The following is a 132211-nucleotide window of genomic DNA, read 5'->3' as shown; positions in this document are numbered from 1 at the left end:
CTAACCCGAGCCCCTAACCCTAACCCTAACCCTAACCCTTGCAGAAAGAAGAAGAGGGAGCAAGGTTCTGGATGTGCTGCGGTCACCTTGGTATGCCTTTCGCATGGTGAGCACGCCTGGAGCTCCTGGCTTTGTGGTTTCCTCAACCCTAACCCTAGGCGTAAGCCTAACCCTAACACTAACCCAAAACCAAACCCCAACCATAGGCCGAGCCAGAAACTGGGCATTGGGCTGTGATGAGTTCCGAGCAGAAAGAGGAAGAGGGAGCAAGGTTTTGATGTGCTGTGCTTAACTTGACCAGCCTTTTGCATGGTTAGTATCCCTGGGTCCCCTGGCTTTGTGGTTTTCTCAATCCTAACCCTAGGCAAAACCCTAACCCTAACCGTACCCCTAACCCTAACCCGAGCCCCTAACCCTAACAATAACCCTTGCAGAAAGAAGAAGAGGGAGCAAGGTTTTGGATGTGGCGTGCTTAACTTGGCCTGCCTTTCGCATGATCAGTGTCCCTGGAGCTCCTGGCTTTGTGGTTTTCTCAACCTTAACCCTAGGCGTAACCCTAACCCTTAACCCAAGGCCTAACCCTATCCCTAACCCTACCTTGAGCCAGAAATCGGGCTCAGTGGCAAGTTCTGAGCAGAATGACAAAGAGGGAGCAAGGTTTGTCCTCCTCACCTTGGTATGCCTTTTGCATGCTGAGTATCCCTGGAGCTCCTGGCTTTGTGGTTTCCTCAACCCTAACCCTAGGCGTAAGCTAACCCTAACCCTAAACCAAACCCTAACCCTAACCCTAGGCCGAGCCAGAAACTGGGCATTGGGCTGTGGTGAGTTCCAAGCAGAAAGAGGAAGAGGGAGCAAGGTTTTGATGTGCTGTGCCTAACTTGGCCTGCCTTTTGCATGGTTAGTGTGCCTGGGTCCCCTGGCTTTGTGGTTTTCTCAACCCTAACCCTAACCCTAGGCATAACCCTAACCCTAACCCTACCTTGAGCCAGAAATCCAGCAGAGGGTTGTGGCGAGTTCTGAGCAGAAAGAGGAAGAGGGAGCAAGGTTTTGGATGTGCTGTGGTCACCTTGGAATGTCTTTCGCAAGGTGAGCCCGCCAGGAGCTCCTGGCTTTGTGGTTTCCTCAACACTAACCCTAGGCGTAAACGTAACCCTAACCCTAACACTAGCTCGAGCCAGAAACTGGGCCTTAGGCTGTGGCAACTTCTCAGCAGAATGACGAAGAGGGAGCAAGGTTTTGGATGTGCTGTGGTCACCTTGGTATGTCTTTTGCATGGTTAGTGTCCCTGGGTCTCCTGGCTTTGTGGTTTTCTCAAACCTAACCCTAGGCATAACCCTAACCCTAACCCCTAACCCTAACCCCTAACCCTAACCCGAGCCACTAACCCTAACCCTTGCAGAAAGAAGAAGAGGGAGTAAGGTTTTGGATGTGCTGCGGTCACCTTGGTATGCCTTTTGCATGGTGAGTACGCCTGGAGCTCCTGGCTTTGTGGTTTCCTCAACCCTCACCCTAGGCGTAAGCTAACCCTAACCCTAAACCAAACCCTAACCCTAACCCTAGGCCGAGCCAGAAACTGGGCATTGGGCTGTGGTGAGTTCCAAGCAGAAAGAGGAAGAGGGAGCAAGGTTTTGATGTGCTGTGCCTAACTTGGCCAGCCTTTTGCATGGTTAGTGTCCCTGGGTCTCCTGGCTTTGTGGTTTTCTCAATCCTAACCCTAGGCAAAACCCTAACCCTAACCGTACCCCTAACCCTAACCCGAGCCCCTAACCCTAACAATAACCCTTGCAGAAAGAAGAAGAGGGAGCAAGGTTTTGGATGTGGCGTGCTTAACTTGGCCTGCCTTTCGCATGATCAGTGTCCCTGGAGCTCCTGGCTTTGTGGTTTTCTCAACCTTAACCCTAGGCGTAACCCTAACCCTTAACCCAAGGCCTAACCCTATCCCTAACCCTACCTTGAGCCAGAAATCGGGCTCAGTGGCAAGTTCTGAGCAGAATGACAAAGAGGGAGCAAGGTTTGTCCTCCTCACCTTGGTATGCCTTTTGCATGCTGAGTATCCCTGGAGCTCCTGGCTTTGTGGTTTTCTCAACCCTAAATCTAACCCTATGCGTAACCCTGACCCTACCCCTACCTTGAGCCAGAAATCCAGCAGAGGGTTGTGGCGAGTTCTGAGCAGAAAGAGGAAGAGGGAGCAAGGTTTTGGATGTGCTGCGGTCACCTTGGTATGTCTTTCGCATGGTGAGCCCGCCAGGAGCTCCTGGCTTTGTGGTTTCCTCAACACTAACCCTAGGCCTAAGCGTAACCCTAACCCTAACACTAGCTCGAGCCAGAAACAGGGCCTTAGGCTGTGGCGACTTCTGAGCAGAATGACGAAAAGGGAGCAAGGTTTTGGATGTGCTGCAGTCACCTTGGTATGTCTTTTGCATGGTTAGTGTCCCTGGGTCTCCTGGCTTTGTGGTTTTCTCAATCCTAACCCTAGGCATAACCCTAACCCTAACCCCTAACCCTAACCCGAGCCCCTAACCCTAACCCTTGCAGAAAGAAGAAGAGGGAGCAAGGTTTTGGATGTTCTGCGGTCACCTTGGTATGCCTTTTGCATGGTGAGCACGCCTGGAGCTCCTGGCTTTGTGGTTTCCTCAACCCTAACCCTAGGCGTAAGCTAACACTAACCCAAAACCAAACCCTAACCCTAACCCTAGCTCGAGCCAGAAACTGGGCCTTAGGCTGTGGCGACTTCTGAGCAGAATGACGAAGAGGGAGCAAGGATTTGGATGTGCTGCGGTCACCTTGGCCTGCCTTTTGCATTGTGAGTACGCCTGGAGCTCCTGGCTTTGTGGTTTCCTCAACCCTAACCCTAGGCGTAAGCTAACCCTAACCCAGACCCTGAACCAAACCCTAACCCTAACCCTAGGCCGAGCCAGAAACTGGGCATTGGGCTGTGGTGAGTTCCGAGAATAAAGAGGAAGAGGGAGCAAGGTTTTGATATGCTGTGCTTAAGTTGGCCTGCCTTTTGTATGGTTAGTGTGCCTGGGTCCCCTGGCTTTATGGTTTTCTCAATCCTAACCCTAGGCAAAACCCTAACCCCTAACCCTAACCCTAAACCCTAACCCTAACCCCAGCCCCTAACATCCCCGCCTCATATCCAGAGCCCTCCCCCCTCCCACATCCGGGTCCTTCCCCCCCCCCACATCCGGGTCCTTCCCCTCCCCCCCCTCACATCCGGGTCCTTCCCCTCTCCCCCCCTCACATCCGGGTCCATCCCCTCCCCTCCCCCCCTCACATCCCCCCTTAGCCCCGCCCCCGCCCGCCCAAGCCACGCCCACATCGCCCCTTAGCCCCGCCCACACCTGTCTAAGCCAATTACCATCCTGCCTCAAGCCACGCCCACATCGCCCCTTAGCCCCCACCTGTCTAAGCCAACGACCATCCTGCCCCAAGCCCCGTCCACTCCGCGCCCAAGCCCCGCCCATAGTGCCGCAAGCCACGCCCCCGTCGTCCCTTAGTCACTCCCACCCCGCCTAAACCATGCCCACTCTGTGCCTAAGCCACGACCATCCCCATGAAACCCCGCCCATAGAGCCTGAAGCCACGCCCACCCTGCCAAAGCCCTGCCCACAGGCCCCTTTAGCCCCGCCCACCCCACCTTAAGCCACGCCCATTGCGCACTGAGGCCCCAACCACCCCTGCCGAAGCCACGCCCACCCCCCCCGAAGCCCACTCTGCACCTAAGCCACGCCCAAAAATGGGCAAAACCAGCCCAGAACTGCTGATGAACACCGGGGGAGGGGCGGGGAGGTTAAAAACACCCCAAACCACCCAAAATAACCCCAAAATACCCTAACACCCCCCCCAAACAACCCCCAAAACACCCAAAAAATCCCCCCAGTAAAACCCCGAAAACCCCAAAAAAACCTCCAAAATATCTCCCAAACCCCCCAAATAAAAAACAAAAAAACCCCAAAAGATACCCCCAAAAAACCACAAAAATACCCCCAAAACCCCCCAAAAATAACCCCAAAAAACCTAAAAATACCCCCAAAGAAACCCCCAAAAATACCCGCAACCCCCCCCAAAAAATCCCAAAAAACCGCAAAAAAAAACACAAAAAACCCCCCCCCAAAGTACCCCCAAAATTACCCAAAACCCCACCCCAAAATAACCCCGAAAAACCACCCAAGAAACCCCTCAAAAAAACCTCAAAAAAAACCCCAAAATGGGCAAAACCCACCAAAAATGGCAGACGGACACTGACGGAGGGGCCGAGGAGGGGCCGGGTGACAAAAAAAACCCCCAAAAATACCCTAAAAAACCCCCCAAAAAACCACCCAAAAAACCAAAAAAGCCCTAAACCCCCCCCAAAACCCCAAAATCCCCGGCGGGGGGCGGGACCTCACCTGTCTGTAGCAGCCCCGAGCTGCTGACAGATCGCCCGCTTCCAGGCGCGATCCAGCGCCTGCTGCGGGGAAGCGCCGCCCTCCCGGCGGGCCCGGCACCGGCACGGCCCCGGCTCCCCACGGCCGCAGCGGGAGCGTAGCCGGAGCTCCGGCGGGAGCCCAGCCCCGCGCTGGCCGCAGCCGGAGCGGCAGCGCCGGGCTCGGCGCCAGCGCCAATCCCGGAGCGGCACTTGCCAGCCGCGGCGATCCCGATGCCTAATGCCATCCCCCATCCCACCTCAGTTCTCCGAGCCCGGCAGCCGCACCCCGCCCGCCGAGAGACAAGCGGCTCGGCCCGGGACCCCCAGCAGACACCGACAGGACCCAGCCCCGAATCCCAGGGCCCGGGTCCCGTTCCCACCTCAGCGCCTCGGGCTCGGCGCAGCGCCGGGAGCAGCCCCCGGTGCCGGGCTCCGCACAGCGCTCCGAACGACGGTCCCGCCACAGCCCGGGAGGAGCAGGATGAGCATCCACCGCACAAAGCGGAGCGGGCGCGGATCCGCCGGCATTTACGGGCGCGGGCGGGGCGGGGCGGGCCCGGCACAGGTGTGAAGGGCGGGGTCCGCACAGGTGCGCGGGGCCCCAGAGCGGCTGCGCGGGGCGGGGCCGAGGGGATTTAAGCCTCGGGAATCGGCGCCGCCGCCATTTGTTCCCTCAGCGCTCGGTGGGAACGGTTGTGGCCGGACCGGGCTCTAGATCTCTGTATTTCCATATTTCTATGTCTCTGTAGTTCTTTTCCTTTATATTTGTGTTTGTTTGTCTTCTTCTAACCCTTCTCCGTTCTTCCCCCTCTGCCTCCCCTCCCCCACCCCCTACACCCCCCCTACCCCCCCCTCTCCCCCCTAGCCCTCCCCTCCCTCCCCCCCCGGCCCGGTCCCCCCCATCCCCCCTCCCTGTCCCCCTACACACCCCAACCCTGCCCTACCCCTCCACCCTCTCTCCCCTTCTCCACCGTTCCTTCGCCCCCATCCCGGGTCCCCCCTGCCCCCTCACCCTGCTCCCCTTCCCCTCCCAGTTCCCCCCACCTGCCCTCAATCCTCCCCCTCCGTCTCCCACCTTTCCTTCCCCCTCCACCTCCCCCTGTTCCTCTTCCCTCTTTTCCCCTCTGCACCTTGACCCCCCACCTGTGCTCCGTCCTCGTCTTCCCCCCGCCTCCTTTCCTGTCCCCCCATCCCACCTCTCCCTGCACACCCCGAACCCCCCACCTGCGCTCCTTCTTTGACCCCCTCTGCTCCCTTATTCCCATCCTCTGTCCCGTCTTTCCTCCGCAGCCGCGGGGCACGGGGCGCCGGAGAATAAAGCCCAGAGGGCCGGAGCCCGGCGCCCCTGCCCTCGCTGGAGCCCCACACGGGCCGGGCCCGCTCGGCGGGTCCCCCGTGCAGTACAAAAACAGCGCCGGGGCTCCGGCTTTCCACACATCACACTGGGGATCCCCTCCTCAGGAGCGGTTCCCGGGGGGGTGGGTGGGTTTCAGGGAGGGTGGTGGGTTGGGGTGGGCCCCCTCCGGAGGAGGGGGTCCCGGGAGGGGGTCTGGGTGGGCTCCCTCCGGAGGAGGGGGGACTTTCCCCCCCTCCAGTCCCCGCCCCCTCTCCCGGACCCCCTCCTCCGGACGGGGCTCACCCCAGCCCCCTCCCCGGGACCCCCTCGTCCGGACCGGGGCCCCGGGGAAAGGGGGTGTGGGGGGGGGGAAGCAGAGGGGGTCACGTCACTCTGTGGCATGAACAGACATAGAGACCACAGGCCAAACCAACAGCCCCTCCCGCCCGCCCCCCCCCACCCCACCCGCCCCCCCCCCTCCCTCCCCCCGGGGCCCCGGTCCGGAGGAGGGGGTCCCGGGGAGGGGGCCGGGGTGAGCCCCGTCCGGAGGAGGGGGTCCGGGAGAGGGGGCGGGGACTGGAGGGGGGGAAAGTCCCCCCTCCGCCCCACCCCCCTCCCCCGGACCCCCTCCTCCGGAGGGGGCCCACCCCACCCACCCCCCCGGGACCCCCTCCTAAGGAGGGGGCCCACCCCAACCCCAACCCACCACCCTCCCCAAAACCCACCACCCCCCCGGGAACCCCTCCTGAGGAGGGGATCCCCAGTGTGATGTGTGGAAAGCCGGAGCCCCGGCGCTGTTGTTGTACTGCACGGGGGACCCGCCGAGCGGGCCCGGCCCGTGTGGGGCTCCAGCGAGGGCAGGGGCGCCGGGCTCCGGCCCTCTGGGCTTTATTCTCCGGCGCCCCGTGCCCCGCGGCTGCGGGGCAAAGAGGGAAAGGGGAGGGATGAGATGGGGTAGGGAGAGGAGTCGGGGTGGGTTGGGGAGAACGAGGGGGGAAGGGAAAGGTCGGGGGAGGGATGATGGTCAGAGGAGGGGGAGCGGGGTACGGAGAGGGGAGAAAGGAGGGGTGGGGGAGAAAGGAGGCGGGAGGGGGTCGGGGATGCACAGGGGAGCAGGGAGAGAGGGTGGGGGGCGCTGGGGAGAGGGCAGGCAGGGGGCTGGGAGAGACAGGGAGGGTGTGGGGGAGAGAGAAAGAAACGGGGGGGGTAGGAAAGAGGTGATAAGCGGGGGAAGAAGGAGGAGGATAAGGGCGGGAGAAACGGGGAAGAAAGAGGGGGAGCGGGAGCCTCTCCCGGGCCACGCCGGGGGAGCCCGGCCCGGCCGCAGCCTCCCCGAGCTCTGAGGGAGCAAATGGCGGCGGGGGCGATTTCGGGGGCTTAAATCACCTCGGCCCCGCCCTGCGCAGCCGCCCTGGGACCCCGCGCACCTGTGCGGGCCCCGCCCCGCGCACCTGAGCCGGGCCCGGCCCCGCCCCTGAAGCCGCCCCCGGCCCCGCTCGGCCCCGCCCCAGAGCCCCGGCCCCGCCCGGCCCCGGGGCCCGCCCTGCCCGGCACGGGGGCGGCTCCATCGCTCGGGGCCCCGCCCCTCTCTCCCGGGCCGGGCCCGCCCCGCGCACCGGGGCCGCTCCCGGGACCGGGGCTCCGGGTCGTGCCGGCGGCCGCTGCGGGTCCCGGGCGGTGCCGCCTCTCCCCCGGCGGGATCGGCGCTGGGATCGGCACCGGGAGGAGCCGCTCCGGGACGGGCGCTGGGGCCGAGCCCGGCGCTGCCGCTCCTGCTCCGGCCGGCTCTCCGCGGGGAGCCGGGGCTGTGCCGGCGCCCGGGCAGCCCCGGGATCCCGAGCCGGGCCCGACGCGCCGGGCCGGGCTCCGCTCTCAGCCCTGAGCCCCTCCCGGAGCCCGCCTTGGGCCCCACGACGCGGCCCCGGGCTCTGCCGCCAGCCCCGGACGCGGCGCTGAGTCGCTGCTCCCGAGCTCTGCGTGGGGCCGGCGAGCCCGGCTTCGGGCTGTGCCTGAGGCAGGACTCGGAGCTCAGAGACACACACTCGCCCTGGCCCGAAGAGCCCGCTTTGAGCATCAAAACACGGCACTTGGCCTTTAATTCAGGTCCAGCAAAACGCAGCACTTCGTTTCTCTTTGTGAGCCCAAACACACAGGACTCGGTCTCTTCCTCAAGCCCTGAGAACAGGATTTAGTCACTGTTTCTGAGTCCCAACTCTGGCCATACCAGCCTGCTCTCAGGACTCTGTAGATCGAGAAATGCTGCTAGCAAGGATTTTCTTGCTATTTTCTGTGAGAGACTTTTCTCTCTCACAGAAGAGGTAGCAGAATTATGTAAACAACCAAGCCACCTGCAATCTTGAAAAGTCTTCTTTATGGTACAGTAGAAAAATATTTTGACAATGGATGTTTTAGGATTTTAGCCAATCACCCCCAAGGGGAGGCTGATCCTTTGTCCAATTAGACTATGAAGAAAGACGTCTATAAAAGAGTTTGTAAAATAATTAATCAATCTTGCTGCACAATTCCTGCCTGCTGGATCTTCTCTCCTCCTCCTCCTCCCTATGGCTGTGGGACAGTGATATACCCTAGGGCCTCGGCCTGCGCTAATAGGACTCCACAATGCAGGATTTAGTCTCTGCTTTTGAGCTCTGCGCCTGCTTCTGAGCCCCAGAAACGCAGCACTGGGTCTCTTTTTGTGAGCCCAAAACCGCTCCTGTCCCTCGGGTTCGGAGCCCCCAAAAGTGCCCGGGGCCATGGCTGGACCCCAGCTGGGCACCAGCAGCCGCTCCCTCACCCCCCCGTGGGATGGGGAAGAGACCAGAGACAAAATTCCAGCTCAGAACAGTTTAAGAATGGAAACCAAGACAAATACAATCATTTGAGATTAATGACAACACATAGTAACAGTGAGAGCAACAAGAGCAGTGGTAACACTAATGAACAGGAGAGGGAGAAAAACCCCTCCACACCTGCCCTGTTATGATCCGGTTTAAACCCAGAAAAGCAAAGCAAGCTCAGTCTCTGTGCCTAAACCAGAAAGAACTTAGAAGGTTCAAAATATCTCCAGAAACGAGATTAAAACCAAACGAGGCTAGATGTTGTTGCCAAAAAAATGGATGTATTTTATTTAATAGTAGAGAGACAAAGAGAAGGGAAGAAAGAGAAATAGAAAACAGAAGGGTAGGGTGCGTGGGGAACAGGGAGAGGGGTTGGATGGAAGCCCATCACCCATCTGAGGGTGCCAACGACGTCTCGTTGCTCCCCTCCATCCGCCCTGCCGGTGGGGAGGGTCCCCCGTGGGCGCCGTGGCCACGCCGCCACACGCTGCCCCAGCCGAAGGGTGCAGAATTCCGTGGGTTAATGCACACTTTGGGCCAGCTGGGAACGCCCACGTGCCTCTCTTGCAGGGGCCGGCTTGACGCTGTCCCTTGCAACACTGAGGGTCTGCTGCATCATCTCTGGTGCTCTGGTGCAGGGTCTGGGGGCCCCTGTGCTGGGCCATGTCACCCCTTCTGCTGTGGATGAGCTTCCTCCCCCCGGTGAGGACCCCGCAGCCGGGCTCTGCACAGTGCAGGATGGGCAGTCACTGCGGCTGTGACCACCGGCTTTTCCAAGGTACCCAAAGCCTCTCCTCCCTCCACCCCTTGGTGCCAGCCCGGGCAGCTGATAGCCCTGGGGCTGTGCTCCTCATCTTGGAGGTGTTAAGCCTGAGCTCCGTGAATATCCCCAGCCCTGAGCTGTTACTTTATCTTACCTTCATCAGCGAGCAGTGTCAGGCCTCGGGGCCCCATTCAGGGTGTGGGAGTCTTCTGCAGCTTTTGTAATACAGTTTTAAAAGTCTTTTAAGAAAATGTTTGAGTCATAAAACATAATATTTCAGTCTTTGAAACCCCTCCCTTTAACGTTATAAATCCAAAATCTAATCCAGAGCATCAGAATCTCCCACTGTGGGGGATTTCCATATTCCTGTTGCTTTCTCTGTGTTCTGTCCTGGGGATTTGTGGACTGAGGGAGGCACTGGCCGCTCCTCTGGCCAAGGGGAAGGCTCCTGTGCTATTCCCATGAAGAGAACACCTGGAATTACTGCCCTGGGAGCCCAGTCCGGTCTTTCCAGTGACTGGGGGGCACCCAGAGGGTCTTTACATGAAATGAAAATGAGACCCCGGCCCAATGCATTTACAGCAGGATTGGACACTCCTGGCCAAGGTGACCAGTCCATGGAAATCGGACTGGTGACGATCCAGGGGGGATTTTAAGTTGGATACTTGCAGATTTCATCGTGCAGAAGCTCCAATTCTTTTTGGCACCTCTTGTTTAAATGTCTCCCCACTGGAAGAGGTCAATTAATCTTTGTAATGACCTGACTGCCAGAGGCAGGGAAAAACAATCAGCGTTCCCTGAACGCCTCCATCACTCCCATGTCCACCTACAAGGAGTGGCCGATGGGCAGGAGCCTGCCCAGAACAGGCTCAGAGATGGGGCTTTCAATGCAAACCATTCCATCATTCCATGATCTCTGCCTGTATTAATGTTGCACTGTTCCCTCTCAAATTTAAATTCCCAAATTTAGATGATTTATTCAAGGAATCATTTTAAAATTATTCAGGAATAAAAAGGGAAGCATCAAACATACAAGAATCATTCCTACACCCACCAAACCATTCCTAACTGGAAGCCTATTCCCTCATCTCTGTCTTTGTTTTGCTTTCCTGGAAAACCTTGTGATCCCAGAGTCTCTCAGAGCGATGTACTGGCATTACTGGAAGGTTTGCTCTCTCAGAGAGCCAGGGGGGTTTACAGCACTTGTTCCTCTGCAACTTTATCCTTTCATCAGCTTTCCCCTGGAACAGTGCTGTGGGAGAAGCTTGGAATTACCAGAAATGGATCAGGTTCACATTTTTTCCCCACCAGTTTTCAACTGTTTTGAAATTCCTGGAATTACCCTCAAATGTGCCCTGGAACACTGCTGTGAAAGGATCAATCAGAAGAACAGCCTGAAAGCAGAAAACCACCTCCAGCAGCAGCCACAATGATCCCATTTCTGTTCTTACCTGGTCCTGCCAGAGCTCCCAACAGCCATTCCCATTGCGAAACAAGAGCTATGGAAGGCATTCCTGCTGTCCGTGAGGGTGAGGTGGCAGTTCTGGATGTTCTTCGCTGTGCAATCAGACAACAAACAGAGTGTAAATGATCCTGGTGGTCCCTTCCACGCCAAACCAGCCCGTGATTCCATGCGTGGATCAGCACCTGTCCCAGCTCCATTCCAGAAACCTCCTCCCACTAACCCAGAACTTTCCTTTTTCTGCTCAACATCAGGGCTTTGCTGCCGAGTGCCCCGGGCAGGGGACGCCTCAGCCTTCCCTGGGACCGCAGCATTCCCTGGGCTGCCTCAGCATCCCCTGCGCTGCTGTTCCACGCCCATCCCGTGGTCCAGCGCCTGCGCGGGCTGCAGTGCCGGGCTCTCCCCACGAGGCGGCAGCACCGGGAGCGAGCAGCCCCGGCCGGTCCCGCTGTCTCGGGGCAGCTGCGCCTTTAACCCGCCCTGAGCCGGCGGGGCCGTGAACACAGCGGGCACAAACCCCACCGCTCCCCTTTATTTCACCCTCAGAGGCACAGGATCGCAGCATTTCCTGGGCTGCAAGGGACCCACAGGGAGCATCGAGTCCAAATCCTGGCCCTGCACCCCAAGAATCCCACCCTGTGCCCGAGAGCCTTGTCCAGACCCAAACTCTTCCCCCAAGATCCTGAAAACACAGCGGGGCTGTGGGAGAAGGATGACCACGGAGGATTTTTTATACAGATCTCCTTGTATGATCGTTATATAATATTATTAGATAGTCCAGGAACCCATCCCCGTGCCTGGGTACCCACCCCTGTGCCGGGGCAGCCATCCCTGTGCCGGGGCAGCCATCCCGGGGTTATTTTGGGGGTATTTTTGGGAGGGTTTTGGGGGGGGGTTTTGTCACCCGGCCCCTCCCCCAGTGTCCGTCCGTCATTTTGGGCTGGTTTTACCCGGTTTTGGGGTGGATTTTGGGGGTTTTGGGGGTTTTTTGGGGGGGGTTTATTTGGGGGTTTTTTTTGGGTTATTTGGGGGGTATTTTTGGGGGGGTTATTTTGGGGGTATTATTGGGGTTATTTTGGGGTGGTTTGGGGTTATTTTGGGGTATTTTTGGGGGGTTGGTTGGGGTTTTTTTATGGTATTTTGGGGGGTCTTTTGGGGGTTATTTTTGGGGATTTGGGGAGTATTTTTGGGGTGTCTTTGGGGGTATTTTTGAAGTTTTTTTAGGGTTATTTTTGGGGGGTGGTTTTTGAGGGGGGTTTGGGGGTATTTTTTTAGGGTTTTTGGGGTTTTTTTGGGGAGGGTATCTTTTGGGGGTATTTTTTGGGTTTTATTTGGGGGGTTTTGGGGGATTTTTTGAGGGTTATTTTTGGGTTTTTCTGGGTTTTTCTTGGGGTATTTTGGGGGGGTTGGGGTTGTTTTGGGGGGGTTTTAGGGTATTTTGGGGTTATTTTTGGTGGTTTTGGGTGTTTTTAACCTCCCCGCCCCTCCCCCAGTGTTCATCAGCAGTTCTGGGCTGGTTTTGCCCATTTGGGGGCATGGCTTCGGTGCAGAGTGGGCTTCGGCAGGCAGGGCGTGCTGGGCTACAGTGTAGCGAAGGCTCGAAACAACTGCAGGGGCAGGGCAGCCGCAGCCCGGCTCCCAGCGGGACAGGGAAAGGCAGGCTTAGGAATCCCGGGTGTGAAAAACGAGGTTCACTCTCCTGTTAGAATTTAAAGAGTTTAATATAAAGACAATAAGAGACACATAAAATAAAGCAAAGGGATAACGGCCGGGTGCCTTGGCGCTCTGCCAAGAGCACACCTGATGCTCGAGGTGAGTCCTTTTTATACCATTTTTACTGTCTGTTCTTTATTCATATTAAAACTTTTCCAGGAATTGATCTGCATGGCCACTCCTTGGGTCCGCCTTTTTAGAGCATGCGTAGTCTTCTGCCTTGTGGTTTTATTTCTTTTGATTCTTGGGGTTGGGCCCGCTAGGTAAGAGTCGATGGTGGGGTGGATCTCTTAATTCTCCAGACAGTCAGGGCTGATTGCAGCTTTGGGCCTCTTTGTCCCCCGGGCAGAGCGGTGACAGCGGCTCTCGGACCCTCCTGGCTGCCCATTCCCCGGGTGGAGCAGCCTTTGGGCCCTTTTGTTCTCTGGACAAAGCGTTGATTAGCAGCTCTTTGGGCCTCATCCTCTGCTCCCTTGGAGGTTATCTTACTTGCTCACACTTGCTAACATTCTTGCTAAAACGAGAGAAAACTACATCCACACAGCAAAAAGCATTTCTAACATTATATAATATCTAATACTTTGCGAGAAGCCAATACTATAATATATGTTTATAACACGGGGTTTCTCCCTGAGGCAACCGAGCAGACGGTGAGAAGGTCCCTCTTTTAGTAAGGTGGGGTGTTAGGGTCCCAGTGCAACAGCCGCTGCAGTGAGCAGGCTCCACTCACGGTAGAAGGAAAGCAGCCGAAAAAGCAGAAGCCTGCAGTGCTGACAACTTCCTTTCACCACGATGGCAGCCTCTCTCTCCGTCAGAACGCTGAGAACAACAGCCCACAAGCCCAGGTGAAAGAGAGTAGCCCGTTGGCCCCCTCCCTCTGTGGCCAGGTCTTCTGTTTCTCCCAAGGACCCAGCAATTTGTCACCCTGGCAACATATATGGGAAAGATTCCTCAAGAGAAAAAGGAAAACAGAAGGGGAACTCCCAAAACCCCAACACCGGTATATTGAAACTAGGACTTAGCTGGACTCCCCAGAGCTCACGTTAATAGAATGGTTTTGAATTTCCTTTCATCTGCATGGCAATACACTGGGAAAGAAATACTTTTGTGAGTAAAGTAACAGATTTTTGGCTAGGCTGCCAGGCGATTGTACCACATGAAAGCGGGAAAAGTGTTGCATACGCTGCAGCTCACTACAGCCTTTCAACAATTTGCTTTTTGGTGTGCTGGTCTAGGAGATTAACCCCTCTGGTTTGCTGAAAGCTATCGCCAGGGGTTGAGTGACAGAGCTCAATCTATGCTGCCTCCCCACTTTTTGCAGTTTGCAGACGTAATAGTGTAAAACAATGCCACCGAACTACTTGCTTATAGCCTTCCTTATGATGGGTTATGCAACTGAAGTTGAAAGTTAAGATAGTTTACAGCACAGACTGTATAATAATAATAATAATTATAATAATAATAATACTAAAAAAAAATCCATTGAAATTATTCCTGTTAGCAACTGTCCTGCTTTGGAATAGATCTTGAATATTTAAAGGTCAGTAACAGCTTGCTCGGTCTCCACGAAATAAAACAACCTGGCTTTGCTTTACACAAAACCCACAGTCAAGGTGGAATGAATCCCTTGAGATCAAGATTTCCAGCTTCAAAGGGTAAGTAAACTCCAGGCTTGAGTTCTAAATATTTCAATTAAAATTCTGCTAAATCAAAAGTAAGACAACCTCTAGTTCATAATAGGACAAATTCTGCCTTTTAAAACACTTTACAGAAAAATGGCTATATTAAAGAGGAAAGCACTCTCATTTTTTTTTATATACTGCTTCCTCATTATGTACCCAGGATAAGATAAAATCATTGAAGGACAGCATGTTAGAAGCTATTGTAGCACAGCAGACAATCCCAGCCAGTCCCCAGGAGTTCACCTGTGCTGGGAAAGGCTCAGACGTCACACCCATGCTGGGCTGTTTAGCACCGTCCAGGATGGGACCCTGGTACCCAGCAGTGCTGGCTGCTGCCATAGCCTGGGGTTTAGAGGTCTCAGCCCAAGGGAGAAGGTTGCCATTTATAGTGGGGATGGCTGGAAACAGGCTTTTAATAGGAGCACTCTGCAACTTGGTTTAGCATTCAACAACGTTTCAAGAGTTTATGATGATGTTTCTTTTCTGTAGCTCAGCTGGGCCAGAACTTAGAGCCCAGCCCTGCAGTTGCGGATAAGTAAATGAGAGGATCCCCAGAGGAACGGCTGTATAGCATCCTAAAATCTCTGCCTCTAAATTTCAGATTTGGAATTGCCCTCACCAGACATAATACATGCCAAGTAATTAAATCCAGTTTGGTGTTTGTAGGCAGATAGTGCATATATTTCAAATAATTCTACATTCTTTTCTTGAAATCCTGGATTTCATGTGAATTTTAGCCTGGAGATTAAGGAAGCTCCTCTCAGAAGTAATGGATGAGTGCAGCATCTATGTAACTAAGTCACGGTGTACTTAGGCATATTTAGTTGTCTGTTCTTGTGTTCTTCCCACTTCAGTGGCACATTAAATAAAAGAGGGAACTAAGTTGGATTTAGCTCCTCTCAAAGGATGGCAGAAGAAATTTAATAGTGGAGGTTTTTTGCTGCATTTTCTAACAAATGTTTGTGTTATGTTTTCTTTCATTTTGCATTTTTGTAAGCGAAGTGCAGGAATTAAATGCTTCCCTCGCTTTTCATCAGACCATGATAAACAGGGAAATTCAAAGGATTCAAGATGATGATCCGGAAAGAGAAAGAAATTGCATTTCTTTCCTTTCCCCACAGAGTGTCCCCATTTCACTATTCGTTGCTCAACAGACAACCACCTCTGAGTAGGCAGAAGTCCATTTTGCAGAGAAACCTACAAAGGTTTCTTAAAAGTGTATTTGTCCCTTTCTGAAATGTATTCTATTGCAGTTAACACGGCAAACAGAAAGTTCCCTTTTACTTATCATAGAGGTTGTCTCTATCTCGGTGACTTGAAGATAAAATGAGGTTTTTAATGCATATACACACACACACACACACACTGGATTTCTTGTGAAAACTTTTGTTCTTTGGTGTATATACAGATGCAAATACAGTAATTAAGTTCCTAGACAATCAATATAATCTTTGTATTTTAATTGTTTAGGTACTAATTAATTTTTATAATTAATTTTTATATATTGGATATAGAATTTTATAGTTTAAAACGATTGGAAAATCGTAGGTTTTAACACTAAGTCGTGTGTTGTTGGCAAGAGTATCTGAGTGCATTGAAGCTGCTTTTTTTCTTTTATACTTGAGCATATATTTGTTTTAGATGTAAGCTGAAAAAATTAATGTGCAATCAAAAAAAAATTAATTAGTCTCACTAGGTTTCATAACTAAGAGCTTGCTTTGAACTTTAAAAATTTTGTTCCAGTATAGATATAACACCAGAGTGCCCTTTGTACATCTGAGACTTTTTTTTTATCAGTTCACTAATAACATGTCTTGCAAAGCTTCGAAAAATGTGCTTCATCAGCCAATGGTTTGCAATGTGGTAAGACAAAGGCATGATCGTTCTCAGACTTCTGTCATATGGAAGAAAATTAATGCTATGGGCTACAGAAAAAAATCTTACATTCTTTCATGGATCAAGTCATAAACCAATGTATTTTGCACTTTTTTCCTACAAAGTTTTGTAATCATTTCAGGTTGAAGTTGAAACATGAATAAACGATCAGTTAGATTTTGTTTTGTACTTTATATTATGTGGCTGAGTGGCTAGTGCAGAAGTTTAGACAGTCCTAATTTTTGCTGATTAAAAGCAGAAACGTGGGCTGGTGTGAGGCCTGATTTACATCATCAGAACAGATGTAGTGTTCACCGGCAGGCAGAGCAGTTTGCACTGGAAAGGCTTCAATGACTTGTGCTCAAACTGTTTCAGTTACAACCCCTCAGATCGGGGGAGATGCTCTATGCTCTCCATCTGACAGACCCAGAAGGGACCCGTTTAACACACTTTCCCAGAGGAGTATCAGCTGCATAACCAGCCAGGCTAAAAAGGCATAAAAAGCACATCTCGGTGTAACTTATAAACATGCACGTGTTCAGTTTTACTACCAACAAATAGAGGTGGTGAGGAGGAGAACAAATGAGTCTGGAGGAGAGGTGTAACTCCAGCAGACCAACAAACCCAGATCTTGAGTGTTGTCTCAGGCCTGACAGAAACTTCCTCCAGCCTTGATAAAGAGTGGTGCTGTGAAACATGTACAAGGTTATAGAATTAGCACTTAAATTTGTATAACGTGAAAGAAGGCCTTTTAGAAAAACGAATTATTGGGTTTTTTCCCTCATAGCAAGAGGGGGAATCAAATCTACTGATGCTGGAATACTGTTACAAGTTAAGACTACTGCAATCCAAATTTCCTTAAATGTGTCCCTTTTTTCCAGCTCTGCACTTTCTACCCAGGTGGGAGAGACTGTTGGCTGCTTGACTTGTGTGTCCACATGCCAGGAAACCTGCCCAGATGCTCCCGGATGCTGTACCTTGGCACTGCCCTTCTGCAGGAGCCTGCTGGTCTCCCAGGTCCGTGTCAATTGCACAGGGGTTGATTTCTCTCTGCCGGTGTGGGAAATCTTCTGCAAAAAGCTGGTAAATCAGAGTAAAGCTCTGTGTGTATTTTTGAACATACGTAGCTTACATGAGAGAAAAACACCTGTATTTTCCCCTGGTACTGGAAGTGGCAGAGTTACACAGTTTAGCCAACTTCTGGCTTTTTTTCTTCTGATGTCATGCTTTCTTTTTTCTTTCCTGATTTTATTTCTCTGAGATAGCATCTTGGCCCCCATAAAATCAAACAGAACAAAGCTTTCACTTTTTCCTTTTCTGAATTCCTTAAACATCAGTAAAGTTCTCTAAGGTGTTTATATTTTTTTCCACTAGCACATTTGCATACATTCTTATGTTGTCAAAATGGGCTTCTATGCTCTGCTACTCTCTGCTCCTGAGATAGGCAGTAGATACATGTGAAATAATGCTATAAAAATCTGTTATGGTTCCAAGTCTCATTGATATTTCTCCCCTAAAACTGTTAGGCAGCGCTGAATGTTCAGATGCTATGACAACTATTAGTAAAAAAAACTTCCTTTGCCTTCTGGTATTTTGCACAGAGAGACTCTTTCAGTAGCCTTCTTTTTAACCTGAATTCAGAAGGACAAGAACTTAGAAGTTATCAAACCAGCTCCTCTATACTTAATAACATGAGTCACATGGTTGAAGTTACTGTTATCTCACCAAAGCCACCCTTTTCACAGTTACGATGAGTTATACTGAACAACAGTATTTGTTCACAACTGAGTACTGTGGCAGGGAGGAAGAGCTTTCTGTGTGGTTGGTTACTGTCAAAAAGAAGAAAATAATTTCAGAATGACAGAATCATTACAGTTCAAAAGGACTTTGGAGATCTTGACTTTGAGTCCAGCCTTAAGCACAAAGCAAGTTTAATGCCGAACTTGGGCCGGGCTATTCTGGGTTTTGCCCAGCTGGAAGCTCATTTCAAATTATGGGTCTAATTTTTCTGTCACAGTCTTCTGTGAAGAGCTTTCTCTCTTTTCTTGGTGACTTCCACTTAGGTGTTGGAAGGTTGCAAACTAGCTACTCCTAAGCCTTCTTAATTAATACCAGCTTTTGAGAGGAAGAAATGTTGGAGTAATTTTAAGGACAACCAATGAATGGTGAGGCTTATTGGGCGGTGAATAGTGTGTCGTAATGAGAACTTCTGTAGATTTTTGGGGAGTATTTGGGATGCTGGTATAACAGGCACTTGAGCCAGTGAATTAGTTCCTTTCACACACCACATCAGCTATTTCCAGTGAGAGTTTAGAAGTGTAAAGTCAGTCCAACAGGATTCTCACAGACTGCTCACAAAAGACCTGAGCCAGTTAAAAGCTGAATTTGGATGAACAGCAAAACTGACGTAATTTTTTGCAACCCGAGCACCGGGTTAAATCTAAATTCCCAGCTCACACTTCTGATGCAGACAATCTCCCTGTGGGAACCTTTATAGGCTCAGTGACATCAATCTGCACATCCATAATTACAGTCTACATGCCATTACATAGCAACCACGCACGAAGCTCGTGCAGCCCTAGGAGAATCAGTTGGGCCTGCAGCAAGCTCTGTCACAGAAAAGGCAAATCTCTTCACAGATAAGGCACCACATCTTCCTCCACCTTGCTAATAACAGACTCCTCTTCAGTAAGATTACACAAAATCAAGCAGCACATTCCATGAGAATATTGGTGGTGCGCTGTACTTGGAGGTACATGCATCTGGGATCACTGCAAAGTAAGACAAATAAAACTGATGTCTAGGGAAGGGCAGAAATCGACATGAATTTAATTACTTTCTCCACTTTACTTTTGCATTTTGCATGTCTAACTAAATAATAGTCATACTAATATCTTAATGTTTACATGAATGTAACTTTTTCCCATCAGAAATGTGCCAACACCACCTCCAATCTGAAATCAAGAAACTGGGGGGCTGGCCCATGGAAAAGGGCCAGAGTTCGTGTCCAGGCGCCTAACATCCTGTGGTAACCATTTCATGGTAAGCACTGATGTTGCTCAGAACATACAGCAAGATCTCTCATTCTCACTAAAAATCTAAATTTAATGTAATGTACAGGTGGGTTTTTAAACTCAAATTTATGAAGTAACATGATGTATTATAAAAAAAGGTAAATGATACTGAAGGTGGATTTTTATCATCTTTCATTCCAGTCACATTCTGGGAATAAAGTGCCCTCACATTGAATTGGGATGTACTAAAAATGCTGCAAGGTTTCTGTGGCCTGTTGCTCCTCCTGTGTCAGAAAATGCTCCCTGACATTTGCATGCCAAGTGCTTTGCATGGAGAGAGATGAGTTTGTACAGCTTATAATGCGCTTCACAACCAGTTTTGTGCCCTTACCCTGCTTTCTGGGCCTCTACTTCCTTGGTATTACACTCTTGTGCTCCTTAATGAATGGCAAGTTCACTCTGTAGCTCTTCTGGCAACAAACCCTAAGACATAACCAAGTTCAAAATAATGTACACTGTGCCTTCTCCAGCATGTGAGACGTTCTACAGGTGTTGATAAAACACTCAATATTACAGACTTGATGGGGCTATCTGGGTACAAAATTTATTTCTCTTGACCTCAAGGGAAAAAAAAGTGCTCCAGCAAAGTCTGTTTGTAAGAATGGTTTGTCACATTGATCTTATAGCTGTGGAAGCTACCACGGAGCTGAGTGATGAGGGAACATTTCTAATGTTAGCTAGAAATGTTATAGAGAGACTACAGAAAAAAGCACTGGTGGAAATAGAAACAATTCCACTGGAATAAGATAGAACATTGCTTTTTCTACAAAGCTGCTGTAACACAGGATCTCTTCTGTTTGCAAAGGCAAGATCTATGGAGTATTTTCCAGAAAGTACAAACTGCTTGCACAGCAGTAAAATGGTTATTCTGCCGCCCATGCAAAAAAACCCCACACATATTATCTGAATTTACTGAATGCTGAATTAGGTTGTTGGGGGGGGGAGAATAAAAAGAAAGAAAGAAGAAAAAAAAAAAGGGGCATAAATTCTGTTCTGGTAAGTTGCTTCCCCTTGTCATTCAGAAACCCATCAGGTAACATAGCTGCAGTCCAACCTTCTTAACCACCTTTTTGTTTATGGACACCTTTTGACAGCTCTTCATGTTTTACCTGTAGGGATGAAAAAAAATATTCTGCAAAAACTTTCCAGATCGGTAGTGATTGCTCTCTCCCTTCCAGAGAGCATGCTGTATATGCTGGCCTGAATGAGACATCCTAAAGAAAGCTGCTACTTCGTATTTCTGAAAATTAAAGTTTCTTCAAGGAAAAGCAGATTTTTTGGAAAGGTTCCAAGATAAGTACCCAAATACAGATGCCCCCAATTCATTAATCACTGTTGAAAATATAAACTTTGTTCTTTCAGCTGTGAAAAAACCCAACCACTAAGTAGAAGACACTAAATATTTTGTACATTAGATGCTTATAAAAACAGTGTATTAGAAAATAAGGTAGATTTGAACAAACTATGCAGAAAGTCTGTTTTCAGGGCCATGCTGTGCTAGTGGCCTCACTTTGCCATTTTTCTTTTAAATGTGGAATTTAATACATTTAACATCAACAGGTATCTAATTACATCTCTGTGTCTCCTTATCAGCATTCAGCACCAGTCCAGCCATCCTCAAGTAGCCCCTCACCAGCTGCAGTTTCCAGATTCCCCCTCTTTGAGCAGATCTCTCTCCAAAAAATACCCTTTACTCTTTCTGCCTCCCACTGCAAGGTGAGTGCTTTTATTCTCCACTCCCTTGAATGCCTGGAAAGTCAATTTAGCTCCCTGTTTTCCTTCAAATTAGCATCTTTGTTGTCCTTCCCACTGCTGTTTCATTCCTGCTTTGGTGCCAAACCCCTGGAGAGACAGACACATCCATGTTCTCTGCGTTATTCCCTCCAATCTCTCATGCAGTAAAACACCTGTCAGACTCCTTAGCAGAACTCCCAGGGTTAGCTGTCAAATCCTACATTATCCTCTGAGGTTCTTGGTGTATCCTGCATGGTAGTAAGTGACATTTCACTGAGCATGCAACACCTTGAAGCTGTAATACCCAAATTCAAAATGTCCTTTTCCTATATCTTTGTGAAGCACTGCATACAGAAGAGGAAATGGCTGTTGAATAGCGGCTGTGTTAAATAGCAGCCCAAGCTATTTCTACGTGTTGAAAGTCAGAACCCCACTTGGAAGAGCCCAATACTTTCATTCATCTCCGCCTGGAGAAACTGAAGACAAATAATCACACTTGTCTGTATTAATAATAATATTTTTGAAATATTAACCTCCATAGCTGTGAGCTAGTCAGACATTAATTAGAAAAGAGAAAAAAGAAAAGAAGGATTTAGTAATTTCACCTGACTTTGATTTCTATGCTTTAGTTAATCATCTGTGAAATGGGGTACTATATTTGCCTGTTCTGCAGAGATCTAACAATTATAAATCAGTTGAAGAGTCATTGATCAATCTCAAAGAAAAGCCCCAAATTCAGGAATAAGTTTTACAAGGAAGATCCTTCGCACAAATACTTATATCCTCTTTTAAAAAATATTTTTCTTAAGGTGAAGTCAAAGCTAAACTGCTGTCTGGAAAGCTTTGGGGAAAAAAAAAGTCCAGTTACTGTTTAATCTCTCATACAAGTCCCACATTTTCCTTCTCATTGTGAAGAAAATGTGTGTTGTCTGAACTGGTCTGCCCACACACATCGTTCATTACACAGGAACCATGAAAAATTAGGCTCGCATTTTGTACACTTAGATCCTATACTCCCTGTCTGTGGAAAATGAGATTTTAAATTTTTCTTTAAATGTCATGAAGAAAGCAAGCTTAGAACTCTAATCTGCTTTGTAAAACCTTTGCCTGATTAGGTGGGGACTGAGTGATAAATGATACCTCCTCAGCAGTGACCTGTTGTTCTACCACAGCTGCCACGACTGGAGCTTCAACATTTACCTCTGTCAATATGATGTAACATTTAAACCTTTGCACAAATGCAGGTCCTCCTTCAGCCACCAAGCACTGAAAAATCCAATTTGTATAAGCAAAACTACCATTGGACAAAAGGCTTTATACTGAGTTATGAATTCTTAAAAGAAATCTTTCTGTTAGAGTCACGCTCAGCTGTATCTACTGATTATCTGCCAGCTACAGAATCTCTTTCCCAGCTTTGAAATATAAATATGTGCACATGTGGGTTAGGGGTGTGTGTGCCCTCAAAATTATGTCTGTATGAGCTATACAAAGATTTGTGAATTTGGCATATGAGGCTACAAGGCAGCTGTACTTGTAATCCATTAATAGTTTTTCCTTCTATTTTGTTAAATTGTGTTTGCACTTGGCTATACGTCCGGCACTATATTGTAGCAATGAGTTCCTAAGTTTAATCATGCTTGAAAACACTTCCCACTGCTTTAAATTTTCTGCCAGATAATTTAATTTGGTGTGCAGTAAATCTGGTGGCAAGGGAACTTGTGAATAACCACTCTCTAATCACTTTTTTTTCATGCACTCCATGATGTTACAGAGACCTGTCGGTAACCTTGTCTCCAGCCATTTCTTTCCTGCCCTGAAGAGCCTCAGTCTGTTTAATTGGTTCTCATGTGGAAGTCATTCCATATCTCTACCATATCTCACTTCTTTTTTTCAATCAAACTTTACTGCTTGTGAAACCAGCCTGGGTGAATGGGAAGGACAGGAACTGATAAAGCACTTGAAAAATATTTATATATTTCCATACCATATTTTCTTCTTTAGTTTCCTTGTCATTCTTAGGGTCTTTCTTGCTTTTTTGACAGCTCCTGAACAGTCCCAGAACTCTCCCCAAATGACTCCAAGAGCTCCTTCCTGAGTGGTAATTTAGAGTGTAGCAGAGCATGCTGTCAGCCTAATAATGATAACATAAATATCAATTAAAAGGTAATTAGCAGTACTAATGGCAAATGTGCCTTTCTGGTCCAGTTTGACTTGGAAGGAAGTGAAAAGATTTAAGATCACCTAGTTTTGTAGTGAACTGCATTGCAGAGCCAATGGATAAATACTCTGTCAGGTCTATCAAGTGGTCAGAGGCAAAAGGAAGTTTGCAACCAGAAGCTGCAGAACCGGAAAACCTGGGAAAAATCCAGAGCTCTATTCATTTATACTCTGCTGTCAGCCTGTATCTGGGAGACTTGCTGACAAACTCTTCTTTATCCCAGTCTATTGGTCTGTCCCCATATGTAAAGGGGTGAAAAAGCCATTCACCATGCACACCAGGACTGGTTCTCTCCTCCAATTTATCAGGCTAATTCTATATAAGCCTACTTTTACGCCTCTGTTATACATACACGGTTTGTCTTGACTGAGACCACAGACAGAAAACAGACCAGCTTTGAAGAGCTTTACCCAGCAAGTCAGAGCATAAACTGTTCACTGTTCTTACCCACCACTCATGAATAATTTAAATACATGTTATGTCAACAGTTGAAAACCTAAGTTACTATTTACTTTTAGCAATATAAAAGTTCAGAAGCAAGACATCTTTTACAAAATACCCATCACTGTCACACATAATTGATAGAATAAAGTCAGCTACTAAATATCACTTAATGGCTGGCTTTGTTCTGTAATGATAATGTATATGGAATTCCTGTTGAGTTCAATGGGATAACCCTCCAAGGGAAGGCTATGGGAATATACATACATCTATTGCTAAATGTATTTAATTTGCATCTTTATTAGCCAAAAGAGAAAAAGAAAGAAAACATGGATTTGGCTGGGATCTCAGGATTTTCTCCTGGTTCTGCAAGCTGCAATGAGAGGAGGATGCTGTGCTGCTGGTTTGACCGTACCGCTGCCTGCTGACTGCACAGGGACAAAGTCAATCCAGGATTTGTTTATGGTGCGTGACACAGAACTAATAACATTCCACTGAAATGGCTATTTCTTGAAAAAAGAGAAACAACAACATACAAAGGACAAAAGACCCCCAGCACCTCGCTCCTTCCCCTTGGAATCCAGCAGGTCAATATGGAATGGGTCAAACTGTTGGATTTGAGACCCGAAGCTTCCAAAAGCCAGTTGGCTTTTGAGCTAGAGCTGTTGGAAAAGGTGTTCATTGGAAGGAGGAGAAACCAACATGTCACATTCTAGTCAGGGAAAAAGCCCAGCTGGCACCATGTGGGCTCAGGCACATCCAATTATTTCTCTAGCAGGAGCTTTTAATTGTCCCAGTGGATTCTAGACACCTCTCGAGGTTTTTCTAGTATTGATACACGTGAAATTTCCAGTGGGCTTATCTTGATGACGTGCGCAGTGCTTTCCCAGGAGAATTCTGGCATTTAGCCCATTATGGTGTGGATTCTTGGGGGTTTGGATTCTACAGGAGCTTCTAAGTTTTGCATTTAAGTAAAACCAGCGTGTAAGTTTAAAATGTTGAACCCATCTTTTTCCAAACCAAGATTATCTTCAGCATTCAGCTTGCTCCGTGTGCAAAGGTAAATATATAAAGACACATTTGCTGAGCAATTGAGTGAATGAACTTAGAACAGACCAGACAGTGTGTATTAGTGACTATTCCACACTACAGAGAAACAAACATGGTACAAGCACTGCCATCTCCCTCTCTCTTTCACAGGCCCACTTTTACCTTGGCTGATTAAATTTTAATTTTGACAGCCTTTCCTTAAAGTGAGCCCAATCCTGAAAGCTACACCACATAAAACATTTCATGCAGTTTAGAAGTTGCTGAGTAAATGTCAGCAAGGCAAATGACGTGTGATTGTGCTTCTGCACATGTGCACGTACAAGGCATTCTTTCACATTCAATCATTTAGTGTTAAAATTTAACAGATGCTATCAGTAAAAACAGACTACATCACCACCAAGTCCTGAATTTCTCAGAATACAATTTCAGCAGCTGAACAGCAGTTCTGAGTGTACCTGTTAGGGTTCTGTGTCGCTGTGAGTTTCACTCATGTCCTACCACAGAGGGCAGGACATGAATCTTCCTTCAAATTTACATTTTTGCTCCAGGGTGGCTTGGAATCCATACTGGCATAAACAGTAATCAATGACTGTAAGGTCATCTTTTTTTTCTTCTTTCCCGACTTCCTCGTGGCTGTCTCCTGTGGGAAAGAAGAAAGACTGAAGTTAAAAAAGTAGCATGGGAAATGAAGGTAGAGCAAATAAAACTGTTTATTGTGTTCATCACACTTCCTCCTCTTCTTAGCTTTTAAAAGAATACTTAGATGCATTTCTAAATTGTTAATGACTGCACTTATTAGCATTTATTAATATTGAAAGTTGGATAGTTCTATGTTTACCAGAATATATCATTTTCATTTATTTCTATTATGCTTACAGTACTTTATAAATTATAAATACAGTATTATTTGTATTCACACATTTTTACTACTGCTTATTGTTAGCAATTAAGCATTTATGTGAAATCAGATTTGGAGGCAGAGGAAATAATGTGACTGATTTGTTTGAGAAAAGATGCTGACACACTGGTATTCCATTCCACTTGTTTTCTGTTGGAATCATGCCACTGGAGGTGGTAGGATTATATACATGAGGCCAAAGTTTCAAGATGTGCCTCAAATTCTGTTCAGTTTTTCCTAGGTTACCATACTGTGGGCACAGAAAATAATAAAGATTAAGTTGAAAGGATTTACCCCAATGAGAAGAGTCTTGGCCAAACCAATGCAACAGAAAACTGAGCTTTTTACAGGCTGTGGGTGCTGCTCATTCACCGCCACTAGTCTCTTTGACTTGTTTTCTCCTTCCATCACACTGTCTCTCAGGAACACTTTGTTCCTTTCCCACCTTTTCTAGCTGCTCAATTAGGGACCATTTAGAATGCTAGATACTCAATGTCACTCTAGTAAATATGATACTTTTCTGTTGAGAATTACTCAGCCTGTCTGTGCTACTTGATTGCTTTTTCAGTCTGTTTTTTTTTTGTACTCCCAGGAGAGATTTTATTTCTTGTTTTTTATTAATGGTTGTGTAGTGTTGTCTCGATTTGTGACTAGAGCATGATGGCATCTCTGATAACTGTAGAGAGTGAGTCTTCCAAGTTGAGAGTCAGTTCATGAGAGGAAGGTGGTACCTGGTACAGCAAAGTGATGATGATGTACCTGGTACAAAAGGCGCAGCAAAGTGATGAGGAAAGACTGCTGGAGATGGATGTGCTTTTGATGCACTAAAGCTCCAAAGGTCTGTAACCTCAGAAGAGTCACTCTCTCCTGCTGAGCAAGGATTTAATCACCACCCAGTGAGGGCTGGCAGGTGGAAGACAACTCCGGTGTTACAGTGGGCATTAGAGGTGCAGTGGGAGCCAAAGGACTGAAGACAATTCAGTGATCGAATGGAGAGAAAACCTGAAGAAGGTTGTAAGTAATAGGTGTGGAGTCGTGAAGAAACCCAGCTACTTCTGCTGAGTGTAATTCTATTTTATTCTTAATGCTGTGGGGTCCCACACTGGGGGAACAAAAGCATGTCACAAGCTCAGCAGGTTTTTTCTTTTCATTTCTGAGATAGCTATGAAACCTCTCCAGAGTTCCCCCACCTTCTTCCTGCCATCTAAATGTCCTCTTTCTAAATCCATTTCAAACCCTTTTTTCCCCACGCTTGCCAAGTTTACAGCTGCTCACTTACCCAGACTTTAAGCATTATCCCTTTCTAGTCCATCCAAGGCAACTACCTCAATAGCAAGGAATGACAGAAACTGGAAAATGTCGCTTCTTGAAACCACTGCCCTCAGATCACCCAAAGCCCTTTGAGCTGACTTACATGTTTATTTGTTCCTTTGACTCCTCCACATCAGAGGAATATATGGGTGGCTGAAACTCAGTTCTTTGTCATGTGCCCCGAGCCTGCTGGGCTGCTTCTGGTGTGCTCTTTCTCTCCAGTGATTCCTGACCAAGTATATGGAAGTAGTCTCCACTTTGCTTCACAGAACTGAGGTGATGCCTGCCAAAAATCATCACAACTTGGGCAGTGTTCTGATCACATACTATTAAACTGATTTCTCTGTTGCCCACCAACTTAATTTTTTAAGGTGATTTCACATTCTTCTGTATACAAGAGTTCAACTTTAGTATCTCCCTCTGCAATATGATAACAAAGGACAACAATTCCCCAGTATGAACTGGGAGAACTTTCCTTTATCTCTTTCAACATGACAAAGGTGAACCATTGGATGTCTTGAGCTCAGCATCTCTTTGTTCAGTACTTGGTTCAAAACCTCCCTGTCTGATTCTAATTTATAGCAGTACCGGACTCTCTGTGTGAGCTCAGCTGTCACTGCCCTGGAGCTGCCTGTTCACTGCTGAATTCCGCATGCTCTTGGAAGGCCGCACGTTTTCGGAAAAGGGAAGATGCCAGTGCAGCCTGTCAGTGGGCTGGAGGGAACAGGCACGGTATTACTGCAGGAGAAGGAAGTAAAGAAGTACCTACATTGTGCTGCCTGTGGGATGACAGAAGAGGTTAAAAAAAAAAAAAATAGAAGTAGAAAAAGCAAAGGTAATGGCAGTGAAAGGGATTTGGCACACAGGTGATCTACAGCCACGGCATAAAATGTTAGTAAGAATGTAGCAGCTGATCCAAGTCCAAGGAGTATCTTATCCCACTCCACAGGACATATCCCTGCCAGTGAATGTGCTGCTGACTTTTGAATCAGGTGTCATCAGACTTATTGATTCTTTCAAACACACTCCAGACTCGAAAGCTGCGCCTTATTTGTTTTACTGACAAGTAATAACTCTCTTTTCTTACCAGAGGAGTTAATGCACCCAAAGGCCACAAGGCGCTCATCACTCTCGGGCACAGTGGATGACTCTTGGTGATGGTCCTGTGCAGGGCCAGGAGCTGGACACAGTGATCCCTGTGGGTCCCTCCCAACTCAGGATGTTCTATGGTTCTGTAATTTCAGGCACCAAATTCACCAGTTGTCAAGGCGAGAAATTTACTCCCTCCTTCCTTCTCAACTACAGCAAAAGAAATAAATAACAGAACATTTAACAGGAATGCAGCATATAAAAGAGCTGTAATAACCACCTGATTTAAACAAAAATATCCATTCATAATTCCATATTTCTGGGGTATTTATGAATTATCCGAAAGGTTCATGGGTGAATTAAAAAAAAAACCAAAAAAAACAGTAAAATAAACTCAAAATGAAAATACAGAGATAACCAATGTACTCTTCTACACTGTAGATTTACAACATATTGCTGGAATATGACATCAAATATTTCTCCATTTAAATTTGGGCATCACAGTACCCTGTTTATACAATAACTTAATAAATTTAGCTGGGCTGCCTATTTGACAAGTAGGTGAGAATCGTTCATTAAAATGCAAATGTAATCAAGGTGAAATTTGGAATACGTTTATTAAAGTAATTGAGCTTCAGTCAACTGTAGTCACAACATAGATATTTCAAGTGCCGTTCAGACAAAAGGATATGTCTAATTCTTCTCCATTAATAACTTTATCAGCATGAACATTAAAAGAGTTTTCTGAGCAGTAATAATGTACTGTGGCATAATTCCAGTTTTCTCTGCAGGAATGTATTATTACAGATAAGAGTCAAAGACATGCACAAAGAAGTGGCCCAGCAGTGCACTGCACATACAGAAAATTGGTTGCAAGTGTATTTTCAGTGCTTGGTGTAACCATGCACTTACTAAATTACTCTGTAAATCCTTTAGAGACTCAAGGTCATCAGTTAATTGGCCATTAAAGTGTTCGGGAATTGAACTTTTACTGCTAAGATTTGGGATTCTTGGTGCCTTTGACTAAGAAACTACTCATAAAAATAAAAGGAAATCCTAAATTTGTCTTAGTTATGATTTAAGTGCTAGTAAAACATTAGGAAGCTGTAATAGTAATGTCAGAAACTTTTTCATCCGGGTAAGGACAAGCTAGATATTTACCGAGGTTTTTCTTACATATTTTCTACTTGTTTACGTACCCTGGGTCATCTTCACTGCATTCAAAGGAACCACAGTAGGGATGTATTTGTCCCACAAGATCAAATTTTATAGTCTGTACTGTCAGATCTACAGTGTGCAAAAACAAATCTGGGGAGAGATAGTTACTAGAGGACTGATGTGATGCCAAACCCTTGCCCAGCTCACCTGGTCTGGCTCCAGCCTGAACAGAATAGCCAGGAAAATGGGAAGAAAATTGCAAAGCCCTTGACTGTCCCACTAAAGGACTGTATTTGATGGGTGGTGTCGCCAGGTATTTCAGGCTCCAGCTCTTCCTGCTCATCTTCCTCTGCCCAATTCCCTGAGGCTGGAGTTGCAGACCATTTATACCAGCTTGATTCTCTCTCTAAGGCTGAAGATTCCTGGTGAATATTTAAAGTAGTAAATAAAGTAATTATGTATCTATCAAGCAATGTATACATAGATATTTCTCTGCTCGTGAAAATTGTTGGCCACCATTTCAGAAAATGGCTTATTCAATTTTCTTACCTTAATGGAATCAGCCTTTATATCAGCAAAGCTAATGACAGAACATCTCCTGCTCCGAATACAGCCTTTTCCAGAGGCCTACAGGCAACTGTAAATATAAATTAAACCCGTCTGTCACTGCTCTGAAAGCCACTGAGAGCACAGTTTAAGGGCCATTTCCTTTATTTTCATAAAAGCATTTCAACGTGCATCTGCTGCAACTCCCTGTTAGACCCATAAAAGCTCATCTTTCGCCACCAGGCTGAGGGTGTTGGGAGGTACCGTCTGGGTGCTGTCTGACTTGCTGCAGTAGTGACAAACTGGAGACGAGCTAAGGCTTCCCAGGTGAAATACAAGTGCAATTTCAGCCATGCTGCAACTCGAACCATACCCAGTAAGTATTCTCCGTAGCAGAAAATGTAGGACAACAATCCATTTTCTTGCAAACCAGAAAGCGCAGGAGGCAACAACTTTGAACTACAGCAAATACAGCTGAACTGTTTTATGAGCAGACTAAAACTGTATTAAAACCAACTATAAATCTTCTAAATGAGCACTTTGCATTATTTGCAGCTGTGCCGTCATGAGCTGTGATCCCATCACAAATCTCAAATGAGGCCGGTGAGAGTCTGGACCCTAAAGATTGCGAAGCAATATCCAGTGAAGGAACCAGAGAGAGCAGGAAGCTGACTTCAGTTGGATTAAACTTGAAATCATCATCCTTCCATAGTTTTGGGAGCACCATGGTACTGGAGGGTCTGGTTTCTTTGAACATACAGTAAAATGGAAGTTCTGACAAGCTGAAGGATTCAGGATGTGAGGGCAATTCTCTGCAAGAGCGCAAGTGTTAACACTACATTAATCAGATTTCAATTGATTATATGCCACTGCCCTCACTGCTGTTTCACTTTTAATAGGACACGATTTTTTTTTAATCATTCCAGTCCCCCAAAATATATGTTGAATGTATCTGCTCTAGAACATGTCAGACTCCACTGGAGCTGTTACTGCATTCTAGTGGCCGAAACAATTCCCTTAACTCTCTGACAAGGTGTAACAGCTAAATAGCAAGTAATTGTGAAACTGCAGGAATTGCCAGGATAAAAGAAAGTCCATATGCACACAGCGCTTTTCATATTTACAGAGCACACACAGAACAATAGGAAAGCAAATCCTGCATCTCTTGTAAAGTGTCAGCAGTGATACTGATTTACACCAGTGTTCCATTGTCTTATCAGCAAATACTGGAACTGCTGACCATTTCACTCAGTACCTCAGGACCTTACATTCAGTGTTGTGATTTATATCCACACCAGTATGTCCCAAATTTATTTCCATTTGGACTGTTCCATCACCTTTCCTGAGCAATGTAAGGCACTCTCATTGTAAATGAGAATTAGGGCATTGTTCACTTAAAACTCATTCAGTGAGTTATTACAGGGCGCACACGTGATCCTGAAATTTATTTCTGAAATTACCAAAGGCCCTGGAGTTAAATTTATATGGTGGTGAGCCTGAGCCAGCAAGTTCTACTATTGAGCTCTGCATTTGGGTCATGCTCTGAAAGCTCAGCATGTGGACAGAAAAAGCTTGCAACTACTCACAGTTCAAATGTAGATACTAATATGAATTAATTATAACTCCTGGTTTGGTAGCATTCACAGCCGAGTTAGAGATGTCCACACAAGGAATCAGGAACACAGTGGTGACCGCTCCTATTCAATGCTTGAATAATTACACACTAAGAACCAAATGGGTAATCATTCATCCACCCACTTTTCTTTAACTCAGCGAAGACCAGCTGATAATGACATTAAAAATCTATTAAATGTAGGTACCAACCCACGGAAACTCAGACATCTGTGATCATCTGCCATGCTGAACCATTGATGATTCTGCCAAGGAACTAAAGTAGCACCACATCAACATCTGTCTGGAGCAGTTGAAGACACACAAACAATCTGGAATACCCACATTGCTTCAGATGTTGATTCCCATTCTATTCTCCTGCAGATGAGTACAATATTCTGTACTCAAATGTCTGTTTTAAAAACAAAACCAGGATTTGCATAATGGGAAAGATGCACATTATCACATGGAAATCTGACCGGAAAATAAGTCACAAAACAAGTTCAAGCAAAACATGAGCAAATTTGCAGTACGTTCACAGGAGGTTGTGTGGCAGGAAATAAAGATCTTCAACAGTCAAAACACCACCTACACTGTGATAGGAGATGTCACAGGTAGATGCATTCATGTAGTACTACATAGTTAAAGTGTCTCAGTGTGGTTTTCAATTAACTACAAAGATGTTAAAACACAGATGCTGCTTCCATTGTGAAATGAGGCAGAACATCTCATTGGAAAATGAGGAGGTTTTGTACCATGGGGAAGCCCAAACACATTTGGCTACTGGGAGTTACAAAAAACCTGTCTCAGGAAGAGTACATAAACAAAGGTGAGTGGGCGAAGTACTTCCAGAGCAGCACTAAAAGGTCAGTTTTGTACTGACGAAGGGCAAAAAAATAGACCTGTGAGATTTCAGGGCTTTGCTTTAAATTTTTCTCCAAAAAGCTGTGGGTAAGCTCTTACTAAAACATTAAAAGAAAAAAAAAAAAATCACGTGGAGATTTCTGGGGTTTCCATTCTCTAGCTGTATGAAGGGCTTTATGTTCATATTACCAATAAAAATTCACTGCTTGTTAGGTGGAATTTCAGCGAGGGCCCTGATCCTCCACCAGGAAATAATGCTACTTCAAGATTTTCATGTGAAAGTAGAAACCAATTCTCACGACTTAATGCCTTGCTTTACTACATAAAGGTATTTACAGAGCAATGACATTTTACTGCTAAATAATGGAAAACTTATTTCACATGTCAGCGTCGTTCAAAAATCCAGTGACGATGTGTCATTGGGGTATCAGAAAATGTGGGATTACACTGTTGTGCTTAGATAAGTAGCAAAAATCTAATAAGGATGAACTATTTCCACTTAAGAAATTTCAAACAAATATTTTTGCCTAAAAGGAAAGGAATTGAGACTCAAAGGAACAGCCTCAGGAAAGGCAGAAATGCTGATAGCAATAGCAGTCTTCCCAGTGATTGATGATAGAGATAATGGTTCGTACATCCATACACTTAAATGGCTGTCTTTCCCCATAACTGCTGTCTAATTAATGTGAGCCGCCATTCCTATAAAAGAAAAATTTTGCTTCTGGAGGAAAAAAAAAATACTGCAAACTGCCAGCAGTGACAGTGCTAGAAACACGCCAATTACAGTGATTGCTGCCAAGCAGCAAAAGGGCACAAAACACTGGTTTCCAAGCAACTGACATTATAAAGTATTAAATACACTGGAAACTAAAATTGGGAGATAAACATTTCACCTTCTCAGCACCGCCTCGCTCTCTCTTTGCTTCTTAACTATATGCTGCCTCTCCTGCCTGTTCCTACAGACTCCACTGTACCTCCCAGTGAACATATGCACTAAGGGATACCAGCTTATCACACTCCTAACACTTAACATCTTCTGTCTGCATATATTAGAGTAGCACTGGTACAGGTTCACAGGTAAGGACAGACAAGGTCGTAACCAGAACTCCAAAAATAACACATTAAAGTCTTTCAGTACAGGTTGCCATTTCAATCACATTGAAATGGTTTTGCATTAAAGAGAGATCCACAGCCACTATCAGGAAAATAAATAGGAGAAACTGCTCTTCAGGTTACAGTCAGTCTGTTGTTCCAGGCAGAAAGGATGGATTAGGAGAGGCTGGGCTTTCTGCATGCAGAGTGACTTTTACAGATCTGCCTTCAGGAAAGTTGAACCATTTTAAAGAGCAATCCAGCTCCTAATTTAAACCAGAAGAAGCAGCCAGTTGAACAACGCTGAACTGCCAGCAGTTTGACATTTCGCTTTATCTAACCAGCACAGCCCAGGGAAATGGGAGCACAGGAGGCATTTCCCTCAAACTCTTGGCTAATTCCGTGCAGAGGTTCCATGTGCCCTTTGCAGGTAAAGGCTTGGCTGGCTCATGGAATAGCACAGACACTTCCCCTTTGGGCTTGCAGCCCAAAGCTGTCAATTCCTAGACACTGAGGATGACCACAACTTGTCATTTTTACATGGCACCTATGCTTAGATGGCTGTCCTTGCAGAGTTTCCAGTTCCTATCATTTTTCGTACCTCCTTTTTACACACACAAAGAAGGTATTTTCAGCCAGTCTCATTTGAAGCAATATCCTTAATTTTAAATACTATTTTTTTGTGAACAGGAGTACACTTGTATAGTCTTGGTGGGCTGAGTTAGTCTCAGAAGTGATTTATGGCAACCTGCTTTTGTTTGTGGATTAACCACCACAAGTTTCCAATACTTTTGTAATTTCTCTTGTGTGTAACTGTTCTTACACGCTTCTGCAATTTATTAATTATAGAGACTTCTACTTTCTTGGTTCTCATGCAGTGCATCCTCATGCAAGCATGGATTACTTATTTCTGGATGCCGTGTCACTGAAACAAAGCAGTAAGACAGGATCTCCCTCAGAGCTCAATGTCATTTTGAAGTGGCTGTGCTGCTTGAGTTTACTCAGTTCTAGTAACAATAGCAATGGAAATGAAAATATAATTCTTAGCTCGAAGCCACAGGAGTGGCCAAGGACAAAGGTGGTGTCTTTCCTGCTACACTGTATTCCACGCACTGAATCCAACACTGGGAAGTACTAAACAAACTCCTTCCCCTGTTTCCGTGGTGTGTTTGAGTACAATGATATCCAGGAGGGGACATGGGTCTTCTGGAGTGACTGGGCACAACTCATCAGGCAACACTTCATACCTGGGAATAGTGACTGATAGTTTTGAAAGATGAGTAGTTTGCATTCTGTCTCATCATCCTCTTTTATATCATCATGAGTACTCAAGAAAGTGTAAGAGAATATTACTGACAGGAGGTATGAGGTCATAATTATAAGGTTTATCTTTAGTTTAATTATGTTTTTAATGTGTAAGGCTGAATACTAAAGCCGTATGAATGCAGCTAAATCTGTTCCGGTAATGACTCCTCAAATATTTCTGAGATAATTTTAGAATTCCTACCACACTGCTATGTCACTGTGATCATTAAAAAAACTTCCTCACACTTTGTTCCATTATACTCTTTCATACAAACAAGCTGCAAGATCACAGACTCTATTTCCTGTGAATATGTATCAATTACCATCCAATTAAGACAACTGCTGGGCGTCCTTTTCAATCAGGAGGAAAAGCAGCAAAAAACAAATCCACAAAGGTCATTTGTATTCACTGACTCTCTGTAGTGTTAGCATGCTGCTCTGCTAGCCTGACTGCTTTAATTGAGAGTAAAAGATGCTGCTCTGTAGAAGAAAACTCCAATTTTCTTCTTTATTTCTTGCGCTGTCCATTCTGCTTTTTTTCCCCTAATATATCTCCTTTTTTAAAGCCTGAAATTATTACAAGAAGCATTGCTGACACGGCCTTTGAGCCAAACCAGCAGCATAGTCATTCTCACTTAAAATTATCTGCTCCTGCAACTTTCTATTTCAGTATTTAGTTAAAACATCTGTGGGGTTTGATTTCTTTGCTGTTCTTACTGTTCTTTTTTTCTACGTGTAGATTTAGCCAAAGTAACAAACACATAAGGTGAATGGCTAACACGTTTTCATTGTGAAAATATTTCCACCCAGGCATCATGTGAACTTAGTTTTGAATGCAGCTATGAGTTAAATTTGTGGGACTAGAAAAAGATGGCAGAGGGACGTTTAACAGGTAGGGGGTTTCTTACTTATCGGCCCTTCAAACTCCGCTTGGGGTATTAAAATTGAGTTCTTTCCATCTTCTGCATCAGGAATAAAAAGGATTCTCCAACCCAAATTTTATATCCAAGAACGATTTCACAAAAACCACTGTCCTCTGTGGGTGTGGTGCAGGTACAGCTGATCAGGACTGAACAGACAATTCTGCTGATAATGTACATAAAGGGCCACAGTCGTGTCTGTCCCTTTAGCAGCAGTGGCTACTGTAGGGTGGGCAGGGATGAAAAACTAAACAGGGAGTTTAATCACTGAGGGAAAAGATTTGACATCAAAACACATTAAGATCAAATCTATTCACATCATTAAAAAATATACATTTAACATAATACTGCAGATTGCATTACCATTAAAAATTCAGTGGAAGGCAAATCTGCACTTATCATAATGTGGCACAGGAAACAAGTGTTCTCCTCAGTAAAATCAGGCTAAACAGTCCATCTGTTAGAGCAAACAACTGCATTCCCCCAGAGTAATGGGCTGCAGCTCACAAAAAGTCTTTCCCTGGAGATTCTAATTTAGTAGGTCAATTTTGAAATTAGAAATAAAATCAGAGAAACAGAGGCTGCACTGAAGTCTAGAAGAACGACTAAGGTGAGTAGGGTATTTACTTCCCTGAGACACCCAAAGTTCCAACTGCAGCTGTAAAAGTATTAATTTTACATACCTAATTTGACTTCCATAATTTAGCTCTGAGAGTAATAATATTTATCCACCTATCAGTGCTGCAAAGATGAATAGGACAATGCTTGCACATACTTGAGTACTAGGCATTATAAGATTTATCAGATTAGCATTCCTAAAAGTATAAGAGAGTGGTAACAAGATTTAAAAAAATAACAAATAATTCAGTTTAAATGGTAAGAACAAATATTACCTATGTGTAAAAAACCTGTAACTTGCAGTGAAATGAGTGGTCCATCCTGCTTCATCTAAATGCCTACAAATCAATGCGCTACTATTTAAGCCAAGCAAGTCTTTTAATACCAATTAAACAAGGGTAATTTGCATCCTACAGAACCCTTGCAGCTATTTCTCCTTCTACTCATTTGAAAATAAAGAATGCAAAGCAACCAAAAGCAAGCTCCAAGCACCTGCAACTCATAGATCAAGAAGTAAAGTGATCTTTAGCAGGTTTTCACCAAAAGAACTTTAACTTGACCTCAAGGAGACAATCTCTCTGAAACTTAGCAGAGAATAATGATTGCAGGCAAACATAACTAACTGCATTTAATGGCAAAGCCAAGTCATGCTTTACTAAAATGGCTTATCCAGCCTTCAAAATACATAGGATTTATTATTTTGTTTACAGTTTATTACTATTTTCTGTCAAGTTTATCAAGGGAAAATCCACTAAAACTGATTCAGTTGACTAAGTGAATAATAAAATAATTGGGGGCAGAGATGGGTAAGAAGGGAAGCATGTGAAATCTAATGTTACCACAAGTAAATAGTATAAAATTTAGAAAATGCTCTCACATAAAAATTTGGGAACATTTAAACCACTTAAATATCACTTCATTGTGAAATGTAAAGCTCTGCTTTCTCTACAGCAGTACATGCAAAGAAGCTGCTTTACCTTCCTTGACTTTTATGCAGTTAATCTCAAACAATGCAAGAGCTTAATTTTTCTTCAACATATTCTGATACAATATCACATGTTGTCTTGACTGCCGCATTTGCTTAGATTTAACCTAATTATTAAGTTTTTATATAGATGTCTGTCTTACTGCTGCTTGCTTTAATTCAACTATTTTTTCGTAGTGAATGCTCATCAGGGACCTAAAGTCTCGGAAGCTTGTAAACACTCGTGTAATTTGTACCCTGCTGGGGCTGGCAGGGGTAATTTGTCAGCTTTATTTGCAGCAGGCTGTAACTAAGGCCTGGCAGATGAAAATCATCTTTTGTACTCTTTGCTGTTCAATTGCAAATGAATCTTTTTCCTTAGATTAACACTCCCATCAACAAAGTCAGAAGTTTTCAAAAAAATTTAGAAAACCCTGGAATCACCTACTGCTAGGCATATTATGCAGTTTAGCAACTGTTTAAGGTAATTCTGAGCAAATAGTGTGGTCTCTGTAGGCAAGTTTGGAGTACAATCAGAACTTGCAAGTGCCACAGAAAAGCAGAGTGAGGTCTTGGTACTGTCAGCTTCAGCACCAGCTGCAGTGGCAATAGTGACACCTGGGTATTAAGAGTACAAGTGCCTAAATGGGAGCGTACTCTGCCAAAGCGCGTTCTCGATAGACCTCCCTGCGGGTGGGTTTTTTGTTTTGTTTGCTTGCTTGGTTTCTAATGTTTATTTATTTATTTAAATGAGACCATAAGAAATGTCCTGCTGGACCAGAAGTTTCTTGTGTCTCGTGGCAATAGAAGATGGTTTCTAGGAAAAGAATGTACAGCCTTGTACAGCCTTGCCTGGCTAAAGTTTCTGTGTGCTTTGGGTTCCTTCCCCTGACTCAGATCCATTCCCAGTTCTCTAAAGGGGAAGAGCATCTTCCCTGGTTCCTGTGGATCAGACTTAAAGTCACCAAATTGAAAATAAACATTACAGCATTAATTAAGAACAGCTCAGCACAGAGAAGGTATGTGCAGTCTCAGGGTTCAGTTTCAATCACCAAATATTTTCTGAGCTGGTCATCACCTGTGACAGCACGGTGTCATCTCACAAGCATGGAAATAAGTCTGAGTTCAAGTTTGACAGAGATCTTGCAGGAAGTTGAGCAACCACGACCTTCATGAAACTACCAGGCAGGAAGAAGAGCTTGTTCAATGGCCTAGACTTAAAGACTTAAAGAATGGCTGCTGTGAGTGCTCATGGATTAACAAACTAGAAAACTTATGCATAATTTTTCAAAATGAAGTGATGCAAATAAATTTTTCTACTGAGATGCAAACTGGAGCAAAAGTGTTTCCACCAGTCTGGTATAGCAAAACTTTGTATGCCAGCAAGTACCTTTGGTGCACAAATTGAGTCTCGTAGGAAGTACCTGTGCAACATGCAGGTATGCTTTAAAAATGGTTATGCTTAAATGCTTAAGAAATGTAACTTTTCTCTTGGGAGACTGTTATATAGACTACTGTGTCTAACATAAAAAGAATATCCAATTTCCAAACCCAGGAATAGAAAATTACTTACTTGTAACTGCTCTTCCCTGAAGCTACACTGTCATAAACCTCTATTCTGGGTCTGTGCTTTCACCCCCAAGGAAGGCACAGACCCATAAAAAGCCCTCAAGTCAGACACAAGCACAATTTTGGAACTCCCTCAACCACTGGTTTATTCAAGTGGGAAAAAAAGACATATTCCTGCCTATTTAAAAAATTATACAGGTAGATTAATAAAAGACTTCACTCAGCTGTGTCTGGAACTGAGGCTGAAAAGAACATGAAAACAGTAATTCCTTCCTGCACTAGTTTTAGATCAAAGGGCTCATTCATTGATTCCAAGCAATCCAAAGCTGAGGGCCCCCAGAATTTGTGTTCATGTACTTGAGGTAGAGCAAATGCACAGAAAAGAGGGCCCAGCAGGCTCAGAGCTGTGGATGGAACACTTGCTCTGCTGTGTAGCTTTTGCACAACAGAGCAAAGCCTGAGAACATTCAGGTACTTAAAAAAAAAAAAAGTTCAAAATGTAAGGAGCAGTGACTGAACTTGTTCACACACCAAGCAAGAGCAGCTGAACAGCCTCAGTGGGCACCCAGCCTTCGCCTGCTGGAAATGCCAACCAGAGATTACTGGACACGATCAGCATGGAGAGTCTCTTACACTGGACTGTAAGGAAAATAATAATTAAGTATTTGTCATTACATAAATTTAATAATCACTATTTGACCTATTTTTTCCCAGGGATCAAAGTGATTTATTGTAACAATTTGTAATACGCAGCAGGTTTAGAATATTCAATGTCTTCGTCCGTGAAAACAGGCTTTCAGAAGTAGACTGGATTTCAGAAATGAGTTACCAGACAAAACACTTTAAAAAAAATTATTTCCAGCATAAAAACTTAAATATTTGTAACTTCATTCCCATACACCCAAGAACACAACTGATGTATCTATAAATAGTGCTAGAAGACAAATAATTATTTCCTCTGAAAAGCCCTTCTAAATTTCACAGTACTCTTGAAAGTAGAAAGGTGCCAGATGGATGGAACAGACTTTGCAGGTGGAACACCTTCAGAGAGGCTGCTTCAGAAGCAAATTGGTTTTAAAAGCTGATGCTTTCATATTTTGGACAATGTTCAACTCGTATCGGGGACATGGCTTTTGAGAGTTCCGTGAAAAATCCAATAAATTCTAAGTATTCGAACACCCTTTGATCTTTTCTCTCCTTTTCAGTTACCATTTCCTTAAGGCTGTCTTCCCTAGCATTTCTGTAATCTGGAACACCACCCCCTCAGCACCATCCCACAGCAAAAAATGTAACAACACCCCCAAAATCCATGAACTCATGCCAGCTTTCTCATCACCTCTGCTACGGGAGCAGCATGGAACAGATTGACACTGACGGGACTTGTGGGTTTGGGGCTTTTTTTAATTGCACACATTGTATTTAAAGAAAATATTGTAAGACACCTTACTTGGATACTCCTGGGAACAGGGAATTTCCAGTCTGCTTTGTTCATGACACTTACTTGGTTTTGTTTTTCAGAAGCAGCTAAGTGTTGCCTGCAGCCAGTACCATTAGTTCTACCCCTGATGACACAATTAAAACAAATTAAGAGTCTTTCAGGATTGCTCCCCACTGAGGGGGAAGAAGGGTGGGAGAGAACGGAATCCTCAGGTTTCTATGGCGGGAAAGCACCAACATGGTGACCACGGGCATTGTCTGGAGACGTTTAACCACAATCCTTTGAAGTGTTTAATGCCACAGAGATGGAAAATTTGTTCTCTCAGGCACAACATTTCCTTTTCTCCTGCCTCTGGCCAGGGAGCTCTGCCAGGCCCTGGGAAAGGCAAAGAGCTGTGAACCTCCCCAGCCTTGCTCAGGGAGGGGTCACTCCATCCCCTCCCCTCAGGCACTCATGGTGTGATTACATCACCTTCGTCTCAGGAAACAGAAGGGAAAAGCTTCCTTTCCTGCAACACTGTCTGTCATTACAGTGTCATGTATTGAAAAGGTGCAATTTGAGCTTAAAACGGGACATAATTATAGAACAGTAGAACTCTCTCTTTTTAATTTGCCATGCAGATATAAAACCAGAAAACATTGCTGGAGTGTCTCATTTGTTAAACTCAACAATACATTATTGTGACAATCTGAACAGTCTTTGCAGCTTGGCTGTTGGTGGGGTTTTTTCAGTGTTTTCAGCTTAAGAAGATTTTCATTATAGCTCATCTAATTTGCTTTAAGCCTATTGCAGTGATCATTTCCTGCTTTCATTATAGTGATGTAAAACAAAAAAAAAACCCTCATACAACTCCATATGTAAGAAACAATAAATTAAAAAACCCCACAAAGTAATACATGAGACATCATCATAAAGTGAGATTACATAAGGAAATGACCTGAAAGTTTTCTGTGAGAATGATTATGGTCATTTTTGAGGTGGAATTCAGCAGCTCCAGGTGAGAGCAAGGCAGCCAAGCTGCAGTGCTACTGCAGCAGGTGGAGCTCGATGCCCTCTCATCGTCCAGGGCTCCACACCAAAGGACCTCAAGGTGACCAGAGCACACAGGAAGCCCTGGTATTCCTGCTCCCTGCCTTAGACAACTCCTCCAGTGACCTCCTCACCTCTAGGAAGGAAACTGCAGGTTCCTGAAGTATTTTTGGACATTAAAAAAATTACTTGTTTCAGTCAAACCCCCCTTCTGCAGACTCTAGATTTCACCCTAACAATTTCCAAATACTTCCACTTTCTCTTCTAGATAATTCTGGAGATTAAAACCTGCTCAATTCTGACAAATCCGTCCGTTTATTAACATTATCCCTATGTCACACACCTGTCATCTTTGCAGATGTCATTCTGTAAGTTTTGAGATTTTTCCAATTTTTTTGTTTGTTTAAGCTGGTGAAAGAACCTCTGAACTAATGAAGATTTTTTATTCTGGGTAACTCATTAAGTTTATATGTTATGTCAAAACTGGCAGATTGACACACCTATTGCACTCTTCTTCCTTATATCAGTCAACCAGGAGTATTATGATAACATTTGCAAACTGAATGTGTTTTGATGAAAATAAATCAGCACAGCCTCATCATGAGCCAACATTTAGTCATCCAAATGAAAGATCAACCTCAAGAAATACATTTTTTGATTTTATGCAAATGTTTAGGCAGCTTTTGTAAAGCACCACACACAGAGATGAGTGCCGCAGTTCTGCAGGCAGGATTCTAAATGCTGAATTTTAAAGACAGTATTCTAGCCAAGAACTCAGGAATTTTTTTTCCCCTATTTCCTCTTTTATTGCTGTTGCTCAATACTAACCCTTCCTGCCCTCTCACTAGAAAGTGGGAACACAGAACAGATATCAGGACCAAAAGAGAATTTTCAATTAAACACAAGAGGCTCCAAGACAAAGAACGTGACAAGGAATAGACTGCAGAAAATTTAGATTTCTTTCAGAGCAATACTATTTTAGTACTTAGGAAAAAAGGAAAAAAGCCACAACTAAACCTGCAACAAAGACAAGACACCTGATTCGTTAAGGCTGTGCTGTACCACATCAATAATGCAAAGCACCTTGTAGTTGAGGATCTCTGTTGCCAAGGAGAGCACTTGGTAAGAGCTGCTGCCTCACGTTCCACACTGCTGCTCCGGTCGGAACGGTGCCAGTGCCCATGGAAAGGGGCCTCATGCCATTGTTTTTCCATGAGTAGTTTTAATGAGCAAGGCAGTTCCAGTCCTGTTGGGTCTCCCTCTGCACTCCAATGAACATGTTACTGTCAACAGAGATACATCAGCCAAATGGAAGGAGACAGCTCAGAAGTCAGACAAAGATTGCCTGCTAGCGAGGGCATGAGGAGGGAACTCGGAATAAATAGATTCAATTTCATCTCTGTCAGGAATTTCCTCTGACACCCTAAATAAAACATTTAGCACCTTATCCCAGGTAGCAGAGGTCTTTTCTTGACTGCAATGAATTCCATAGCTCATTGTGCCTCCACTTCCTGTGCCTGGAATGGGAAATAAAACACTTGTCTTCCATAAAAATCCACAAAGCATTCTGATATTATGGTGATGGAAAGCTCCTGTGCAGAAAAAGACCCTATTGTTTTCATAACAAAGCCAGCTTGAATAGCTTAGTTTTGTTTATTCCATCCATTTGCTTCCATTTCTCATATTCCTGTAAGAAATCATCTTTTTATTTTCTTGTCTCCAAGGCATATTTACTAATTCTGGTAAGGTTGGAAAGTTTTGTAAAATAAATGGATCAAACTAATCACAGTTGCAATATTATTGCTATCAGTGCATTTACCCTACAGGAACTTCTAACCCTTTAAGCAACTACATAATTTGATCTGCTGTTTTTATAGTCTTTGTAAACTCTTCATTCAGACAATTTAAAAATTTTAAAGTGTGCCCTTAGAAGTCAATACAAATAAGGAAGAAAAAAAAAGTTTACACTTAGGTATGACATCTCTCTATACCATCTATCTTTGTCTTCTGTTTCTGTCATTTATGCAGTCCTTGGACATTGTGCCTGTAATTTAGATATTTACAACCTTCCCAAAGCCCTTTATGCATATTTTTGATTGCATACTGGCAATGACAATATTGATCAGCCTTAGCTAATATTTTATCTAGATATTTTCCCCCTACTTAAGTCAGAATTACCAATGTTCTTGCCAAATCCCCCAGAATACCAAATGTCCCAAAACCATTCTCAATTGCCAGAAAACCATTCTACTAGAAATTAATGCAATCACCGTTAAACAGAAAAGAAAAAAAACCCATCTGCACCATAGTACTGCTCACTTCCCCCCTTGCTATTAGAGTTCAAACTAGATTACAAAAGTGCTGAAAAGAACCCTTTGGGCACAAAGGGCACTCAGAAAGCTGGAACATCCATAAACATCTTTAAAAAAATTTGTTTCTTACTTCTGCTAGTCTAACACAGGATTTCTTATTGCAATGTTATGCTAAACACATGAGAGTTCATGAACCAAGGCAAGAGCACCTAATAAAATTAGCAGATCAATATCTGCTACAGCACAGACCCTCTATTCAATCCAAAAGCAGCAAACAAAAAAAGAACATGTTATTCTGTCTTATTTCAGAGTGAGAGCAAAGTTAATTCGAAAAAGAATTGGGGGAAGACACAGCTGGAGAGCAGAGTTACCAGCCTCAGGAAATTCAAGGAAATGTAATTGAGAACAAATTATCTCTTTAATTACTTTTGACCAAATCAATAAGCATGGAATAAAGAGCATGATGACTGCCACCTGGTAGAGGACAAAGAACACCAAAGTTGAAAAGCAACACAAAACTAAAACCCAGCCGTGGTAAGGACGATGAGAGTACTTCCCTTACCAAATCAAAAAAAAAAAAAAAAAAAAAAAAAAAAAAAAAAAAAAAAAAAAAAGAAGAGAAAGAAGCGTGTGAAGGGTATTAGCTCAATAAATAAACAGTGCATGCAGAAGTTAATTGTTGTTTTTGGCCACTTCTCACTGTTCTCAGCTGTGAAGACTGTTAACACTTCACTATGTTGTTCACTTCCAAAAATGTCCCATCATTACTCAGGAATCAGAAAGAAAAATCCCCAAGACCTCTTGTTTCCTCCTGAACCTCCATGGCTTCTCCCATGCTGGCTTTTATTTACTAAACACCAGTGCAGGAATTCTTTACTGTTTGAGTTTAAGGCAAGCACTTACTCTTGTCAGCGTGTTAATAAACCAGAGCAAGATCTTACCTCTCCCTTGGCTTTGTTCCCAGGTCTGAGCAGGAATACTCACACCCAGAGGTCATATGTGTGTAGCTAAGCAGGGCTGGATGGGACAGAATCCTCTGGCAAGGCAGGGATGGAGGGGCTGCAGGGGCCGCACTGGCATCCAGCAGTGGTGAAGACTCTGTCTATCTTTAATAATTAATTAATAATACATGGTCCCCTTTCCCACAGTAGTTCAGCAGTTCACCACCTTTAGGACATTAATCCTCACAGCAGCAATGCGGCATTATCCTCTTTGTCTCTCCGAAGAATGAGGGTGGAACAGGACAAGTGCCTTGAGCCAGGTATTCCAAACAGGGCAGTGAACCAAAAACCTCCATCTTGGCATGGAAGCCCCACATCCCCTTACACAGCCTGACTGAATGTTCCAGCATTTGTCACTGTCACCGAGGAACATGAGAGGACGCAAATTGCTGAACCTCCTCCTCTCTCCTCAGCCATGTTTTAGTTTAACATTCCACAACTCTTCTTCATGTGGCCGCTGGGCGCTGGGGTTAAAGCAGATTTCAGATGTGCTGTCGACACCTAGCCCTCTGCCTCTTTCTCTTTCTTATCGCAACTCCTCAGGGACCTTAAGATCTTCAGAATTTCAAACAGCTTCTTTAAAAGTCTTGCAACCTATATGTGGGCAGGAAAATCCGTTCATTTTATGGGCTGAGTAAATGAAATTTCACTCTGACGTGACCTTTGCTTGGATTCTTTCCTGGAGGGAAGCAGAGTGGTCATTTTCCATCTCCAGAATCCTGCATCTGCATTCACAGCACATATGCCGGGATGGCTGGCTCAGCTGATCTGTTCACCAGCTCCTCACGAGGTGTCTGACAGTGATCATCTGCTTTATCCCCTTCACAGTACAGCTGCGAGATGAAATTCAAGCAAAAACTAAATTTTACAGCACCAACAAAGAAGCATCAAGCTGGCCTGCAACTGAGCACTAACTTTTTATAGGTCCTTCCTATAAAAAGTTAGTGGGGTCAAACCTGCAAATGGAGCATCTTTGTTGTCCAAAACCACAGTCACATTAGCCAGAATTTCAAAATAAGTGAAAATTTGATATTACAACACAATTTTTTCCCCTAGGAGTATACATCTTATGGTTTTTGCATAGGTCTTACTGAAGTGTAGATATGCCTAAAACATTATTAATTTTTCAGTGAAACAGAGCTGACTTGTAGTAGAAGTACTATCCTTGGCCCAAAAAAATAAAAAGATTAACTACTTCCTATTTCACTGTCAGACATACAATGGGAAAAAAAAATCCAAGAGCCAACACAATGCAGACAGCGCAGTGAGATGTGCTATGTAGCCTGATGTGAAAGAAAGGGGCTTTGGAGTCCTTTTTCCTGTAAGCTGCTGTATCCCACTTAGCGAGTAAGTGAATTTCTGGCCAAAACCATTGTCATCACTGAGCCCATTCCCACATAAAAGCATTCCCTGAGAGGTCCTCAGAGCAACCATGAACCACCCCACTGGTTTTGTCCATAAATAGAAAAACTCATTCTGCAAACAGAAGTGAACATTTTTCATAACATCTAAAAATGATTTTAACCCCCAACAACAAATAAAAACATATTAAAAAGATAGTTATTCCAGGAAGCCTGTCATTGTGTCTCAAACAACAGCTGGCCAAGTATGACAGATTCACATGGAAGTAAGAGCTGGCTGTGCTTTGTAACAGACATTATTTCAAACAACCCAGATCTCAGAACTCCCCTGATCCAAAGAAAAGTCTTTTTAGTTGGCTTAGCGGGGAGAAAAACTATTGGTAGAACGAACAACTAGTTATGGTTAGGTTCACCTCTGGAAGGAACTGGAGATAGAAAACCAGCCCTGTAAACAGAACACACATCCTTTTAAAAGGATGCCGTTTTCCCATCACATCCAGATAGACGGTATCCTAATGCACAAATTATAGATTCTCCCCTCGAAGAACACGGGCAGATGAATCAGAATCTCTCAGCAGATTGGTGAATACAAAATTTGTTTAGTGTTACTCTGCATGCAGTGATATACCTAAGGTCAGACTGCAACCCTCCATATGGAGGAGTTAGACAACAGGAATAATGTAGTAGGATCATTAAGGAATTTATCAAATTCTGTTTTGGCTATCAAAACTTCAACTTCTGCATTTATCTTTCACACTGGCTGTCTGATCTTTTTGAGATTCTAAACCTATTTTAAAAACTCAGATATTCGAGTTTGTATAATGAGAAATTTAATGACCTGTAAAGTGAGTGCATCTGCCAGCCCTAAAAAAGTCATCTTTTCACCACATGCACGTCATGGGACTGATGGTTCCACTATTACTTTTCCAGACATCCACTCTTGTTGCCTCCTTAAAACAAATGTACATTTTGGGATGTAAGTTGGAAGACTAAGAATATTAAAATGCTTAAATATTTCTTACAATATTTTTCCAATAACACATTGTAGAGAAATATTCACATTCTCTAAGTAAACTGAAAATACAGTTTGCAAACAAAAAGATAAGCAAATTCTGAGCCACTGTTTAGTTTCACTCAAGCATATTTTTGTCAAAGGGTCAAATTCTCTGCTGGAATAAAAATCCTGACTGAATATGTATTTTGACAGGGATGAATATGGTCCATATTGCAACAGCAGAATGAGTGTGTATGCAAAGACTGGCTGGCACCAACTCCATCCACAGTAAACACAAGACAGATGAACATATCAAGAAAAAGATCTTAGTGGCTATATTTTGTGCAAGATTACAGAGCATCCTTTAATCCTGATACAAACTCCAAATCACCCTTTATAGCTATATGTACAGAACATGTTTTAAATGTAACACACAGAATACAATTTAAATGTAACATACAGAACTAAAAATGACCTCTCTTTACTATGTATTTGTAATTTATACTAAAACTTTTGCATTCAAGCACACACATCCAGGCTGGACATCAGTTTATATTCATTAACATTCTGGCACAGGTTTGTTTGGTTATCTGTAAACAAAGCCCAATCTGTGACTTTAAAAAATATTAGTTTTCAGGTATTACCCTACATTTCTTGTAAGTGACGTTCAGTCCAAACTGCTAAAGGTCTGACACGTAAATAAGGGAATAAGCCCCAATCAAACTTGCCTTTCTGAAGGGCAGCTATTTTGAGCTGCAGTTTGTGATGGCCCTGCCAGCTGCACACACAGCCTGCCTTGCATCTGCGGCCTATTCTCTGTGAGCACTGCCTTTGTTTGGATTTCCTAGTTTGTGTCCCATTAGTTTTAAGGCTGGATGTCACACTGCCGTCAAATCACTGTTTTCAAGCAGCGGTGTCTCTCAGCTGACCTCAGAGCAAAGGCACAAAGACTTGCATTATCTCCACTTTCTCTGACAAGCCAGGGGTGCTGAGAGCCTCCAGCTCACACAGCAAACTTGCTCTGACTCACAACACACCAACCCAGATCTCACACAGATAATCAAAACGAACCTTAATTTACGAGAACAGCTCGAAGTGGAAATACCTGAATGGAAAAAATTACATACACAATATTTCACTGAGAGCAGCTTTCTCAAAAGGGAAGGATTCAAACATTTCTGATGAGCTAATGGAAACAGCAAAGTGACCGTTTGGAAAAGGTTTTTAGGGGGTTGGTTTGTTTTGGGTTTTTTTTAATGTTTTAATCTGCTATCACGGAGAGATTAAGTGAGCTCACTATCAGCAAGAGTGATTTCTGACTGTCAGACAGCAAAGCTAAATGAATTTTGTGCTTCTGAGCTTTTAGAAAAAGTGAGGAAAAACAAAAATAGAGCTTTCATCTGATGAACCTGGACAGGGATCACTAGGATCCTGCCAAGGTTTAATTTCTCATTTTTCATGGATTAACATCATTGTTTATATAGTTCAGGCTGTTGCATAGTGACACAGGCTCTAAACAGGGTGACAAGAAACAAACCCAACCAAACAAATAACAGTTCCAAGATGCAGCAATGCCTCTTATGGGTGTTTAGAATGCGCTTATTTTACAGAAATCCACCTATGAGCTTCCCCAACAATGGCAGCAGTTGTGGAGCAGAGCTTGGGGGGGTGCTGAGGAGCCTCCAATGATAGATATACAGCTGCCTGCACAGAGGAGTCAGCTCCCTGAACTGTGATGAGCAATTTGTCTCACAGCTTTGATCCACTGTCACTGCAGCTGACACTGACTCCAGGAATTAATTTCTAACATTTCAGGGTAACCTAATTTAAAAAAAAAAAAAAAAAAAATGGAAGCAGTGTGTGGTAGATATCTGTAGATAAGCTATCACCCGCTGCAGGTGTTGACACCAAAGTTAAATATCTCCTGTTACGGCACAAATGCTCTCAGTTTCTTGAGCACATATATACATAACCCTACCCAAGACAAAGTATCAACAAGGTAAAGCAGCATAAAGGACAAAATATTTTAACCATATGCTCTAAGCTAATACTGTGTTGGTCCTACCTATGTAAGAGGCTTCCTGAGAGGAAGAACAGATCCTTTATTTCAACTATCTGCCCACTGGAAAAGGACATCAGCTCCTTCACAATGGAATCGGACTAGAATATGTTTGGGGTTTAATTACAGGACAGTTGCTATAGAGCTTTAAACATACTGTTAATTTGATAAGTGCACTGCATGAAAGCCATAAATATTTCCCGCTCTGGCTGAACTGATCAACACCAAACAGAGCAGAAAATACTGGCTTTGGAAGACATTTAGGAAGGCCGTATAAACTCTCGTTAAATTCAGCCCTACTGTTATGCTGTCATTATGCTGCAGATGGATCACAAACCCTCTATTTCGGTATGTTTTGGGCAAAAATCTTTGTCATTAGCAAACTGACACTGAGCTGTGGCTTAGCTTAAGGTTGTTGTGCTTGGCCATCATGACCCGAAGGCAGTCACGCCATTCTTCGCCAGCCAGTGAAACTGCCAAGGTCATGACACTTGCAAGAAGGTACTGATCCTAAGAGTTCTCAGTGAGCAACCTCTGGTCCTTTCCTGGTTCTATCCCCCTGTATCCAGGCTTGAGGCTCACAGGAGGTGACAGGAGAGGAACATTGCTGGCCCACAAATATACAAGTTGTCGGTTGAATTGTGGACAAATTTAATCACATGTGAGAGTCTTATTCTAACAGTGTCAGATGGGACAGGTTTGACTTCCTGCCATTAGCTCCCACATCATAAAGGCAAAAGTTTGTTCTTTAGTTTTAGGCCCTAGCTGTGAGGTAACTTCACTTATTCTTAAAATAAATAGCTCCCCAAATGGCAGGGTAAACAATGAGCCCTGAAGATCAATTGTTATCTAATAAAGCTGTAAGTCTTCCTCTATCTAACCGGGAACTATCAGGTTCAAGGGGTACAAGCACTAGAGAACAGCTTTGGGAGAGAAGGAGGAATCATCTGAGAGCAGAAGTCAAACCCACTGGATTCCTGAAACATTGGGAAGGAAATGTTGACAAACACTGGGACTAAATGATGCCACCTGGACAGATGAGGATCCTCAGGCTGGCAGACAGATGAGGCTCTCTGATCACTGTTGTACCTGCAGGGGAGAAATGAACCACTGAGGCCAAAACCACTGACGTAAATTCACTTCAGACTGAAGGACTGCAGTCCAAGGGCTGCTCTAACAGATCAGGAATGATATGATTTCACCCTCCCAGCAGTGCCACAGGCCTTAGCTCAAGGCTAAAGACACAGCAGAGAGCACGTAGTGACCAGCATTGGCTTCAGTGGGTTCTGGAACCTACTGCAACCTGACTTTAATTGCAGAAGAGAAAATATTACAAATAACCTCAACAGCTTTGCAATCCCTTTATTTCAAACACATGGATTGTTTTCTGGAGCCTGATGTAACACAGCTAGAATGTGCCTTTTATGAGTAAGGAAACTTAGGAAAAAGAGTCATTCTTCAAAAGGGAAGATTTGTAATGGATGCAGTGTATGAATGAGCCATTATGAATTTAAATGTCTCATATCAGCTTTATGAAGCATCTTTTGACCCCTAAATGAAATTGAGCAGGTGTGAATGAAGTGAAATGCTCACAGACCAAAATCTAGCAGTGTTTCACTTGGAGAACTGTGCCTTACTCCACAATTACTCCTCTGAGGTTGATAGAGAGGCTTATGAAATATCTTGGTTCTCCATGCCAAGAAGGATTGCGGAATCTGTCTTTTCTGCCCATTAGATTAGCAGAGAGGATGCCTAAACCTTTTAGCAGTAAGTCATTGAGGAATTAAAAGCTAAAACCTTCCTCTTAATACACCGGAAAAAAACAGGTCCAGGCTACAGTACTTGAAACAACGTCACAGCCCAGATTTCACAATAGACACAAAGCAACTCCTTCAAAATGAATGGAATGCAAAGCAACATTAAACCCCCATTCCCCATACCCTGCTTTTGAGCTCTCAGTGTAAAGAGTAAGTTACAGCTGCCTAATTAACTTGACTATTGCCCCCTAAAAATACTTGCTATCTTAGCTCTCCTTCTGTGCAAACAGCATAATGTTAATTTAATGGAAAGGTCACATTATGCTACAAGGAAGGGAGTGACATTCCATTATGTCCTTCTCTCCCTGCTCACAGTCCTCCCCTTACTGCTGCCGTGCATGCAAGGCATTTTCCATAGGCATTTCATGAATAATGAGAAACCATCTATCCAGGGAAAGTGCTGCCTTCCACCACTTGCTGTTCCACACCATTCTGCAGTCTCAAGGAAAGTGAAACACCACCCACTTAATCGTACACAAATGTTTTTTCCTCTGCAAGCCAAACTCAAGATTCAATTATTACACTTTCCCCATCACTCCCGAATGCCTTCATTCACTTTGCCTGCACAAGGAAATATTCCAATCCAAGAACAGGTTTCAAAGTTCTTGCATGTGGAGCTAGATACCCTGAAACTCGGTTCTTTTTATGAGGGGAATGATTCCTCATCTGCCATGCAGTGTTTGGGGGGAATTAGCAAGGTGTCCTGGCTAAACTTCAACTTGCTTCAGCTGCTGTCTGCTCAGTGAAGTTCACCTTTCCATTTCAGCTGGATCCACCATTCTTCATCATTTTCTACCCTGCTCTCTCAGGTAGCTTTGCCCTGCTCTGTTGGTCACAGTTAACCAGGGATGGCTGATGCGACCTCTACATTCAGCCTGCAAAGCGCTTGTGGCATCATTTGGGGCAAAACTGATCTATGCATATATGATTCTTCCTAGAAATGAGCACAAGCCAACCTATCTACAGTTCTGTATCAGTTCTGATTTTCTTGGAATATAAAAATCTCTGCATTGATCATGTTCCCCTGCCCCTAATTAAATACTTATCACTTCCTGCTAGTGATCACAAAGCAGTTTCTAAGTTCTGTATATGCAAAAGAGCTCAGCTTTCCCTCCTGAAACACTTTCTTAACATTTCAGCTATGCACACATTCATTCCAGACATAATTAATTCCACTGAACATGACATTAGAGAAATCCACCAGTGTCTGGTAAGATCAGCATTAACATTCCTTTGTGCTGAGTGACACAAAGGAACCAGAAGCTCATCCATAAATTCCCAAGTGTTAACCTTACTGTCCAGTACAAGTTCTAAACCGAGCCTACCCAGAAACAGGAACTACCATTTATTTCCTACGTAGAAATTTCAGTCAAATACGAAAAGGTTTTTTCCCATTCTCACCCAAAAGCAGCCGTTCGATGCAGTTACCAAAAGTAATTTTTAGATGCCACACTGCAGCTGGGGGAGCAGATTCTCCAAATACAGGGAATAGCTTAGTGCCTGTTTCTCTTAAATGGAGCATACAAATGCTCTGTAGCTCATACAGTAAAGGGACTAAACTATTCCCTGTATTTGGAGAATCTGCTCCCCCAGTGTAAACTTTGTAGTGCACTTGCCTCCTGCCCCAGGCAGGATATTGCAGCTCAATTCCCAAAGCCAGGTGAGCTCTGAGGACAGCTCAGCTTTAATCACAGCAGTTAATGCACCATGACTGGACCAGCAGCTTGACATTTGGCAAGTTTACTGAAACCTTCATAACAATGCATTATTACATTTGATATGCCTCCCTTAATTCATTATGGAAGCAGACTTTAGGAACAGAAATTGAACTTCTGGCATTGATTACAGTATTTTGAGCTTTAATAGCATGGAGATTGTGTGGTCCTTCCTGGGTAGCTGCTGTTTCACAGATATGTCAAACTAATTTGGTGATCATAAACCATTTATTTTTATAGAACATAACATTTTCACCTTGTTAGACTCAGGTCAGGAGTACCACCTTGCATTTAATATTCATGTTAGACAGTAAAACTAACACTCTTAACCAAATTTAAGAAGTCCATTCTTAAAACCATAGTTCCATAAGCATGAGCCCCATCTCGAGTCTGATTTTCGTCACCATTTCTGTTTCACACTCTAAAAGACAAAGCAAAACACTTGCAGGAAAAACTGAGAGCTCGGGATCACAAAGCTTTTTGCTATAATACCAGTTTTACACTTTTCATATGCAATCACCTAAAGATAATTCACTTTTCTGAGTCACTTTCTGCACAAGTACAAGAAAGGCAATGACTGTCAGTCTCATGAGACCATGAAGAAAAACACTTCAACAAAACTCTCAGTACATGAGTGCTTAAATGTTATGGTTAACAGTAATAGAACCAAGTACTTCAGCACTGAAGGACTGCTGCTCTTCTAAAACAGTCAAGAATTTCTAATACAGGCTGACTACAGTGGCAGTAGATCACAGTTCAGAATAAAAGATAAAAATTCAGAAATTCTGCACCACCAGCTTCACTATGCCTGCTAAGTAATCTCAGATATTTGGCTGTCAGTGTTGTTATTCTCTTGTTAGAATTACTGCAGTATGATGTCATATGTCCCCATTTTGTCCACGCACGTGTGCAAATAAGAAGTTTACTTCCTCAGATATGGTGTCACTGACACTTTCCAACTTTTTATTAAGGGTTTTTGAAAATTAAACCCAAGTTAGAAGAAATACATTTATGGTTCAGGCTATCAAATGAGCGTAATTAATAAGACCAACATTAGCCAGTGTACAGTCTAAAAGCCTAATATATTGTCTGTTGAAAGAGGCAGAAAGTTCTCTGCCATTGAAACTTAAACATGTATCCAAGTTTGATGAAATCTGTCTAAAATTGAACTTTTCTTCTTGCATCATTTGCTCTCTTCCAGTTCTATGACCACCTCACTTCACAGCTTCTGTTTATCTTTTATCATTCTACTCCTCCTTTTACCAACTCTCACAAACCAAACTGCTGCAGACCACCAGCAGTGGTCTCACCTAAAGCTTAACCTTTTCTTCTATTGCACAGCCAAATTATCCCCATCTGCTTACTCACCACTTCCTAATACACCCTCATACCTCATGCATTCAGGCTTACTAAGATTTAACAAGAGGACATAAAAGCAGAAATACAACAGCACTTTATGGTAACATTGCAAATGTCTGGTGGGTCAATGCCTCCTTGGACAGGGGAGAATAAAGTCACACATGAGAGGGAGCCCAGGCCATTAAACTGTTTATTTCCAAAGAAAACCCCTCCTAGTTCTTCTACAACAAGAAATGCATCTTTTGCCATTTTAGAAAAGGAAAAGTAGTGTAGTGTTACCCTGCTAATACAGTTAAAAGCAACAGGAGGCAGTTGAAAATAACACTTGAGCAACTCGTTCTGTTTGCTGGAAATGACATTCCCCATTAAACAAGTACAGCCAGGGTTCCACTGCTTTGTTGAGAGCTGGAAGAGCACATCAGTTTTCATCATAAAAAGTGAAGCAGAGACATCACCTCAAATGGAGATTGTGCATGAATCCTGTCCTGCCTGGAGTTACCACCGGGCACACAAGTTATGGATGGAGCTTGTAGGGAAAGCCATTGGTGCAACACCCACAGCTCATCCTGCCCACAAACACTGAGCAGAACAGCTGCGTCCCTCTCCCTTCACTCCAGAAAGGAAAAAAACCAAACAGCACACAACTTGTTAACACCAAAAGGAACAAACAAACAAACAAACAAACCAACAACCCAAAGAAACAAACCCCAAACAATAAGAAAAACCACAACATCCTTTTGTTCCCCCTCAAAACAAAACCAAAGAAAGCAGTAAAGAAATGTAGAGAAGGTTAGGCAAAGAAAAACTATCTGCAAAATCCACCTATGGTAACGAGGGACAAGAAATCTCCATGGAAACCTAAGCCAGGCACACCTGTGTCCCCACTGCACGGCAGAGCTTTCAGAAGGAGGCATCGTACACCATGACAAAGTCTTTCTGACATTCCAGGTCTCTCAGAGGCACCAAACAATGCACCCTTTCACTGTACAAGCAGTAAGAGTCTTTCCTTCAGTGTGACACCACCAACTCTGAATTTGCAACCACACATGGTGCCAGCGTGCTTGCACCTGCTTTTGTTTGTTTTACATACTCCAAACTCACCATCACTAACAGGTTTAGGCAACAGCAAGGTGAGAAACTGCAGACAATTGACAAAGGGCAGTTTTCCTACTACTGACTTTTTTTGCACTCAGGAAATTTATTTTGTTCGTGGTCTGCAAGATTGCGCAAGCCACGACACAATCATGGGGTAAAAACAAACCGGTTTTGCAGATGCTTTTAGTTTTCATACTGGTCTACATGGGGGGCACATGCAGCAGTCACAGCTCCAAATAAAATAAAATAAAATAAACAAAAACAAAAACAAAAACAAAAAAACCCCCCCACACAATTATGCCCAAGTTCCTTTTCTTCATTCCCAGTGCTTCATCAGAAATGCACAAGGACAAACAAGATAAACTTGGATAACTGGGGAAGCTGAAAGCATGACTCTCACTACTACAATCTCTTCTGAACACTCCCTATTTTGTCTTGTTCCCTTCATTCTGTCCAAAACACCAGCCCATACTAACACTGGAATTCTTGAGATGACAGGCTGTCACGTGAGGAGCCTGGCAAAATAATACAGCAGGGAAAAAAAACCAAACAGCATTAAATCAATTCTAAATTAACCCCTGCAAACAAAGCACATCTCAAAACTGTCACTTCCACGCTGCCAATATGCATTTTTTTAATCGTTAAAAAGATACTCACGTGTTTATCAATGAAGACTTTGAGACCACCTCTAGGAACCAGTGGAAAGATAGGGAAGGGCCCAATTTCACCTGTCTATGAGCTACCAAAATACCCCCAAGAGATACTTGAATCTGAACATCTCACCATATTTGGATCTACCTCATATAGCTAACATCGAAAAATACTCTAGAAAATTATTCTGTGCCTTTTCACTTCCAAGGACATTTTATGGAGAGAAATACTGGGTTATCCCTTCTCAATAGCATTTTGTTGAAATTTCATGTTCTTTAAATAGGAAGTTTCAAGGCGTGTCTGAAGCTGGAGTGTTTTTGGTTTGTTTTTCAAATGACTTAGGCACTTCCCAGATACAGGCATGAGACCCGTGATGATCAATGACCACGTACTGGTTCTCAATTCAGAAAGGATTGGCAATGTCACCACACCAGTGTAGTCCAGCCAGACTAGTTTCTTTATTTTGGAGAACATAGGAAGACCATCCACCACCAATGTTTTCCTGTTGTTCCCATAGCAATAAGAAATTATGACTAACCTTCACATAAGAGAGATGACAGAGAAAAAAAGGTCTTTGCATTAAAAGTTCTGCCTTGAAATACATGGTTTTAGTATTCTAGAAAGCAAGGTTTTAAATTGGAAACACTGACAGATCCCTAACTGCAGCAATAACAAATAACATCAGTATGATTTCTCTTGAAAGAAATTGCTCTGCTTTCTCATCCAGTTTCCAGCTTAAAACCTTTCATTGCTGAGGCTGTTGTCAATCTCATCTAGTGACCCATTTACCCAAAGCACAGAATTACAGAACAGAATATTATGACAAGTACAGAGCTGGCTTTGACACTAATAACACTCAAGATTTTGTGCACTCAGATTGTTTTTAGTGCTTGGTCAGAAAGGCCACCTTCCTTCCATGCAAAAAGTCAACAAGCCACCTCAGAGGTTTTGCAAATGAATTTGTCACGGCAATTAAGGGGAAGAATCTATCGAGCCATGATAAAAGGTGACTGACAACACCGTGCACCGCTACATTATGGAATAAGAGAGAGACCTTTAACACATTGTTCTGAACACTTAGGAAATCAAAAATACAGTCTGGACAGCTACATTCCATGACTTTCAATGAATCAGTGGTGTGTGCAATGCACACGCGACCTTTGAGGTAGAGGGAAACAAAACTCAGACTGAGCCAAGTAACTTCCAGTGATCTGTACCAGAGGGTTGAAGGGCTCCGTCTCACGTGGACTGACATGAGCTGATATTAACCTATGGAATGTGGGCTTCGGTGGTTCAATGCCACGTTTATTCCTACAGAGTCCCTCGTGGAGGCACTTAGGCGGCATCTCCCAGCACCTATGCGTGCACACAATCCCGCCTTCGCAGGTAGTCGCAAACAGCAGCTCACACACACAGTCTGTGCACGAACCAGAGACGGTGAGAGGGGCTCTCTGCATGCAATTCCGAGGCGTTTAATGGCAACACACCCAAAGGCGGGGGGCAGAGGCAAGAAGAACCACAAAACCGGAAGCCCGCACCAGTTTTATCCCAAAAACTCCCAAACGCGGGCAGAGCATCCAAAACCAATAGTCTGAGGGCTAGGGGCCAGAGGCAAGGGTGAGTGACATAACAGGGACCAATGGGGAAAGAGATGGGAGGGGGGAGAGGGCCAGTGACCAGCAGAGTCTAGACAAGGAGAGAACTTTCTAGCACAGTGTTGTAAGGAGAGGCCGCTTTTAGGGCAACTTGTGGGGTGTAAAGTGGACTTAGCCACTACAACGTTAACTCAACACAGAGCCAGGCAGCCCTGCAGGGAGCCCCCTTCCCAGCAAGGTTTGGAAAATACAAGGACCTGAAATCCACTGGGAAGATACCTGGGCTATCAGTTCTGGTTAAAAAACATGGTCTGTCCAACTCTCCAGGCTTCTCCTGAAGAGCGGAGTGGCAGGGAGCAGATGTAGAAAAGCCACCACGTGGGATAATGGGAATCTAAAGCCATGAGGGTCAAAAAATCCACATCATTGTGAAAAATGGCCACTCCATTCTGCTTGGATACTGCTGTACAGGGTGGGCAAAAGAGGCCTCCTTGTGGTGGGGTTGGAGGATTTTTATTTTTTTGTGGGGTTTAGGGAGGATTTTGTTGTTTGGTTCATTTTTCAAACACACCCTGATCTTTCGCTGTCCCTCACTGGTATTGCCAGTGGGTTGGACAGGGTTTACTTTGTTCCAGTGTGTTGCAGTGGAATGCAATTCTTCCACTATGCTGGCCCAGCTAAGTGATTTCCCTGTAAGACAGCCACCACATGCCCGAGGGACTACAAAACAACAGCTTCCAGTGTAGCAGTGAGAATATTCAAGTATCAGCTCTGTGTTCCTTGACACCAAATTTACTTAACATAGATATAAAAAACATCCATGAACATACAACTTGTCTGAACACATTTGTTGCTATAAAGTATATTACAAAGCATCCTCAACATGCAATTATTCCATATAATGCCCTATGGCCATATTATTTCGTGAAACCATCCACAGTCCCTCAAGTGGTTTTAGCTCTTAAAATCTGGTTTTTTAATACTATCAGTTTAGAAAGCAACATTTGCTAGCAGATACTAACATACTCAAGCTCCGTTGAATTCACAGGGCTTTTATGATCTTCTTGTTGTTTACAAATTTTCCTGTCATTCATGACTGCAAATCATCAGCTGTACTTGTGACTGAAGAAAACACTAACTCAGAAGGCAGAAATGAGTGCAAATGCATTAATCAGAGATTTTTCTACCAGAAATGTTATGCTCTCAGACACCTATAATTAGACATATCCAGCATCTATAATCTTCTCGGATATTCAAAATATTATGGGGACTGCTCAGTGTGGGTAGGAATGGAGCAAATTAACAATAAAAAGCAAAAATACAGGTAAAACAAAGTATTTTTAATCTTGGGCTATAAAACCACATTTCTGTTCTAGAATTTCTGAAAAAAACTACAAACAAATATCTCTGCAGAGAACACTGACAGCCTAAATAGTGAGACCTGATGGGAGAGCAGCATGAAATCCCTGGGCCTTCCCCAGACTGGGGGGATGGAGAGAAGCAGAGGACAGGTCAGATTCCCTTTTTTTTTTTTTTCTTCAACTCAGTAACCTTTCAGTAACAGAGAAAAGAATCATCAGTCTGAGACTTCCAACACTATGTTGCTCTGCACAAAAAGGAACAGCAGTGAAGGCCATTCATCTCTGATTGCTTCATGAACCCCAAGCATAAGCCACAACCACAAAATTCAGCAATCGACATCATTTATTTTCTATTTCAATTGTGTACTTTTAATTTGGTCAAGTTAAACGGCCAAGTTCCAACTCGGTTTCAGAGCACCCTTAAGGATCAAACCCTGACGTCATTGTTCAATACCAAAACAATAATCACTACCTTGAATTAACCAGTATTTTCAAGATCACCAGAACTTAAAAGGCCATATTTACTGTTAAAAATTCTTGAAAACAACTTGTAATATTCAGCAGAAAATATATTTTAGAATTTAAGGGACAAGAACACTGGAAACACTTGCTGGATGAGGACAGGCAGCCAGATGCTGCTTCAGGTAGAATATAAAAATGAAGTGAATGCACTCGTTGTCTGGAGCCAGGACTGATGGCACAAGAAGGCTGCAGAGACTCCCACTCTGCTTTTCCAGGGAAAATTGCTCAGTACAAAATAGACCAGACACCTCAGAGAGCCTCAGCTCTCTGTACATGAGCCAACAGCACTGAGGGTAAGAAAACAAGCAACAGAACACTGCAAGCTCATCTCGAGATCAGTGACACGGCTCTTGTCCCTGTGGTTTGTAAGTCAAGCTTGACTTGGAAGTGACTTGAGACAGTGCAAGACTCACAAAGTCAGTGGGTATCGCAGGACTGAGGAGACCAGGAAATAATCAGTTTGTTGTTTGTGTGGGTTTTATCACAGAGAGTCCTGACTGGTCCTGTGACACCTTCTTGAAACCCAAATGCAGAGGTGAAGCAAAATGTAAAACAGTTGATTTGCCATCTCTGAAGCCATCCCTACTTATCTAAGCTGTATTGCAAAAACTTTACTTTTATACCATTCTTTTGCTCAGCTTTTGAGCTGTTTACCCACCCCTCAACTACCAGCATTTATTATTCCTGCTTCTTAATCCATCCTTTACCCTCAAACCCTCACTACGATTCCTTTCCTTCCATTTTCAAGACTTGCTACCTTCTCTGAGTATTCTCCCTTACGTGCATACTCCTTATCTCACATTTTCCTTTTCATTCAGCCTGCTCCATTATTTTAAGTGCTCTCATTAAGAACTTTAAAGATCAGTTTCAAAGAGCCGATTCCCAAGCCACAGTGTACCCATCAAAACAGCCTTACTTTACTTACAAACACTGTGTACCGCCATCAAATATTGTATCCTGTGATACATTTCCTGTGATTACCCACAGGAAGGCATGGAAGATTGTTCCAAGCATTTATTTAAGCAGAAATAAAGACTTCTTTTCCCTGGAAACAGGAGCTTACTTTGAAGAAAAGTCTCTCCTGCTTTAAAGGGGAGCCAGGGAAACTGGGCATGCCTGTGCAAGCTGCCCCAAGGAGCAGAGATGAGTTTCCTTGGATCTGTGTGGAGAATCTCTCCAACCTCCTGATAAGGCTTCCCAGGAGTTCGAAGCACCTCTGAACGAATTATTGTCCCCTCCTTATGGTCATTTTCCCAGAACTTGCTCCCTTGGACATTTGCTGCTCCAGGCCAAGACCTTTCCTTCCTCCCAAGCAGAGCCAAGCAAAACCTGAATGAGCACAAAAATCTCAAGGATTCAGCACTTTAGTGGCTGCTGGCACCTTTATTCTGCTGTTCCCAACTCGATCTGGAACCACAGGTGCCTCGAGTTTGCTATCACAAGTGCCTTGAGTTTACAATTTTTAAATGCATCTGGTACTGGCATTGTTCCAGAACAGGAGCCTTGGTGTTTTTTATTCCCTAAGTTACTAAAGCCAGTTGTTTCCCAGTTATGAAAACAAACACAGCTGTCCAAACGCTGAAGCAAGAGTTTTTCATTTTCTAAAGGGTAGCCCAGCAGAAGGATCTGCAGCTAACTAACACTACATGAGGTCTCATTCCCCTCAGCAGCCCCTCGACAATAGAAACAAATCCTGAGAGGCCAGGACACCTTAAACCTAACCAGCCTCCTAGGGACCACCCAGAACATCTCCTTTGTATTTATATGTCAAATAAAACATATTTATATCTATTTCTAACTGTAGCACCACCTCCCCTGCCTGCAGCCCTCATGCCAAGGGCCTCCTACCGCCCAAATTCCAGGGACTGGGGTGAAGTTTCCTCATCCCCTCCTGGGGCCAAGGGGGCCATGCACAAGCACAAGTGGTCACAGACTTGCCAAGGGTCAGGGGGCTGCGGCAAAATGTGGAATATGTAAAAATTTTCTTAGGAAAGGATGCTTTTGACGTTTGATAATTGTATATTTCCAAGACTGATCAACAGATAGCAGCTAATGACCAAGCTCATGCATTAGGAAAAAACCCCAAAATTACTAATTGGTAGAATTGCCTTGTTAAGTTTAGGGCTTGACGTGTTTCAGTGATCTCAGGCTTAGGGGGAGGTTAACAAGGCTTGGGGGAAATAGATGCCCGCTGATAGTGGACACAAAGAATGCAGAATTTATGGGCCATCTGGCAGAACTCCCAAGATAAGGAAGGAACTAATAAACCCAACTCGGCAACTGTTCTGGAATCAGCTCTGACATCTCCCTGTGCCCCACACGAGGTGCCCTGTGCCCCAGAGCAGAGCTGCAAGGGGGTTCCTCCTGCAAAACCCACACTGGGGGACACCAGGAGGCAGCAGCTGGTTTCTCCAAGCATGAAGGTCGCCTCTGGAGAAGGATTTTTTCACCTTTCTTTCAGCTGAGGGTCAAGCTGGCATGTCCCCCTGCTGAGGGACACCAGAGCTGTGGCCAAGGGACATGGCCATAAATGTGTTTTGCATTTAGATCAACAGAACTTCATCACTTCACAACACTGATGGAGAGCCCAGTAATTAAAGCACTGGGAAGGAGAAGACCCTGAGTGTCATTATAACAGTAAGGGCAATATTAATCAGTATTTCAATTAATTAAATATAATCCTTGGCTACTCTCTCATGTGGCAGCTTGGGGTACAGGACAGAGCACCCCTAGCCTCCCCAGCCCCTGATGCTGCTCAGCCCTTAGGAAAACTCATCAAACCTCGCTCCTCCCACGACTGTTTTCAGTAAAAGCCTTTTAAACTCCACTCAAACCTTGCCAAACAGGCTGTAACTGGTGCAAATGAAAACTCGAGATGAATTTAATACTGTACCTATTCAGCCCTAAAATACAGGGCTGATCAGCAGCAATAGCACATTATTTGAGGTATATGATTTCCAGCAGATTGGGTTTTTAGCCTGCCAAGATCACTCCAACGATTTGAATCCTGTGAGTTCTCTAAAGGAACAAGGTATCTGGAAACATCTCCTCCCTCCCTCCTCCCTGTCTCTCCTCTCAGCCAGGAAAAAACCACCCTTGCTATCATTTCCCTGCATTTCAATCTGTCCAACTCTTCTTTGCTATTACAACTTTTCATTTAGAGGGATGCGACCACACAGGAGAAGTGGGGAGCCACAGAGGGGTTGTGGGACTCCAGAGGCTGCAGGAGAAAGCAGGGGGCATTTGCAGCTGGGCAGGTTTCCCCCATCTCATTTTCTTCCCTGGCTTTATATTTTCTACGGGCTGATTTTTACCCTTAAACCTCATGCATTGCTCTGCTTTTCTTTTCAGGAAAAACTTCTCAGGCACGTGGTGGTCGAGGCCAGAGGTGCTCACCCACTGACTATTACCGCCGGCCTGGTTCCTATGGTGTATCACCGTGTCCCGCAGCCATAGGGAGGAGGAGGAGGAGAAGATCCAGCAGGCAGGAATTGTGCAGCAAGATTGATTTATTTAATTATTTTACAAACTCTTTTATAGACTTTTTTCTTCATAGTCTAATTGGACAAAGGACCAGCCACCCCTTGGGGGTGATTGGCCAAAATCCTAAAACATCCATTATCAAAATATTCTCCACTATACCATAAACAAGACTTTCCAAGGTTGCAGGTGGTTTGGTTGTTTACATTCCCTGCTACCTCTTCTGTGAGAGAGAAAAGTCTCTCACGGACTTAGAAAAATAACAAGAAGATCCTCACTAACAGCATTTTTGTACCTACAACTGACCTATTAAACTGGGAAGCTGGAAATGCAATTTCGGCTACTTTTCTCACTGGATGAAGTTTAATCATAGATGTTTCCAGCTGAAAGGAAGTATTCCGACACCCAGTGTTTTAGACAGCCACGAGAAATATCACCATTTGGTGACAATGACCCTCTGAGCACCTGCTGGTTTTGGGCATGGGCATACAGGAGTGATTTCAACTGAAATACCGGAGAAAGAACTGGTTTCAATTAATTCCCTAATACAAATTAATTCTCTAATACAAATGATGACATCTCATCTGGAACAGCTCAGACAACCTCTGTCTGCAGCAGGGTGGAACCTGCTGGGGCTCTGGCTCCTGGAGAGGGGGGACCCAGCTGAGACACATCACCCTTGCACCCTCTGGGCCTGTGAGTCAATGCAGGAGCTGCAGAGGAGTGGGTGGGCATATAGGAGCCATCCCACACCCTCACCCTGCAGGCATCAATGCTGTCACCCTCTGGAATTGTGCCCAAAACTCACTCTGCTTCCCTGGCAGGTCCATTTTTTAATGGCTTTAAAACAACCTAAGTGCCATTTGGCTCAGGAGCCTGGGGGCCAAGAAGGGCACAGAGGGGATGGAGGGGATGTGTCCTCCTGAGGCTGGACACTCCCTGTCCCTCCTGGTCTCCCTTCCTGCAATTTGTCTCCCATCCCACTGGCACCTGCACCCCAAGGGCAGCCTCCAAGCCTTGGGACAAGGCTCTTGCACAGATCATCATGTCTGTCTCCGGGCTCCTTGCAATTCGTTTCTCCCTGCTCTGTTCATGGGGAGCCCAGCCTGCAAACTCCTTCCTGGCATGGGGTTCCCTCTGGAGCACTGAGCTCAGAGAGGAGCACATGCCTGTGCCTGGCTCCTTAGTGCCATGTCCACAGAAATGAGCTCCTTCCAAGACACAGGGGGATGTATTATTCAGAAACAAACAAAAAAGATCCCAAAAGATGGATTTACAGGTTTATGTTTTTGCAGACACTCCCACTTTCTTCCTCCCGCAGCCCGTGTAGGCTCACGGAGATGAGCCGGGTGGGATCTCCCAGCTCTTCCCTTCCTCAGCTCCATTTCTCCTCCACCCTGTTCATCTCTAGTCCCATTTTTGAGCAATACTCCAATAACAACAGGTCTGCATTTGTTTCTTTTTTCCTTCTGTGTCATTTCTCCATCCAGCTTACAATTTTGGCAGCAATTTAACAGCCTTTACAAATTACATTCCTATCTTTTTCGCAGTTATTGTTAGAAGAGAAAGTCCCATTTTTCCACTGTGATCCTTCAGGTTTCTGCTGTCACTGTACTTAAGACTTTCTTTTTTTGTCCTTAGCTTTTATTTTCTTATCCCTCAAGGGCAGCCTTGGAAATTCAAAGCTGTTCCCTGCCTATCCACCGATCTGGTATTCTCTTTTGGCAGTTCCACAGTGACTGTCTCTCTTCCTTCCATCCTTCCACCTAAATCACACCTTTTCTCAATAAATTACCCTTTGTGTCTCAGAGCGATGGTTCCATTTGTGACAGTTCGGATATGTAATAGTTGCATCCCAGAGGATACCTCCAGAACCGCCAACTAACAGGCCAATACAAACCCACTGGTGCAGAAAATAAAGAGATTTATGTATTTTGGGCTTTATTTCCCCCCCGGTAGTTGAGCTGTGCCCTGCATTTTCAAAGTTTCAGTTTAAAGGCATGGTCGCTCATTGGCAAAAAAACCCTCTCCTGGACTGGAGAGATGGCTGAACTCAGCAGAATTCCCTTTTTCGCAACATGATCCTTGGAATCTCTGGAAAATGCCTGGGAGCAGCCAAACCCACTCAGCTATGCTCCCCCCACACCAAATCCAGCCCTGAACCCAGGGCTTCATGGATTGTTTATGCTACGGAGGAAACACTGGTTTTTGCAAACATTTCCTAACAATAACAACAGGGATCGATTTGTGATGCTGTTGCTCATGGTTTTGCTAAAGGAGGATAAATGTGTGGATCAGCAGTTTTGAGGTGTCCCTCGGCTCCCTGTAGGAAGGGAGGGCTCCTGGAGGGACACATTCACACCCAGCAGTGCTGGAGAAGGGATGCAGCACATCAATCTTGAGACATTTGGATGCTCACACCCTGCTCCCATCAGATGACAGTGGAGATATCCAAGCCCATGGCTGGCACACCACCATCCTCCCTGGCTCCTGCAAGCTGCCCAAAAGCAACAGATTGAACATTTTTATAGAAATTGTCAAGATCCAGCCCTTGGCTTTAGCAGCCTGATACTTTTTTCTCGCAGCTCTGCTCCTTCTGTCTCCTTTCCAAACACCAGACAAGCCAAACATTATTTTCCAATCCCAGCATCTGGCACAGAGCTCTGGGCAAGCCTCTCAGCCTGTCGCTGGTGAGATAAATGAGCCTGTTTCAGCAGCTGACTTCATAAAAGTATATGAAAAGTAGTTAACAAAAGGGTACTTCACAAAGAGGGGAATGCAAATGCTACCTCCTAGATAACTAATTAACTGAAGGAGGCAGACAAAGGGGAAGCAGCTTCCCATCTGTGGAAAGAGATGTCATTTTGTAGAGGCTCTAATTAGTTCTGCCCCGTCCCGCAGCCATTTGGTCATGGTGCTCACAGGCTGCTACTGCTCCGCAGCTCCCTGGGCCCTCCATGTGAACAGGGGGAGAACAAAGCTGGGGGAAAAGCTGCTTCACCTTGCTAAAGTCCCCAGGAGGGTCGTGTTTTCAGCAGGGATACAAGAAGCAAACAAAGCTGGGGTTGTTTTTCAGAGGTGGCCTGCACAGCCCTGCAGAGCCATCCAGAGCCACCCAGCACTGGCCCCGAGGAGATCACAGAATCACAGAACAACTCAGGTTGGAAAAGACCTCTAAGATCATCGAGTCCAACAATTAATCCAGCACTACCAGGTCCACCACTAAACCCAGTGGTGTTCAATGTAATCTCTTCTGTGGATAGGGATTTTTTTCAGGTTGCTGTGGATGCCCCATCCCTGGAAGTGTCCCAAGGTTGGTTTGGATGGGGCTTGGAGCAACCTGGTCTAGGGGAAGGTGTCCCTGCCCATGGCAGGGGGGCTTGACCTCAAGAACCTTTATATTCCCTTCCAACCCAAACCATTGTCAGATTTTCCCCCCCTACTCAAAGCTTTCCAGCCAATTTTGGGCACAAGTATTAGATTTTGCTACACCCCGAGATTTGGGCTGTACCCCTGCTTTGGACTAAGGCACAGCTCACATGGATGCGCTCTCCAGGGAATGTGGCACCTGGAGGGAGCACCATGGGGTCCATCCCCACTCTGCCACCACCCTCATCTGCCCCTTTCAAGCTGTTCTCTTGCAACACCCAGCTTTTCTTTTGCTCCTCCGCCTGCAAGGATCCCTTGGCAACCCCCAGCCTGCAACGAGCTCAGCAGGGTTAATGCTGAAATGGGGTGTATCACGGGAATTAGTCACCACCGGGACCTCAGTCAAGTGTTTTATTTAATGCCCTTTTCCAAAGACATTTGTACTTGGAGAATACAAACTCCCTGCTAACAGACATGACTCAGAGGAATGGTGGGCACACACCACTTAAGTGAGAACTGTCTTCTGCAACGTGAGTGAGGAGGAGAGAGGGGCTGCTGACAAAGTGGGTTTTGCAGGGAAGAACACCCAAATGGCTTCAGTTTGCGCTGCCAACAGCTTTGCTACAGCAGGAGTGGCTCAGATCACCAATGGGGATTGCCCACCAGTGAAACTGCACCCGGGGACTTGGCCAAGGTTTGATGTGCCCTGGTGCCAACGACCAGAGCAGCTCTGGCATTCAGTGCACGGAGCAAATCCGTGCCCAAAACATGGAGCAGGACAATGCTCTGCTACCAAAGGCCATGCTGTCCCTCACAGTGCTGCCCCACCCCCGTGAATGCCGGGAACTCACTCAGCAAGAAGTCCATGGGACATTTCCAACCCCCTGGAGATGGCTTTGGACACCACGTACCTTCACCAGGCCTTACCTGTGACCTGCCTGGTGCACAGGCTTGTGCAAGGAGCACCAGGAGCACAGATATGTGGGGGTAGCCCAAGTCCCTGTGCCAACCATGGCAGGTCACTATGGGGACATCGTAGGAGCTGGGAAGTTTACAGGAAAAAAATTATAATTGGAGTCATCCCTTCTCAACACATCATCTCCCACCTGCATTCAGCACTGTCATCACTAGAAATTAACAGACTGGGCATTGTCAGCAGCCAGGAGATGCTGTGCAGAGGGAGGGGGACCAGAAATAAAGTTTATAGGGATACAAGCCTTGAACTTTCTCCAGATTGACTTCTAGTGCATTACCAGAATGGTAGGGATTGTCTGCCAAGCAGAGGTATTTGGAAATCCTCCCAGCCCTTTCCCAAAGGGGACAAGGAGGAGGAGTTGTCTCAGCTGAGCTGGGTTCCTCCAAACCCTGCGAGGCCCCCGAGGGACCGGCTGGGAGAGGGGACGTGTGGGACCTGGACGGTTGGGACAGGAACGGTGACTTTGCACAACGCTGTGCCTTGGTGACTCGTGACACTGCAGCAACTGGCAGAGGCTCTCTGGAGCTGCACCCGGGTATTATTAGACCTGAAGGTTTTATTTCTGCTCCAGCCAAAGTTCAGCTGGTGTAGTTTGAGCTCTGATGCTGTGATGGGCACTGGATGCATCCTGTCCCTCCAGAAATAATTGGTGCCAAGGGTCTCCATGTCTCCTGCAAGCCACCATCCAGCCACACAGCTTCCCACAGCGGGGTATTTCCTAATCCTCCTTTTGTTGTCACTAAAAAATAAGAAAAGCAATGACCACAAGTGATACTAAGCCAGGGCACGCAGGGCACCAGCTTCACCAGACCATATAACCCTCCTCATTTACATTCCCTAGGGACATTTCCTTCCCACTTTGCAGAGCTTCAGCTCTCACAAATCCCTTTGCTACTCTCCTACCTACCAGGGACGCTGGGGGGAATGAAATAAGAGCCTACAGATCATCTGTGTCAAGCTGCAGCACATCCCTCTACTCCTCCAGGGTCAAGCACCATCTCCCCCTGCAACTGGCCTGGCCCAGGCTTGCAGAGGAGGGAAGCTGGGAACAAGCAGGGCCAGGAACTGGCAAGGGAAAGCAACCAGGCAAAGTGAGCACTGCCAGGAGCCCAGAGAGACAGGGGATCGCTCTGTGCCATCCCAGCACCTGTGGGATGGGGGGCATTTATCCGAGCCACTGAGCAGCAATTCCCGGCAGGCACAGAGCCAGTTCCTCGGAGCTGCTCAAAACTTCCCCCAGTGCAACACTGAGCCTGCGCCCTGGGCTCAGATAAGTGAAAACAGAGAGGGAAAGTCATTAAGCGCTCTTCCATTAACACCATTCCTGCCAGGCCCAGGGAGGCTGGGGTTTTGTCAGATTGTGTTATCACCATGACTTCGCTGTTTCCGAACCATGAAGAGATTCTTCCCAAAAGCACAACCGCCCCCTCACCTGCTTCCCTTTCAATCTCCAGCTATTTTTATTTCACTCCTTGAGATAAAGCTACATGTGTGGGGGAGGTATTTACACACACATGAGAAATTATCAACGCACATAAAAATAACTGATGATTTGAGAAAGGCATTTCACTTCCACAGAGCTCTCTGTTCCCCATTCCATTATGAACAGAAAATGCTGCCGTTATTGAGGCTTGCAGGAGGTTCGTCATTGCTCTCTGTGTGGATGCAGAGAACATTTGCTCTGCTCATGCACAGGGTCTGAAGCTGGGGGAAACAGACACTGGGTATGTGCTTAAGGGCAAAAAAATGTGAAATTTTTATGTTCTTAAGAAGTTTATGGCTCACTGTGGAGCAGATACAGTGGAGACAAATTCCTGCAGAAAACCTCCCATATCCTTATTTCATTCATGACACATTTCCAGATGTGTAAGTGCCTGTCTTCACATTGCTTTCATGTTTGAAATACCTTTTTTAAGGGAAAAAGGGAGGAGAAGGATAAGCACCCAGTGCCTCCAGCTACAAGCTGATGCTGCCTGCTCTGGGAGCTCACCTGTGCCCAGGTGTGGGGGTGATGTAGCATCTGCCCATCCCATGAGGTGAGTAGCCGAGGGGCTCACACACCTGCTGCTCCCCCTGCACACCCCATGGGATGCATTTAGCATCCACCGATCCCCAAATTTGGGATCCACTGGGCAAGACCACCCTCTAAGCAGCACATGGAATCAGGAGGGAGTGAGCTCACACAGCAAGGCAGGCGGGCAGCCGGGGCAGGCCCAGCCTGGCTCAGGGAAGTATCTCCGCCAAAACAACTCCTGAGCCCTGGGGCCATGCTCTCGGTGTCCCTACAAGCCACAGCATGCCAGGACATCGCTGCATCGGGGCTGCACCAGCCAGGGAGCAGAGCTGAGCAGCACAAAACATCCTCAGCAGGCTGTACTCAGGCTGGCTGCTGCCAGCCTTGCTGTGACTCTCTTTTTAACAGGCTGCCACATGCAGCAGTCTTGGGGACAAGTGAAAGCCTCATTGCATTAACAGCGCTCCACCACATGGTATTACTATTATTATCTAGGTTTGTGGGTATAATAGATAACACGCCAACTCCCCTCCAAAACAACCTGGCGTTGGGAGCAATTTGGAACAAAGACAGGGATATTTGCTGAGCACCCCACACTGTGATAAACAAGGCAGCGCTGTGTCCTGCTAGCAGCATGGCTGTGAATTGCACATCCCTCAGCTGCGGGGAGCTGAGCCGCAGGACGGCTGCCTCCAAATCACTCTGTAATTGCAGGAAGAGATAACAAGAAAAGGCAGCGCTCCGGCAGAGCCTGCCTGGCCAAGGTTGTTTAAAAATACCCCGTCCCAGCCCCCGTGGTTCCTGCAGCTCTGCTGGGAGTCGGGAAGCCCATGCTGGGGATGAGCAGGTGCTCCTTGCAGGCTCAGCCCTTTGAAAAAGCTGCTGGGATCTTGCCCAGGATCTCTTCTCCCAAAATTTAAGCCAGATCCCAGCTGGGAAGCGGTCTAAAAAAACACAACCACATGCCCTGCCAGTGACCTCCATTTGGTGTTAAGCACAAAGCCACCTCACCACTCATGGGGAGCATCACCCTGCCTGCTGATGGACCCATCTGCTAGGATGAATCCGACAACAGTGGAAAGAATTTTAAAAGGAGTATTTAAAAATAGCTTGCCCAGAGATGGGCTAAAGGCTCAACTGCTCCAGGGGGACTGGCCTGGATGGGGCTCGAAGCAGCAGCTTCTGACCCAGCTGTGGGTGTAGGTGCTGCCCATCACCAAGGCTTCCCACGCCACTGGTGCCCACCAGCATGAGCAGGGAGGCAGGGATGGATAGGGAAAAGGCTTCCTGGGAATGCCAACACTGCTCCCCTGTCATCCCCAGCACATTCCTCCGGCAGGAACACAACCAAGGCTGGCATATTTGCTGCTATTGCTCACAGTGTCCCCTGAGCCCATCCCTGGGAAATGGGACACTTCCGAGGGGACAAACCAGCCCGCACAGGTTTCCTGGGCCGTGACTCACCCAGCTTAAGTAAACGGCCAGGTAAACAGGCTCGTTTTACTTTCAAAACAAAAACAAGGAGCCGCGAAGCCCAGTTCTTCCTCCTAGAAGACAGTGTGTAATCATTGGCATTTGGCCTCCGGGTGCTTCCGCGAGGTGCCAGTGCTTTAAAGCCTGGCAGCTGCTACAAGACAAAGTGACATATTTTGCTCAGGAGTGAAAATGCTGCTCACCTGTGAATGCCAAGGAGCAGGAAAACAAAAAGCACCTGCAAGGGAAATGCCTGCTGTTGGGGAGGCTCTGAAACCTCACCTCGAAGAGGCATAGAGAGACTGTCCCTAAGGCAGAACAGCTCTGGGCATGGTGGGAATTAGGGGGATTTATAGCCAAATACACTATTCATGCATTTGAGGGTCTCTGCATCCTGCAGGAGGTGGCTTTTGGAGGAGAAATACAGCTCCAGACACAGCACTGCACTCACATTGCAACCCCCAAGGCTGAGCCCTGACACCTGAGGTTTGCCTATAGCTCCTTTGTTAGAAATGAGTTTGGACAGCCCCTCCAGAAATCCCTGTCCCAAAAGGCACCTTCCCAGGGAGTAGGTGTGGAGGAGCCCTGACCTGACCCTGCTGGGTTTGGAATCCGTGGGTGTTAAATGCCCTCCAGTGAAGCCATTTCCCAAGCCACATGCTATAAGGATCTCACTGTTTGATGGCTCCTCTTATGTCATTTCAGTAGCAGGTGGTGGAAGTGGGGGGGGAGGAAAAACCTATAAAATGTTTAACATCCCTTTAGCTTCGATTTATCTGAAGAGAATTCAAACAGCACAATTTCCTCCCGCCATCTGGGTGCCACTTTAAAAGACGTTTTCTCATATCATTGCAATTTCAGAAAATCTTGTTGTACATCTATGGAAACGCAAGATGCTTCCCCTAAATTGTGCATCAGTGTGAAGCTTTTTAAACCTCGACAGCAGCTGATGATATATTTTGACAGCTCCCAGACGGCTCCTGAGAGAATTTCCCTGTTCCAGTACTACCCATGCAGGGGAGCCCAGCTTTGGGAGCTGCAGTCCCACAAGGCAAAGCTTTCTGCTTGGTTTTGTACCAATTTCTGCTTGGTTTTGCCTTGTTTTGCTTCAGTACTGGGAAGAAGTTTCCCTTGCAGATCTCTGAAGCTGCTTGCCCAAACACTTGGAGCTGCAGGCAGTTGCACAGGGGTGCACACAGGCACACGTGTTCATGGTGTGTATTTCCCACTCATGCACCCAAAATAGCTTAGAAACACATTGAACTGCTCCAAAACCTTAGAGACATCTCAAAGGTCCTGATAAACATCCTGCAAGTGGGGAATCTGGAAGAGGAGAAAGGCTCTAACGATGTCCCTGCTGCTCTCAGCCTTTCCTAGTCACCCCGAACAACTGCAGGGAAAGCTGCTCTGTGCAGACAGACAGCCCCAAAAATCCAGCTTCACAGGAGAGGGGAGGCATTTTCTTCAGCACCCCATTCCTAGGGGAGACGCCCAGCCCTCGGCCAGGTGAGAGAGACACCCCAGGCCCCAGCTCCAATCCTTGGCTTTGCTGAGCTCCCTGAGCCTCAGCCCTACCGGCCACCTCCCAAAGCATCCAAACTCAAACACTGATTCACAGCCAGAGGAAGTGCCCCAAGAATTAATCAAAAGGTTAACACAGGCCAAGGGGTGTTTGGTGTCAGTCACCTTAGAGCTTAATAATCACACAAACACAGCAGGAGTAACTCTGGAGCAGCCAGTTCATCCAACGGGTGAGCTGTGCCTGGCCAGAGATGGGATAGGGGGTGACTGCCCACTTGTCCCTGTGCATGTCCTGCACGGGGAGAAGCCACAAGGCTCAAGGGGGTTTGGGGAGCCCCAAACAGCCCCCCACTGCTGCCTGTGTCCCACATCCCCAGCCTCAGCAATGGGACAGTCCCAGGATGGAGGAGTCATTCTCTCCCACTGGGACATACCGGGAAGGGAAAGACAGGCATTTGAAAACAGTAGATTTTGATCTAAACCCAGTGGGTTTGCTTATTTTTGAAGATCCTAGTGAGTTTTCCCACATGGCTCCTGCACAGCAGAGAAGGGTCCCAGAGGAAAAGCTGGAGCTGACACTGAGCCAGACCCCTGCCACAGACAAGCAAAGTTTTTGTCATCAAACATCCCCAGATTTTGGAGGGGTCTGGCAGCTCACCTAGGGCATGAACTAAACTTGGGTTTGGAAAACCCAGGACTGGGTCTAAACCTGGCAAATCAAACCTGAATGGATCTAAACCATGATCCTGTGTCATCTTAGAGCAAGAAACCCTGTCTTGAGCAATTCCTGCCATGCGCAGTTCTGGGAAATCAGGAACATTTCCAATGGAGAAATAGGTTGTCCCTGTAGGACCAAAAAGCCCACAGCACTTCACAAGAATCTCTGTTTCCCCAAGGACACCTTGAAACACAGGATGCATCTTTCAGGTTTGCACCAATACCATCAGAAACCAGTCCTGGGGACTCAGGTGGATGCTGGTTCTGTGGTGTTCTCCCCAAATCTGGCTCCTGCTGGATGGAGCCTCTTGCAGCTCACTGGGAAGAGTTGAAATGCCGAGCACGCCTTCCCGACGTTTGCCCTGATTTTCAGAAATTGCATTAAATCAGTATTGCTGCAAATTGCCCTCTTTTTTTGGCTCCAGCTTGACGTAAAGGGAAAACAAATGGAGTTTTAAAATGCAGCTAATCAAGGAGTTAAAGAGAGGTTAATCCTAATGGATTAATCAGCTCACAGGAGGATGGGAAGGAGGCTCGGGTGAGAAGGAGCAGAGAAGCAGCCAAGCCTGGGTCCTCCTCCCAGGGGTGATGGAAAGGTTCAGGGAGAGTCTGGAGACAGCGGGGATATTCCTTTCTCCACCTGGCTGCATCCAGCACGGGGACCACAGAGGAATAACATGTCCTCGGCTTAGGTACATCTTCCCTGAGAAAACAGAGCCCTCAATGCACCCAACATCACCCCCTGAGGAAAAGAGTGAGGAGTGTTTGACTTCACCACCCTCACCTACCAAGAGGTGATAAAACCCAGGATGTGGGGAGGCCCTGACTGGTGTTAACCCCCCTGCAGAACTCAGGATGGGATTGGGAAAGGGGTTTTGAACAGAGCAGAGTCATCCCAAGGCTTTCAACCTCTGCCTGCACCCACCAGGGCTGCCCTGACCCCCCTGCAGGGTCCAGCCCATGGCTCTTGCCACCAAATCCAAACATCCTCCTGCCCAAAACATCAGCATCTGCCTCCCAGCACAGCCAGGCATCCTCCATGGGACAAAGCCTCTTTATTGTCAGCTAATTGGGTTTAGGCATAAGAAGGGCTTGAACATCATTAGTGACAGTGAAAGCAAGGAGGTTTAAAGAAGGTTATTAATGATATACACACTGTATACAACAGCATAATCACAAAAAAAAAAAAAAATTAGCTCCATTAAGTATCATTATCAAGGCCTGGAGCTAATGATTTAAGCTTAATTAAACCAATACATTTCTCCAGCACATTCTGGCAGCAGTGCTCATCCCTTGGAGGGAGGTGGCAGCCGGGAAGGCTCAAGCCGTGCTATTCCTGCATCTTCACTGCTGTCCCAGTGCCCTGCTGACTCTGGGCTCTGTGTTCCCCAGAGCTGAGCCCCCTTCCAGGTGCTTTCAGCAGTGATTCACCCTCTTCAGCATCAACCTCTTGCTTTGGCAGCTCGAAGATATTCTGGTCAATGACCACAGAATGGTTTGGATGGGAAAGGAACTTGAAGACCATCTCATTCCAACCCCCTGCCATGGGCAGGAACACCTTCCATTGCTCAGAGCCCCATCCAGCCCAGCCCTGGCAGGCCACTCATCCCGCTGTCTCCACCCACACCTCCCTCCTCTCCCTTGTTTTGAGCAGCTCTTTGGAGACTGGAGGAGAAATGATTCGGAGCCATGGCAGCTGCAATGGTCTCCCTGCTAATTATGGAGAGAAGTCATTTTTCTGTGGCTGCGATGATGAAGTGATACGAGAGGAGTAAAACCAAACCCCACAGCCACTTTGTGCATCACAAATTAAACAGAAATAAAACCCAAAGTGAGCAAACGCAGCACCTTGACCTCTGTGAGCCACTGTGGGTGCTGTGCTACCCCCAAACCCACTGCAATTAGGGACAGGCGGCTCAGGCTGGGACACAATTCAAAATCCCATCAGCTCTGCTTTCCTCTTTGTTCATGTCTCTTTTCCACCCAGGAATCATTGCTGCAGCAAGACTCACCATCATTTTAAAGGGGAGCTTGGGAGTAGCACCATCCTTATTAAAACCACTCACTCACACCTCATTTTACCTTCCCACTGGAGATGATTTAGCTTGATTTATTCTAATTACTTGTAATTTATTGTTTTAATGAGCTCTTCTGCAGGCTTTTTGTGCTTCATAACCACCCTCCTTGGCTGCTACAATGCATTTCAAGGAGGTCTTTTAGTAAGGTGAGGTTTCCAATGCTGCCTCAGATAGGGAGGTTTTTGTTGGAATAGGAAAGAATCAAAATTAAGCCAAAATTTGCCTCTCCTCCAGGATGGGTTTGCTGGGGAGCATCTGGCTGGGAGTAGGAGGCTGCACTTCAGCACTTCACCCAAATGGCAAGAGTGCCCTTAATTATCAGCAGCATTTGCAACTGGGTTTAAAGACTGACAAAAGAAAACAATTAGGAGAAAAATCTCCTTCATCCAGCTGCAGCTCTGGAGACAGGAATTTGGGGCTGGGAGGTGTTGCTGCCCAGAGGCAGCTGAAATTCCATGGATAGGTCAGGGATGCTGAACACCAGGGTCACCCACACTGTCCACCCAGGAGGGTCTGTGCTGCTGGAGGCGGGAGGTGGGGGTGTCACAGGGCCTCAGAGTCCACCCGGTCCCCTCCCAGGGTGGACACAGGCAGAAGCATCCAAAACACAATGCCATAACCAGCATTGCTTTACCCACAGAGATCTCCCCTTCCCTCTGCTGGGATGGGTGAAGCTTCAGGAACTTCTTGATCTGCTCCCAGGGGTGGCTGGGCCATTTCACAGCTTTCCAGCCCTTAATTTGGAAGGGAGAGAAAGGCCATCTGGTCAGCCAGGGTGGGTTATTTCTGCAACATTGGGCTCTTCCATTAGAAAGAAAAGCAACTTTTTTGCTTCTCTGTCCCCACGGCCATCATGTGGTAAAGTGTTCCCTTTGGAGACATCCAAAATAAAGCAGATAAGATTCACTTTGCAAGCGGAGACAAAAACTTCATGAAAGCAAAATCTCCAAAGGAGGCGAAACTCCCAAAGAGAAGCATGAAAACCCCCAAATGGCTTCAGCTACAACAGAGAAACACCTGGGTGGTTACAGGATATTTTCTCAGGGAAAAGGGACTGGCTTGTACTGAAGCAGCCAAGATTTGTGTGAGAAATAGTGAGAAACCCTCGGAGAGACAGGGACGCTCCGGAGGGCTCTGGGAAGGAAAACCACCTAGAAGTGTTATACCAAATCCCCCATGCAAACCCAGATGGATTCACTGCAGGAACACGAACCAGCTGCCAAGTGAGAGCCTGGAGACTGCACATTTCCTGGTGGGGCCAGGGGAGCTCTGCAGCCCCAGGGACTGAGCAGGAGGATGCTGGAGGTAGTCAGGCTGAGCTCCTGCATGTGCAGAGCTGTGCAGAGGCTCCCAGAGGGGCTGGAAAGCACAAACAGCCTCATCAAACAACGAAAGGATATCTGTGGGCACCCCAGGACCCCACAGCATGACCCAACAGTGAGATCCAACAGGGAGCAATGAGACATATCAAGTGCATCCCTGCAGGGTGAGCCAGCAAGGGTGTCCCAATCCACGGGCACATGAGGGTGTGTGAGAGTGATGCTTCCCAGAACAGGGATGGACACAGCTCTGGGAGCTGCTGTGCCAGACACTGGCCACATCTCTGCCCAGCCACCACCTGCTCCTGCCACAGGAGTGGGCAGCTGGAAAATAAGACCAACCCCGTTCTTCTAGGAGAAGAGACCAGGTCTCTGGAGATGCCTGGTGGATCTGGACAGCTCTGGAGGTTCTTGTGGATTATTTACCCGGCTCCACATGCTGCCAACCAAAATAAATCAATTCAGCTTTTGCTTCCATTTTAGGAAAATAAATCCTCTGAGACAGGCTGGGAGCTGGTGTCCTGCTGGGAGCCACGTGCTCCCCATCCCAGCCCTGATGGGATGTAAACTGGACTCAGAACCCCTTGGCCCCACTGACCCATGTCCCTGCCTTGCAGCGGGTAGGGGGTGCTTCCTTGGCAGCTCGGGACAGACAGCAGAACACAGCCAGGAGGTTTATTGAGGCTCCTGCCACTGAGCTGCCTAGAGAGCTCTCCCACAGCTTGGGTGACCTTATCTTTATCTCCTCATGTCCTGCAGCCCCTCACAGCAGCCAGCTGGAGAAGCAGGTCCTCCAAGGCTGGTTTGCCATGATGTAGCCCCTTACCTCATGGTGCTGAGCCCTCCCCATCAGCCCATCCCAGCTCTGTGTTGGCAGCACTGGGAATCACCCACTTGTGCTGCGGGAGGGATCACCAAAATTTTTTCCCAAAACAAAAAAGCTGCATGGACCACCCACATTTCCCTCCAGCTGTCCAGGAGAGCTTTGCTGGGACTCAGGGCTGAGCTTGCAAGGCTCATGGTCCTGAGATGCATCAGGAACTGCTGGATTGCCACCTCAGCCCCAACCCCAGAATCCATCTCCTGGAATAGGCACACTCCTCACACTCCTTTCTCCTGCTGTTGCCCCATCAGTGCCAATTGCAAATTGCCCAGCATTCAACTACTTAATCCCACCAGCTCTTTCAGATGTGGTTGTGTACTTGATTGGAACGGGCTGCTTCGAAAGAAAAAAAAAAAAACAAAACCTTCCAAGCACCTGTTTCTCTCTCCTTCCCATCCAGGAACAGCCCTGTACTGGCACCATCAGTGCTGCTCCGAGAGCAGGATATGAAAGGCCAGATTAGGATGGTTCCTCTGTCTCCTTCAGCAGTGAAAATCACTTGGTCTTGAATGATGTGGATATTGGCAAGTCTAATGCTGCTCCAGGAATAAAAAGGGAGCACTGTCCTCCTAGAATGATTGGGACAGGGCTGGCAGAGAGGTGCTGCTGTGGCTGGGGTGCCTCCATGCAGTGTGAATTGCTGATAAACTCAATCCTGCCCTTTCTCCCTTGTGTGAGAGGGGTCCCAAAATGCACAGCGGGGGTCTCAGTCCCTCCTGGGCTCCCTCAGGCAGCCCCAGGGTCAGACTCACAGGATGCCCACTCCTCCCCTCCTAGAGGATGCTCCCCTCAGTCACAACCTGCACAAGGTCTGTCCCTTAGAGCTGGTATTAAGCCATGCACCATCATGTGTTCTGACACCACCTGATGTGCTGTAATTGCTCTGGACCCACAGATGTGATGCCACTGCAGAGTGGCTGCTACTGCTCTGTTACGGGGCTGGTGGCTCCAAACCAACATCTCACACATGAGTGAGGGTGAGCAAACTGTTCCCACCCCCCACCAGCCCCAGCTCTGCTCACTCTAGAACCCCAGATCAGACATGGGGGGAGAGGCTAGTGCAAAAGTGCCCCAGTGTTTCCAAACTGATTTTTCCACTTGCAGAAACACCAGCAGGGATTACTTTAAACCTCCTTCACATGTATAATCAGCTCTTACTTGAAAAGAGCCTCCAGATCTCCAGTTACAGTTATTTCATTAGGATGTGATACTCCAGACCATCCAAGAGCTTGGGAAGCTGCTGTCTGCACAGGTCCAAGCACGCTGCCCATGGAAGTGGTCCTTAGTGCTAATTGCTAATGCCAACCCCAGCCATTAGGAAATTATTGCTAACGCAGCTGACAACAGCTTTTATAAGACACTATCAAGGAACTCATCAGAAAGCAGAACCAAATAAAGCAAAAAGCAATTAAAGAAAAACAAAACTCACCCCAAACTGCAGGATCAACAGGAATAAGAGCTGGAGCTGTTGGGTGAGTGCAGCAGCCCCAAAGGTGAACCTGAATCTCCCTTTGTCCCAGCACTGCTGGGGTGCCAGCTTGTGGCTCTCCCCAAATACCCCGGGATGAGAGAGGGGCACAGCTGTGGCTCATTCCCCCCTGGCAGTTCCCTATGGAGTCACAGCTGGTCCCCTGCACTTGCAGCCCTGCTCAGGGAACCATCCTGTGCCAGACACAGGTGCTGGGCCTGAGCGTGTCCCCAGGGTCTCCTGGGGTCCTTCTATGAAAGGGGAAAAAACTGAGGTTGGGCCTGGGGATATTTTTTCAAAAGGCTGATAAAAATAACTCTTTGAAGGAGTGAGGAAGAGGAAGGACAGTTTGTGCTGGCGAGGTGTCATCCACAGGGCCTGACGGCTCCAAGTGGCACAAGGACACAGGGCTGGAGCTGTGACTCATGACTTTTGGCATTCCATCCCAGTGTCAGTATCCCATTTTGAGGATTATATTTTATTCATAAAAATTGCTGTGGTCACAGCCATGCCTGGCAGACCCGTGGTGGCTGAGCTTGGGGCTGGCTGTGCTCTGCACCGTTAGGGGCTCCCAGCTCTGTAACGACTAGTGGAAGTTAAATATAATCTGCAAAACTGGGTGAGAGTCCCCAGGTTCCCGTCCATGACCTGGAACGTGGGTGCCTTCATGGCAGGCGGGTGCTGTGCCAGGGTTTACAGCACGTGGTGGGTGTTGTTGGTAACCGCATCCCAAATGAACCAGAGTGAAACATGTGAGGCTGTATTTTTAACTCTGAGGTCCTGGTGACATAGAAAACTGGGTGCCTGGCCCAGGCGCTGCACAGATCAATGGAAAATTTCCTACCACCTATCACCACCTCGGCTTTGCTAACTCCAGGCACTGCAGCACGTTAGCAAATGGTGCTTTGCCCCTAGAACCCAGCAGAGACCATCTGCCATTCCACTGGGAAGTGCTTCCCCATGGAGCTGCAGGTGGGGAGCTGGCATGGTGAGATGGAAATGGGGATGGGGCAAACCTGACTTTCCCAGCTCAGAGCCTGGTTTAGCATCCCCACGCAGGAAGAACATTTTCAACCCACTGAGAGGGTAAGGACAAGATGAGCCCATGGTCCTCGCCAGGCTCAATGCCTCCCCAGCACAGTGTTAGCTAGGATTAGGAATTCACCTCCAGTGCAGGCATGCCCACACAACTCTCTTGTCCTTGCCTTCATGGGGACAACCTGTGCCAGGCTGGGAGGTGGCACATGGTGACATCCCCCCTCCTCCCCACCACCCTCCCACAGCCTTTCGCGCACCCCCACTGGCTCAGTCGAGACAAGCAGAGGCTAAGAACATCAACTGGGTTTTATTCCTCAGGTCTGACAAGTAAAAGCACAAATTCTCTTTGGAAATAAGGAAAAAAAAAAAACCAACACCAAAACCCCAAACCAATGTTCAAAGCACGCAGACGATTTCTCAGGATGGAGGCCACGCCATCAAGCACCACCGCTGGACACGTGTCCTTTGCAGAGATGTAGTTTAAAAAAAACCAAAACAACTCATGGAGGAGGAAAAGACACAGAGCTGCAGGTTTCCATGTCAATTTTAAAGAAAAAAACAGGCCCTTTTTTGTAATTGTTATAAATACCCCATCTGAGTGACTCGGAGCAAACAATAACCATAAGGAGGAACATCCTTTCTGCTTGGCCCCCTGGGCACAAAATCTCTACCGGCACCTCAGACTGCTACAAGCCCTTGGGGACGGTGGCCTGGCACCCGGTGTATGCCCCAGCCCTCAGCTGGGGTGGCGGGTGCTGCCATCCCTGCGAGCGGCACCCGTCACCCTTGCCGGAGGCTGTCAGGACACCGCACCGCAGGGGACCGGGGAGCGGGGGAAGGGGACAGGGGACAGGGGTGCCGGGCACGCGGGAGGGCCGCGGGTGGCTGCTCAGGTGCAGGTGGCCTCCTGGCTCTCGACGGGGATCTCGCTGCCGCTGCTGCCCTCGCCATACTGCTGGTAGGGGGGGATCTGGGGCGCCTCGATGATCAACAGCCCCTCCGGGGACAAGGAGGCGAACACTGTGATGGGATCCACCTCGTAGGGCAGCCTGCAGGGGGGCAGGAAAGATGGGAGGGGTTAGGATGCTGCATCCCTCGTGGATCCCGACCCTCGGACCCCCAGCACGCCGGAACCAGCGATGCCGAGGCAGCAGCCCCGGCGCCCCAGCACAGCCTCTGTTATTATTGGAGCGCCTGGGAATGTGCGGGGGATATTTAGAGCAGGCTTCTGGCCAGCCTGGCCCCCGTGGGAGCTCTGTTTAATCTCCCCGGCAGATGTGTTTGACGGGATGTCACCGCCGCTTGTGCTGCCGCGGAGCAGGAGTAAATCCCGGCCGTGCCGCAGCCCACGTCAACCGCGAGCCTTGCCCGTAAAAGGAGCCCGAGCGCCGAGCAGGAGGGAGCACGGTGCTCGCCCCAGCTTTCCCGTGGGAGTTCGGGATGCACGGGGCTCCTTCGGGGTGAAAAAGCAAAGCTGAGCTACTGCCAGCCGAGGAAACCCTTCCCATGCCCTGGGCTTTGATGCGAGCCCCGTGGGTGAGGTCTGCCCCCCACATCGGTCAGGGCCCGCCGGCCTCTGGGCTCGCCTTTGCGGTTGTTGTTGCCAAAGTGAGCCATGGGGTGAGTCAACGGGATAGCGATCTCCCTGACATCATGGAGATGCGGGGATACGCAGGGATGTGCTCGAGGCTGGCGATGGTGCCAGCCCACCGGGCTCGGCTGCACCCCGGGGGACGGCTCCTCCTCGCACCCCTCCTGCTCCCCGGCCGTACCCAGACGCAGCCCCGGGGGCCCAGGAGACTGACAGAGCGCCTCCAAAATGGCCGCCTCCTCCTCCTTTCCCTCCCTTGGGAAATCACTCTGTGGCCCGACCCAGCCAGGCACGTGCTGCAGAAGGGCAGATTTTGGGGCGGAAACAGTCCCTGCGAGTGTGAGCTGGGGCACGGGGACTGGCAAAGCTCAGCCAGACCGACCGGTACCTACTGGATTTTCTTGGTGAAGTTCTTGGAGACGATCCCTCCTTCCACCTGTTGCTCCTCGTGTTTGCCTACAGGAAAGGCCAACACGCCACATCAGCACCTTACCAGAAGATTATTTTTCCCCCAACAACAACTAAACCCAATAGGAAAGTTTTCCGAGCAGCTGTTTCCCTGCCCCAGTGCAAACCCTTCCTCTGGGGAGGACTCAGGAAGCCTCTCCATGTAGGGGAAGGAGATGCTGGATACAGCACAGCCATATTTCCAAGCGGGAAACTGCGGTCTCACAGGCTGCCAAGAGCTGGGGCTTAAGAAAATAAACAAATAATAAAGCCTTTGTAGGTGGCACCATCCCCCTTGGCCCCACTCCCCAGGATGGGCTGCTTTCCACCACTCTGTCAGGCTGGGGGTCCCTGTGCCTGGAGCATCAATCAGCCAGAGGCTGCCTGGACCCCCCTGAGCTGTGGCTTTTCCCACTGCGGTGCAGTGAGCTCCAAATAAACACCCAGAGCTGTGTTAGGTGGCAGCCCCCAGCCCTCCCTGGTGATCCCAGCCTGGAGAACCATGGGACAATGGGGAGTGTCAGTGCCAGGCTGATGGGACACTGAGGGCAGTCGCGGGCACCCCGAATATGCTGGACCACACACCCACTTTCCCTCCATTAATTGACTCTGCAGGGACCTGTTTCTGGCCAACTCAGAGCCGGGCTGGGCTGGGGGCTGTGCAGCAGCTGCTCCCTTCTTCTCGGCCTCTCCCTCGGCCCCTTTAAAGGGAATCTCCCTCCCTGCCGGCCTCACCCTGGCTATAATTAACCAAGCAGAGCTGGGGCCCCTCTTGGCCGCTCGCTGCAGGGTGCTGCCAGCCAGGGCAGAAAGCAGGGAGATTTACCCCGAAGGACACGTGTCCTTTTTCATTTTAGCAGCAAACCACCATGGCTTGTGAGCCAGATTCCCCCACGACACCCGAACTACCTCTGGAAATGCCCCAATGCCCTGATGCAGCCCTCCCCTAGCCCTCCCCTGCTCCCGAGCACAGGGCTGCTGCTGCTGATAAAAATAAAATAAAATAAAGCCGATTTTGGCATTCTGCGGCAATTCCTTGAGCTGGCAGTGCCACCTCCCCGGTGCCGTGGCTCTCACCTGACACCTCGACGTAGCCGTCCTTGGTTTTGACTGTCAGCTCCTCGGGTTTGAAACTATGCACGTTGACACACACCTTCCAGGGCTCGCGGGGAAACGGCGCTGGGCTGCGGCTCTCGGGGTACCCCCCGAAGTGGGCGCCGTAGGCGGGGGCCATGGGGGGGGTGCGGCCGAGACCGGCGCGCAGGGGACCCGGCCAGGTGGTGGTGAGCCGGGGCCGAGCCCAGTCGGGCCAGTCCGCCGTCAGATCCCCAGGGAAGGGCGATAAGCCGAAGTCTTCATCCAGCAGGCGTGAGGTCAGGCCGGGCTCCCGAAAAGGGTCGCGGAGGCTGCGCCTACCGGGATAATGGCAGGAGAAGGGCATCTGGCTATCGGCCATGGCTTCCTTCGGAGGGGTCTGAGCGTGTCCCCGGGGCTCTCCAACGGAGTCTCAGCCTCTGTGTGGCTGCTCCTGGCTGCAAACTTCCCCCGGGAGCCTGTCCCGGAGGAGACGCATCCACCCCGGGTGGGACGTGGGTGCGCGGGGACGATCCCTCCTTCCCGGCACCAGGTGAAGGACAATGAGAAAATCAATTCAGGCTGAATCACCGGGAGCTGGAAGATCACAGGAAGGACGGAGGGAGCTCTCTGGCCGCGAGAAAAAGCTTCCTGTCTGGCTGCGATCCCAGGACTGGGGAGAGGAAAATAAAACTTCTTGTCAGGAGAGAGAAACAAAAAACCAAATATCCTGAGATTAAAAGGCTTCTCTCTCACTTCTCGCTCTCCAGCACTTTATGTGCAACTTTCCCTGCTGCTCCTGGGTGAGAGCTGCAATAAATGCCTGAGCCTGGAGCCCAGAAACTTCTCTAACCTTCCAGCCGTTGGGCGAGTACTATTTATATGGATTTCAGAGGAGGGGGGTGTGTGTTTTGCAAGTCCTGCCCTGTCAGACGAGTATTTTGGAGGGGATGAAACAGCCGTGGAGAATTTGGGCAGTGGCAGCTGACCTCTTTGCTGGCCCAAGGATCCCGGCTGCCACGGGGCCACAGTGTTTCGGCAGCTGCCCCAGCCCCTGCCACCCCCTCCTGTTGCTCTGCTTGCCCAAAATAGCCCCCAAGCTCACTTAGGGCTGGCTGCTTTCACCCCAGTGTCACCTGTTAAAAATACCCTTGTGGGGCTGACTAAGCTGCTCCCCTCACTGTAAAGACACGTCCCCACGCCACCGAGTACCACTGTACCGGGAAATGGGTCACTGGCGGCACCCCCAGCGCAGCACAGGGAGGATTGTGGGATCCCAGGGATGGGTGTTTGGGGCGTGTGGGGCAGGGGACAGGATGACCCTTTCCAACACCTCTTCTTCACCAGTTGAGCCCAGAGGAACATCCCCTAACTGCAGGAAGGAGACGGGCCCCGGGCGGCCGGCAAGGCGCTCACGGCGCTGCTCAGCACCTGCCTCCTCCTCCTCCTTGCCCCACCGCATGCCCCAACCCTGCCGCAATCGCGGTGCGGGCAGGGCGAGGCGTTAATCACAGCCGCGGCCGGGCTAATTACAGGGCAGCGGCGGGAGCGGGCTGCGCGCTGTGGGAAGAGGCACGGCAGCAGCACTGGAGGGAGAGCTCCTAGCAAGCATCCACCCGGGAGCCACGGCCCCGAGCCGGGCCACAGGCGGGGTACGGCTGGCAGTGACAGGGTCCCCATGGAGGGGATCCAGGCACGGGTTCGGTGGGCAGCCGGGTGTGCTGGAGGATGGGATATGATCAATGAGGGTCACGTTGGATACAGAGCCACTTCCTCATGCTGCATCCTGGCTCTGCATCATGCTCCTTCTCTCCAGCATCTGCAATTTTTCTAATGGACTCTATGGAAGTAATTGCAGCAGGAAGACTTTAATGCAGCACAGGCCACGCAGGGATCCAGCCACTGGTCATTCCATGGCGTTAATCACGGCAGCATCACTGGGAGCAGGGAAGTGCCTCTCCCTGGCCACGGCAGGGCTGCCCCCGTGCATGGAGACACCTGGGCATCACAGTGGTCTCCCTGGTGTCCGAAGGGATGCCTGGAGGTGCCTGGGGAGGTCCCAGGTGCCACCTGAGTACTCCTGGTGCAGGGTAGCAGCTGCTAGTGGAGGGACTGAGCATTGCCCTCCATTCCCTTCTTATGCCCGGCTGCCTCTGCCTGGCTGGAGGCTCCTGGTGCCCATGCATGACAGTACAGGAACAGTCCTGGGGGTCACTGCCACACACAGCCTGAGCTCAGCTGGGCACCTCTCAGCTTGGCTGGGGAGCAGGATTGCCCCAGCACCCAGCTCCGAACACACTTGGGCAAACACCGGCCCATAGAGTGAGAGGGACATGCCCCGAGGAGGTTTCAGGCAGTCCCACGATCCCGCCGTGTTTCCAGGAGCCTTTTAACATCCCCCGTCCCACATAGCTCCAGGCCATCCTCCCTCCCCGGCCAGGAATTCCTCCTGTCGCCTTGTTCTTCCCGATTAGTCACACATCCCCTCCTCCCGCCTGCTCTCACCCTCTCTGGGCCATCCCAATTTAGCTCCTGTTGTCATTCCAAACCTCCCGGCTGCCTCCCACCCGAGCCACTCCACGACATCAGCTCTGGGAAGCATGAAGTGCCCTAGCAGCCCCCCTTCTCCTCCGAGTGACCTGGGGATGCTGCCCTGTGTCCCCACGATCCATCTGTGGTACGTCCAGACCTTTCCTGGGTGCCCATCTAGGGCCTATTGAGGAGAATGGGGACATGGCCCAGTGCTGCTTCTCCCCTGGGGGCCTTCCAGGTTACTGGAGAGTCCCCGTTGCCCCTGGCTCCTGCCAAGGAGGTGACCGCAGCAGGTGCCTGTGGCATGGGACCACTGTGCAGGGCTTGGAGTAAGGGCTGTGAAGGAAGGGAAGGGCACAGCCCCAAGGAGAGCACTGGGGAGCCCAGTGTGACCTCCAGGGAGAGACGGACACATTTCTGGCTTGGACTCCCGGTGCCTGAACAAGGTGGGGGGGATCCAAAGGGCCTGGCAAAGGGCAGCAGGAGCCTAACCCAGCAGGGAAAGGAGAGCTGCCAGAAATACTAGCCCACATTTTTTTTTGCTTCAGCCAGTGCCCTGAGGAGCCAGTCCTCAGCAGCTGGGAGTGGAGGCACATGCCCTTCCCTGCAGAGCAGCTGAAACACCCCAAAATATCCCACCGCACACACTTGTATCCAAAAGGAACATGATGCAAAAGAAATACTGTCCGAACCTTTATTGGAACCTTTTTCTAACCAGGCTAACAACTCAAACACCCAGGAAGACTAAAGGATACAGAACGCATGTGGATGGAGAGCAAGGGGAGCTTTACAATGAACTCAAACGAACAGATGCACCGGTGTCATTTAGGGTGGAATCAGCCAATAGGCAGAGAACAGAGACACCCTTGTTGCCCTCGTGGCTTTTCTCACAACTTAACTTTTGTTCTAAATCTTCTTCTCATTCCCCAGGTTTCAATGGTGGAGAGCTGCTCTGGGCTGGTGAGGGTGTTGTTCTCTAGGCAATAGCCCTAGTCATGTCCAAACTGCCAGGTAGCAGCAAAGTCATAAGAATTATTTATTCTCTGGTGAAGAGGTAATAAAACCCCACTGGACACTAAAGGGCAAACCTGAACCTGTCCATTTCTCAAACCAATACCCCAACAGCGTTGAGGCTAAGCACCCAGCAGCTCCCAGACAGGTCTGTGGGAGCAGCCCAGGGCTGGGCACTCACCTGCTGATACTGGAGCCGTGTCCACACTTCACCAGCGCAGGCAGCTCTGCCCAAGGAGTACAAACACCTCTCACTCGAGCAAGCAGAACAATGGCTGCAGCGTTGGTGGAGCAACACTGGAGCAGGGTGGGATTTTTAGCACATCTCATGCTCTTCTCAAAGCTGGGAGAGGATGCCTGCAGCAAACTCTGCTGGTATTGGAGACAACAGGGGAGGCCTCCCCAGTCCTGCCCTGGCTACTGAGCTCACATCAGGGCAAAGCTACCGGCTCTGGCACAAAGCTTGGGGAACGGGGCAAAGCAGGACATGGCATGAGGATCTCAGGATGGGGCAGGGTGGACATCCTTGCTTCCTGGTGGAGACCATGGCCAGTCACTTCAATCCTATCCCCTTTCTCATCACTGATGCAAAGCATGACAAGTGTCCCCATCCCCCAGCAGTGGAAGATCAGAGAACTCCAGGGATTTTTGGTGATGGCAGTCCTATGCCATGTGGCAGAGGAAGAGGAGCAGGGTTATCCCTCCACCAGAACTGTTCTGTCACCTCTGAACTCCCCACACCTTTCCAGGGGGATGTGATTTGTCAACAGAAGCTGGTTCAAGGAGATTGCGAGTTTTCCCCTGCCTTGACCATCCCCATCACAATGATGCTCCTCTCTAAATACTGGTGGTGAGGTCCAAATGAGCCCAATTTGCCTTCCTCTCTCCAGCATATCTGGCAACACTTCAAAGGCTCCTGCCTTCATGGACCAAATAGCATGACCCAAATAGCTTTTTTTAAAGTAATGCTTAATAAATAGAAGAAATAAATATTAAATAGAGGCCAAGTCCTCTCAGCCTGTTCAAATATGTACAATGCATAGCAAAATAACAGTGGTTGGCTGTTGCAGACAAGTTTGGTACAAATTCAGTCCCCAAAACAACAAAAACATTGATAGAATTGCAGTCAACATAAAGCAAAGCTCAGCCGAGTGCTGCAACCAATGAAGAAAGAACAGAGCAGTGCTTTGAAGCATCCCTTATCTTTGTTTCCCAGCAAATCTGCAGAAATGGTGTTGGATTTTCTGGAGCCTGCGGTTGGGAGAGGTGGGACAAGCCTCCCTTAGTGGGACAAACCCAGAGCCAAGGCAGATCCAGTGAATGGGGAGAGTTGATGGCTCTGGGGTCGAGGAGTATGTGCTGTGACATGTGCTTGGCCAGGGAAAGGCAGCAGGGATGCTTGTGGGATGAATCAAAATTATGGGTGGGAAAGAGCCTTTGAGTGTGAGACAGGGCTTCCAAAAAACAGCCAAGATATTATCCTGATATTGTGGCCAGCCCTGAACACCCCTTGTGTGTCTGACCACAGCAGTGATTCACCAACACCAAAAAGACCAAGCTGCCTTTCCACCAGGTGAACCTGCTCTTTGCAGAGAGCACCTGCAGCAATCTGAGATATTGAATGCAGAGCTAAAATCCATAAAAGCAGTGAATGAGAGAAACAACATTTTAAAAAAAGCAAAAACAAAACAAAACAAACCACTGGCAAAAGGCACAGAGACAGAAAAGCTCACAGGCTTCACGCAAACCCACAGAAAATCCAGTCATCCACTAACAGGGAGGGTGTACTAAAGCTTGTACTAAAAATATAAGTTAAAAAATAACACCGAGGGAAACTCACATGTATATGCACATGAGCACATACACACATACACAGACTTGGTCAGGTCCGTCACCAGAGACTGGATTTTTCAAGGACCTTCTGCAGGGATCACTCTCTCACAGTCTCATCTCCTTAGTTTTCCCATGGGTAGGTCACTGTGCAGGGATAAACACGGCAGGGGAGTCCTGGCGACGGCATCCTCCCAGGGAAAGTGGCGGTGGCTGTGCCGGGTTTCGGGCTGAGTGCTGGCGGCGGAGCCAAGGCGGCGGAGCCAAGGCAAACAGCGCGCGGCCAGCTGGCACCCGGCCGGAGCGCGCAGGCGACACTTCCCTGGTGGCACTGCCAACACCCCGCGCTCGGCCGGCCAGCAGACCCTTGCTGTCACCTCCGACACGTCCTAGACCCTTTTTTATGGTCACACCCACCACATTCCTGCACAAATCTAATGAGAAACCCGAGATTTCAACATGGTAACACACAGCTCTGCCCTGCATCCTGTTGTCCATCCCGTGCTCTCCGCTCTGCTCCGGAGGGCGAAGAGGGACACAAGTGCCAGCAGGAGTGACTGTCACTCCTCCGGCCACCTCACTGAGAGGGGCCAGAGCTGTAAACCTTTACACGAGACCGGCGGCATGGATGCATTTGAACAAACAAACAGATCCAAAAATCACGTTAGGGGGGAAAAAAAAAATCGAATAAATAAATAAATAAATATTGGTCCATTCTGGCATACAATTAAAAATATAATAATAATAATAATAAAATAAATAATTTAAAGAGGTTTACTCCAATGCAAGTCTGCTTGGGAAACCCCAGGAGCATTAAGCTGCCACAGACTGTACAGGCAGAGGCAGTCCTTGACATGGGGATCAGCTCGACATGCCATCAGCCCTATTCAACCCTCGGGGTCATCTCCTGACCCACAGGGGGTGGATGCTGCTAACCCTGGTGTGGTGCTTCCATCATCTGTCCCCAGCCACAAGGACTCCAGTCAGTGTGAGTTCGGTATTTACACCAGTTGCACAAAGCCCCTCTTCTTTTCCTTCCTAGTGTTCGATCTTGCTGCTTCCTTGCTACAGCTCCACATGTGCGTTACGGGATGCTAAGGGGCAGGAGGCCGCTCCTGAAACACTGGCAGAGCTGGGTAGATCTGGGTTCCCATCACTGCCTTTGGTTCTTCCCAGGGAGCAGAAGGATGGGGTGTTTCAGCATCAGACTGGGAGAGACTCTTTGGGGAAGAAGCATGAGGTTTTCAGCCCTTTTGAGAGGGAGTTCACTGCAGAAGGTGGCCAAGCTGCTGCTGTTAGGGCCGGCACAGGACGGAAAGCAGTGGCATCCTCTCTTTGATCCCTCAACCACAGCCCTGGAGCATTTGCCCAGCCCTACCAGGAAAGCTTCTCTCTGTGTCCTAGAAAGGGTCTTTCCAGAAGATGGACACATCCCCACTAAGCCACCAACCATATCAGTGCCTAGGTCTCTGCCTCAGCCACCCTCATCCCCACATTGCCTGAAGAGTGCAAGGCAGGGGATGAGGCTCTGGGAAAAAGGAGAGCTTTGGCCATTGAAGGCACAGGACAAAGGGGACCAGCACCAGGAAGGATACTGGGAAAGAGGTCCCTGACAAAACTTCTTCTTGTACCACCCAGATGGAATTCCAGCCTGCGCTGCTGTACTTTGCAACAGATAACAGATTTATAGGCTTGCTGAGGTGATCATCCATTTCCACCACAGCAGCTCGTGGCACTTGGCCTTTCTCCAGTTGCTGCTTTGTCCCTTTTCCAGCTGCCAGGGGCCTGTAGGTAACTCTTTAGATTGGGGGGGTGGGAGAGGGGGGCACCGGTGGGGGGTGGGTTGCATTCCTTTCTACCCCCTCTCCTCCCGCAGATGGTGGCTCCACTCAGCCCTTTTCTGTAACACTTAAACAACACTCCTCCTTGACTCATTAAGCCCAAACTCGTTAATAATCATGCAGGATGGAAGGGGAGGGGATGGAAAAAGGGAGGGAGGGAGGGAGGGAAGTCTTAAGTCCAAATTAGCGTCTCTAAGCACCCAGGTGTTGTAAGAGAAATAAACTCCTCGGCACCAGCTCAGCCTGTGCTGGGAGAAGCCTTTGTTACCCGGCAAAACACAGTAATTGCGCAGGCAGCTGGGCTGGCAGGGAGACAAAACCCCACGGCCCAGGCCAGCCTGTGGCTCCCTGGAAAAACAGGCAATTAGTGAGGGGCCCTTCCTGTCCCCCTGCATTGCTCCGGCCTCCCAGTAACAAACTGGGGCATGAGTGCAGCCTGCTACAGCCCGGCACTGGCCCTGCAACTGTGCTGCTGATCCTGCCCCAGGGCAGCTAGAGGGGCTCAAGGAGGAATGATTTCCTGCAATCTTGCTTGAAATTGCTGCATGTTTTGAGGAAGGGGAATTGGAGTCCCCTGGCTCTTGCAATGCCTTTTTAACCCTGTGTGTTCTGACTGCACCCCATAACTGGGCTATCTCTGCATCTCTCTCTGGTCCCACCAGCAATGCACTCCAAGGGCAACGCTCCCTGAAAAAAAAACCTAAACCCAAACTGTTTGAGGCTTCCTCCGAGAATGGAAGCCCATGGCCCCTGTCTCCCACACGTGGCCTGGCTCTCAGAGCACAGCACGGCACCACCTTCCCTCTGCCTTATACCCCACCAGTCCCAGGTCTGATTCAGACCTCAGCAGGTTGTTTGCAAGCCAGTCAGTGCTGGGGGGATAAAACAATCTTGCAAAAGGTGCTGCTACCTGGTAGGAAAGGGCAGGAGAAAGAGCAAACAGCCTTTTTTTTTTCCCAGGAAGTACGTCAGGAGGGATTTCTAGCCTTCTATTTATAGCAGGGACTGGCTGACTGGAAAAAAATAAATATTTTCTCTGCAGAGTGAGCAGCAGGTCTGGAGGAGAGACCCAAAGGGCCTGATATTTGCCTTGGTGGGGACAGCCATCTCCCCCATCAGCGAAGCTTTCCAGCAGACTCCTCCCTAACTGGGTCTGTCCCTCCAACAGAAGTTAAATTTGTTGGTTCCTGGTTTGTCAGAAGAGCAAGGAGCAAAATTCATTTCTTTGGACCCACTGATAGTGCTTTGGAGAGCAGCAGCAATGGGGAGATAGGAGCATCAGGGAGGATGGAACAGGTCTTTCGTGACAGACCCTCTATAAAGCACCGACCCTTCTTACAGCCTGGCCTGGGGAGCTGGGACTGATCCACCCACTCCACGCTGGGGCGAAGGGGCTGCACCAGGCGCTCCAGGGCTCTTACTCTGAACCGGGGAAGGGGGACCCGGCAACGCCACCACGTCAGTATCGGGGATGATCGCTATCGATGGCCAGTTAGGTGGGAAGGAAGCGGAGAATGCCAGGAATGTGGCAGTGACGCCGGCACCCGGTGTCAGCCAGCAGTGGCACTCCCTAACGACGCAGGCTGTCGGAGCTGGCTCCTGAGTCATAGCTCCTGCTGCGGCTGCTCCTGGGGCCCGAGCTCCGGCTGCGACTCCTGCCGTCGGCGCTGCTGCTGCTGCTCCAGCTTCGGCTCCGGCTCGTCCGGTAGCTGGAGTAGCTCCGGCTGCGGCTCGGGGAGCGGCTAAAGCTGCTGTCCCAGGAAGAATAGCTGCTGGCGCTGCTGGAGGAGGAGGGGCTGGGACGGTAGTAGGGGATGGGGCGTTTGCGGGCACTGTGGGGACAGAGAGATGTGGGTTACCGGCAACACAAGGACAGACTTACTGCCGAAATCTCCAAAAAGCACTGTCTACTCTGCATAATACTCCCAAAAATGTGACTGTGTTTGCTTAAAAGAAAAAAGAGATCAGTAACTGACGGGCCTTCGGATTCAAACCACCCATCCCCACAGCCCTGGGGAATGTCCCAGCCACTAAGTCTGCTGGACTCTACTTGATGTTGTCCCAAAGAGCCCTGTGCATGAAGGTTAGAGTCAGTATTTGACTCTCTCCAGTGTGGGACATCTACCGCAGGGCAGGGTGAAATAAAAAACCTGTGAGGGAATGCTCCTGGCACCTGAGTCCCTGCTCTGACTTCATCTTCTTTTTTCCTTCAGCTACTGTAAATTGAGACACTCCCCTCACTCCCTCCCCCCTCCCCCCCCCATCCTCCCTCTGCCTCCAGCTGGAAATCCCCAAGCTCTAGAGGAGGGGTGGAAGGGCCTGCTGATCAGGCTCAGGGAAACCGGTCTCCAGGAGAAACCTCCTCTGGCAAGGGCTGGGACCCAAGGACAGCCCACATCCCCCCGGGAAGAGCCAGCTGAGCTTGTCTCCAAAGGATGGGACAGCATCCCCTTGCCTTGTGATGCGCCGAGCTTCGAGGTGGCTGGGAGAGTCTCTCCGGCGTTTCCTTAGGGGGGAATAGGAGCGGCGCCGCCGCTGCCGCTCGCGGTCCCGGTGCGATTCCTTCTCACTGGAGCTGTGCTTGTGCTCCCGCTCGCGCTCCCTGGGAATGGCACAGCATGGGAACTGTCACTGCAGGGCTTTTGTGGGGTGGGTCAGGGATGGGGAGGCAATGACCTACGAAGGCACAGATGAGCAGAGTACGCTCAGCTCCAAAAGGGACCACTCTAAGCGCTCTGGTGGCATCACCCCTGAGCACTCACATAGTTGGACAAACAGACTGGACAGATGGACACCACTAATTGCATCCAGTGGTTCCAGCAGTGTCTTCCAGTGGCTTTGCACTTCCAAGCTAAGATGGCTTCCAGGGACCTGTGTCTGTGGGTGCAGTCTGTATTTAGCTATTTCTGGCCGTGCTGCTAGAGCTGGCAGGAACAGCCCTGCAAGCAGGCCCCACATGAGCCAAGGGCCTGGTAGCCCTGCAGGGCTCTGCAAGCCTTGCCAGAAGGAGTGCCAGTGTTGCTATGGTTTTTTGTTAAATTCCCATACACATCAGCACAGGCCCTTCTGTGCAGTGTGGCAAACTTCATACACCCTGCTCAGTGCCATCTGCAAAGCAACACATTACAGGTTAAGGGCCTGCCTGATCCCTGCATGCAGGAAGTGTTCTCCTCACCAGCACAGGGATTATCAAAGCCTGCAAGAATCGACCCTGGGAATGTAAGATTTTGAGGTTGCAAAATGTTCACGGCAGCAGAGATGCTACCAGGAAAACCTGCCAAAGGCTTCTCTAGGGCTGAGCTGTGAGACTGTTTTCTGTAGTTTGTGGAGGGAGTAGAGGTGCCTGGACTGTGTTTCCCTCTGCAAGGCTGTGAGTGCCAGCCTGAGGGTACCTGGCATCTGCCCTCACAGCAGGGGCACTTTCCAGGGCCTGACAACTCTTTGTCAGAGCTGTGACTCTAAAAAGTAGAGTGTCTTTCCTTGCTTCAATCAGATCCCTCTCTGACAGGGGCTGCAGCCCTGCTGCAGGGGCTGCTGGCTGTGTGGGCAGTGAAAGCCGTGGGCAGACCCAGCTGGAGCCTAGGGATCTGCCCATCACTCACACCAGCATGACAGTGGCAGAGACAGAGGGAAAGTGTGAGGCAGCAGATACCACATGAGTGGACAGCAAATAGCACATGAGTAGACAGCTGTACCTGCTATGGCTGTAGCGGAAGTAACTGGGGCTCCGGCGAGGCCTTGAACTTCTACTCCCAGGACTTTTTTTGCAGGATTTGGAGGAATAGCTGGGGGAATGTGAGAAAGACCTGGAGACAGGAAAGAAACATAAAAGAGTTAAAGATGCGGGAGGGTGAGGCTGTACCAGACTACTCCAAATCATGAGGGGGAAAAGATGTCCCATTCACCAGGGTCTCAGCACAGCTCTGCATGTTCCCCCCCAAGCCTTGTGGATCCCTAGGCACCCCCAAACTCTTACACGTCCCCCTGCAAGGGAGCTGGCAAGAGCTAGACATTGCCCAGGGTCACAGAGACAGCTGTCTCAGCTGGCCTTACCTCTTTCCCGAGGAGCAGGACCTGCTTCGGGAGTACCTGGGAGAGGCCTTGTGGTGTGAAGAGCGGGAGCGGCTGGAGCGAGGGGAGGATCTGCCCGTGCTGGTGTAGGACTCGCTGCGAGAGCCAGGCCTGAGCGGGGAGCTGTGGGGTGGGGATGGGAGGAAGTTTTGCTTCTTCTCTGAATAACTGAGACATGAGGACAGGCACGCTCTGTGAACATATATTTGAACACTTTTTAAAGCTGTGGCTGAACTGGGACTGGTCCCTGGCTGAGGGGAGCACCATGTTCCAGCAAAAATAATTCCCATCCTTCCATTCCCTAACTGGAGGTTAAAAAGACCTCTCAGCTCCCCAGACTGCTGTTGCAGGAGACCCTATGTGTGTGGGTCAGAGTCCAAGAGCTCACCCTCTGGGCTCTGCCAGGGAGAAGAGGTGTGGAAGAGCTCTCAGGTGGCACAAGCAGCAGCTCATCTGCCCCATGCCCAACACACCAGAGGTGTCTGGCTCGCAGAGCCTGGGTCAGGCCAGCAAGCAGTGCTGGTCCTGGGCAGGGAGTGAGGTAAGAAGTGCTGGGGTAAGGGAAAGGCAGAGCATGGCAGGGCAAGGGCTGTGCTCCAGCCTGGCTGTGGAGCAGCATGTGTGGGCACTGAGCAAGCATGTCCTGTTGCCTTTGGACAGCGCTGTGTGAATTCCTCCTCTTCCAGAAGTGCTCTGGGAATGAACTGGGGTCAGAGCCTAGCAGCCAGGCAGCCTCCCAGCAGCCAGGGCCAGCTGCAATCCCAGCTCCACCCATGTGAAGGCAGAGTTATCCCACTGGAGTCACCATGTGAAAAGTACATACAGACCTAAAATTTTACCCTCTGACTGAAAAATGAGGCTTGTTCTTACTAACACCCATTCCCCTGGCTCCCTCCTGTCACATTCAGTGCTCCAAAGCATGTCCTGGCTCTAACTTTCAGCCTTTAGGACCCAAGGGCCTGAGCTGGAAGAGCTCCCTACAACCACTGCCTGAGCACAGCCCTGGGTACCAGCCACCATGCTTTAGTGCCCTCATTCCCAACATCCCCTGGCAAACCCCCAGGAAAGGGAGACAGTGATGGAGGCTCGAAGCTACTCCCGTCTCCTGAAAATGACCTGTGGCAGTGGGTGGTGGCTCGATGCCCTGTGGCCCCAGTGCAGAGCTGCTACTGTGTTATCCTGAGCCAGCTAAGTACTTGCCCCTCCCTATGCTCCCCACTGGCAGGAGATGCTATCTTGTCACCCTGGACCTGTGCTGGATGAGCTGTGAAGGGGAAGGGGCACGCTGGATTTGGCTCATTGGACAGGTGAAAGAACAGCCCATAATGATCCTAGTGAAAACAAGCCCCGCTTCCCTTCCCCACAGTAGGCAGAGGGGGAGAATTAACATGGCAACCCCCAGATGCCCCTTTCAGATTGTGCCCAGAAGGGCCAGGAACTTTTTTTTGACATGGCCCTGCCCAGCTGAGCAGGGAATATGCTGTGGACACAGCTTGACCCAAGCCCAAACCCTGCATTAGCCACAGTAATGCCAAAGCACTGACACAAGCAATGTCCAGGCATGTGATGGCTGGGTTTTATCTTCCTTCTCAGGCTACAGTACTGGTCCTTGCTGGGTTCTGGACTCCAGACTGGCAAGACCGTGGGTCTGATTGGTACCTGCCTGCCTCCAGAGCACAGAAAGCTCCCTGCCAGCTCACGACGGCAACTGGCGAGCAGGCAGGAGACACAGAGCAACAATGTACCAGGTGTTGGGCTGCCTGCAGCAGCTACTGGTAATCACTGACCTTCGGTCTTGTCCCTGGGCATCTGGAGACAGATTTTCCAAAGCTGTTCCCTTGGTCTGGGAAAAGCAACTGGTGAAGGAATTTCCTGAATCAGAGCTGTTATCGCTGTTGGCCAGTTTGGGCTTCCCGGACGAGAAGGCATGGCCAAAGCCATCATGGACTAGACTTCTTTTCTCCTGGCTGTCCTTTGACCTGGATGAGCTCGTTTGAGTGGAGGGAGGGGAGGAAGTATCGTTTCCTGAGTCATATTCATGATACTCTCCATTCTGGCTGTCTAGGTTGCCAGGCGGGCTGTCTGTTTTGGTAAAGAGGTCAGCAGAAGACCCTGACTGAGAGATCTGAAAGCAGAAAAGCCATTTGGCATTGTTTGAATGGTTTTTTGGGGGGGTTGTTTTCGGTTTTACTTTGCTCTTTTTTTTTTTTTTTCCAAATAAACCCAGAAATTTTACCATCATGATGCACTGAAACAAAAGGAAAGGAAAGAAAAGAAACAAAGTAAGAAAGAAAGAAAAAAAAGAAGAAAGGAGAAGAAAACAAAAGCACGTATCCCTAAAAGAAATCCACAGTAAGAAGAAACTTATTTTCCCCCTGCTATAATAACGGGAAACTTTAGAGATCATGCAAAGAGTATCAGCATGCGGTTCATGTTAAACAAAAGAGTTCAACAAAGTAAGCGGGCAACCAAAGAATTAAAATAACTAACTAACTAAATAAAAAAATGTAACAGAGGACAAAGCCCTTATTTAACCTTAAAGAGGGAAGGAGGAAAAAAAAGGATGTATATACGTACAAAAAAACCTACATAATCCTTGCAAAGAAAACGAAAATGAAACAAAAACATAGATGAGTGAATTTTTTTAAGCTTTCTTAAAGTGGCTGGACAAATGTCACTAAAATAAGCAACAATAAACCAAATCAAATCAAATTAAGGGCTTCTGTACAAAGCAAAAACTGCCAAATACACAAGTTTATCACTTTGAAATTTTAAAAAAAGAAAGGAAAAAAAAAGAAAAAAGAGGGTGAGGGAAAAAAGAAAAATCCCTTTGGAAATAAAAAGTATACAGATACTTCTTTGTGTGCTTTTTACCCCCTGAAGAAGATATAGCTAATGTGCTCAAGTGACCTCTAATAAATTCCCTGGTGTCTTGCGGATAGCATCCACTTACCCATCAAGAACTCCTCCTTTAGTAGGTAAGGTGTAAGAAAAAAGGAAGAGCGGGCAACATAAGTCCATCATTAGAGTCTCAAATTACATGAAAAAACATAAACCCTCTCTTCAATCCACACTGCCAACTGTTTGCTGCCTCCTCTATGCAAATGTCACAACTGCTTTTTGTCTGCTCACTTGTCTCCCTTATTACTCATTTGTGTTTCCTTCTGCTTTAAATTAGCCTGTCCAGCCCATTCCTGGAGGCTGATGGCTTGTGCTGAAAAGTCACAGCTTGCACTAAATCCCCCCGGATTGCATGGAAATGACAAAGGGAACTCGAGTGAGGGAAGAAGCAAAAGAATAGAGGAGGAAAAGTATATGCCCATGCTGTCTATCAGAGGCCTGTGGGGAAGGGGGTTGCAGCCCTGCTCCTGCCAGCCTCTGCAAGGGGGTCCAGCCACACCCTGGCTGGGTTGCTGAACACAACAGGGCAAGCAAGGACCTCAAACTCACATAGGCTGACCTGGGCAGGGCTGTTTTCTGGGACCCTGAGCACCACCAAGGGGATTTACACCATTTCAGTATTTTAAAGTTCAGTTTTAACTCCACTGGCACTTACCTGAGCCAGCTCAGGAATGTGCCAGCACTGGGAGTGAGGCTATGTTAATGCTAATATCTGCCCTTGCAATGGGGTGAAAATTAGGGCCATGTGCACATAATCTGCACTCTCATGTGGCCTCCTCCTCTTTCACGCAGAGCCTCCGCTCTCCTCAAACCCACCCATGAGGTTTGGTCCAGGGTTCTCAGGGTGTGGACACACAGGTTTGGCTCCCCCCACTCAGGATAGTCCTCCAAACATGTTCCCAGCAAGCCGTGCTCCGTCAAACACGTGCACATGCCCTCATGCCACACTCTGGGGCGCACAATGCCCCCATCTATGCCATGCTCTCCACACTGGGGACATGGGCCGTGCCCTCACCAATATCGCGTCTTCTGAGCCAAAAAAAACACATTGCAGTGTTGGTGCTATCTCAGGCAGCAGAGGAGACCTGGATCAGCTGTCACACAGCAGGCACAGGGTCAGTCCCTTTGGAAAGTTTAGCTCTGGACTGGCTGGCTTTTTCATCCTCAGACAGGCTGCAGACTCAGCCTGTGTCATGTTTCACATGGATCTCTTTCATCCTATCAGATGGTGCCTCCATATCCATGCTCCTGCCTGTGGCATTCAATCTGTGTCCCCAGGGAGAGCTGCTCTCGACCCGGTTCAAGGTGCTAACTGGGACAGGGACAGCTGACTTGGACACAGGTGCTGACCCAGCAGTGACTGAAACCAGAGCAGAGCTACCAACACCCACAGCAGCTCTCAGCACAAGTCTGCAGAAGGATGACTGCCCACAACACTCTGGTGCTCTGAAAATACCTGGAGCTGGAGGATCTCCAAGTACTTTCTGCGTTGCCAGGGAGAGAAGCATTACTGCTTCTGGGATAAGGGATTGATTCATCTCAGCAAATCCATAATGGAGTTCCCCATCTCCACCCCACACTAACTTCTAAGTGATGCTCAGTCCCAGCTCAGAGGAATCCGGAGACCCAGCAGCAGATGTGGGAAATGAAGTGATCCTTCTTCATTAGCCAACTTGCACCTTCAACGCAGAAGCCCTGGACAGAGCAGAAACGTCTCCCAGATGTTCCCAACTAGGAATGAGTGGAGACCTCATTGCAAGTCCTCATTTTGGCATCTGGTACTGCTCCTTGCTTCTTCTTAGCTCTAGCAATTCTCTACCAGTCCTTGCTTACTCCAGCAGAAACTGGAACATCACAGGAGCCTAAGGGAGCCAAACAGCCAGCTCTGCTTTTCACCAGTTCTTTCTGAAACCCTGATGCCACATCCAGAGCCCCAAGAGATCTGACCTCTGTGCTGTGGACCACTGCACTCGCCCCAGCCACATTCCAGAAGATAGAGGATTTCACTTTCAAATATGGTACCAGATATTTTTCTTAAAAGATAGGTTATGGTTTGCAGTCGAGCTGAATCCTAACCCAGAGACAACCAGCTTTTCACCGCCTTTCACTTACAGGCATGAAACTACCATGTGAGGTACTCTCTGGCTGCAGGGGTAGGATAAGCCTGGAGTAGGCACAGGGCTGCTCCAAGGGACACTGACCCCAGCATCACACACAGAAATACCTTCCTTCTGTTACTTCCCAGTTTAAACTGAAAGGCCATTATTTCTGCCAAGAAATACAGCAGTTTCTTGGCATTTCTAAACCAGCTTTTCAGACCGACTCCGGGACCTGGCATACTTGCTTCTGCTCTGCGTTGGCTGACATCTACCTTCAAAGCAGCAACTGTTGTCAGCACATCACAAAACCTGTCAAATAACCAGGAAGATCAACAAGCCCCTCTGTAGTTCAACATCTGTGGCAGCAATGCCTGGGAAGAGGCAGCATGGATATCAGTGAAATATGAAGCTGACAGTCTGGATGAGGGCTGGAGGGTCTGGATGGGGCAAGGGAGGTGCCAGGGGAGACACAGCAACTTCTCAGCCCCACCATCCTGGGGCAGCAGGCTGTAGCCTGTAGGTTCCTGCAGGCTCTGGGGGAGGTTCTGTCCTGCAGCAAGAGCCAGGACAAGTCTCAGTATGCTCAACTTGTCTGTCTGCTCCGACCAGTTCCCCATATTCCCCATTGGATGACCTTGGCTTTGCTTGTGGTCCTGTTCTACTGTTTCTGAAAGTCATGCCAGCCACCCAGGCTGGAAACAGAATACCACATCTAAAAACACTGGACAGAGCTCAATTGAATCACACCGTTCTGGGTGATTCTGAATTCTAATGGCTTTTTACTTTTCTAGGGTGGCTTTAAAGAGCCTGTTCTTTCACAAATCTAATTCGCTGTATGTGAACATTTGGATTTTGCCCCACACACAACCCCTAATAAGTAATGAAATCATCTCAGTAAACTGTGCTTCATCCAGCTTTCAGCAGGGAACCTACTGCTGCCCTCAAGGGAACCCAGGATATGTATTTATTGGATTTTTTGCTTCAAATCATTATTTAATCAAGATGGGGGGGGGGGGGAAGAGCAGAAATGAGGCCCTCACTCATATTCCAGACTGTATTTCCAAGTGCAATCCCAGACCAAGAGGCAGCGTGGTCTAATAGGCTACAAAAATACAATCACTGCTTATCTTCCAATTAAAGTGAACAGCTCCATTTACTGTGCCACAAACAGCCCTGAGGCGAGAGAAGACAATGCATTGTCTCAGCCATACGGGACAGCAGCGTGGCACAGCCTCACTCAGAGCTGCAGGATTTCTTTCATGGGTCTTTTTTCTCTTGTTTTGCAACTCACTTCAAAGCGGAGTTAATTTCTCTTTCAGAGGGGCATAATGTCTGCCTTTCTCTCTTTTTCTAGGCGTTGTGCTAATGAAAGGAATAAAACACTTGTGTTGGTGACCCCAGTGAGCCCCACTCTTGGCAAGGGCCCGGCCAACATCTGCCAGAGCCACCAGCACAGGGACAGCACCTGCTGGGGGCTGCTGGGGATGGGGCTCTGGGCCTGCCCTGGGGCACCTCCACCTGCCAGAGCTCAGGGAAAATGGGCTCACCTCTGCTGATAACCTACCCCTGCTGAAAAGCCAACTTCTGATTGAGTACAAAAAGTAGAAGTTCTGTAGGAATTCAGTACAACCCCTTTTTGCACAATTATGAGTCCTTGACTCGAGGAACACTGAGTAGGAAAATACCCCTTTTTTTGACTGGATGGGGAGTTCAGGGTGAGTCTTTCTCTACCACAAGGGCTAAACTGAGTCCCAGAGCAGGGAGGCAATGACACAGCTGTCCCTGCAAGCTCTGAGCTTGGGTTATTTGGGGCTGGATGGCAATACTGCTGAGCAGTACATTGCTGGGGGTAAACTCCAGAGAATGCCAAGCAAAGGTTTGATTCTTTTCAAGGATCTTTTCAGCCTGCTGCGGTGCAGGCATTGTACCCTCACCTCAGCTTGAGCCAGGCTGGCACTACTTTGGAGCAAGGGTTTGTCTTCCACCACCTCCTTTGGTACCTGGTGCACAGCCCAGCCCTTCTGTGGATACAGGCATCGATCGTTTCCCCCCAGCTGCTGCTCCCAGCACTGAGCTGTGGATTTGTCTGACAACAAGCAGGGGTAACTTCAGTCCCCCAGCTAGGAGGGGAGAACAGGAAAAGAAAAAAGAGAATAACTTCCATATTTATAGAAGGTTTTGCCTTTCTGCTCTTGAAGGACCCTCTTTGCTATCAAAAACATGCTGCCTAGCACTTGAAAGAATAGTTTTTCCTGTGTAAGCCAAAATCCAGGCTAGAAAACAGCAGCAGCAAGCCAATATGCAGGTCTGCTGTAAGGTTTCCTGAGCCCTCCAGCACACGCTGTCCCAGTCCCTGCACAGCATTTCCCCATTCTACCTTCCTGCAGACACAAGCACAAAGACAAACAGCATCATTTGGACCAGCTGTACCCCCCACTGAGCTTCACTGGAAATCTGGCTCAAGCCTGTGATAATTTGTGGCATCACAAATGAGTTACAGTGAAAGCAAAGGAGCTGGCAAGGAAAGTGTATGTATGGTGCAGTTATCTTCATCAGGAACAACAAAGGCAATTAGATCTGTGCCCTGCAGGTATTTATATTGCACTGCTAAAGGAAAGCACAGTGGCACAGTCATCCATCTGTGTTGGTGTGGAATAAAGCGTCTGCAACTGGGCAGGGGTATTCTGTACAGAAATAAATGCCACACATTACCCACAGCTTCTCTCTGCCTGCTGCAGCACAGGCCCACAATACTGCTCTCCATAGGTGGCTATTGCAGCTGCACGGGATTAAAGGAGAATGCGAGGGAGAAGCTTGGAAATTCACTGCCAAAAATAAAAGTAGCAGGGAACTTTGAGGTGTTTCTGCATGTGTACATGCATGTGTGGGTGCATCAGCTTTTGCATAAAGAGCGGAAGAAGCAGTAAGGTAGATGCATAGGTAGGGCATTGTTTTATGTGCTTTATCCCCCAGCAGTTCCAGGTAGACCTAGTTAGAAATTGTGGCTGTTTCATTACAAAGGAATGAAGAAAAATAGGGTGGGGAGGATAGCAGAATTTACCACAAAGCACTTCAAATTTTCAGAAGAAAAACAATGTAGAATAAAAAACATCTTGAAAAGCAAACCCTTTGTTTTGGAAGTGCTACAGCATTATCTCATGGGAGTTTGTGTATTGTGTCTCTAGATTTTTCCCTGTATCTCTGTGTATTTTTCCCTGATCCTCCTTGGACAATCCCTTTCCTTTGGAGATACAAGTGCATCCCCCCAGGTAAGGATGGTTTGAAAGCCCAGGCCAGATGGAAGGATAGGGAGTGTAACATAACTCTAATAAAGGACTGAAACATGGCATTTTTGAATCCTAACTCTGAATTTTTTCAGAAAATCTTTTCTTTTCCAGTATTTTTTTTTTTTTTAATATGTGACCAACATATTCTGCAAGAGCCCACTTTCATTTCAGGCAGCTCTCAAAGTCTGACGGAATTAAGCGTATTCATAGAGCAACCATTTAACTCATGAAAAGAAAAAGCATCAAAGGGTTGTGTATAGTCATTAATAAACGAGACTAAAGGTTTCCATTCCATTTTTCCCTTGCCAGTTTTGAGTACATGATATTTAATGACCTTGTTCAGCAAAATTTCAGGGGCAGCTCTTAACCAGGGCCGTCAATTTGAACAAATGCTTAAATGTGCTCTTAAATAGTGTCCCAAGAGAATGTACTTCTTTTGGGGACAGGAGGACGGTAGTGGATTTCATCAGTCATTATGCCTTTTAGTCATTAAAATCTTTGCTTAAGTTATTAACCCTTACTAGAAAGAACACCGGAATATCCTGATGACTTTTACTTTGCATCCACCACCTGCATCTGGAACTGTCAAGCTCTTGTCTTCGCTTCCCTGCAGCTTATGGACTAATTTACCTCGATTAAAGCAAATGGAAAAGGAAGTGCAGGATGGTTGAGTTTAGCTCATTTTAAAGCTTTTAAAATTTTAAATTAGAGTTTACTCTTTCTCAGGAAACAGAACAGCTGGCAGTTGGCCTCACAGGGCTTCAGGAACCTGGCTTCTGAGAGAGGAAACCTAGCACTAATTAAACACTAGGCTTAGACTCAAAAGCATTTATGAAAAATATGCCACTTGAACCAAAAAACACCCTGGTGACATGATACAGTCTTTGGCTGGTTGGTTTTTTTGGGGAGGAGCTCTGAACTCAGCAACACCCCCAGCTCATGACAGTAAGCTTCATACCTTGTTTTTCTTCCTTTGCATGTGCGTGCACACATCAGCGTGTGGTGTGAGGTTCTGCTCTCCACGCTGCCTTATAAGGCTTTACAAGCACTGACTCATATGGCCCCACACACTCTATAACGAGAGCAAATATGCGTATCTATAATGTTGAGAGACAGCTTGTGCCTGTCTGTACCCACGTACAATCCCTGGGTATTTTGATCGGTACGCTGTCTGTGTGGGTGAGTGGGTAGAGCCTCTCCTCTTGCTGGCACCATCTCTCTCCTATCTGATGTAGCTCCTGCGTGCAGCTGAGCTATTTCCAACTGATGACTGGGCCTGAAGGAGAAAACAACTTCGGGGCTTGGAGGACTCTGTACTCAAAACACCTCTAGCATTACACATCCACACGTGTGAGTATCATATTCCGCACTACTTCCAGTCCTAGGGAGCAATTTATCTCTCCAGAGTGCCTATCTGATACCAACACCACCATCAGGGCATCACACCTCTGCGTTGCTGCTGCCAGGAACAAAGGGGAAAGATGCCACAGAAAAGGAAGACTGATATCAATCTCTAATATTTCTCTCCATCTCTTGCTCCCTCAATTCATGTATTATATCATCTCTTTCTATGTATATGGAAAAGCATCCTAAGGCACTGAGCCTGATTTTACCCTCAGCTGCACATGCAGTTCCCATTAGCATCAATGAGGGCTGCTCATAAGTTCCAAATTTGGCCCCCAGGCTTGTCAGTCCAGAGCAACAGTGATCCTAGAAGGATCCTGATACTCAGAAAACATCCCATGCCAATAATCACCAGCTCATTAAATGTAAATATTCCTTTTGTATATGTTTGATGCCCTTTTTCAGCCTGAAGAACTAAACTTTTGGATGTAAAGACCAGTGAATTAAGTTCACATCCAGCTGAGCAAAAACTGCATAACAAGCACTTCCCTTTAAAATATCGTTGCTGGAGGCCACTTTTTTTTTTTGTTAAATGTCCTCAATTAATTATTCATAGACTAAAGACTTGCAAGTTTTTCCCCTCTCCAGCCCCACCCTTAGTGCGAAAGTGCTGAAGGAAGGAATGACTTTACATACATAGAACACAGCACCATGAATTAATAATACCGTTTAACCAAGTTCGTCTAACATCACTATAATTGAGTTATAAAAATTTCATACCAGAGTTCTTGCCCAGATCCTCTGGCTAGTTCAAGCAAAGAAGGACAGTGTGTTAATACTTACTACTTCCTTAGAAGTCAGGAAGTTGTAGAGTGGGAGGGTTTGGCTGGCTTTTTGACTGGCCTGAACCTCTGCAGAGGAGCTTCTCTTTGCCGTGATCTTTGAGTGGTGCCAGGAGTGTCTTCGCCATGTTTTACGCCCTTCCTCCCGAGACCTGGCTCTGTGTCTCCAGGAGACAGGAACAGCCAAAATGTTATTCCTTAGTATTGCAGTAGTGCCTGTTACCAGCTCCATACAAACCCTTGGCAGCTCTGTGCTAGGACACTGCATATGGGAGAATATTCTTCCACATGACTGCTCTGTGGAGTTACGATGGAGAGAAAAGGGATGCTTTGTTTTTCTACTTTAAAAGAAAAATAATAATTTTGCATCCAGGCTTTGGCCCTTAACCTCAAATTTCAGCTCCAATGCATGATTTTATGGTGGCTCAAGACAAACCATTACCTTCCTGCACTCTAGAATGTTCCTATGGTGATACACCTCCAAGAGAAAACACACTCTGCTCTTGCATGAGCACCCCTCCAATTACTGATTGCATTCCTCCCCTCACTGATCTTCAGCTTTTCATAAGAAAATTCCAAGTACTTAGGAGGAGTGAAGTAGGAGAGTGGGGGTGGGTTGTTCAAGTGCTTTCAGAGAACATGAAACATGAACTCATTACGTGTATAAATCACTTGCTATTGCAGCAATGCTCGGTCTAGCACCAGCATCAACTTAGCTGGCCCCAGGATGCATCTGTCATCCAGAGGAGAGATTTTAATCAGGTCAAAGACAATGGCTATAGATTGCCACGGGCAAGTACATTTCCATTGCTAAGACCATGTTTAAGGGTTTCCTGGGACATCAGCAGAACAAAGCCCTTGGGCTGGGGAAGGGACACTAGACTGGAATCAGCTGTCATGGGCTGATCATCAGCAATGGGGATTAGAAGTGACTGTCAGACCGAAAAGCTACAGCCACTGCTTCTCGAGGCAAAACCTTTCCATGGCTGAGACCACAAACAGCTCAGCCCCCAGTATGTGATATTGCTGCTACCAGAATGGGAAGTGGCTGTGCACAGAGAGCCTGTGGGTCACACAGGCTGTGGCAACCACATCCTTGAGCCCACCAGGAAATGTTGAGGACACTGAGCTCAGGAGTGGTGATGTTACCTGCTCCGGCAGCTGGGGGAGTGGGAGTCGGAGCTCTCCGAGCGAGAGTGACAGTGGCGATGCCGATGGGATTTCCGGGTGCGCCCACGAGAGCTTTAAGAAGCAGAAAGGAAAACCAGCATTAGGTTAGCAGGTGGGGGGGATGCAAGAGCCAGCAGCTGGAAGCTGAAGTCGATAATGTTCAAATCAGAAGGGAGGTATGCATTTTGAACCAAAGAGATTGGTGTATGAAACACTGCACAGAACATCAAGGCATGAGAAATTCTCTGTCCCTTCATCGGTGCAGTGACATCTTCCCTAGATCTCTGCTAGCATTTTACACACAAGCTATTAGGTTGGCTCTGTAGCCTGCTAGGGGAAGATTTGCAGACAAGCATGTAGGAGTGCAGCAGCCAGCACCAATCCTTTCAAGACTTGAAAGAGCCACGTGCTTGTCTTTCATCCTGCAGTCTACCATAAAAAAGCCAGGCAACTGCCCAAGACCTTCCCGTTGCTGAGCCTTGGGGGAAGCACCATCTCTCTGGGCAACCCATCACAAACCTCCAGCCCTCTCCATAGTGTTGGTTCCTTGTTAGAGAGCAGGTACAGAAGGACAAGCTCCAAGTGATACAATACACTGAGTAGCAGCCAGCCTTCCCCACCCTCTCCAGGCGGGAGCATTTAGCGCTCCTGTGGGCAGCTCTCATGGTTGCTACACAAAGTACAGCTTCCCTAAGTACAGCCTGCCTCATGCACGTTTCCTCCTTGAGAGACAGGACCAATTTCCCTGGCTTCTGACAGGTGCCCAGTCACTGGTGCTGCCTTTTCTGACAGGGCCTGAGGACAGTTCCCAGCAAACTCTGTAGGGGACAGAGGTCCAGTGCCCTGCTGCACTTCCCTTTGCACCACCAGGCTGTTTCTCATGGATTACCTGGCCCTGTTACTTAAGGGTTATTGTTGCCCATTGCAACAGCTGAAGTCCTGGATGCAGAGAGCAGGGTGACATGGGTAGCAGGCTAGCTGCCACCTTCTGTGCCCCTTCCCTCCCATCTTTGTTCACCACAGTAGTAATTTTAGATCTGTCAGCGTTTTCATCTGCTCAGGCTAGCATGACTGTGCCAGCAGGCAAAGCTAACTGTGAGTGAGCTGGTCACACTACACAGTCACTGGCAGCACAAATACAACCTGCCTGCACAGCATTTAGCAACTTGCTGGTATAAAAACCCAGCAAATAATTGCTTGAGAACAGCATCTCCTTTAAGACAAAAGGGCAACCTCCACAACAATTCCTTCAATTCTGCTTGGCTGTTTTCTTTGATGCTTTTCACACCAAATGATTATATTTTTTAAAACTTTGCATTTTGGAATTCTCCTTTCATATTTCCATACAGCTGAAATCAGCAACTGAACATCTTTCACTCACATGGTGGATTTCTGTGAAAATCCCCATGTTTGGTCATCACCCTCTGCACTAGTCCCTCCAGTTTGTTTTCCCTTCCTGCAGAAGGCAAAACTGATCCTGTGTGATTTAGGTAACCAGTTGCTCAATGCAAAGATAAGTTAAAGCAGCATGATTATACAAAAATCCTCATGGGATCCATCTGATCTACACCTGGGAGCAAAAGGTTTGCAGAAACTGGGAGTGGCTCAACTCTGATTTGCCAGGAAAGGGATGAGGTTAAAACGCCTTGGCTGGTTTATCCCCAAAGAGCAATTCCAGCAGCTCTAGTTCCCTAAGGTCAGGGCACACCAGCAGGACACGGATCTTAGATTTAACTGCACTGTTAGGGTACTGCTATGTTAGGCTGGGGGGATGCCTCCTTTTACAGATAACCTAGGAAGCCTGTCTTTTACCACTGAGGTTTCTAGGTCGAGGGCAGCCCAATTTGAGGGGAAACTGAGCTGAAACTGTGCCACTTCATACGCAGAAATTTTAGAGAAAAGGAGAGTGGCCTTCTGCATGCCATAGAGATGGCTTGTGCAGGCAGTATCCCAAGTCCCAGCAAAGCTGACCAGGGGATCAGTGTCCAAGGTTCATTCCCAGAACTGTTTCCTTACTCTGAAAGAAGGTGAGAAGCCACAAGCTGCAGTTCCCAGAAGACAGAGAACGAAGGGAAAAACAGAGGCAGCTTACAGTCCTTCCTTCCAGTCCCGAAGAGCCCCATTTTACACCATGCCCCTTGATTGTGTGCCACACAGGACAAGGATTGTGCTCTGCTAACACTCCAGGGCTGATTGGAACATCACCACCAGATTTTTGCAAACTCCATCCCCTCCAAACAATCCCTTCTCTTCCCCTTGACCCCATTCAGATACTTGGCTGTACTGTATCTCATGAGTAGGTCCTAATGCAACCTCCTAGAGCAGCAAACCAGGAGTTGCTGAGGCCCTTCTCAGCAAGAATGTGCCAGCCTGCCCTTCTGGCAGGCCAGAGTTCAGCCTCTCATGCTGCCCCCACCAGAAAAGCTAGAGCCTTCTCTCTGGATTAGATGGACAACACTCCAAACATCACTGCAAGATACACAAAGTACAGAAATAGGTGTCAAAAAAGAAAGGGAGAGGAAAGCTCTCCAGCCTCTACAAACCCTTTTCCATTCCAGCAAAACCAGAATTACCGGTTTTAGCTTCAAAGTAATCCTGAGAACTGCTTAGGGCTGTGCTGCAGGTGTTAGCTCCAGGGGCCCCACCACATCAAGCACTTCCTAGCCCCATACTGTGCAGGCAGGGCAGGGAACTCCATGAATGACTACTTACTGTTTTTTGTGTTTTCTTTCTTCCTTTCTCTTACTTTTGGGGCTTGAAGAACTAAATAAGAAATGGCTAATTAATTCAGAGATTTCTGTTCTGATAAAAAGCTGCACAATCACGTGTCAACATTACAGCCTGGTTGCCCAAGAGCATGCAGTAAAAAGGAAAGGGACTCATGATTGTCACAGCACAGGGGGTCTGAGTGCCTCCTGACAAATCTGCTTCATGGACTTGGCCAAAACCCTCAAAGGGATCAGCCAACTTGGTGACTTTGCTTTCTTCCATAGAGAAAACGAGTACTTCTTGATAATGTGTACACACATACTGGAATCAGGAGAGTTATTCCAGTCCACACCTGGGGAGTCACTGAGTCAGAATCCCCAGACCCACATGGAATGGGGGACCCAAGGGGATTCCACAAGGAAACACAGAAGAAATGTCTTCTGCCCCCACTCAGTGAACATCAACCTTGAAGAGACCATTAAACTCTTATTTCTAAGGGACCACCCACACTTGCTCAACTCTTACCTGTGCCTTCTCTTCTTTGACGATAACCTGCAAGACACAAATATGTACATTGAATACAGGGTCTCACAAAATTGGAAATTTTAATCCAAGACAACGTGTTTAGGCTCAGACCGAGAACTGAGAGAAGACCTCCTGCACCACCTGGGCAGAATGGCCCCGGCTCTCCTTTAGCCAGCTGGTGAGGGAGCAGCTGAGAAATGCTGGTGTGGCAGAAGGGACCAGCACACTCTACAAGAAATTGAGAATATGGTCCTCAGGATAACGAGTCTTTAGAGAGATCAGATACATCCCCTATCTCTGGTGGGTCCTTTTTCTCTGCTACTGCCTCCAGTTTTGTACTGCATGTGGAGGTGAGTCCATTCCCCAGTTTTCTGTATGACAGACCAAACAGCAGTTGAGGGAAAAATCCTCTCTGTGTAACTCCAGAGCAGTCTCACAGCCAAACCAGCATCGTGCCCCTGTTTTGCCTCCTGGAGCACCCCTGGGATGACACAGGAGACACTTCTCTCATATAGAACACCCTGGGCACATGGACAACACATCCTTGCAGCAAAGCCTGGCCCCAGTGCACTGCACACCCCACTGTCTCTCATCTCATCTTGGAGCACAGCATCCTGCAGAAGATATAGCCTGAAGTCCTGCCTGGAGGGGCTGTGAGACTGCCTCTGGCAAAGTCACTTGGGGTCTGTGGTTGAAACGCTACCTCCATTGGTCACTAATCCTGAATGGTTCATATCATGCTGTTTTATGGGACCAGCTCCAGCTTATCCTTGGCTTGCAGGGGCATAAATGGCTACCAAAGGTTCAAAGCCAAGGAGCCTCTGACCCAGGACTTCCATCAGGAGATGGCATCCACAAAAGAACATAAGAATCCCTCCTTGGGAAGAAAGTGTTTTAAAGGAGTTCCTATATCCTTGTCTCTCCTTCTCCCTTGCTCTTCTTTAAAGATTCAAGCTCAACTTTTCACCCTGTTACCCACTTTTGGTAGCTTCTCTCTTTGGTTCAATATATTATAAATACATGAACCTTCTTAGGGAGATGGAATCCACTGTTCTCTTCACATATTGGTTTAACAGCTGAGAGAAAACAGTGAAGTATTTGCAATTTTAAAATTTAATCACGCTCTTTGAATTAAAAATGGACTTCAGAAGGGGAAGGTGGAAACAGTCACTGGGGCTGGGAGAGGAGACTGGGATGTGGATGTGGGGAGCTGGTCTGAGCCTTTTCCTGATCCTGACACTCTCTGCAGGCTGGGGAGGAAGGGATGGGGACCAACGTGAGCCTTAAGCACTGATCCCACTGGCATTCCAGAGGATGGAGACATACGAACAGGACAGCAAGGACAGCAGACTGAGGCTCCACAGACCTCACAGTGATTCGGCTTGTCCATCTCTGCGTCCCTACACCCCAACAGCACATGTTTCTCTGTTTGCACTGGATGGACACCCCGTTTCATGCCCTCCTAGCTCAGAGGGACTCTGGCTATGCCTCCCCTTGGCTGCCCAGTGCTCAAGAGCCCACAGATACCTCTCTGCCCACTGGGACCAACAGCTGCCCGAGGCAGCAGTGCCCTCCACCCCTTCTCCAAACCCCCAACAGCCACTGCCAGTGGGGAATTACATTTTCAAGGGAAAAATACCTGTTTCTTTTTCGCTTCTTGGAGCTTTTCTTCTTCTTCTTCTTCACAGGTGAAGGGCTGTAGGAGGGAGACCTGAGGGGGCAGAGGGGCATTAGGGACCACAGGGCTGCTCACAGCCATCCCAGCCACCCCAACACTCACCCCACCACCAGTGGCAGCATCTCCAGGGCAGAGAGTGGTTGGGGGCTCCTGGTCAGAGCAGGATGAGACCAGGGATGAGCCTCAACCCAGCTCTGCTGCTCTGAGGGGAGGGCGAGAAGATGGCAGCACCTCCCTGGGCTGTGGAACCCGCAGGCTCTCACACCTCCATCTTACACAGACCCTTTTCCCTCACGCCCGCCCAGCGGAGGGCTGCCATTCCCTGCTGCCCCACACACCACCATGGCCACCTGCACCTCCTTCACTGACCCTCTTCCCTACACCCAGCCAAGGGCTGCCCAGCCTGTCCCCTAACACCACCATGGCTCCCTCACCTCCTTCGCTTCTTGCGGCCAGACTTCTTTTTCTTCTTCTTCCCCCGAGCCGGAAGCGGCTGCTCCCCACCACACGATGGGCTGAGAATGGGGGAAAAGACCCAATAAACATTAAAAATAAGAAAAATAAACCCTGAATTGGCTCACACGGGACTCTCTGCCATCCCCACCTCAGAGACATGGGGCAGAAAGATCAATGTTCATGGTGGACCAAGGGTATGGGTGTTGCCTCATTACCCTCTAACAAAATATTTAGTCACGGTTTAAATGAAGTGTCTAATAGAGATACAACAAGACAGCTACACCATAGCAATGCTGATTATTTAAAACATGTTTGCTGAGGTTAACAACTCTGAAACAGATTTATAGGTTTTGTTGCTCTTTGTAAATATGCTTTAAATAATTAATTGGCATTTAATTTGCATACAGTAATTATTGCAACCAGATGCATCTAACTATAATAAAGACTTGACATGTGTTAAGTAGCAATTGATTAGAAATATATATATATTTATTGAGACACTATGGCAATTGAAGGAGATATGCATCTCTTATACAGTTGTTAAGCCTTGAAAATAAAGCCTCCTGCAAATTAATTTCTTCTTTAAACATATGATGCTGAATCGTGTTATGTTTCAATGAAAAGCAAATACCGTGGTTAATTAATTCAGAGCATTGGGCTGAAAAAAACAACAGATAACTCTGTGGCTACTCATTAATGAAAGCAAATGCTTGTAAAGACAGAGGCAGCTGGTGGCAGCCTGGTGGCATCTCTAAATCAGCCCAAGTCAGCCATGTGGATCTCCAAACAGATCCACAGATCTCTCTGAATCCCCAAATGGATCCAGGACCAAGGTTTTTGGGGGCACAGCAAGCTCCCCAGGGCCTCTGAAAAATCACTGAAGGTGCTGGGTTTATACCTCAGTTTCCCCACTTCTCATTCTGCCACTGGGAAAAGCCAGGAGCAAGGGATGGGTGGAAGCAACCCCATGGTTGGAGAACGCTGTGAGATCTTCACTACAGAAACAGGCCAAAAATTGAGCAGTTTTCTGCAGCAAGAATAAACATTATTGCTAACAAAAGTCCTAATGCAGAGCAAATGACACTTTGGGGGGACACTCAGACTCCACCACCACTCAACACTTGATCATCCAGGGCTTGAATTACCACTGAAACTACACTATCATAAAAACTCAATTGCTTAGTGCTTTTAATACACTTCGGGAAAAAAATAAAAGCTCTGCAAAATGAAACTGCAAGCTAATGCTTCACTTGTGAGCTGTGGATACCGAGTGCTTCTGGTGCAGTAAATCCACTGTGCAACCACAGCATGACCCCACAGAGCACCCACATACTCCTCCTCACTTCCTCCTCCCAAGGATTTCACAGACCAGCAGCAGCACTATTAGAGGATGTGGCACACTTTGGGCTCAGCGGGCTTCCTACCTTAATGCAGAGTCGTGCATTTTCCAGGATGTCTCATTGTTGCTAAGCTCAGACACCTGCCCAAAGACACCCAGGGACACGGCTGGGCATTGCCATGGCCAAGGGAGAGCAGGGAGGAACACCTGACCCTGCAGCCACAGGCTGTTTCTGCAGAGCCCGTCTCCCTCTCCCCAGATAAAGTCTTTTGTCTTTGATGTGGCAGCTTTCTCCCCTGCGCTGATCTGACTTCAATTGTTCCTCCGCGATTATAATCAAAGTCTAATTAAAAATGTGCTTTAGACTATTGTTCCAGTTGGCCTGAAATCTGAAGATATGAAATGTGCTTTCTTGCTCTTTCTTTCCAGCATCTTTAACCAAACCAATCCCAGAGACAGTTCAGCAGGCAGGGCTCAGAGACCCCAGTTACTTAATTTACAATGTTCCATGCATTTTCCCGCTCTCAAGTGGTCAGGGACTAAAGACAAGCTGCTAACGAGGCTGTGTCCTAATGAAGGCAATGCTGCTGAGCTGATCTAGGCATGGGGAGAGGGGAATTGCTGAGGGCGATTCCCAGCAGACCTGGTAGTGCAGAGGAGTGCTGGCAGGTCTTGGCAGACTCTGAAGGAGGCTGTAAGAGCAAGCCCTGGAGTAGAAATGAGCTGCAGGTTTGTCTGTGCAAACATGCACAAGGATTTCATACAATTGCATATGTTCTCTGCACACATACTGAGCCGTTTAAGAAACCCCCAGCTCTCACAGGCCCCAGAGGGGCTGAGTAAACAGCCATGGACACCTCCCCTGCCATCCCCGTGTTCCAGGGTGGCCCCGCTCACGGCCCTGGCTCCTACCTGCGTGACCTGCGGTGAGCATGGTCCCATCTCTCCCTCCCCTTCACACAGCCATTGGTGCTGGAGGGCTCCCTGACCACGCAGCTGCTCAGCTTCTCGGGACGTCTGTCCTCTGCAGGGTACGGCAGGCAGCTGAGCGTCCCACTGCCAGGGCAAGACGAGAGAAAGAGCCATCAGGAGCTGTCCCTTCAGCTGGGGTCATTCTCCAGGTCGTGGGGAATCTCCTTTCCTTTTTGCAGGTACGACTTGTGCCGCTGTGAAGGAGAGCTGCAGGTTTCTCAGTGCTCAGCCCCGCAGTGGGAAATGCTCCTACAAGGCTCTAAAATGCCCCACTTCCAAGCCAAGCTGCACCCCAGCCCAAGCATGCTGTGCTCATTGTTCAGGCAGAGATGCCACATGCATCATGCAGCCAAGGAGCAGCTGGACAGCACAGGGCCAGATCCAATCCAAGGGGAAGGGAAAACAGGAGCCAGTCAGGACATCTTCTCCTGCACTGTGGGGTTTAGATCACCAGCTCTGCAGAGACAGCACAGATTTTACACTCTAATAGGAAAAAAAACCCTTTTGCATTTCAAATGTAATTTTCCAAATACACTATTGCCTTGATAACACCTTGCCACACATCCTCATCGCTCGACTAGAAGCAAACTTCCCCACTCCTACAAATAAGGTGCTGGGCTAGTGAACACACCTGGTCCTGCTGACAGCTCAACCTTGAGAACCTGGGACAGCCCAGCAGAGCTAAGGAGAACCACCTGGGCCAGGTCAGTGCCTGCAAGAGCCCAGGGAGCTGACAAGGAGCAGAGCAAAGGCAGGCAAAGCCTGGAGTGAGTGGTTTCTACGAAACACTGGGGCTTGTGCAAGCTCAAATAGAGGAAAGAAGCCAAATGGAGAAAACAAACCCAAACAAGCCTGCATGCAGACACTTGGGAGGAAAGTAAATAGGTTTCCAGGCCCTGCAGATGTTTATTTCAAAGAATGAAAAGATTAATGAAAAACGATAAACTGTACCCAGCAGGGGTGCTGAAAACACTGGGGTTTGGTGTCATCCAGAGCATTATGGAATACATAAAGCAAGCACGGGCACGTCCATGCCCAACCTGGCTGTGGGGTGATACCCAGGGTAGGTTGGGCTCAGCTGGCACTAAAAGTGTCCCTGTTTCTTCCCATTATCATCTTAAAGCCGATCCCAGGATTGGGCTATGCATGCCATTTTAGGGTCAGCTCTGCAAAGTCCTGTGGCTGTGTCAGCTACCAGACCTACCTTCTCTCCTTGGAAATAGCAACACTGAAGCCCCCAGGCCATGTAGATCCCAGTAGAGCAGGGGGAGGCTGGGGTGTCCCCCTGCCAGCCCTGCAGCCACAGCGAAGGATGATGCTTTGGCTGCAGAGGCCGCCACAGCCATCACACATGGGCTGTGGAGATAGGAACAAGGGGCCAGGGCCAGGTGTATGCTGCACATCTGAGGGTTAAATGGGGGCAAGAGAGTGGTTCAAGAGCAATGTGATGTTAAAAAAGCCCCAGTTAGGCATGGCCAGAGCCTTGCATGCCTCAGGGAACATCCTGCTGCCTGCCTCAGCCATGAATAACACTTCTTGGGGTTGGAGTTGGCACAGGAGCACCTGCAGAAGGGTTACCCCTCTCTTTCCACCTGTGTTTTCTCTCTCAACAAGCATCCACTTTCTTTAACAGCCAGCTCCTCCTTGGAGCCCACTTTGTAATGCCTGAACATTTCAGGATATGCACAGCCAAATACAAGGGACAGGGATCGGGGCGGGGGGGGAAGCTGGGTGAAATATTCTGGCCCAGAACATGCAGGAGGTGAATAGTCCCTCTTGCTTTAAAAAGTCTGTTTGCAAAAAATCCCCCAGTTGCCTCCCAACATTTCCACTATTTTAACCATCCAGGAAGCTACATGGTTAATCATTTTCTGTGTGCCAGCTAATTGGTTCTTAAAACCACTTTTAAGAACAGCCTTCTGAGGCTCAGTCACTAGGATCCATTAAAAATGTCCCCAAATTAATGACCTGTGCAAAGTCTGAGCTGGATGCACTCCAGCAGCAGAGGCAGGAGGGTTTGTCCCCAGGCTGGCAGCAGGGTGGAACACCACTGCCAGGACCTGGGCACGGCAAGCAACATCCTTGTCACCCAGCCTCTGCTCCCATTAATGGGATTTCCAGGTCCTGGGGTTAAAACATATTGGCTTCAAGGCAATCAAGGACTCCTGTCCTGCAACGTGCCAGGAACCATTTCTTCTGGGCTTGGAAGTAATTATTGATGGAAATAATTATTTCCAATTCCATCAAAGGCTGGCTTTCATTCAACCAAATGTTCTCCTCTGATGGATGCTGAGAGTCACTAACACTTTAAACTGGCTGGTAATCCCCTGGCGTGGAGCTCCATAGACATTGATTGAATATATATATATATAGAGAGAGAGAGAGAGAGAGACATTTTCTTTTCTTATTGTCTTTTGTGTCTTTCATGACTGATATAAAAGTGATGCAGTTTGGTGTGAACGATCTCTGTGGCCTCAAAGGAGGGATTATCACACCTTCCCTGCTGCTTGTGCCTACAGCAGGAAAGAAAAAGCCTCTGTGGGTGGTTTTTCTGGAGCTGGCCCAGAGAGAGCAGCAGGGATGCTCAGCAAGATGCTGCTGGAAGCACGGGACTCATGCAGCTCAGGGGATGTGTGAGAGGAGGCAGGAAGAAGAGGAGGCAGGAAGAAGAGGAGGCAGGAAGGATGCCCTGCTGGGGGGCAACACTGCTCAAGCACTTCTAGTGAGGACCACAGCCTCTCTCCCCAGTGTATTGGTAGCATGTTTGTCCATAAGGATGCACTCCTGGGCACAGGCAGTTGGACCAGGACAAGGCAGCTGCCCACCCATCCCACCTGCCCTCCAAGTTTCTCCATTTCCACTTGGCAATTGGATCACTTGGACTCATTTTTCTTTTTCCTTTCTTTCTCCCATGTAGAAATCCAGCCTATCCATCAGACCTGTCCAGAAGAAGCACAGCTGCTCCTGATGGGAGACCCCCCCCACAGTAAGGCAGCACCTGTGGGCTGCCTGCCACCATCTCAGTGCAGAACATGCCCTGTGCAACCACCCACCAGAGTTGGCTCATCCTGTCCCTTCCCATCCCAGCTGTCTCTGGTCCAGGAGGGGTTTTTTGGGCTCATGGCAATTTTTGCCAGTGCTGCAGTGGCTGGAAGAGAAGCAGCAGGCACACAGGGCCCTCAACTCTCCACCAGCACAAGCCTCTCACAGCCCAGCTTGCCCACCTCTGCATTGTGGCGTCAGATTTGGGCTCTCACAGGTATTCCTTCTCTAACAGAACATGTTGGCAGCAGAGGGAAATGATCTATTACCTACCCTAATACAAAGGTCACTGGTGGGAAGGAACCCAAATACTCCTTATTTGAAAAGGGGTTAAACCACCATAAACCACTATGGCCACATGGAGGAGAAGGGATGGGTGGTTCTTTGCTGCTGGCAGTGCCCTGCAGGATCTCTGAGGCCAACCCATTCTGCCTCCCTTCCCTGGGGAAGGGATGTCACCCCCAGTTTGTGGGGATACCATGGAGACCAGTTAAGGACTGCCCTTCCTGCCCACAGACAGATCCTGGCACTGTCCACAGAGGACGGGACAAAGGCACAAGGCATTTGCTGCCTCAGTGAGCAAACTCTCAAACCTCAAATGCCCATCCCTCCATCCTGGGCTGCTGTGCTCCATGCCATGGCCAAATGCCATCTCATCAGGCCATGAAATGTGGCACTTGGTGACACATACTGCTCCAGGAGCTGAGCCCAGTGACGCCCGTCCCCGTCGGCCCCGCAGTGACTGCAGTCAGTGCGGGTTTGGTGTGCCCTTGACATTCCCTGTGCGCTGCCATCCCAGGGCTGCCGGGGCTGGGCACTGCCCTCCTCTGCCCACAGAGGCTCCTGTGTCCCAGCCCGGGGCTGCCCCGGCCCCACAGCAGTCTCCTGCCACAAAGCTTTCATCAATCAGCCTTTTCCCCGCAGTAACTCATCTCAAGAGGAGACAAAAGCAGGAAAATCGTCTTCCTAATGACCTTTCAGCTGCCGGACCCTGGCATCAGACCATCTCCCCACTCAGCTGCATTGTCCCTCACCTCCACAGGATGAGCCCCAGCAGTTCCAGCCTCAGTGGCCTTGTGCAGCCCCTGTGCCCTTCCCAGCTGCCCTGCAAGCATCAGTGTAAGCACACCGGGGCTGAATCATACTAACCAAGCCATTTTTGGGGGTTTTTATCCTTTATTTTCCTTTGCACATGCAGCTGGGTTGGGTGCTGGATGCACAAGCATTTCAGAGGCCCTGGGCACTGATTGCATTTGGCAGACCTGCACTGGCAGCACTTCCAAGGTCAGAGGATTTGGGATAGCTAATACAAAAGCTTTACTACGTTCCCTGCTTCAGCCCTGGTTGGCTTCATGTTCCCATCATGTCTACACCCCCCAGTGAAAAGACAGGAGCAGCTTCAGCCGACTGGAGCCCCCAGAACAAAAGGTTAAAACATCTCTGATGAGCATGAAAGCTGTGAATGTTTCACTGGCATTAAATGATGACGGACGGATATCTTGCCTGGAACTGGGAACATCAGGACACAGGTGTCCTGAGGGGAGGCTGGAGAAACTCCTGTGCCTGCAGCCACTTGCACCCGGGATGTTCTCGCCACTTCTCCTGAGTAACATGCAAAGAAGTGCACGGACAGGTGATGGAACACCCCATCCTTCCTCTCCTTTCCTCACCTGGAGATTTTGGCTGTGCAGGAGAGGGCAGTGGTGGGTCAGGATCCCCACTTTCCCACATCCCTGCACTCTATGCCACAGCCATATTATGTGTGCTTCTGCCCTGGGCTCTAGTGAGGGCTGCTCAAAGTGTTTCTAAAGCCCGCCCTTTGGGCTGAGAAGTCTTTGGACACTGGCAAAATGAGCCTGTGATTTTCTCTCTTGCTCTCTGGCTTTGCTCATCTGATTGAAAAAGAAAACGGTCAGACCATTCCCTTGTCCCTCAAGAGGGAGGGAACAGAAAAGAGTGCTATAAAGACATTTCCCAGCAAAAACTCCAGCAGATGTGTTTATGTAAAGCTCTTTGAAATATGCACTAAAAATACCTCTTCAAAATTAGGAGATGGGGAATATTGTAAGTGCTTCCCACAAGCACACACACACGCACACAAACACCCCATGGCAGGTTCTTTCCCCACCTCATTCAACCCGTTATTATTAGTGCAGCAGGAGCCCTGCAGTTTGTTATTGAAAATTATAATAGCAAATCACCGAGATATTTTCCTTGATTACACAGACTCCAAGCCAGTTCAATTTTAATCTTCTCCCCGCTCTTTTTTTCTGTGCATCAGCAGAGGCACCAGCTGCAGAAAGGCACGTGGGTTTCTCGAAGCAGTTCAAACACAGAAGAGAAATACAATTCCGTACTATACAGTTTTCATCAAATTTTTGCCAGTCGTGACTCTCCTCCCCCTCCTGCTCCCGGGAACCCTGTGTCCTGGCACAAGCCTGGATGCGGCTCCTTTTCCTTCTGGGACTCCAGAAAGGTCTAACGACCGCTCTCAGCACATCCTGGGCCAAAAAAGCAGCTTGGCTCTTTCTTTTCCAGCAGCTGATTTACTATGCATGGTTGGATCAGAACAGAGGGGCTTCCCCGCTGCAAGAGGCCCCAGTGGCAGCACAGGATCAGTGCCAGATGCTCTGGGGGATGCTGTGAGGTAGCAGCCCACGGGGAGGGCTCCGTCCCGGGCACCAGCTGGCAGCGGCTCCTGCCTGTGCAGCATGGGATGAACAATCCCTGCAGAGGGAAAACTCCACAGGGGAAAGCGGTGCCTCCGTGTGAACCATCCTTCTTAGGCAGGGTCAGGCACGAGGGTGAGCACAGCCTCTCCCTGCTCCCCACGACTCAGTCTCCTCCTCCCCAGGAGCACCAAGAGCCCTATCTCCTGTCCCCCTTCCTTCCTGAGCGCCTTGCAGGGCTCTGTGTCCCTTTCCCTCACTGCCAGCAACCCAGGATGGCTCTGCTGACTGGCTGCCAGCAACAACAGAGAGAAATCTGAGGAATATGGCACATGGTCACATTGTTTCTAAAGAAAACCTGGACTGCTGCCCCATCTCGAACAGTTTCTACAGCACCTTGTGCCTCCCAAGCTGCTGGTTCGGAGGTCCCTGAGGAGCGTTCTGCCCATCAGCACCTGCACAACTGCCGGACCAGGCTTGCTCTCAGGCCTTTCCTGCCCTCAAATCCTCCTTAGACAAATACCCTGTGGGTTCCCATGTCTGTACAGGAGCCAGTTGTCTCCTCAATCAGGAAATACAAAGAAAGAAGCCTTTGCTGTTTCAGGTGCCCACAAATGCAGATGAAAGTGTTGACATGGCCATGCTGCCCCATGGCACAGCAATCTGGCACATGGTTCCATGATCCATGTTTTGGGGGACTCCAGGCTCCTGAGTGACCCAGAGGACTGGGGTTGAGAGCTTATGCTAAACCCCATCATAGCCCCACTGCCACTCTCGTCCCAGGCTGGCCTCAAACAGCACTCCCAGATCCTTTTCCTGCCATCACCCCCGGCAGCCTGGAGCAGCCATGAAGGGGGTGAGCTGACAGCCAGGCACGGGGGCAACCTGAAACAGCCCTTGCAGAGCTTGTGATTAGAAAAAGTCCAGATCTGAGCTCACATTTCCCATTAAACCCTTGCCCACAAGCAGCGCAGGGCAAAACCAAGCTGGGCAAAGGTCAGGACCAGGGGTTAGGAGGGAACCCAGTGGCTGTGGTTGGGCACTTCCCAACACAGCACAGGGAGCTGAGGAGCACAAGTGGATGATGCTTAACACTTTAGGAAGGGTTTAACAAAGAAATGAACCCATGGATGTCCTAGAAAAGAAGCACTTTGGCACCGCCCGCAAGTGGCCAGCCCGAGGGGCTGCACAGGGTCAGCCCCTGCTCCAGGGACCATCAGATGTGCCCGTTCCCCCCACTGTCCAAACCCCATGCTATTTGGCATGGCAACCAGCAGTGAAATAGTGTATTTGCCAATAACAACTTGTTAAATTTTAATCAGATAGAGAATTGTAAGCACACAGTTACCCGGAGCTCCTGGGAGCACTGAGAGATCGCTTTAAAAATTAATTAGTAATTAGGCACATTGGAAGCAGTAAGGAGAAGGCGGCTGGAGAAGATCCACTTGGAGCAGCAATGCTGCCTTTGCTACTCACATAAAGTTTTTCCTCCTCTCTCTTAATTTTCTTCCTTTGAATTGTCACTGATAAAAGGGGAGAACACACTGGAGGTCCCAACACTCAGATAACACCAAACACACAACCTGTTCATGCAGCTGCCACCTGTCTGCAGAGCTGCCCTGGGAATGACTCTGGTTGACTGCTGCCCCATCCATCCATCCATCCATCCATCCATCCATCCATCCATCCATGCTGGGGACAGGGACACTCAGGTCACGTTGTTTAAAAAACAGCCCTTGAGCCACCCCATGTGCCAGAACACAGGCATGGCGCTCAGTAGCCTGTGGCTACGAACAGTGATCGCAAGGGCTCAGCTTGAAATGACTCCAACATTAAAAAATGCTCAGCCCTCCCTGAAACAGAACCACGGGGTGCATCCAAATGGATGTCCCCAACCTGGGTGCCAAATGGGTGTCTCCAGCCAGGGCATCACCTGGGCAAGGTCTGGTGAGGAGGGGTTCCCTGGACATTGTTCTGTTTGAAACTTGTCTCCTGAACATCCATCCCCCTGTGATGCACAGGGCTGCTGCACAGCCAGGGCCACATCGGGCCAGGAGGGCTCTGTGACACCATGAGGAGCAGATGTCCCCATGCAGGGAAGCATGGGCAGCAGTTAGCTCCCATGGAAAGGAATTAACCAACAGATTTCTGCTGCTGAGCCATGAGCCTGCAACGTTCCCAGCCCAGCAAGGGATGTGGAAAGTGGGCTTTAAACTCCCACCCTCACTTGCTGACAAGGGCTTTTAATGGCCAGAAGGGCCCTTTGCCTTCCTGTATGTGCAGTGTCAGCTGAGCTGGGAAGCTCCCGAATTGCAGATTTGTGGGTGGGAGCGTTTGGTCTGACTCCAATCCTCTTTCCCTATAGCACCCCCTGGTCCTGTGGGAAACACCTCAGTGGTAATGCTGCCTGCCCAGGAACAACTGGTGAGGAGGTTTTGAGTTAAGGAGAGTTTCTGGAAGGGAAAACAGGGCCTCTTCTCGTCCCACTGTGCTCCAAGGAGGAAAAGGTTGGTATAGCTGTGCCATCCCTGCCACACAGAGGGCTGTGGGATGCTCAGTGCTGTGTGGGAGTCAGAGCCAGAAAGAAACCTCCTGTCTGCTCTCAGCTCTCAACTATCCACACCACCCTGCAACTCTGAACGTTGTTTTAATCATCCCAAAAAAGAAAGGAGGGGGGGGATATTTGTCAGCTTGCTGCTTTCTAGGGGGAAGATTTGGAAGAGGCAGGTGGGTCCCCATGACAGACCCAGCCAGGAGGAGCTGCAGAGAATCATTTCAGTCTCCATCCCATCCATCTTTAATTGGGTGTAATAATAATTTTATTGCTTGCTGGGATTTGTGAGGCTGAACTAATATTTGTGAAATGCTTTGCTATCCTCAGCTGAAAGGCAATCTAGAGTGGCAAAGCCCTGGTGTTATTCACATTTGGATAATCCAGAATTATTCATAAACAAAATCAAGATTATGCAAATATATTCATTAGTTCTCAGAAGACCTCCAGGAAAATAGAAGAATTAGTTTTGTTAACAATTATGTATTATATAGGTGTGTGTCTAAGCACGCACAGCCCCGGTGCTGGGGCACATTCGCCCAGGACTCATCCCAGAATCTCAGAGTACTGGAGAACAAAGGTTTGGCCTGTGCAAAGTGACCACCTCCATTTTGGGATATCCTGATGCCCCACAGCAAATGACAGCACACAGCACAGACCCCTGTACCCTGCCAGGGTCCTGCTGGCTGTTCTACTGACACCCCCAGTATCCCCCCTGTACCCTCACAGACAGCCCACACATGAGTACCATCACCTTATCCTCCCCAAACCAGCCTCTCCTACCCAAACGAGGAGTTTTACAGTACATGCAGGGCCAAGAGGCTGTGGATTTGGGATCTGGATGCAGCCCCCTCACCCAGGGCCTGATCTTTGTGCCCAGCACAAGCCCTCACACGATGGCAGCTTGTGCCCAGCCTGGCTTTCTGCAGTGTGTGACCGTCTATCTGGGATGTGATGGGAAACTGGAGATAAAGGTGCAGTGAAAATACCACATGGTTTAATTAATGCCACATGCCTTTCACTCTATAGGTTGTGTGGATGGTTAATTATTTTTATAAAGAAAATAATTAGTCCCAATCAAGGCAGAAGCTCTCCAGAATTACAGCTCATTAACCGCTCTCACATTTTTCTGTTCTATAAAAAGTCATGTGGTGCTGATGAAGATTATAGACCCTTGGAATCAGCATTAAATACAAATTCAGACAGTGTTACCATCCTATTACCATCAACTGCATCAACTTGGCTTTGGTAATTGCAGCTGGAGATGAAGGGCAGGGATTTCTGCTCCACACAATCTCTGAAAACAAGCACCCTGCCCATTAGTTTGCCGGAAACAATGTGACACCAAGCCCTGACTTGGCTAGGTACATCCCTGAGGAGATGACAGCCAGCAAGGAGAAAGGGGAAAGCTTTGCTGGGGATGTGAAGATGAGGAGTTCTCAGGGTCGGTTCAGTTCCTGTTTGCAGTGGGGCTGCTCCTGCACAGAGCAAAAAGCACCCTGAAATCTGTCCTTTGGCAAACCCACCAGTCCAGTGGATGCAAAGAGCTAGGAAATGTAGAGGGGACAAGGAGCAACCTTTAAGCAGTGGGATTATCCTCATGGGACATGGGGAAAATAGGGCATGGAGGGATGCTCTTGTTGGGGATGGGGGAGCATCTGCAAGCATCTCCCTCTGGTCCGTGCTAGTCCAGGCACTGGTTCAATTCTATTAAATGTCGCAGAGGCCTCGCTCAAAGCCTAATTGAAAGAAATCACAGCACATTACAGGGAGTTCAGGTCAAATCAATACTGGTGGGGAGAGCGAGCGGGGGGAGCAGGGCAGTGGCTCAGTCTCAGTGCCAGCTCTGCAGGCAGGGCACAGGCTGTGTCCACAGGCTCCAGTGCCTGCTTTTCCACCATGGGAAGGCAAAGAACAGAGCTGTCCTCTGCTCTGTGCAGGACAAACCTGGTAGCAATGCAGGCCAAGGGTTGGCAACAGCAGTCAGCAGTGGGGAGGGGGCAGGGGAGCCACAGGTCCTTAGGGTCCTGCTTTTCAGTTTCCATTAATCAGGAATGGATGTGCCCTGGGTGGCATTCATAGCCCAGAGAGTTGGCAGCCAGCACTTTGGACCACAAGCCTCCACAGCAAAATTAACCCACCCGTCCCCATGGCACAGCTCCTGTGCCCAGAGCCCTCGAACATCTGAGCCCTCTTGGAGGGATGGGGAAATCTGGGCTCTGGGTGGAAAAAAGCATTGTGGTGAAATCCTGAGGTAATGGGGTAGTAACTACTGCCACAAGGCAGCACATAGCAGGAGCTAAACTTTCCGCTGGCATATGCTGCCAGTGTTGTGCCTTTAGCTCTGCCCCTGCAGGTGCAGAGATGCTCCACACTCACGGTGAGGGCAGGGATGGAGACAGGGACCCTGGCAGCCTGGACTCACCAAAACATCCAAAACCCCTCCAAAAGATATAAAGAATATCCTTCCCCTTCACTGGCTCCTGACCCACATGTGGGAAGTGTTTGGGAGAGCACAAGGACTGGTCCAAAACCAACAACTTCTCCAGCCACTGGAGAGGACTGAATCTCTGCACTTGGGGATGTCCCAGGATCCTGGGGGTGATGCAGCCAACATATCCTGTTTATTTTCTGTAAATTGCCAGTCTTGGAATTTTCTGGAGAATAAAAACCCCATCCCTTCAAAGAAGTGCTAAAGCCACGTGTCTTGCTTGTCTCCATCATAACAATCCTGACCAGGCTCTGATCGGAGCAGGGGGATTTGAAGAGGGCAAATGCTTTATAGGTGAGTTAAAGCACCAGCCTCAGGGGTAGATCTGCCCAAATTCCAGATTGCTTCCTGCACCCTCTGGACCACAGCTGTGTCCATGCCCACTCTGGCAGAGCAGGGTTGTTCTGCTGGCTGCAGCTGATGGAGCTGTGGAGAGTAAGTTCTGTTCTATTTACATGCTATTATAGATTGGTGTTACACTTGCACGGCTTTGGTGGGCAGGGATTGTACAGCAGCTCCAGTTGACCCACAGATTAATGCAGCAGGAGCTCTTTAACTGTGAAATCTCCCTTAATGCAAAAATATTTCTCTTGCTGGGCAGTAGCTAAATTCTTCATCCCGACAGTAATGCAGCTCAAATCCCAGCCTCCTGCCCCACTCTGTTCCAGTCACCCTCCAACACACGTGGGCACAGAGATCAATTCAATACAACCAGCCCATTGCCAAAGTGCCATCAGGTTCCAGTGGGGTGATGCGCTGCTGGAATTTGATGTTAGTGGCAGAGAAAACCCATTTTCTCATCGTTGCCTGTGGGTCTCAGAGCACTTCAGCCACCCACATGCGAGACGGGCACCTGACCCCAGCCCTGGAACCCAACAGCAGAAAGCCCCCACAGCCCATACCCGAAAGTCACAGCCTTCCCTGCCCCAGGGAGGAGAGAGAAGAGCAGCCCCACAGGAAGCAGGACCCTGCCCACAGTGTCCCCCTGCCCACCCAGGCACCCACTCGGGGGTGAATGAGGAGATGCCCCTGGCTGGGGCTGGCCAGCACCTGCTTCTTCTTCCATTAATGATGAGACATAAATTAAACATGTAGAGTTCAATGGGTCATCAGTGGAGCCCCAGCCTCACTGCCTCCAGAGTGGGGACTCATTTCGGCCCGCCTCAAACACCAGTACAGTTTTTAATAGAGTTTTTTTCACCAATTGCATTATTTTTTGTAAGCCCTTCCTGCAGTCCCCGCTGCGCTGGCAGGGAAACTGTTCCTGCCGCATGTGAAAAAAACGGCTATTTTTAAACTCCCCATGTTTGTCAGCGCTTTCGGCTCAAGTGGCTGATGGAGAAGCCAGTTTTGCAGCACCCGGTGTCCTGCAGAGGGTCACATGGCCTTTGCCAGGAGATGGTGGCACAGACGTGGGCATTGTGCCTGGCCAGGCTGCTGGGAGTGGTGGTCCAGCCCGCTCATCCCCGGCATATGCCAGATCCACACCAAAGCCCTGTTCCGGATGCTCTGCTGCTGGGACCCACCACTGCCACCAGATTTCAGGCATCACAACCTCTGTGCCTTTGCACACACCTACGAAATCATCAAGCAAGGCTGCAAACACAAGATGGCTCCTGGGATTTGGCCTTTCTCCCTGCCCTTTGCTGGGGATGCCAAAGGGCTCCAATCTAGGCATCAAACCCAGCCCTGTTTTCCAGCTGATGGTACCACCAGGGATTTGCGGCCAGAGGAGGACCCAAGGGGGTGGGAGCTGTGTGTGGGTCACAGAAAGAACTGTGGGTTGCAGCAGACCCAGTCTCAGAACAGCAAAGAGCCCCTGGGGACTCATGCCAGAGCAGGGGCTGTGGCAGAAGCCCTGGCACCCTCTGCAGCTGAAACACTGGTGGGATTTTCTGGCCCGGGTCAGGCTTTGCAGTGATGAAGAGGTTTCAATGCCCACAGGGAGAAAATGGGAAAAAACAAGGAAAGAAAAGGAAAGGGTGATCATGCATGAAATGATTTCATTTCAGTGACTCAGGGTTTGCATTTGGTAAGTCCGTCTTATAGAGAAATGGATGTAGAAAAAGGTGCAGCCACCTGCCATGGAAATGTGGGAAGGGGTAGGAATGGGGCTGAGCAGAGAAGGCCAGGGAAATCTCCCAAGCCCAGAGACCCCAGGGAGAGGGGGACCCCCCCGGGGGACACCCCCCCTCCCCCCCCCCAGGGAGAGTGGGATCTGCAGAGGCCCTTTCTGGGGACAAGCTGCAACAGGACAGGCTGTCCCAGATGATGGGGACAAGATGGTGACAGCAAGGAGACTAGAGCAGCCACAGGACCTGGCGCTGGGTAGAAGCTCCTTAGCAATCCCTGTCATCAAGGTCATCACTGCTACTTATTATCTAGGGCCTCACATCCCTAAATATTAATTAGCTGGACTTTGTGGGAGGGGTGTGAATATGTGCAAGGGGATCAAGTGTCCTGCTCTCCTGCCTCTCCAGGGATGGGATACAAGCAGGGATGGGGGCTTGCTGGAGCTGGTGCTGCTTCCTGAGCCAGACAAGGATGAACCCCAGCCCTACAAGACCCTAAACAGTCATATTTCGCCCTGGCCTGGTTCTCCACACTCCATGAAACAGCCTCACACAAGTGCTCGGATGCTGCTGAGCCAGGGAGGGAACCCCATAGTCAGCACAGCCCCCCGAGGTGCCAGACTCCCCCCAGTGTTGCCCTTACAAACCCAGCACCCCCAGCATCTGCAGACATGGGGCTGCCTGGCAGCCAGGGCAGTGTCTTCAGTGGCTTTGTTCAAGAGTGAAATCAAATATTTCTACAAAACAATCCTCCACTCAGCCAGTGGAATTTTCCTCCCTTTTGCTTCCTTCCACCTGATTTCATCCCTCATCTGAAGAGATCAGATACGGTGCTTCCCCTGGCACAGCATGGACACCACAGGCTCCCCCTTTGCCAGAGATGGGGTAGCAAACCCCGATTCAGGGAGACCCTCATCCTGTGTTTCCTCATCAGCTGCTGTGGCCCTTCACTCTCAGCAGCGGGGCCAGGCTGTGCCCGTGTTCTTGCTGGCGAGCGTGGGAACCAGACCCATGGTTTGGGCCCCAAGCAGAGCTCAGCAAAGCTCTCAAATGGACTTTTACAGGTCTGAAATTACCTGTCCCCAAAATCACAGCGTTTCCCAGTGGGGAGGCCAGCAGCGTCACGGTGCCCAGCACCAGTCCAGAGGAGAGGCAGATGGACAGGGCCGAGGGGAAGAAGGACGATGAGGATGATGAAGGCTCTGCAAGCAGCAGGGAGTGGGTCCTGCGGGCATCCCCAGCTCTTCCCCTCACTCATCTGCCCCCAGCCTCCCGGCGGTTCCCGAGCTGCCTAATTAGCTCTCCCTGCTCCCAGCGCCGTCCAGCTGGAGCTTCAGGGCAGGGGCAGACAAAAGCCTCGCTATTGACAGCCCCTCCGAGGAAGGGGCTTTTCTTCTCCCCCTCGCTTTTCCTTTCAAGCCCCTCTCCCCCCTCTTGGGCAGGGGCCACGGGCTCATTAGCACAGGGGCTCGTTGGGATGGAGGGAGCAGATGGCAGCCAGGCGGCTGGCGCGGCCGGTCCCGCCGCCGCCTCTTCCCGCGAACAGATGCCCGGCCAACAAGGGGGAGGATTAACGGGAGTGGGGGGCCATCCGCACAGCAGGGCTGCCAGCGGGGGCTTCCTCCCTGGCAGCGCACCCCACGTCCCTGCCTAAGGGCTGCCAGCCCGCTGCGGACTCGCGGGGCTCGCGGCCATCAAAAGGTGGCTGGGAAGCCAGAGGTTGAGATGGCCAAAAGTCACTGCAAAGGCCACAAAGGAACTGCAGCTGTTTTCTGCCCTCGCTGGGATACTGAGACCTCTGACACTGCAGTGCCATGGCTGCTCCTGCCCTGTCCCAGTGCAGCGGGGAGGACAAGTCACCCTTGCCCCAGCACGTTTGCAGCAGCACCCAGACTCGTCTCCAAGATCACCCGCAATGGCAAACCAGGGCTTAATCCCACTTCAGCAGTACATCCCTCCCCCTCCATGCACGGTGCATCCCGGGCGATTAAGGGTTAAAGCACAAATCCCCTGCGCTGCCCTGATGTGACCCACTTAGACCATCTGGCAGGGAGGGATGCAGGAGCCTCCTTTCCCCCAGCGCTGCCGGCGGCTGCCCCAGGAGCTGACACCAGCACCCACAGCCCGCAGTCCCAGAGTGCCCAGAAGTGGATTTCAGCTGAGTTTCTGGGGACAGGGCAGCTCATGCCAACAGTACTGTGGCTGGCAGCATGGCAGCAGAGAACTAAAACACCCCCAGAATCATCCCGCAAGCCCCCGGACTCCCATCAGCTCCAGGTCCCAGGGATACCCTGGAGCATCTCCCACCTGGATGTCCCCAGGTCCCGGCACAGGTGCTGATGAAATTCGTAGCAATGCTGGGAGAAGTCAGGCTTCCTAGTAGGACAGGGCTCTCAGCCCCGCTCTGGGGCCGAGGTCACACCCAGGGAAGAGATGGAGACAAAAGCCCAGTCGAGAGGGAGGAAAGGGGATCCTGCTCTGGGGCTGGGGCCAGAGCATGGTGTTCATACCCATCTCCAAAGGCTGGGCAGAGACCGGTGGCACCTTAACAAAGGAGATTTTAAAAGCTTTTTCAGTTCACAAGAGCCAAAGCTCCATTCCCGTGGTCCAGTGAGAGGGAATGAGGGCACCCTAGCTTGGCAGAGGGGCTCAGGGCAGGGTAGGTGGTCCCTGTCCCTGACCCCATCCCTCCCCAGCACACTGGACACAAAACCCCCTCAAATCCCACACTGGGATTTTACATATTCTGGAGCAATTCCCCTGCAAAGGCAAGCTCTGGGTCAGCCCCAGCCTTTCCCAACCTCCCCACACCACCCAGTCCCCCACCCTCAGCTGCACAGCAAAGCTCCAACAGGCCCCGTGTGGGAAAAGGTTAATTGGAAAAGCCCCTTTCCCCATCACCTCATTTTTTCCTTTCACACTGCAAACTGGTCAATAATCCATTTACTTTGGCAGAGCTCTGCTCTGGGCACAAAGCTGTCTGGGGGGGCTGGATTTCATGGCTCCCCCAGCCCCAGCAGGACCAGGAGGGAAGGTATTAACATACTCTTTTGTTCCAGGATGAACCGTGGGTTTAGCAGAGCTTTAACCCTCCAAACCTCCAAGAGAGCCTGATGGGAATTTAGATGGAAGAGGTTTTATCTGCAGAACCAGCGGGAAGTTGGTGGTGAGGGATGGGGCAAGGGGAAAAAAAAATCACTTTCTGTCCAGGGAACTCCATCACTGCCCCACAAGGATGCAGGATTGAGCCCTTAGCCACACTCAGGGCACTCCGCAGGGCCAGCTTTGGGCTATGGACACTGGGGGGGTCCTTGACAGGACCTCCCATGCTGCAGTTGAACCCCTTGGCGCTCCACAAGGGCACGGGATCAGCCAGCAAAACTGATGGGGAGGTGGGCAGCACTGGCATAGAAATCATGGCAGCATCTCTACTGCTGTGGGAAGCACAGGGCCAGATCCAGGGCAGGGTGTTTGCAGGGGACCTGCTGTCAAGTGTGGGAGAAAACAGGAATCCAGATGGTCATCTTAATATTTCATTTGGCTAACTGGTCTTCCCATCTCCTCTCTGGTGCGCTCTGCTCGCTGGCACCACAGTCATTTGCTCTTAAATTAGCCGGGAATATCGTCAGGGAAGAGAGGACGATCCAAGCACTGGCACAGCAAAATCTTCAGGAAAAACAACCCAGAGTGGAGCCGGGTACTGAGACCACTACAAGAGGAGCTGCTGCAAGCCTTGGGTCTGTTCTCTCCATGGATGGGGAGCAGGAGCCCGGCTCTGGCTATTGCTGGACTAAGAGCCTAGTGCCAGCTTGGGGACATCACTGTGCACTCCAATGGGGACCTGCTGCAAAGCCCCTCAGGGTGTGAGATCTGGCATCTCAGAGGTGTGATCCTGCCCAAATGGCAGCCTCGGGCTCCTGACAGAGCCCTGTGGGATGCGAGCCGAGCCGGCAGCACCGATGAGAGGAGCTGGGAACTGCAGCATCTCTGTCACCACAGCCTTTGGTGGCAGCCCCTCAAGCGGCAGAGCCCCTCCATGCCTTGGACAGGGTGAGTGCAGCATGGGTCCTGCAGACCCCAGGGTGAGCCCCACCAGGCTGGCCCCATTCAGCAACTGTGTGCAGATGGCCACACCACAGGGAGTATCCCCATCCAGCAGCACACGCTGCGAGGGGACAAAAGGAACCAGGTTCCACTGACCCCACAGCGGCATGGCCGGAGCACATCCTGGCGTGGGGACCTGGATCTGCTGTGCTGAGGTGCAAACCACAGCAAAGCCAAGCTGGTGGGGTCGTTTTGCTGTGTGCCAAGAGCTCCTGGACAGTTTCCCTCCCACCGGAGCTGTCACTACCAACAGCACGGAGAGGTACACACATTTGGCAACTTTTTAATGGATCTGCAAACACCCCGAGCCACGGTGCTCAGCCCCACCAGCATGTCTGCACAATCCAAACTGCTGGTTAGATGGAGCCAGGCATCACTCCTGGCACCCAGGCTTGCTGTACTTCCCCAATACCCTAATTTGTTGCCTTATGACACCTCCAACTGCAAAGCAGCACGGCTCACTCAGGCACCTTCAGGCAGGAGTGTGTGTGTAAGCCAGCCCTCAGTTCTTCAGGTGCCAACCACACCTGGTGCAGGGATGGAGAAAAACACAGCGCTTCCTCTCCCCAACAATGGCTGAAGCCCTGCAAACACTGCCCGTGGAAAAAAGAGTTGCTCTTCTCCATTGGAGGCCAAAGTCATGCCCTTCCCAATTTCCTAGCCAGATTAATGGAAATCAGAGGGATTGGAAAAATCCGTGCTCAGCAGCTGTGCTGCAGGGGCAGAAGGGACCCCCACACTGCACAAGCAGCAGGACCCCCATCCCCATTGTTGCTGTGGCTCACAGCCTCCACTGGCACGGGGAGCATCTGAAACAGCTCATTCCAAAGGGTTTCTCTACTCCTCAGTGCAGGCTGAGCCTCCGACACTCAGCCTGCTGCAGACCGAGACCCTCTCCTCTACAGACCCATCACCTCCACGGAACTTTGGCTGGTTCCCCACACCAGCTGGGCAGAAGCTGGCAGAAGCAAAACAGAGCAAAGAGAGATGAGAGCCAGCAAAAGTGTCCTTTCTTTATAAAACCAGCACAAACAGTGTATTATTAACCAATATTGAGACAGTCAGCGAATTGAGACAGTCAGCAAAATAAAGCTGGTCTAAATTAGAGTGTACACGGCTGCGAGGAAGCCACATGGACCCTTGCCTGTGTGACAGCCTTGGCAGAGCGGCTCAGGGGGTACCTGCAGCCCCCTTGCCTCATTTCATGCGTTTCTCTGTTGCTCAGCCTCTGGCAAACATGGGGGCACCAACTTTCCTGGAACAGGAGGACAGGACAGGTACTGGATGAACAAAGTCAAGGCTGCTTGGCTGTGGGATGTGGGGGACACCATCCCAAGAGCTGCCCCAGTCCGTGGCAGCAACCAGGCTCTTTGCACTGCGCGTCCCTGGGGGACACCAGCCTCCCCTCTGTGACAAGGCAGAGTCCAGCCGTAGGGGAGCTGTTTCACCTTCCCAAAGGTCTCAGGTGAAGGGCCGACACAGAGACAAGGCAACCAGCAGGACACACAGCCCAGGGCTCTGCACGGCGGGGACGGAGCTGGTCACACTTTCCAGCTGATGCCCCCCACCACTGCCCCCCTCTCCATAGCCCAGCTAGAGCTTTCCAGTCCCTCATCCTGCTCCCCTTGGGGCTCAGTCAACTCCCGGGCTCCAAGAACCACCAAACCAAAGTTTCCCAAACCTGCTCTGCTCTGGAACACAGCACCTGCCCGGGGAGGGGGCTCAGCCAGCCGGCATCCCCCAGCCTCAGGCATGGGGCGGGTCCCCCGGGTCCTCCAGCCACTAACTGGTGGTGGCGGGGGGACACACTCAGGACCCTCTTTATGGTGGGAAGGGGACTAGAGATGGAGAAGGACGAGGGGTCTCCCAGAGCCCCCACTCCCGTGTCCCGGCAGCCCTTACCTGGGCAGCGGCTTGCGGGCGGTGATACTGGCCACGATGATGCTCTCGGGTCGCGGTGTGGCCACGGCTTTGAAGGTGCCTCTCCAGAACTTCTCGAAGAGCTGCTTCTCGCCCTGCTGCACGCCGGCCATGGCCCCCGGACCCACGGTCAGCCCCCGGCCGGCCCCGCCGCTGTCCGCGGTGCTGAGCGCTACATCCCCCACGCCGCCCGGCCCGCAGCCCGACCCGCTGCGGGGAGTGCGGCCGCGGCCGCCCCCGCCTCCCGTTTTGTGCCGGCGGGGCGGGCAGAGGGGCCGGACCCGCCACCGTTCCCTCCCCGGCACCGCCCTCGCCGCAGCTGCGCCTGGAGCGGCGGAGCCGAGCCCGGGGAGGGGGCGGCTCCAGGGGACCCGCGACCCCGCTCGGGTCGGGTCCGCTCCCCCACACGCCGCTCACCCCCACCAGGTGGCTCCTGGGGGGCTTCCATCCCCTGCCA

General features: G+C 48.5%; 2 protein-coding genes across 2 annotated transcripts; both read right to left on the bottom strand.

The window, feature by feature from the left end:
* Positions 1-79474: 79474 nt before the first annotated feature.
* HSPB8 (heat shock protein family B (small) member 8) lies at positions 79475-83163 on the bottom strand. The gene is made up of 4 exons (XM_082293156.1): positions 83055-83163; positions 82302-82971; positions 81170-81233; positions 79475-80235 (listed from the first exon to the last, which is right to left on the bottom strand). The coding sequence occupies exons 2-4, from the start codon at positions 82678-82680 to the stop codon at positions 80076-80078; spliced, it is 603 nt and encodes a 200-aa protein (XP_082149282.1). The 5' UTR covers positions 82681-82971; positions 83055-83163; the 3' UTR covers positions 79475-80075.
* A 7919-nt stretch (positions 83164-91082) lies between these two features.
* SRRM4 (serine/arginine repetitive matrix 4) lies at positions 91083-131867 on the bottom strand (the record flags this gene model as incomplete). Its single annotated transcript, XM_082293214.1, has 13 exons — positions 91083-91344; positions 91968-92114; positions 93208-93318; positions 93566-93775; positions 95371-95708; positions 104058-104220; positions 105206-105298; positions 107939-107989; positions 108461-108487; positions 110100-110171; positions 110573-110653; positions 112846-112989; positions 131737-131867. The coding sequence occupies 13 exons, from the start codon at positions 131865-131867 to the stop codon at positions 91083-91085; spliced, it is 1830 nt and encodes a 609-aa protein (XP_082149340.1).
* Positions 131868-132211: the final 344 nt, after the last annotated feature.

This window comes from Coloeus monedula, assembly GCF_965178545.1.
Source record: "Coloeus monedula genome assembly, chromosome: 18".
NCBI classification, from domain to species: domain Eukaryota; kingdom Metazoa; phylum Chordata; class Aves; order Passeriformes; family Corvidae; genus Coloeus; species Coloeus monedula.
Note: the sequence above shows the minus strand (reverse complement) of the source record. Positions and strands in the feature narration are given on the sequence as shown.

Excerpts from the sequence above, each read along its gene's own strand:
- HSPB8 (XM_082293156.1), bottom strand. The coding sequence starts at position 82,680 with ATGGCCGATAGCCAGATGCCCTTCTCCTGCCATTATCCCGGTAGGCGC. Across the intron at positions 81,234-82,301 it reads CGGCTACGTCGAGGTGTCAG|GCAAACACGAGGAGCAACAG; the intron begins GTGAGAGCCACG and ends CCTTTCCTGTAG. Across the intron at positions 80,236-81,169 it reads AACTTCACCAAGAAAATCCA|GCTGCCCTACGAGGTGGATC; the intron begins GTAGGTACCGGT and ends GCCCCCCTGCAG.